This window comes from Cryptomeria japonica, chromosome 10, assembly GCF_030272615.1.
Source record: "Cryptomeria japonica chromosome 10, Sugi_1.0, whole genome shotgun sequence".
Lineage (NCBI taxonomy): Eukaryota > Viridiplantae > Streptophyta > Pinopsida > Cupressales > Cupressaceae > Cryptomeria > Cryptomeria japonica.
This window is the reverse complement of record NC_081414.1, coordinates 752,259,786-752,403,964: the sequence shown is the minus strand read 5'-3', so window position 1 is coordinate 752,403,964 and position 144,179 is coordinate 752,259,786. Positions and strand designations below refer to the sequence as shown.

The following is a 144,179-nucleotide window of genomic DNA, read 5'->3' as shown; positions in this document are numbered from 1 at the left end:
ATTTACCTTCATTCTCTGTAGTGTATATGGGCTGGAGTTCTCTTTTTGATTGGTGGTTTTGGAGAGTGAGCAAGGTGCAGTCACGAGGATAGTTTTGGAGTTTACAAGGCTGTTTGCAGACAGTGACATTTGTTATAGCAGACTTATCTTCTTTTCATTGTTGTTATCAAACTTTTGGTGTTTCATATTGGCGTCACTATTGAGTGTGGAAGCTGGGGTTGGCAAATGGCAATGGAGATCCATTTCCAACACTTGTGTTGACTCTCCATTACTTCTCCCTTCTGCAACAAATCTTAATAACTCTGTAAGAGTTCATTATTGAGGTATTCTGATATGTTTAGTTGCTAGTTTCATTTTGCTATCATTTCCTATTGTTATGCTTCAGTGAAATATCAAATCTCCATGAGCATTGTAAAGCACATTGAAAGAAACATTGAACAAATTCAAATCAGAATTCATATAATGTTTATCTATAATTCATGTCATTGTGAAAAATCTTTTTGCTAATTAAAATGAGGGATATATTAAGGCCCTCACCTACAACCAATATATCAAAACATATTCCGCTCAACCTGAAAAATTGGGGCCCTTAACCAAACAAAGAACAGGATTTCAAGCTAGATAAGTAAGGGGCACATAAATCCAAAGAAACCGAAACAAATTGAAAGAGAAGATAAAAACAAAAGAACCCAAATTTGTTGCATTTTCTTAAAAGATGATCATCCTTGAGCTGCAAGAAGCCTTCTATCCTTGGGGCCCTTAACCAAACAAAGAACAGGATTTCAAGCTAGATAAGTAAGGGGCACATAAATCCAAAGAAACCGAAACAAATTGAAAGAGAAGATAAAAACAAAAGAACCCAAATTTGTTGCATTTTCTTAAAAGATGATCATCCTTGAGCTGCAAGAAGCCTTCTATCCTTGCATCAAAGAGGCACCTCCATGTCCCATTGTGAACCATCGCCAGCAGAATTAAAAGCTTCCAATAGCAAATCCTCAGCTTTTGACTTTTCTCCATGGCATTTGAGAGGACCGCAATTAGTTTTAGTCTTGTTGATTCTGTTTGAAAAATGATTAAATATCAGTAGACACCAGCTGATCCATTTCTTATACCTGCACCTATGCATTCTCAAATCAATAAATCAAGTGCACTCAAGACTCAATGATCACACGTTTTTTATTGCACCCTGTTGTGACCATTTCACACATCGCCCCATCGCAAATGGGGACCCCCTCTTTTTGCTTGTTTTTTTTCGCTTGTTTTCGCTTTCGTTTTTAGGGTTTTGTTAGTCAGTTAGTTGTCTGGATTTAGGGCCAAGCCTTAGGGTTTTAAATTTTGCCTTTTCAAGCCAAAATCCAGTCTTTTTTTGAGAGCTTTTGAGCTTCTTTTCTAGAATGCAAATTTTGAATGCAATGAATTCGCCAAAATGGTCTAATTTTCAATTGGAATGTTCATGCAGAGCTTAAACTTGTCTAAGTGTTGACCGTCAATATGAATTTTTGTCTGACTGAATATTTTGACCAAATTTTGACTTTTTTGAAGTTTGATCCTGGGCATTGGAATTGATTTGTTTTCGCCTCGTGAAGTGTTAAAATGTGAAAAATCTTGTTATTTTGGCCTGTAGAAGCAAAATCGCTCCTGTCCCTCAGTGAAGGACGGGAGCTCAATTTCAAATATCTCATCATCCTTGCAGAGTCCAGATAAATTTTACGTTTGAAGTGATAGAAAACGACAAGATCTTTCCATTGAATATAAATTGAAGATTTTCATGAGCACAGAAAGGCCTCCAGGAAGAAAATCGCTCCTGTCCCTCAGTGAAGGACCGGAGCTACAAATTCAATTTCGTCTTGTCCTTGCAAGATTTTGAAAGTTCAATGATTTGAGGACGTCCGAAGGAAGATACTTTGCCAAATGAATATAATTTGATATGTAAAAACGAAGGAGAATGATCTATATTGACCAAATCGCTCCTGTCCCTCTCCAAGGGACCAGGGCGAAGTACCTTGTAGCTCTCGTCCCTCTCCCAGGGACCAGAGCGATTTCCTCCATTTTGCAAAATCCAGACAAGGGTCAAGGCGAGTTTACGTTCAAAAACAAGGGAAAACATGAGATGAGCACATTGAATATAAATTGAAGATTTTTGGGACGTCCATACCAGTGCTAAATGCCTAGTTCGCTCCTGTCCCTCAGGAAGGGACCAGAGCGATTTTTGATATAATTGCTTTTCTTGCAAAGTTACAAATAATGTAAAGGCATGGGTGGATAGAGTGAAGAAGGACGATTCCGTTGAATATAAACTTGGAACTTGGCAAAGTAAGATAAAGGCCACAAAGGGAGGATCGCTCCTGTCCCTCTCCAAGGGACCAGGGCGATACAATGGTGATGATACGTCCCTCCAAAGTTCAAGGCTGATCCAAGTCAAGACGAAGGGTGGCGAGGACATTTCAAGGCATTTCCATCAAGCGCAACGTTGCAAAGGTCATCACATGGGAGGATTTGCACTCTAAAGACCTAGATCGCTCCTGTCCCTTGGGAAAGGACCAGAGCGATATCTACATAATGGCGTAAATTTCAAAAGGCAAACAAATTTCAAGATACCAAAAGGGTCGAAAGGACATCATTCCACGCAATGAAGATAATTGCAAGTTGGTACAAACAAGAACAAGCATGTTATGATGAACTTCGCTCCTGTCCCTCAGGAAGGGACTAGAGCGATATTGATATATTAGATTAATCCATGCAAGATTTACGTAAAGACAAAGATACACAAGGTTACATATGCTCCAGGACATCGTTTGAAGATAATTTGCAAGAGTTTTAAACGTCCAAACATTGCTAATCAAGGTAAAAGTCTCCCATCGCTCCTGTCCTTTGGACAAGGACCAAGGCGATACTATTAGAACATTCCCGTTCCTTCAAAGATCAAGGCGAAGCAAGGTTAGGAAGTGCGAAGGACAACGTTTGAAGGACATTGCAAAGGAGATAGAAGTTTAAAATCGCCAAGACCAAGGAGAAATGTGGATCGCTCCTGTCCCTCTCCAAGGGACAAGGGCGATGATCCTTATAACATCGAAGGTACCTTGCAAAAGCGAGTGGAAATAAGCGCAAAGGACACGAGCAATGATATTTCGAAGGTCAAAAATGCAAGGTGAACGCAAAAACATGGAGATCGCTCCTGTCCCTCTCCAAGGGACCAGGGCGATAATGATCATAAGATACATTTGCTCGCACAAGAAAGGCATTCTAATTCGAAGGACCACCAGATGATCGATTTGGGAGGTGAAAATGAAGGAGTTGAACGTCAAAAACGCAAGAATCTAGACCAAAATCATGGATCGCTCCTGTCCCTCTCCAAGGGACCAGAGCGATGAGGTACGTCCTTTTATTTTCATATCTTTGGCGCCAAATTTAAACAATTCGAATTTCATTAAATGCTAAATCAATTTAAAAATCGAAAATCCATTTTTTATTGGCATTTAATATGGCGTTAACATGTATTAATTATTTTTGCCTTATTTAAAATCGAAATTTGCAAATTTAAAAAACGCAAGGCATTAATAGTTAATTAATTAATAAAAAAAAAAATTGGAGCGCTCATTTAAGGAGGTCGGCCTTGTCATTTCATTGCAAATCATTTAAAAATGGTTTTATTTACCAAGTCGGCCTAAGGGGTGAAGGATGAATGCGCTATATAAGGAGGGTAGAATTATCATTTTCTACATCATTATTTTACCTTCCTTCATGCGAGTTGACAAGAGGCGAATATAGTGCGAGTTTCATTTATCCAAGGTGGCGAAGACACTCCAAAGGTGGTGCGAATTGCATTGAAGACCAAGGGTGGCGCGCTTAGACATTCCAAAGGTGGTGCGACTTCAAACCAAAGGTGGCGTAGACATTCCCAAGATAGTGTGAGGCGTGCGAATTGCATTGAAGATCAAAGGTGGTGTGAATTCGAAGACCACACCAAGAGCGAATTTGAAGATCACATTCTCTCCAGGGGTGGCGAAATCAAATTTGAAGGGATCATATTGAAGATTATCTTTATACCTCAATTTTGCCTAGGCAAATTTTGTTTTTGCATTCTAGAGTTAGCTCTCTATCGAGGTATGGCGACCCCAAAGGCGGGAGCATCCACCAGTCGCTCGGCTCTCATGAAAGAAGATCAGAAGACTGAAGAAGTGGAGACCAAGATCGTGTCCAAGTGGAGCAACATTGGAGATACAAACTTGGGGAACTTTAGCACGAAGAAGTTCCGAGAGGTCCCTTACATCGGCAAGCCATCACCTGTCGCCCGGAGAATAATAGAAAGTGGCATCATTAAGGCGGCCGGTTTTCCTCCAGCCATTCAGTGTCACGAGTTGATGATCGAGTGTGCCCGTCATTACAATCCACAGTCCAGGACAATTGTGTCCAATGAGGGAAACATTTTGGCGTACCTTTCAGAGGAGGCCATAAGTGAAGCCTTCCATCTTCCAGAGCACAGGGACATGATATACAAGAGCATTGAAGGAGCCAGATCAGTGTACGATGATGATCCAGATGCTTGCCTAAGCATAATCAACAAGAACTGGCTACTTAAGAGTCGTCCCCGTCTGAGCAAAGTACCGAACACACCACACCGGATTGATTTCCAAGAGGAATACAGAGATTTGATTACCATGCTCAACAGAGTTACAGGAGCACCTCATGCCTTCTATTTTGAGAAATGGATGTTTTACTTCATCCAGGTGATTGTTCAAGGAAAGGGTACAATACATTGGGCTAGGATAATTAGCCATTGCTTAGACGTACAGTTGAGAAGACTCAGGGCTACTAAGTCCTTCCACATGAGTTCATACGTCATCTATGCCTTAATCAGGAGTGTTGAGTACGCAGGACTACCTCACAGAGGAGTGATTGGAAGAGGACCCGGCGAGGTTAGAGTTTGTGAATCCTATACCTACTTGCATCATCCACCAGGGAAGAACTACAAGTTAATCAATGATACTTTCACGATGAACATCACCAGGACGCTGCAAGGAGGGATTCACAACAGATTATCTCAGGATGCCCAGGAGTTAATCAAGAGGTACGGTGCTTGGTTCATTCAGTTTCCCAAGTTCACTTACATTAGAGTGTATGGATGTCCTTTACCCCCATACATGTTGCCGAGATACCCGACAGACAGAATTGTGTTACTTGAAGTAACAAGGCAGTTGGCAGCATATGTGAAGGCATTCAGACACAGACATCAGAATGGAGTTCAGGTACCTATTATTTTGGGTAATTCAGTTGAGGTATGTCCCAATGTCTCAGCCATGGATGATGCAGAGAGGGAGTTAGCCTTGTATCCTTTTTCATCTTTTGCTTGGAGGAATAGTTTTGACCCTCATGGACATTTAGAGGAGACAGTCGGTAGAAGATTTAGACATGAATACCAAATTGAAGATTTTATGATGAATCTCCTAGATGATCTCGAAGTGAAACGAAAGATACATTCTAGATTGCCTTTGGATTTCATCAGGAAATGTAAGATTTACAGAGTAGCCGACCAAGCTCAGGACAACGGCAGGCACATCCAATCTTCATATGATAGAGAGAGCAAAACAATAAGTTTGAATTGGAATGAGCCCGAGGCCGTGGATTTAGATGATTTGATGGCACCAGTCTTGTCTTGTACTCGCAGATGGGTAGATGTTCAACATCAGAAGTTGAGAGAACAAGGCATAGCCATGTCTTTTACTTTGGAAGAAAAGCCAGCCGAAGGTGGAGCCAGTGTTAGTGAAGGCAATCCTAATCCTAGGAATTCAGGTGAAGGTAACCTTCGATGTGCCAGTGAGGGCAATCTCCATTCGAGAGGTTCAAAGAGAAAGGAAAGATCAGAAAAGAAAGAGCCTTCCAAGAAAAAGCAAGGTGCTAACAAAGATCAAACACCAGGTACTTCTTCCAGACCAGAAGATAGAGCAGTTCGATTGGAAGAATCCATGGAATCGATGGTACAGAATGACAGGCAGGAGGAAGGACAGGCACAGCATGTTTCATCCGATGGATCTCTCCAAGACTATGATTTAGATAATGATAATGAAGTAACATCTCCTCCCAGACAAAAAGAAATAGTACATAAAGAAATTCAAGTTCAAGAGACAAGATCGAATATCCCAGATTGGTTGAAGGAAAGATTGACTAAGGTGATCGTAGTTGAGGACGAGGACAGTGCAATTGATTTAGAGAGCCTTGTTGGACGTTCACATGTGATAACAGAGAAGAAGAAGGCTACAAAGATGTCCAAGATGATTCGAGATGAGACTGGATCTAGAAAACTGCAGATAGCTACACCGACAGCAGACAAATATGAGGATGAGATCCTAGCAGAGGACTATCATATACAGACTATTGAGTTAGGACCATCCACAGCAGAGCAGACTATTAGATGATGCCACCGACACATTTGAGGCATTGAAGGATAAGTTTAGAGAGGAAGTAGAAAAGAATAGAAAGCTTGAGAAAGAGGTCGGTGCATGGAGGACATATTTCAGTCACATCAATGAACCTTTGGGACGTCAGGATCCAGTTAGATCACCATTGCAGGCATTGCCCCTTCAATCAATCAATGAAGCAGAAAGATTCAGGAATATGGTCCAGCGTACATGTAATTGGATGGATAGATCTCACACGGTGGCCATTGAGTTTATTACAAGGATGTCGAAGATCACCCACCAGGCTATCCAAGTTCTTGAGATAATCCAAAGATTGATGGCAACAGTAGCTGCATTTGCCCATACCAAGGACGTTGTCATCCCTGTCTTGAAAGTTATAAGACATACATCTAGAAGAATTTTAGCACAAGAGAGGATCTTAGAAGGTGATTCTCACAGTTTGTTTCAGTGGTCAACCTTACTCCATATAAAGAGTGTTCTCTTTGAGGACATCAGTGTTAGATGTGGTCAAGTTGAGGAGGTGATCAATCCGATCCAGGACAGAGTATTTGAGGTACTTCGTACCATTCTTGGCAGAGGGATCGAGGTCGAGACAGATGTGGATTTACAGGAATTTGAAGATAGAATCAAGATCATCTTTCGCAAGGACGCAGATGTTACAGATGAGCAGTATGATCAAATGTATGCCACCATGCTCCTGATTGATAGAACAAAGGAACTTGAACCTACTTGGGACACAGCTCTTCTAGATGCATTTGATCAGGTTATCCACTTAGAAGAGAGTATCAAGAATCTTCCCGAGATTCCAATCGCAGAAATCAAAGGAATCGTGACAAAATTCATTGCATATGCTAAGAAAGAGAATTGGAAAGGGAATAAGATTCTAGATGAAAGGTTGTTACAGATGACATGACATCTTATTTCTCATTGGTTGATACCTCCTAGATTTTTGTGCCAAATTTAATATTTGGCTATGTATTTAATATTGTTCAGTAAAAAGGAGGTCATTTGTAACAAACCCTAATTAGGGTTTAGATGTCATGATCTTGTCCGTTGATTTACTTTCAATCTGGACCTTTCATTGTAATTGGGGATGCTATTTATACCCCCATTTTTCATTTTATTTAGAGTCAGTTAATAGAGAATAGAGTTAAGAGTGAAATAGAGAGATTAGAATTGTAAGCAATTTTTATTTTGTAGCAAGATTGAGTCTTGAAGAGAGAAATTCAAGCAATTGTTGTATATGATGACTTGGAAATCAATAAAATATTGAAGTTATGGTGTTTTGTTGCAAATTTCATAAGTTATCTTCATGGTTGTTGGATGTACTTGAATCATGCTCAATCAAAGTAGTTTGTTAATTTGAAAGGCTAAGTGTGAGGTTTGATATTTGGTAGGATTCGCAATCCAAACCACTAGCTTCTTGCTGATTGTAGGAACGCCTTGCGTGGTCGACTGGAAAACATTTTGAGTCCTTAACCTTCAAGCATTTTCGCACCTAGGATATGTACCTTCGTAGTAGTGTCCTTGGTCTTTGATGCATTGAATACCATTATTACCTTAGAAGATCGCACTAATTTCAATTAAGTTGTTATCTTATGGCAAAATTGGAGTTGGTTGAGTCTTGCCAAATCTCATTCATGCTAAGTCGTTCATAGGGTTAGGCTAGATTAGACCTCTTAAGCCCTATCTTTTTCCTTTTTTTTGAAAGTTCCTTTTAGTTTAGTGAAATCTTCGAGCCTTTGGAATCCGTAAGACGCCTTGGAGGAAACAGCAAATCACATCATACCACTAAAAGCTTGTCCACACGTGGAGACCCCACTAAAAGAACCTTGGAGTCTATCTAACTGATCCTTTTTTGCAGATCTTCAGCAGTTAGAGACTATTTTCTCAAGAGAGGATAAGATGCCTAATGGTATTTTATTCTGTGTATGATCGTGTACAAAATACACGTCAACACACCCCAAGCTTAGGCCTAAGTCTATGGGCACTGCGAAGTTTGCAATTTCTAACAACGTAGAATAAAATATACAGCGTATATCCTATCCTGTCTTGAATAAGGAAATCTTGTATACGTACCAACTACCCAAACAAGACAACCTCAACGTTCCGAATGTCGGTTCTTGACTATACTTGGGCTAACTCAGTGATTGATGTGATTTGCTGGTAATCACGAGGGGACTTACACATGTGACAAGCTGATTATCATCTGATATGGCAATCTAAATGATGCTTTCTTCTCAAACTAATCAAATAAAGGTCAAAAGATAGGTTGAGAGAATCTAATATAATCCTATGGACAATGACAGATATGGTTGATGCTTCAGATAGATAGGTTCTTCACAAAATTGATTCCTGTTTAACCAGATACAACGCACAATGCCACAAAAATAGTGTGATCTTCAAAGGAAAGTGAAGGATTTTCAAATCATGAACATTCGTTAGGATACCAATTCTAGCACGATCAAAATGATCATACATAAATGAACAAACAGCAATAATAGGTTCAGAACTTCGGACTAACCATACACTGTAGCTTATGATCAGCAAACCACAAATGGTATGATCCAGAAATCCATCAAATGTCGTAATACCCTTATGCATTCCCTCTTTGCTTGAGTCAAGTTTGTTCTTTGAGTTCTTCTTTCAGCTGCATTCTTATTATTCTTCCTTGCTCTCATTATCATGGTGAGCCCTCAATTTATGTTTTCTCACTTGTTTGTGCCAATCTTCATGTCATATTGCTAAATTCCAGCGTTGCTTAAAAGATCCTTTGAGTTTGAAGAGGTTGGTACAAAGTCTTTCATTATTGCTCACCTGCAAGAGTTCAAGGCTTTGACTAAGCTTTGAATTTGTATCCTAACTTCTTTCTTATACCCTTTGCATTTCCCTTTTCCAAGTTCCTCTTAGAGGCAAGTTTTAAGTTGGACTTATGCTTCTTGATTTACACCTTTACTTCTTCATGTTCTCCATCCCTAAGTCTTCACTTGAACCACTTGAACCAAGTGTGGTCTTGAGTTCCCTTTCACACCTCATTCTCCTCTCAAACTTACACATCACAATGTTCCAAGCCTCTTGAGATTCCTGTCAAGCTCATGTAAGATTGAATTTAGGTGCAGGTCCTCTCTCCTCCTACCTCAACTAGGTAGAACCATTGCAACAAGACCAGTGAAGCTGCCCAAAATCAAAGCAGGTCTCTATCGAGATGTCCCCTTTTTTGGAGTGAGTTATTTGTCAAAGACCATTTAGCCTATCCTATTCCTGTAAGCTAAGTTGGGAATTTGAAGGGAATAATTAATTAATTAAATTTTGAATAGTCCTAAGCTTCTCGTAATTATTTATATTTAGTTAATTGAAAGCTTACTCATGGTTATTTTACTAAAGTGACTTTATTCGATGTCAATGGCAAATTATAAAGAGGGTCAGTTTATGAGTGTGGAAATGAAATAAAAGTAAAATATTATAAAGTCAAGCCACTTACGAGGAATTACCTAGATTGAACAGCCACCAAACCCCAAGAGTTCTCTATCCCTAACTCATTAGCCTACAAGAACCCGTTGAATAGGCTAATGGTAATCATACTATCAATGCTCAGGGAGAGGATATTACAGTCCTCCCTCCCCAAAATTGCTTGTGCCCAAGCAATTACAACTCCACATGCTGCAAAATTTGTTCACTTTCCCAAGTTGCATCCTCCATCAGTAGAATCTTCCACTTGACCAAATGCTTTCATAATCCTTTTTTTGTAGTGTACACTTCCTGAAGTCAATAATAGCCTAAGAGTTAAAATCAGCTTCCCCTCATCCAATGGTGGCAACTATGAAGAAGGAACCACATTATGCCGAAATGCCTTTTTGATTCATGGCACATGGAATAGACTATGTACTCTATTGCTTGCCAGTAGCTCTATCTCATAAGCCACTTCTCCAATCCTCTTGGAGACTCTAGACCAAAGAACCAAGGCTTAGTTTTTTCTAACGCACTCTTTTTGCATGTGGACAATCTGTATGGTTGAAGCCTCAGATATACCATGTCATCCATCTCAAAGTTGTGCTCTATGAAATGCTGATCAGCATAAAATTTCTATTGATTTTGTGCATGATGTAAGTTTTTCTCCAATGATTTCATAATTGAAATATACCACCTGTTGATGGGTGTTTTATGACCACACCAACACAGAATAAAATACCAAGGTATCTTATCCTTTCTTGAGCAAAATCCCATGTATGCTAAGATTGTGAAAGACCATACAGGTGACTCCAAAGTTTTTCTCTGTCAAGTCTTGACGTGTGGATAAGCTAAATGGTCATTGTGATATGTTGGTAACACAAAGTGACTTACTTTTGGATCATTCTTTCACTTCTTTGTTGTGACTGAAACTTCATCATCGGATATAGCAATTCTTTGATGTTTCTTCTTCGAAAGAACTGAACTAAAATAACTAAAATTAAAGGGGAAAGGGTTAAAAGGATCTAAATCTACTCCTAAGGACAATGATATCAATTGATAGTGCTCTAATGGACGAATTAGAAATAAACCAAGTTCTACTTCGCCAAGATCAAATGCAACTCCACAAGAATCGGTGCAATCTTTCAAGGGTTAGGCAAAGACTTTTCATATCATAATTAACACCATCATAACAAACAATACACATTCAATGATTGAAGTTAAGCATCCATATAAAAGCCTCAAGCTCACTTTACACTACAACTTATAATCAATAAGATGCAAAAAGTATGAGCCACGGAAATTAATAAAACGCCATTACATTCTCTATTGAAATCAAAGCACTTTATCTAACAATTGACAAATTGGAAGAACACGATGCAACAAGTTGAAATAAACTTGAATCCATCATATCTTCAATGAAATCAAATTTTATTTCTCGAAGTCTTACAACAATGTCTTCTCCTTCTCCTAATCTACTTCTATTCTAAGGAGCAAGAGCTCTCTACTTGAACTAATGAGCTATCTATCTAATGAATTACAAATGAGAAGACAAGGCCTTTTATAGAGATCCTCCCACAAATGAATGGCCAAGATTGATTTGAAATCAAAGGCCATGATTACACCATCCAAACCCTAATTAGGGTTTGACCAAATATGACCTTATGTGGCACGAAGTAGTGGGCCTAACAATTAAGAAGGCATCACGCCCATCATTTATTTGATGTCCCATCACTCCAAATGAGGCAGCCACTATGCATTAAATAACCTACCACTCCTTTATGCATTTAATAGCTCATTGCCCAAAATAAGGGTGCCCACTATCCCTTTCCTTGACGACAAATGCAATGAATCTGGTCACGACGGTTGGGAGACATTTGATTGGCCATGCGGACTCGGTGATCAAGGTTCTAACTTTGATTAACTTTTTTGAAATTATCTCATCTTGATCATCTTCTTCCTTCCATGTACTGCTTGGGAATTCACCTTCTTGGAATATCTTTCCTTGTCAACAATTTTATCATTCTTGAAGTCTTTCATACTTGAACTGGATCTCAGGAACTTTGAATGTCTTCCTTGAATGTCTGGAACTAGAATTCTTCCTCCTTGTTCTTTCTTGACTGGGATCCTCGATTTTCGAAGGAAATTCGAGATAGTTGTAAATTCTCCTCATTCGTACTTGCTTCAATCTTGAGGTCTTTGAACTGGCATTCTCTAGAACTACAATTCCTCCTCCATAAACTTCCTGAGACTAGATTTCTTCTTGAACTTGGATGTTATAAACTGGATATGCTCATCTTGGACCTTTGTGCCTCTTGACGTCCTAATGTTGTCTTTGGATTGGATAGATGAATTCTTGATGTTTTATCATTTTCTAACATTTTTCAGATGGGCGCATTTGGAGCTTGGAGAAGGAATTTCTCCTTAGTCAAATTTTTGAGTTTCCACACTTCTGAGGAATCCTTGAGCACAAATCAATCCTGGAGTAGGATTTGTCAACACTTAGCAAAATTTATCATTTCTTCCTTTCCTAGAGGTGGGTGCATTCTTGAGGTTTAGGAGGAATTTTGAGTGCTTGGGCACCAATTCTATTCTAGTGGAAGAATTCTCCTAGCTTGGGTGCATTCTGGATGACCAAAAGGATATTCCTCACTTGGTGAAATTGTCATTTCCATGCTATGAGAGTGCTTAGGCGCATTCTAGACTTCAATGAGGAATCCTTTGATACTTAACCCATTTTTTCACTTTCCAAGAATCCCGGCATGCTTGGGGTCCGGTGTGTCGACGTGCGTTTTGTGACCACACCAACACAGAATAAAATTTTCCAATGGCCACTGTTATCATTTTATGACACCCTTGGTCCATCAATGAGAGTCAATCAGAGATATGTTCCATGCACCAATGCTGTCCCAGTTGATCAAAGAGAAAGGCAATGGAATTAGGAATTGTGAAGTGTTGTCTTGTTTGGAGGAAGTCTTTTCCTTAGCTTCTTCTTCCCTTCCCCGGAACTCCGAAACCCCAAGGTTCTGAAGTTCCTTCCCTTTGCTACCTCTCCTTTCTCCTTCCCGGAACTCCGAATGCCTGAGGTTCTGAGGTTCCTCCCTTTCCTTCTCCCTCCTCTTTTGTTTTCCGGAACTCCAGAACCTGAAGGTTCGGAAGTTCCTTTCCCTTGCCTTCTCCGGAACTCCGGAACCCCAGGGTTCTGAAGTTCCCTCTTAGTCTTCTTCCCTTCCCCAGAACTCTGGAACCCCAAGGTTTCGAAGTTCCTTCCTTAGCCTTCCCTTTCTTTTCTCCGGAACTCCGGAACCCCGAGGTTCCGAAGTTCCTCCCCTTGGCCTTTTCCTTTCCCAAAACTCCAAAACCCCAAGGTTCCAAAGTTCCCTGTTGCGTCTCCTTTCCCCTTCCCAGAACTCCAAAACCTCGAGGTTCCAAAGTTCCTTCTTTGTCTTCCCCCCTTCGGGAACCCGAGTTTCCAAAGTCCTCAGACTTCCTTCCAACTTGCAACACTTCCAGATGGCGTGATCAACACTCAAAACTTTAAATGCTCCAATGACTTTTATGACTTGTGCACCTTCTTTTGTGGAGCTACAAGGGTGCATTTAATGATTTTGGCAGCATTTCCATCAAGAGAGTGTTGACGTGTCTAAAATCGCTGAACTTGCGACTTCATCCGACCAACGCAGAATAGAATGTACTCGCTGAGTATCCTATCCTCTCTTGAGATAAGGAAATCCCTAATGCTGTTTTTCATGTGATCAAAGGGGAGGACCTCAAGGTTTCGATTGTCAGGTCTTGACAGCGGGATCACTCAGTGGTTTGATGTGTTTTGCTGGAAACACAAAGGGGACTTACGGTAAGATAGGCAATTGCTAGATGAGTTCCCTAAAATTCTGACAGTCTCGTTATCGATTGGTTTCAGTTGGATGATACTTTTTCAGTAGGACTGTGGGTTCTTCTTGGTAAAAAAAGAAAAAAGAAGGGATAGGGAAAAGAGGTATAGAGAATCTAACTATTTAGCTAAGATAGCATATTAAGAAAAACAGACAAACACCTCCAAATAACTAGATTAAACACTATCAGCCATTTAAGCACAATATTTGTATGAATCTAATGCGATCTTCAAAGAAAATAGAGTTTTCATGCGATTAAACACATCTTCAGAACTTTAACATTCATTCAATGAGTATTCAATAACCGAACTAAGCATATGAGACGGTTCAGATTAACCATGCAGAAGGAATGACAATCAGTCAGTCCCTAATGGTATGAACAACGAGGATTCTATCAAATAAACTCTAGAAAATGCTATAGAGAAATAAAAGAAACATAACAAAATAATTCAAATTGGTGAAGAAGGAGACCATGCACTCACAATGAAATTGGAACAGTCATAATTTTGCATTAATATCCTGTGTAAAGTTTGCTAGAGCTTCAGCAACAATCCATGAACTTCTTACAAAATGAAGGAAAACCAGTCCCCTTTAAATAGGCTTCCAAAAATAGATGAATGGCCAAGATCTAATCTAAACAAGTGGCCCAGATTCATCCTTACAAAAGGTACCCATACCCATAAATGGAGGGTGAATATCAGCAACTACCCCAAAGGGAGTAATAACTACCCAAAAAGGTAATTAAAACTTATCCAAAATAATTCAAAATGTGCACATACACAAAGTTTTAAATATTACAGTTGACTTGGAAGTCAAATATGACCCTTTGGCCAAAAAGTGCACTTTTCAAAATTTAAAAGGAAAAAATGCATTTTAAGAAAGCACTTTTTCTTTTCCAATTTCATATCCTTTTACCAAAAATTGATCCTCTCCGTGCAAATATTCTTTCCAAAGGTCCCGACCTGTTGCATGTTCTTTGAGAACATACTTCTGGAACTTGATGCATAATTGGAACAGTAAACTGAACGGAGGCATAGGGGGATGACCAATTTTATACTGCATACTCTCCAGATAATGATCTATGTGTTTCAAACCATCCCGCCAGCTAGACCGATTAGCCTCAAAGCTCAAAATATCAGAATGTAATTTACTAGCAAAATTTAGGTCCGTTGTAGAGTAGGCGATCTTATCTATTTTTAATCTATCCTCCTAGTCTGGGTGGATTATGGGATCGAACAAACTATTTTGTCAACCCAAAACCATAGATCGGAGGATTATTCCACCAAGGTCCCTCGTGTTCTTCAGAATTTCCTCGCATGTCTCTTGCTCTTTGTTAATGGTGGCCTTGGTGTCATTATTCATGCTGATGGTCCAGTACCGTTCTTTAAAAATGTTGATGTCGTGGGGGTCCAAGATGTTAGACAATGTAGGAATCCACGGATGGGTCTAGAAAAGAGCCGTCATGAGGGGGAGAGTTGTAGTAACGGCTTCATGAATTATAAAGCATTTCCGCTTCATCTCGAACAATTTGACCAAAACGGTCTCTTGATGGTGGGCCATTTCTTTTACCTCTTCAATAATTTGTTCTCCTCTTTCCTTAAGGCTTCGCATCCATTCCTTGACGGCCTTGGCACTATCCCGTACTCCTTCAAATTCTATCGTGGTCCTCTGTGCCAATGCTGTCGGGGGAATGTGGGATTCGGAAGCATTATGCAATGGTCTCAGGAGTTGATCAATATACCCCTCAGCCTATTCAGCACGAGCTCGATACATGTTCTTTTCAGCTGTTATGTCTTTGAGTTGTCTGAGCACGTTTTGTACGGAATCCTTGAATTCCTCCCTTTCCTGCTCCTTAGTGGCTCGTCTGATGGGGGCAGTCGTGATGCTATAATCAGCCAGTGTAATCTGATCTGCTGGCTTGTCGATATGCGGGGTGGCGATATGAAGGGTATGGTTCCTTTGCTCATCTTCGGTTATCCTAAAATACGCCTTGCGCTTTTTCTTCCCCTTGGCCTTGGCTTGGTCTATGCGTGAGAAGATGTCCTCCAAATCGATGGGTGGCTTGGTGGCGGCCTTGCGCTGAGCTCGAGCAATTAACCATTCTTGAGGTACAGTCTGGGTTGATGCTATGGTTAAATTGGCACTCTGTTCTTTAATGTTTTCAGCCGGCTCATCGCATATTTGCGGCTGCCCGGTTACAGGAGGAGTGGAGGAAGTGTCAAGTTCCTTGCTCGCAGCCGAATTCTCTCCCACTTCACTGAACAACTGCCTAGTATTTTCATGTGATGGTTGTTCCTCAATCTTTTCAGGCTCGCGAGTCTCATTTGTCCTTTGTTCACCTTCAACAGTGGAGTCATCCTTGGTAGTATTATGGAGCTGCAATTCATGGCGGCTCTGCTGGGTGGGTTCATGCAATTCAATCCCCTGAGTGGATGGAATCTCTCCTTCCTCCACTTGATTATCAGGTTCGACTGATTCAATGGCTCTTCGCTCGGCATCGAGCATGTCGGGTGTAGGAGGATCATCAGCTCCAAATGCATCAATATCACTCTGGGAAGGCGGAGCAGGTATATAATCTAGTTCAACTACATCATCAGACGAACTAGGGTCTTTTGATGATGAAGTGACCTCTGGTCTCCTAATAGGGATCTTTTCCCTTCTTGTTCTTTTAGATGTCCGTGTTCCTCGACTGGCCTTAGCCTTCTTCCTTTTTTCAGGCTTTTCAACCTCTTCCTTTGGTGCACTGGATGTTCCCTCATCTTCGGAGGGCTAAGAATCAAGGTTACCCATCAAGTGGTAGGTGAACTGGACTCCCTCATGAATCAGTCGCTCAATTTGCTGGTGTAACCACTGGTCAGTATATCTTCCTGGGGCTGCCATAACCGCCTCAAAATCAGTGATTAGATCTTGTGACCAACCGATGCCTGGCAAAAGATGTCTTACCGCCTCAAATTCTCGGACTTGTAGGCAATTTCCTAAATCTGTTAGTTGATCTGGGACCCGACGGTATTCATAGAGTTGCATTTGCTGCACACTCAGCCTCGAATATTCGCGCCTTCGGACCTCATAGTCATCAGAGCAATTCTTCCAATAATCTTCAACTGATTCTTTTGCCCTGTATCGCCTGCCATGGGCTCTCTTTGCCAGATTGTCGCGATCAAAGCATTTCCTTGGAAAATGCTCTTGTAGGCTGTAGGAGGCTAGTTGTGCAAAGGATTCCTCTGTCTAGGCTAGGTTCTTTAGATGGACATTAAGGTTACCTATAATCATAGGGAAGGCGAATCCAGACTGCTTCCTATCTCTGAGTAAACTGTTCGCCAGACGTGACTGCCTTGCAACTTCCAGGAGAACTATCTTGTCGGTTGGGTATCGCGGAAGTCAGAAAGGAGCACCCTTAAAGCCAGCTATCCTAATGTAGGAGAACCTTGGGAACTGGATGAACCAGGCCCCATACCTCTGTACTAGAATAGTAGCTTGCTCTAAGAGCCTTATGTGTAGTCCTCCCTGCATCAGCCTGACCAAGCGCATTGTGAAGGTGTCATTGATGCGCTCATACTGACCAACTGCATAGGCAGAGTTGTTCTTTTCCCTTTGAGCTATGTCCTGATAGTGCAGTTGTGGATAACAATCGTATACCTTCACCTGATCAGGCCCATTCCCAATTTCACCCTTCATGATTAAACCTGGCAGTGGCTGGTTTCTAGCGAACATGTAGACTAAATAGGATGTCATAGTGAAGTACTTCTTTGCCTCTAGTTCGATCAATTGGGTGTGGATGTTGTCGCTTATGATTTGGGCCCAGTCAAACTTGGATTTCCCAGCGAAGACCTGTTCTGTGAAGTAGAACATCCATTCCTCAAAGTAATTGGATTGGGGAAGTCCCATAATCCTGTTGAGCAATGTGACCATGTCCCCATGCTCATTGTGAAAGTCGCTTCTAGGGGTCTTTTTGCCAATCCTGACGCTTGGAGGTCTTCTCTCCTTATACCACTCTTCATTTATCAGTGTTCTGCATTTGGCAGGGTTTATATCATACGCCACTTGCGCTTCATCTATAGTTGTTGCTATGGGGTTGTTCGGGAAGGGAATGTCAAATCCGTCGCCAATGGCTTCAGGAGTGAAGTTAGCGAGGAACATATTCTCGAGGAGCACCAATCTGGAGTTTGGTTGGTAATGTCGGGCAGCCTCTACTACTAGCTCATAGTTTTGCACTGCCGGGGGAAATCCTGCTGCCTGGGCAATGCCACTTTCCATCATCCTTCCATAGGCATTAGGGGAGAAAACTCGGTTTCTGAAATCTTGAATATCAATATGGCCCAGGTTAGTATCACCGACATTCTCCCACACACTCTGAACTTTTGATTCTCTCAGTCCCCCTCTCTGATACTGATACTTCATCTTTTCGACTCTGTGAGGGATATCTGACTTGGATGCTCGTGATGTCTCAGCTACAGCAGGTGTCTCTGATGATTCTACTGCCGATTTAGGCATTTATCCTACACAGCCGAACGCGGATTACGAAACAATATAAAGGAAACGAAGCGGGTTAGATAAAGGGATACGCCAGCATACAAAGATTAACTTGAAAACCGAATTTAATGAACAAGAAGATATTTTAGCTAAAAAGCTTGATTGATTTAAACATGAAAATTTTTGAAGTTTTTTAATGACAAATTTACTCATTCGGCTGCAGTTCAAAGACTTAGACGATTTCAACTACTGGATTTACACTTAGGCATTTTAGGATCAATTTTCAAAATGAACGATGCTTTAAAAAAAATTAAGTTTGAAAATGCGTTTTCTAGCTGACTCCTAGGAACAGACTGAGATTTTAATCATGTTGCCTAATGTCCTATAAACAGAAAAAGATACGGTTTTAAGACTTAATCAATTTAATTCATTTTGCACATACATCTATCCGATTTTGCATATATTTCGAATGATTTCAAGAGAGGCTAAGCACACTTACCTGGCAAAAATGAATGGAGTGAATTCGCACAACCTGCCTTGCAAGAATGAATTCCTTTGGATTCGAAAAATGATACTTCTTATACCTTATGTTCTGAAAAGATAAGTTCACAACTTGCAAATTTGGAACAGGAGAGTTCTGCAATTTCGAATTTCAACGGTTAACTCCCTATTTCAAATTTTTGCGCCTATGGTTTGGAAAGAAAATGCAGATTTAAACCCTTAGACATAGTGATTTTACCTTAGACGTTTTGAAAACCTTCCAATCCTTGAAATTTCTGCGATTTTTGAAATAGGTTTAAAGAGTTGTTGTTCTCTTTGATTCTAACCTTGCGATTTAGCTTATGGCGTGAAACCTGGAGGTTTTGAAGAGCTATCGCGGGCTTTTAACTTCAATATTCACGCAATCTTGGCGATTTTCGAAGTGTGGGAGAGGGTTTGCAAACCTGTAATTAGAAAATCACAATTTGGGGAGCCCTTTGCGAACTTCGGGTTTTTAAGAGCCTTTAAACCTTTCAACTTTTCGCACTTTCTTTCATGATGCGACTTTGGCATTTCGTGGGCTCTTGAAAACTTCAATATTTTACGCAAGTCCTCTCCAGATCGCGATTTTCGGGGAATGGGAGAAGTTTGAAAATTTTGACTTTTCGCATTTATCCCTTATAATGCGAATTTCGGCATCTTGACGGGTTTTGAAAACTTCTTTTAACTTTTACGCAATTTAGCCTCCATAATGCGGCTTTTCGGTGATTTGGGGGAGTTTACAAGTTTTAAACTTTTCGCGTTTATCCCTCCTTGTGCGATTTTCGGGATTTAGGAGCCCTTTTCACCCAAAAGTGCGAATTTCGGGCTTTATATGCCCTTTGCAAAAAAAACTTTTCACTTACCCCTTTGTATGCACTTTTCGGAGTCTTTGGAAACTTTTATTTGTCACATCTTATAATGCCATTTTCGGGGTTTTGACCCATTTTGCAAATTCTTAGAAACTTTGTTATTTCTCCCCTTTAGTGCGAATTTCATGATCTTGGGAGGTTTTGAAACTTCGACATTTGCATCCTTTTATCTCTCCTATGTCCTTTGATGAAAATCGGCACTTTGGGTCCTCATGCAACCTTCAGACACTTTATCCCTAACTTGGGGGGAATTTCGCCAGTTTCTATCATTCTATGCCTATCTCAGGCGATTTTACAAGCTTAAACGATCTCTTGGAATTTCGTGTCCGAAGGCTCAACTGATCTTATGAATTCACAGGCTTTCGTTCATAACATTATCATCTCATGGACTGATTACGGGGACGCTCAAAAGGACGCGAGCCACTTTGCGAGGAACTCAACAGGGTGAAGGCGAAAAGGCCAAAAAGAGGAAAGGGGACCCTATCGACGACAGGGAGCGTGTGCAATGCACAACAAAGAGGTACAGAGTCATGCTTGTTGTGGTAACTTATGTCATGTCTGCATGCTATGACTTTGGAATGTCAATCAATCCACCCTTCTCAAGGTTGCATTTTCAGGGTATGGCTAGGTTGGTTACATGTACAGAAAGTCAAGTGCATGCACTTCCCTGCACTCCCATACTGACATTTCCCTGCAAACACAAGGGTCATGATCACTCTTGTAACCTGTTTTCTACATAAAGGCTATTAAGCCTTATTGTAAAGGGTTCTCTCCCTGCTGGATTGAGCTATTCTATGCTCTTTCACTTCTCTTGTATTTATCTTGCATTTTTGCAACTGTAAGTTTGTCCATTGGTCTTATAATGAATTGAAATCACCATTCTTGCCTTCCTTCAACTTATGTATGTTGTGTATGTTTCCTTACCTTCATCATAGGTGTATGTTTTGTGGCTCCTCTCATATATGTTGTGTTAATTTATTTCTGAGTGTGACTTGTGGGAAACCTTTTCCCCTCTTGACATTCAGTGAATTCTAACCTCCATACATGCATTGGGGTCACTCTTACAACTGAAGTTTGTGCATCTCCTGGGTATTTCAGTTGATTCTTTGTGTCATTTCGGGTAGGGAGAGAAACAATCTCTTCTTGGTGCATCACCTCCTTTTATTTTAAGCATTTCTCTCTTCCCTTTTCCTCTGCAAGTTGTTAGGATAGGCTTAGGAGTAAGTTTTGAAGTGTTGAATCGGTTCAACACCTGCACTTGGATTGAGAAGGAAGTCGGCCTTCTTCGGAGATTCAGCCCCCTTGCGCAAGGTCCCACACTTTGGGGTTGTTTCCATGTTTCACAAGGTTGCTAAGTTGATAGCTCAACAAGGGTACAAGCTTTTGTGATAACAGTCGCTTTATCCTCCCTTGATCAAAATCAGATGTATGCTAAGATTGCAGGAAGATCATACATTGACTCCAAGGTTCCAACTGTGTACTAGCGACTTTACTATGGATATACACTCCTTTGGCTTTGATGTTTGATGGCAATTCAAGGGGGCTTACGTTTGGATCATTCTTTCACTTCTTTGTTGGCGCTGGAACTTCATCATCAAATATAGCAATTCTATATATTCATTCGCTTTATGCTGACAGTCGCATTGGGTGGTTCTCCTTGCTTGGATGTATTCCATTGCTTCTTTGATCTTTACTCCAATGGTCTCTCGTTCTAGTGTGTAGGAACAATCTTCATCCACTTGAATGCTTGATTCAATAGTACCATCTTCTTCCAATTTTCTTCCTTAACAACCTAATGATGTTGCAAGGGTTTGTTCCAAATGCATTTCCTTGGCAAATATGATAATCCTGGCTGACATCTAGCTTCATTGATGGCCTCTTCAGGACAACTGAATTCTGAATGTGGTGCATTGTGAATCCGACACCAACGAGGAAGCTACACACTTTCAAGTCGTTCATTACCCAATTCAATTTGATTTTGAATTCTCAGCTTGAATCTTGCGAAAGGATCATTTCCATTGATCTCATCGTCAAGCTTTATGCACAATTCTGGTTTTGGAACATCCTAAAAGAAGATTTTCCCTTGTCTAAACAATTCTATCCTTGACAAGAGTGTCAAGCAATTCATCTTGCCATGCTTGGTGGTCTCATGAATCCGGTACCTCCCTAGTAAGGCAAATGGAGACAAACTCTTGGCGTGCAGTTGTGCATTCAAATCTTCCTGAATCTGAGTGATGTCCACGAGGAGACTGTCTTGCCCACAAGAAATATGAAATCGTTTTTGATTTTTTATTTTTTGGATTTTCTAACATATAAGAGATCTAACATATCTCTGATTTGGCACTTGAAAGCTCATACTAGTTCCAACCAACTTGAATTTTTGCACTCGTGAAATTGAGTGATTTGATATTCATGCCCTCCTTCTAGTGCCAATTTTGTTGATGCGGGGGAGGGTAAAAATGGCTTAAGATAACCTCCACAAATAGGAAATGATAGAATTTGGAGTTCGCGTATTCAGCCCTCCTACCAATTTTGTTGATGTGTTTTTGTGACCACACCAACACAAAATAAAGTTTTACGACGGTCACTTTATCCTCTCTTGATCAAAATCAGATCTATACTAAGATTGCAAGAAGATCATACATTGAATCCAAGGTTCCAACTGCATGCTAGCAACTATACTGTGGATATAGACTCATTTGGCTTTGATGTGTGCTGGTAATTCAAGGGGACTTACGTTTGGATCATTCTTTCACTTCTTTGTTGTGGCAGGAACTTCATCATCGGATCTAGCAAGTCTGTGATGTTTCTGCTTCAAATGAACTAAACTAGAATGAACTGAAATTAAACGGGAAAGGTTTTAGGAAGACTAAGCTAAATCTAAGAACTCAATAGATAGCAATGCTTCGGATGAGATCAACCACACTTTACTTCGCCACTAGTGGACAACTACATAAAATGGGTACAATCTTTAGAGGATATGTTTGAAAGATTCTAAACCATTGATGAACACAATCAGAGAAAAATGTTCATCCAACAATTCAGGTTAAGCATACACATAAAAATAACTCAGTCCAACCTTGCACTTTTGATAGAAATCATCTACCAACAAAAGGTATGAGCATTCGATCTTCACCTTAAAACATTACAATTAACTTTGTTCATCTAATTGCTTGTAAAATAAAATTCTACTCTACGTGAGGAAGGCGAAACCATGCAAGTTTTGAAAAATAACTTACTTGGACACCATCAGAGAACAATGCATCACTATTATTATCGCAAAAATTTCATACAAATCTCCCTGCTTACAAATGAAGGGGTCACCCTCTTATATAGGCTTCCAGCCTTGTTTACATGCAAACCCTAATTAAGGTTCAACCCAAAAGATTCCACATACATGATGCAACAAGGTGGGAATAAACATTAATGACCCATTATGCCCATTATCAATTAATTACTTTCCTGCCAAAAATGGCGTTCACTATACATCAAATGTACCACTTCTTTCAAATTTGCCCAATGTGCATTGAAGTGTACCATCACTTCCAAGAATATGGTAGCCGTCATGCATTATGTATGCCACTACTCGGTTAAGGTGTCCACTAGCAATAAATGTGCCAGCATGCTGCCATGCACTCAATAGATTCAAGCCATGCAAATGGACCCCGCCATCATAGGAACTTTTATAATTTTCCAAGTTGTGCCTCATTAATACGGGATATTCTCTTTGCACGTCGCCAACTCATCCTTTACAAGAATCTTTCCATTTTGGGCTCATAAAAGACATTTTGGAAGATTTTTCTACCTTGGAACAATCTTTTCCACTTCTGAAGGAATTCCAATACGTCTGGAATTCTAGGAGAGAAAATCCTTGTAGAGAGAATTTTCATTCGGAAGGAATTTTTCCATGTCTTAGTTCATACTTCATCCTGTGAGGAGATTTTCCTGACCACTAACCATTTTCCATGTTCACGGAATTTTGTCTTGTCTTGAGTCCTGGAGAGAGAAAATTCTCACAATTAGCCAACTTTTTTGCATGCTTTGAAATTCATTATCTTGCGCACAATTCCACCTTGAGGAAGAATTTTTTTGAATTTTGAACTTTTCTTCTTGAACCTTGATTTTCAAATCCTGCTTCAACCTTGGCCACATTTTGAGCTGGAGAAGAAATTTTGGAAATTTTGGAAATTTGTTCCTTGAGGAAGGAATTTCTAACACAATCAATTTTTCAATTTTTCCAAGAATTTGTCCTGAAGGAAAGAATTTCCAACGTTTAGTCAATTTTTTACTTTCCTGGAATTTCATCTTGGATTTAATTTTCACCTTGGGAAGAAATCTTTGATCAATTCATTACCTTTCCTATTTTTTAGGATTTTTTTCCATTTTGAGCTCCAGAATTCAAGAGAGAGAAAATTCTTTCTCTTAGCCAATTTCTCCATCTTGAAATTTTTTCATCTTTGACAAATTTTTATCCTTGAGAGAAGAATCTTGAATTTCTTCGTTGCCTAGAATTCCAATGCCTTCCTTCCAATCTTGGGCACCATTTCTTCCTTGTGGAGGAATTCATCACCTACAAGGAAAATACTTCCTTGTATTGTTTTGGCATTGTGCTTCATGTCTTGGGCCTTGTTTAGACATCATGGACGAATTTGACTTTTATTGATTTTTTCCTTCCTGCCTTGGGTTTAGCACTCACCTTCCTTACTTGGGCACTAGAATGATGTTGTGCGGGAATTATTGCCTTGGAGGAAAATTCCTCCAAAAGGCCATTTTGGCACTCTGCACCTCTGACTAGGCGCTAAAACCATGCAATGGAGGATTTTTGGAGTTGAAGAGATTTTCCTCCATTCCCCCATCTTGGTGCCCATTTACTTTTCGCACCCATTTTTGCCAAGGTAAAGGATTTTCTTGATTCTTCACCAGACTTTGCCAATTTTTGCTTTTTTCCAAATTAGGATGCCTTTTTTGGATTTTGAAGTGATTTTTCTACCTTCGAAGATTTTTCATGCTTTTTCCACTTTAGGAAAGAATTTCACACAACCTTTTTTCAACTTTATGGATTTAGACCACTACCTGAGATGGACCTGCCAGAAATAGACTTTCTAAAAATAGCTAAGTACTTCAAAACTTCAAATTAGGGTAAACTGAGACAAGGTGACACTAAAAATAGTAAGTTTTATTTTTGGCCAAATAAAGACAATTCAAAATGTAGCGAAACTTACTAAAAATAGTAAGTGCTTAGAATTCACTCAAATTTCAGTGGTAGTTTCCTTGAGGGCTTTGATTTCATTGCAATGTTTCAGTTTTTCAAAACCCTAAGGAAAAGACCTCAAACCTAAGCCTAAAGGTAAAAACCCTAAAATAGGCAAAATAGTTCCAAACTTAGCCAAATTCACTCAAACGACTTCCAAACTTGATCAAATTTCACCAAAACACTTGCAGACCGGGGAGATCAAAGGAATTGTTGCGAAAAGATCCAAAGAAACACAACCAAAAGACCAAGAGGACCTAAAAAGTAGGGGGTCCCCATTAGCAATGGGGCGATGTGTGAAAACATCACAACATGGAGGAGGAAAGTTTCCAACACTTAGCCAATTTTACATGATTTCCAAGAATTTTGTCATGAAGGAAGGAATTTCCAGCACAGCCAATTTTACATTGTTTCCAAGAATTCTATTTGGAAGGAAGGAATTTCTAACACTTAGTCAATTTTTCACTTTCCTGGAATTCTGCATACTTGGGTGCATTTTGGCATGGAAGGAGGAATTTTGTCTAGGAGAAAAATTCATCCTTGACCAAAGAAATGTGCTCTCCTATTGTTGAGCGCAAATTTGAGGTGGAGGAGGAATTTTGAGGAGGAAGGAAAATCCTCCTTGACATGTGAAATGCACTCTTCACTTGTCCTTGAGAGCAATTTTGAGGTAGTGGAGGAATTTTGCCAACGAAAAATTCCTTAAGGGAGGATTTTTTTTTATTTTGGGAAATTCCTCAAGGGAGGAGTTTTGGATTTTGGAAATTTCCTCAGGGAAGGATTTTTGGATTTTGGAAAATTCCTCAAGGATTTTTGGAGTTTGGAAATTTCCTCAGAGAAGGATTTTTGGATTTTGGAAAATTCCTCAAGGAAGGATTTGTGATGTCCCTTTGTCTGGTTTCTTATGGGGTAGGGACAATTATCTGTTAAGCCTTGATCTCAAGATATGACTTTCCTTCACAATCGATATGAAATATGAAATCTAACTAATGAGCATGAATAATATTATAGTGTAATGACTGGATAAAGGGGTGCAAACTCCGATATACTCTTAGAAGTACACATAGTGGTATTATTTCCCCCTATGGATTCTATGTATAGAAATATTTGCTTCGTTTGATTTCCTTATGTAAATGATACCTTGATTCTGGTAAAAGCTCTTTAGAGAACAATCCGACTTGATTAGCAAAATAATAGATAAATGACTTGATAATTAAGCAATGGAATCCACAATGGCTAGATAATTATAATAATCTGCAATACTTAAATATTGTTGTGTCTGAACTAGTATGTGCCAATAGAGGTCCGCTACTATTTATGATGTGTAGATTCTGCCCTGTCCCCCAGAGAATGGACTTGATATCCTTTATATATCTTGCAAACTTGAAAGGTCCTTTGGATGCGAAAAGATGTCTCCCTTACTTAATCGTCTCCATTGATGAACAGGGATTAATGTCTTAATCGCATTTTTCCATCAAATCGGTTGTAATGTAAATCATATCTCTTAATGACTATTTGTTATCTCTTAATTGCTATCATCCATAATTATTGTTAAGTCGTAGCACTCTTAAATCAAAACCGATTGGTTTATGATGCTTTTCGAACTTTTCCAATGTAATCATTCTTTGATTAATCTGCTGATCCGTCTTCTATTATGGCGATGATATGTTAGTTCTATACCATCGGGTATGATAATAATCGATGCATATAGGAACTCCCCGTGCGTTGACAAGAGTGGGGACATTACAGGATTTTTGGATTTTGGAAATTTCCTGAAGGATGGATTTTTGGATTTTGGAAAATTCCTTATGGAAGGATTTTTGGATTTTGGAAACTTCCTCAAAGAAGGATTTTTGGATTTTGGAAAATTCCTCTAAGAAGGATTTTTTGGATTTTGGAAAATTCCTCTAGGCGGGATTTTTGGATTTTGGAAATTTTCTCTGAGAAGGATTTTTGGATTTTTGAAATTTCCTCAGAGAAGGATTTTTTGATTTTAGAAATTTCCTCAAAGGATTTTTAGATTTTGAAAATCTCCTCCTTGTCTTGGTATTTGCATCCAAGAATAGATTTCTTCAAGCTCTGTCTTTTAGAGGAGGATTTCCAAACATCCACAATTTGATCATCTTTCTACTCTTCAACTTTTTTGTATTCAAAATGGGATGTTCAGGAACATTCCGTCGTCAGTGCCTTGTCAAGTGCCAAGTGCCAAGTGCCAAAGATAGATATCTTCAAGCAAAGGTTGTTTCTCTTTCATTTCTTCATATCAATTCTCAAGGTTATCTTGACCATAGTTGAAAAACTTGGACTCCGCAATGACTCGGCAAGCCCAAATTTTTTTTAAAACTCGGGACTCACCAAAACTCAAGGAAAAACTTGGCAATAACTTAGCAACTTTATCGAACATTTGAAAATACATTTTTTTTAAATATTATTCAAAAACACACATTTACACCAAATTTGTAGAACATACACTGATTTCCATGATATATAAAGTAAAGTTGGAGTTAAATACAAATAGCATAAACCAAAAAACAAGTGCAACATATGAATTAGAGTTCAATACATATCAATGTATCATAGTGACATAGACCACAAAACATTTACAACCTTTGAAATTCTGATTACATATCAAGTTCAAGTTTTGGTATCAATGAAAATGAGAAATCATAAATTGCGCCTACGACTAAAGCTCAAAACATATTGTTGTCGTTGGGGGGGTGGTGCTGAAGTAGTCGCAACATCCTCAATAGGTACCTCCGCTGCATGATCAACCTCGCACTCCTCCTCACGTGCTTCCACTTCCACATCCCATTCCTCTCCTACCCTCTCCAACTCACTTAGTTGCTCATCAATAAGGAATGGATCCTAATCATTATCAACATCATCAGGAGCAGCAACCCATTCTGTTGAATATGGATCCATGTCATCCAAGTCAAGTGCCTCATGTGAATCTTGCCCTTGCACCTTCTTCTCATGCAATCGAAGGTTGTACCGCACATAGACAAGATCATTCAAGCGTTGTTGAGTCAACCTATTGCGCTTTTTTGTGTGGATGACCTCAAAAACACTCCAGTTGCACTCACAACAAAGAAGCACTTCAAGGTTGCGATAATATGCGGATGGCAAGCTTTTGAAGATTAGGCATTGCGGCACCATAATCTTCCCACCACAAATCGGCAAGGATAAAAAATATCATTTATAACTTGTAAAGATTTTAATAATCTTAAAGAGAGAAATAAATGGTAAAATAAAATTAAACATATGTTGTTTTTTTACTTGGTTGTAGGGTGTCTCTCCTACGTTTGCAATCAAGTAAAGAAAACAAAGGCCTTGTGGCCTTCTTATAGCTCTGCAACTCATCAAGTATCAGGACTCGAAGGTTCTCATCATCAACTAATCTCCGAATGCATGTGTCGAGGCCAACTTTAACCTCTACATCTGCTCTAAAACTCGAGGAGTAGAAAAAATTGGGATTCAATTAATAACATGAAATCAAATTTGAGGAGTACAGAGACCATGCAAATTGTTGAATCGACCCATAGAAATCACCATTTCTTCAATGAAGTTTACAAGTCTTTTGCAACAATATCTTGGCAACAATCTTTGCCTTCTCTTTCTACTCTACTCTAACTATTTCCTACTCTCTGACTATTCACCATTAGCTAACTATTAACTATTAACTGAACACCTTTACAAATGAGGAGCCCGGGCTTTATATAGAGAGCCCTTTACAAACAGACGACTCTGATTGACTTAGAACCAATGGCTAGGATTCACCTAATAACATGAAATCAAATTTGAGAAGTATAGAGACCATGCAAATTGTTGAATCGAAGCATAGAATTCACCATTTCTTCAATGAAATTTACAAGTCTTTTGCAACAATATCTTGGCAACAATCTTTGCCTTCTCTTTCTACTCTACTCTAACTATTTCCTACTCTCTGACTATTCACTATTAGCTAACTATTAACTATTAACTATTAGCCTTTACAAATAAGCAGCCAAGACTTTATATAGAGAGCCCTTTACAAACAGACGGCTCTGATTGACATAGAACCAATGGCTAGGATTACAAGATAAAAACCCTAATTAGGGTTTGTTACAACAAACTTCCTCTAACCAATGAGAAAATTACATTCCAAGAGCGAGGACCAATAGGAAGCAGGGGTAGGTGCCTCGAAGTTTGTGTCACCTCCGATAGATTAGATACATTGAATCTGGACATGCTAAGGTGGACCAATCCGACTGAAGGAGCAGTGACTAGGATGCCACCTTGTCTGACGTCTGTGCCTTGGTTGATCTTCCTTCGTCCTTGATGTACTTTGATGAAAAGCGTACCTCCTTGACTCCCGTATGCTTGATGAGGCTTCCTCATTGTCAAGTCTTCCTTCTCTAGCAACATATCTCGCCCTGAAGTGCTAGCAACTCCTTTCTTTGTCATCATGTGGTTCCTTAGTGTGGTGAAGTGAAGGTTTTAGCAACTTCTTGAACACTTGTAGTCTTCTAATGCTTTAGAACACCTTGAGTCCACCTTTATGCTTTTGGAATGTCCTTGATAAGGATGGATTGGAATAGGTCGTCCTTGTCCTGGCTTGGTCTCCTCCCATCTGCAAAATAATTAATAAACCAAAGGATGATTAAACACATGATATATTCATTCAATATAGCATTTTCCACCTTAAATCATTAATGAGAAGACATCAAAATAGAATTTCGCTCAATATCCTCTCCAGGGACGGGCCCTAAAAAAATTTCGCTTTGGACCCTTTGGAAGGGTTAGGAGCGAATTTTGATAAAGTTGCTCAATCAAACCTCATTTTCAACATTACTCCACCAAGATCAAGTCATTCACCTCCAAAATTGCCCAGGACAAGGTTTTGCTCAAGGACCTAGGCAAAATACTAGACCACTTGGGAATTTCACTTTGGACCCTTTGGAAGGATTAGGAGCGAAATTCTTGACTTGCTTGTTTTCCTGCACCCAAGTCTACTCCTTTCACTTTTCATACCTGGACTTTCATCTTTGAATCCCTCTCTCAACATGAAAAAACTTGCTTGACCCTCAAAATGGCTAGAAAGGAGAATTTCGCTAAGAATCATGGCCAGGGACAAGACCTATTTAGGATTTTGCCCTGGACCCTTTGGAAGGGTCAGGAGCGAAATCCTTGTCCTAGCCCAAAATCTTCATTTTTGGTGGCCAAAATCCATCCAAGGGCAAACCTAGGGGAATCTCCCAACTTCTCTCACCTTGGTCTAGGCTTGGCTTGGCACAAATGTTGGAAGATAGAATAGGTTTTAGGATTTTCGCTCTGGACCCTTTAGAAGGGTCAAGAGCGAAATCCTTGCTCTTGAGTTCATTCCTTCATTCTTCCAATTCAACTCACCTCAAAGGTCAAGGAAACGTTGCTACATTCTTCCTTAAGCCATAAAACCAAAAGTTTGACTTGATTTGCAAGGGAAATAGGTAATCTTAGGAATTTCGCTCTAGACCCTTTGGAAGGGTCAGGAGCGAAATCCTAGTTTTTACCCAATTCCTTCAAATTTATTGATCACTAGCAACTCAAAGTCATTCCTAAGGACATATCCAATCCTATCTCACCCTGGCCCACACTTGACTTGGCACAAAACTGGCAGAAAAGAGTGGTTTTGTGGAATTTCGCTCTAGACCCTTTGGAAGGGTCAGGAGCGAAATTCCTACTCTAGGCTTGACTCTTCATCTCTTCAACTCCAATCTTCTCTGGAAGGCAAAAATACATCACTCTCCACCCAAGGAACAAGGTTTGTAGCCTAAGCAAGGGAGCAAATGAGGTTTATAAAGAATTTCGCTCTGGACCCTTTGGAAGGGTCAGGAGCGAAATTCATCCTCTAGGCAAATTCTTCATCTTTTAATACCTTCAATCACCTCCTAAGGCAAGAACATACCAATTCTCCTTCCCACATGCCTTAGAAACCAACACTTGGCCAAAACTAGGAAGAAAATGAGAGTTTGGGGATTTTCACTCTGGACCCTTTGGAAGGGTCAGGAGCGAAATCCTCATTCTTGGTTGATTTTCCACTTCATTCACCTAATTCTCCCTCAATCGTGATCAATTCAACTTACTTCCACCCTAATCAAGGCAATCCACCATCAAACTAGCTCCAGACAAGGCTAACCTAGGGCCTAAGGCAAAAAAAAAAGGTCAAATGGAGGATTTCGCTCTGGACCCTTTGCAAGGGTCAGGAGCGAAATTCTCCTTCCAGGTTGATTTCCATCATTTCATCACCTCAAATCTCCTCTCCAAGGCAAATATGCATCCAAGTCTTCCAAACCATGCCTTAGAAGTTCCAAACTTGGTCAAATTAAAGAGCAAAAATAGAGGAAATATGAATTTCGCTCTAGACCCTTTGGAAGGGTCAGGAGCGAAATTCTCCTTCCAGGTTGATTTCCATCATTTCATCCCTTCAAATCTCCTCTCCAAGGCAAATATGCATCCAAGTCTTCCAAACCATGCCTTTGAAGTTCCAAACTCGGTCAAATTAAAGAGCAAATATAGAGGAAATATGAATTTCGCTCTGGACCCTTTGGAAGGGTCAGGAGCGAAATCCATGTCTTAGGTCAAAATCTTCATTCCTCAATGCTTTCAATCACTTCCTGAGGCAAGAACATATCAATCTACCCCCACCATGTCCAAGGAACAAGGATGTTAGCCCAAACAAGGGAGATAATAGTGTCTAGGGAGAATTTCGCTCTCAACCCTTTGGAAGGGTCAAGAGCGAAATTCACATTTAGGCTCAAATCTTGACTTCATTTCTCACATTTCTTCATCCAAACAAGCATTTTGCCCTCAACAATGCCTGGGAATGAGTTAGTTCTAAGTTTGGGTCAAAGTAGAATGTCTTATGGAGAATTTTGCTCTGGACCCTTTGGAAGGGTCAGGAGCAAAATTTGACATTTTGGTCTCTCCGTCAGGATTCATATATGGAATATAACATTTAATTCTTATACTTTAAGTTATATTCCATATATACTGTCAGGATGTTTAAGAGTGGTTTCGAACCTCCAGGAGTTATAATGCAAAATCTAGTTTTTGGAGGATTCTTCAATTTTCCAGACTTAGTCAAATTTCAGGATCAGGATGACATTCCAGACAGCACCAAATTTCAGGACATTTGAAGATCAGGATGACATTCCAGACTTCATCACTCACCAACTTGACCTAACTCAGACCTTCAAAGATGATATTCACTCACCAAGCTTCATTGACCTCCTGAAACTCAAACAAGACACAATTAGAAACTAGAGCAAAAGCTTGTCCTAAGGAAGACTTTCAAAGATGACCCTAACCCGAAGCGTCCACTGACTCACCTTTAGCTAAAACAGAGTCGGCTCTCTTAGTGATCCCTCTGGCAACACTCAGCATGCAAAGGCTAATAGACAAAACCCTAAAAGACCTAGAAACAAACCCTAGAAAGCAAAAAAGTAGCGGTCTCCATTTGCAATGGGGCGATGTGTGAATACGTCACAACAGGGCTCCAATTAGAGTTGGTGGGAGGGGCAGGGGCTCGTGTGTGGGGAAGCAGGGTGGGGGGCTAAAGCCAACCTCTAGCAAGCTAATGCCATTCTCAACCTGCTAGAGGCGAGAGGTCCCTACTATTCTAAGGGGTTATTGTGGGGGGTTCTATTCAGCCCTAGAGTTTCAGAGCACGCTGGCCGCCTCCCCCATTACATCCCTACTCACTATTATAGAGGTTGAATTCCAGAATTATCTGATGCTGGATTTATTCTCTAATGGGGAAGCAAGTCGAACCGAGCCCTATCCCCTATAATAGCGAGTAGGGTAACATTTATCGAGAAAGGGGTTTCAGTGCAGCAGATGAAAGAAGGTTCCCCACTCCCCATTGATTGGTCGGACCACCCTAGAACAAAGAGAGATGGGTTCTATTTCGACTGGAGTTTTCAGTATCCATGCATCGAGTAAAGCAAGCGCCTTCCCGCATCTTTTAGTTCTTCAAATTGGTACTACCAGGCAAGTGCTTCGATTGGATAAATTTGGAATGCATGAAGGCCTTCAATCATCCGAAGGATAGACTAGTGAAGGCACCAATCTTGGTCCCTCTGGATCGGAAGAAGCAATTCCATGTGCATTTAGACGCCAGTGGCATAGCAATGGGCTTCTAACCAAGCGGGGGATGTGGATCACCGCATACATTTTGTTATCGGAGCTTCAGCATTAAGAAGTTTGTCACGAAATAGGAGGCGCTAAAGTACCTTGTTGCAATTATTGATACACATCTATGAGAGGCAAGGTTTGCCCAAGTCCTTGTGTTTGGAACCCACGAAGGGGAATATGTTGTTTGGAAACCAAGGGGGTTAGAAGGGTACCGACAAGCTATCTTAAAACCCCAGGAGGAACAGAGAAAGCAGAAGAGAGTTTTTTTGCCATGTTCCCATTCATTTCATCCCTATCCCCAACCATACTATAATTCATCGAATGCTCAAAACCCTTAATTTGGAGGGATAGAATGGGGGTATCCTCTTGATGACACATCCTACCTTGGGAGGCATAAACCGCATTGATCACTAAAGAAACCACTCAATTCACTGAACTCCTCAGCAGGGTTGATGGAAACGATTATTCTCTACCCGACCTCTCCTGAGAGTCTTTGCCCCTCTACCCCACTACGGGGGGGGGGGGGGCGGAACTTGATATGACATTCTGCCTTGTCATAAATGCTAGAGTCCCTTCGGTCATTGATTGAATTGTCGAGGTTGGTCGAGATTGTTGATTGTTTGTTTCATTCTCCTTAGGATGAGCAACCATTGGTCCCGGCCCTACAATTCTATGGGGAAGTCAAAATGGATGATTTGTTGAATGATGGCCATCCGACTGTTAATATGTATAGAACATCCCACCTATTCTCCCGATATCTTCGAAACCGCTTAAAATAGTAGGGGCGTATAATCGGTTGAGTTTAAAGCCCCTACTCATACCTATAGTTGTGGCGTCTCGAATTATGAAGGTATGGGCGTCAGCGGCGAATAATGTGTGTTTATCCAAGAGCTTTAATCGACAGATAAACAAACATTTAGTTGGGGCAGAGGAGAGGGAGCTTCATAAGACTACCTTTTTCTATACCGAACTCAACCGCTCGCTTCCTAAGAATTGGACTTCTCGCCCTTAACAGCTCATTGCCCTACTGGCAAAGCCAATACTACAAACAAATTTCCCTCGTCAGTACCCATATCCCAAAGGAGCAACAGGAAAAGCAAAGCAAAGCAAAGAAACCGCCACCCTACTATCTACAGGGATAGGGTAGGGCCAAATTATCCTTTCTTCTTTTCTTCTCCTTCCCACCCCAACCTAAACCCGTAATACACACACCAAAGGACAGGAACCAGAATCACCCAGTCCTACTCAATACCGCGTGGAGGGGGGGATATTATAGTTGAGGTAGATTAGCCCTACAACAACTATAATTTTTGGGGGGTTAGGTGGGTAAGGGGGGTGGTAGGTTAATTAATTGGGGGGGTTGGGTTCGATTGTGGTTGGGAACTATAGTATTAAAAACTTAACACTATTATTTTATACTGTTATTTTTAAATAATAGTGTTAAACTGTTAATACGTTTTTAACACTATTATTAAAAAATAACAGTCTTAAATTCTTAATAAACTTAATAAATTAAATTTTAATTGTTAAGTTATTAACACTGTTATTTAAAATAACAGTATTATTATTAATAATATAGAATACTAAGTGTTTGGACTATATAACTGATAACACTGTAAACTTAAATTTAAAACTTTGAAGTTTAGGACACTGTTAAAACTTTAAAATTTAAAAATACAGTGTTAAATTAATTAATCATAGAAAATAAACCTTGTTTGAATCCGCCTTAAAACCTGAAATCCTACCTTAGTCACACGAATATTTGCTCCAACAATGGCTAGTCGGGCGGATTTTTGCCTCCCTGTCGTGCAAAAATCGCATTTTTATCCTCACCTGTCGCTTGCCTTCCGTCACGCAAAAATGAAATGTTGAACTAGGTTTTCTGTTTTTGCGACTTAAAATCTTTTTTTCTCGATTTTGGTGTCAGGTTTTTGGATGAGTTTTGGTGATTTTTGGCGATTTAGACAGGAAAAAATCATGATTTTTCTTTAAACTCGTTGTCGAGTTTTCCTACGAGTGGCTTGCTTCCGACTAGGGCTCGCAAGTTTTCCAGAAACCCGCAAAGTTTTACATCCTTGATCCTAACACTTAGCCAAAATTTCATCATTCCATTCCTCTACACGTGCATTCTTTGTTCTATCACTGCAATCTTCCTTGGATGATGATATCATCCACTCAATGATGTCCTCCTCTCAGCGTCCAAAGTCCTACTCCTTGCAATGTACCTGAAAAAGAGAAAGCAAAATGCAAAGTTTGAAGGATAAAGCAATAAGAATGATGCATTTCTCAATACATTAAAACTCTAATTCTCGACTTGATGACAATATTAAGATTGTATCCTATCTAGGTTGTATATTCCTTAAGAATCCATTCCCTACTTAGGCATTTCATCACCTTCAAAGATCAAAATCCAAACCAGCAAGACCTTATAACTCATTCCTTAAGGTTGGGAGACGAGACAGACTGCAAAAGACTTGGTTTCTTCAAAAAAAAAAGAGGGGGTCCCCATTTGCAATGAGCCAATGTGTGAAAATGTCAAAACACCACCCTTTTCTATACTTTTCAATTTGTGTTTTGGAATATTTTCTTTCTTTGCTTTTTTTTCTTTTTTCTTTTTCTGAGTTTTTCTATTTTTTGTGTTCTGTTGCAATTTTCTGATTTTTTTGATTTTGATATATAAATACTGAAATATAAATGCTTGGAAATAATGTTATGAAATTAAATAACAATTCCAGATAATTTAACGACAATTCCTTCAAACCCTTAACTCCATATTGCATTTAATAAATTGACAGTACATACCCTTATCAGCTTCAGATAATATTATCAATGATAAAAATACGAATCAGATACATAAATTCCAACGCCTCCTTGAATGATGATATTTGCTGATTATTGGAGTCCACAACAGATCTGAAAACTCACCTCAAAAAACCCCACGCAGCCCTGGAATATATATGGCCAGCCCTTGAGAGAGTATGGCCTAATTGGAAGAAGGAACGATTGGATTAATGAGCCCTCAAACTGCTTTAAATATGCGAAATAATTGATCTTCAATCTTCTCTTGAATTGATCCTCTGAATGCCCTCTTTCAACTCTGTAAATCAGAATCCAATGCACAAGTAAAAATCTCCAAATGACATTATCCATTGAATACGCTCGAATGGTATCTCACACCTGCAGGTATTGTCCCCTCAGACTTTCCGTTTGCAGAAAGCTTGAAGCTTCAGCAAAACCCTTGCTTTTGAATCTCCATCAATTTTCTCCAAAATGAATAAGTGAATGAATGCCAAAAAAGACTTCAATTAACCTCTTATAGACCTCCAATTAAATGCATTTAATAAATTACATTAAATTTCACTTAATCGCATTTAATAAAGTTGGCTTCCCAATTAGACTTAATAATTGACTTTATATCATTAATATAATTCATGCCATAAAGACACCTTATATACCCTTGTAATATTAAGTCATTAATTTGATTAATATTATTAAAGTAGAAACTTTAATAATTTAATATTAATCATTTACTGCAATAAAGGCCAATATCTGGACATTTATTTAATTCTACCAACTACCCATTAATAGTCGAGGTACCCTCCAACTGTCTAAATGAATTACTATAAATAGTAACTAGGGGACTGATATGCTCAAGAGACTTACTAAAAATAGTATGTTCAAATGGAGCCTGAAAGACCTCTCGAAGACAAACCACCAAAAAACTGAATCTCTAAGATGGAGAGTATTAAAATAAGCAACCCCAAAGGTCAGATGAAAAGCTCTGAATCACGCATAAAGGGCCCCCTAACTATTACATTAGCCTACAAGAACCACTAATAATAGGCTAACCTCTAAAAAATAACTGATGCTTAGGAAGGCGCAAAAAAGGGGACATTACAATAATCTTTTCACTTTCTTGTAACAAATCTCTTTCTTTAGACACTTTACTATCTCGAAAGAGAAAATCAATAAAATTAGAAGCTTTGTACCTGTACAATGCCATAGACAATGACATCCTAATAGACACTTGATATGTAAAATTATAACAATACTCATCAAGCTGCAACGAGCTAACCCAAGTCTTTGCTGTCGTAAGATGTAATTTCTGAGATAACCTTCCACCCATTTATTCACTATCTCTATTTGTATATCTGTCTACGGGTGGTAACTAGCGTGAGGAGTGAGCTCAGCCCCACTCAACCTAAAAAGTTCTTACCAAAAGAGTCTCAAGAACTTGATGTCCTTGTCACTAACTATAATCCTAGGCATCCGATGAAGTTTGAAAATCTCTCTGAAAAATAACTTAGCTACCTGCATTGTTGTACATGTTATGGACATGGCCAGGAAATGTGCAAATTTTGTTAATCTTTCCACAAAATCATACATACAATCCTTATCCTATACCTTAGATTGCCTGGTGATGAAGTCCATGGAGATAAAACTCCCACTTCTAGTCTGGCATAGATAGAGGTTGTAACAAAAGAGCTGGATAAGTATTTTTATTCTTCTTCTGGTGGTATTTATTCTTGTTCTGCTGGTATGTGGGACACTCTCGAACATACTTATAGACCTCATTTTTAAGTCCTTTCCATGTGAACCTTTCCCAGATATACCTGTTAAGTCTTGAAGAATCCCGAGTGACCAGCCATAGTTGCATCATGAAATGTCCTTAGTATCTTCACCTTAAGTTCTAAGTTGTGTACCAAATAAATTCTCTCCTTATAGATTATCAGCTCATTGATCAATGTGTACATGTCATCCTCTATAGTACCTTTGATGCAGGAGCATCCATGGGTATAAAGCAATCTTGCATCACCCAAAAATATTGTTTATTTAAATTTTTTTAAGTTCAGCTGAATAATTTTCAAATGTAGGCTATTATGTTGTCTCCAAGTTCCTTGGAAAGTGTTTATGAGGACAGGGGATAAAATAATTTATAATTTATGGCCTATGTCAAATGGTAAATGTGATTCTCAAGGATGGAGACATGGTGGGGATGATTATAAGGCATAATGGGGGAAATCCCCACATAGGCATCCACTTTGGGAAGTGGAAGCATCTTGATTACACATCCGCAGTTACGAGTAATGGAAGAGTCTCTTTGACGCCGACCTTGGAAAGTTGAGGAGTCTTCTATTGGCCAAGTGTTATCTTTCTAGGTGGCCATACGCTGCCCACTATAGGGGGCATAGATTTTCAAAGTGGTCTTAGCCCTTGGTTTTGGATTACCACAATGGTTGCCCCCATTTGGCTAATGTTTCATAAGTTCTAAATATTATACTCCCATTTCATTGAAGTAATAAAAAGCAAGTATTTCTTTCTTAGAATTTCTATTTTGTTGTGTTGTTGGTTGGTGTAGCCCTTCATTAAGTGGTATTAGAATTTAGAGCATGTGTTAGGGTGTGTAAGGGGAGTCACCCTTAATCAGTGGTATCAAAGCAAGTGTTAGGGTGTGTAAGGGGGGTTGCCCTTCATCAAACTTCAATTGTACTTGCTGCCCATGAGTCCTTAACATATTTTGCTAAAATCATCTCCTCCAATCAGCAGTAATCTAAACTAAAGAGCATAAGTGGGGTCTCCTAGATAGTGCACTAGCAACCATATTTTTCTTCCCCTTAACATATGCAATATCAAAACAATAAGCCTAAAGTCTACTCACCTAGTTCTATTGTCTGTCATTTAGGTCCTTCTAATTCACAAAATAGTTTAAACTATTGTGGTCAGTCTTAACAATGAACTTGCCTCCCACCAACTAAGGTAAGAATTTGGCCAAGGCATGAATAATGGTCAACATCACTTTGTCATATATGGAATAACTCTTTTCCACCCCTCTCAACTTTCTGCTTTTAAAGGCAATCAAATGCTTTTATTGCATCAATACAACTCCTATTCCCTCTCCAGAGGCATCACAATACAACTCAAAAGGTTTTGATAAGTTTAGAATAGCTAAAACTGAGCAAGTACTCATCACCTATTTGAAGTGATCGAAGCATCGTTGGGCTGCATCTAACCACACAAAAGCCCCCTTCTTGGTCAGATCTCTAAGTAGAGCTGCTATCTATGAGAGTCCATTAACAAATCTCATGTATAATCCACACAGTCCATAGAATCCCTTACGCCGAGAGAGATTTGTAAGTGTAAGTAAATAAAAAATTGTCTTCATATTTTTGGGATCTACCCTCACACCCTTAGAATTGATGATATGGGCAAGGTAGAGAAGTTTCGTCAAGCCAAAATCACATTTAGACTCCTTGGCGTATAATGACTCACTCTTCAATATACTCAATAACTCCTCAAAATGCCTCATGTGTTCTTCCTAAGTTTTGTTGAAAATCAAAATATCATCAACATATCAAGACAAACTTCCTTAGCTGGTTTTGGAAAACTTGGTTCATGCATGATTGGAAAGTGATTGGTGCTTTATTCAAATCAAAAGGCATCACCAAGAATTCAAAGTGACCAAAATGACATCTGAAAGTTGTCTTCTCAACATCTTGCTTTCTCAGTCTGCTCTAGTGGTAACCTGACCTCAAATCAATCTTAAAAAAATAGTAAGTAGCATGCAATTCATCAATCAGCCCATCAATTTGAGGAATACGATACATGTTCTTAATAGCCTTCTGTTTAATGCTCTATAATCAATGCACATTCGCATTGTGCGATCTTTCTTCTTCACCAACACCACTACAAAAGCAAAAGGGCTCTTGTACAGTCTAATGTGTACATACCTTGTAACTCTTTGATGGCCTTTTCGACTTCATCCTTATGCCTCTTTGGATGCCTATAAGGTGTAGTGATTACTGGTTTAGAACCTTCCTCCAACTCTATAACATGCTTGATGCCTCTATCTAGTGGTACCCTAGGAGGTATACTATTGAACACCTTTCTATGCTTGGATAGCAATTTTTTAATGTCTGGATAATAATTGATTTGGAATTGTAAGCATTATGAGAGACTCTTCTGCCCATTCCACCTGATGATGTTTGATTAAACTCTCCATCCTCTTAAAGGAGACTACTCTTGGACTAACATCTACATCCAGTGCATTCCTAGAACAATATCGGTGTCTCCAATATTCACCACATAGAAATCACCTTTCAACTCAAATTCCGCAAGTTGTGTACTCAGATTAGAAATCTTGGGAGTGCAAGTGAATTTAAACCCATCGGCCTCCATTACCTCGAATCCTTCAAACTCTTCTATTTGAAGTTCCCTCTTGGCCACAATGCCCTCATCAATAAAATTGTGGGTGGCACCTGTATCAAGGAGAGTTATTATCCACTACCCACGTAGAACACCTTTGGCCTTGAATGGTCCCACTTTTTGAAAGCTAGAAAGTTGGGCAATAGTTCCATCACAATTCTGTTATTTTTCCATGTCTTTTGTTGATCTCTCTTCGTCATTACTCAGAATCTGAATGTTGATATGATATTTCTAAAACTTATTCAACTGCTGAAAAGTATTCAATCTGTTTAGCTTTTGCCTTAATAGTGCACTTATGAGTTGAATCCCATGGCTCCCTATGAAGAAAGCATATTTTTTTCTTTCTAAGGTCATTTAGCTGATCACTATCCAATTTGTTTGTCTCATGCCTTGACTGATTTGATTCCCTGTGAAAATGTTTTCTTTTATCTTTGTCCTTATGTAGAATCATTTTTGACTGAATACTCCATGTCCCTAGTTTTCTTGATGGCTTCATGTAACGTAGGTGGACTAAGTGCCTTAATCCAACCCCTCAAAGAATCTGATAAACCATCCATGAATAGAACAAGTCTCCTCAATGAAATATATGTCACCAATACTAACAATCTTTGAAAATCATAAATATAAGTTTCCACAGAGCCCCATTATTTTAATAGAGCCAACTCCTTAAAGTGCAATTCCAAATATTTTTTATCAAACCTACCAATGAATTCTACATATGAGGTGATCTAACCATGTCCCATTGTTATAATCCCATGATGCCACCATTCATGAGCAATGTCATCTGCAAATAGCAACATATTTGATTGCTTCATCTTCCTATATGGGATTAAGATGAAATAAGGTATCCAAATTCTACACCCAGGCTCTCGTTGTTGCCTTCCCAGACCCATCATGGCGAAAAAAGGGTGGGTTCACATACATTTTTTTGCAAGTCATTATTATGTGCTCTTCCACCTACACAAGCCCTATGTTTCAATCTGAGGTCCATATAATTTCTAAAAGATATTGCATCTTGAAAATTTGAACCTACATCTATCCAATATTGCATTAACTGATCTTGCAAATCATTCATTTTGGGTTCATTATCAGCCTAATGTTGCATTCTAGGAGGAAAGACTGGCATAAGAGGTCTAGAATTAGTTGTTCCCGTACGTTAATTTACAATTTTGTAATTCCCTAAGTTGTCTCCTTGACCCTTATTGCCTCCATTATTGTTGTTGTTGTTGCCCCTAAACTGTTGAGCCATCATATCTATCGACTAAGCAATGTGCTGACTTGTTTCCTCCACACGATTTGCTTCTTGCACACACTGGTTTGCCTGTCCCCTAACCAATGTATTCAGAATGTTCATTGCACAATCCTCTTCTGCATCTCTATCACCCATGTTTACTTCATGTTGTTCACCTTCAGCTAATAAGTTTGGGTTGGAATTCTTTCTTCTAGTGTTATAATGATGTGTATAAGGATGCATTACTCAAATCCCAGTCATGTCATTGTTCAATCACACTAAACCCTTCTAGATGGCAGGATACACTACTCTAATACCACTATAATAAACACCCTTACCTTTTGTCTGAGTTTTATGATCTGTGAATGTTTTCTGAGTGCTAGTTTTGGTGTTTTGAAAGGGAATCCATAATATTAGAATAGATAATGCAATAGACAATATTTGCAATACTGATATATAAAGAATAACAAAAAATGCACACTATTCATAATACCCCACAACTGGAAATGTATATCAGATTTATTACAATTTGCAGACAGCAATATAATATCAATTTCAACACTACTCAGATGGCCAACTGGCTTCAAAATGACAATGCAAGCATACCCATAAGGTCTGAATATGCACAGATCTGATTTTGTATTTACAATAGGAAATTGGAGCCACAAAACTTGAACACCACACTCCACAATCAGCTCTCCAAGCAACAAACTGGATGCTTCTTAAATGGTAAGCCCTAGATGCCCTTCAAACAGCAAAATGAACCCCCAATTTGAATGCCAAAACTCCTAGATATTTGCACACCAAGCTCAATATTGTACGGCCAGCCTAGGGAAGGAAGAGGCCAGCAAATGGAGAGGAAAAGTAGACAATAAAAACTTCCACTCTTCTTTTCCTTGTCTCCCCGAATCTGAATTTCCTCTATCCAAACAACAGATGCAAAACTGAAAACTGGAAGTGAAGCTCAAATTTGATCTCTGGATGAAACCACCAATCAAATCTACCAAGAAGGATCTTTCACCATCCAAGTAGAGGTCCTCTATGAATGTTTTCGTCATCGCATGCCCCCTTTTAAGGTTTACAACATTTTATTTTTAATTTGATATACCCTTTTGTCTCCGATGTAGGTGTCCACACCTTGGAAACTACTTTTTAATTATCATTTTAAAAACACCTTATATCTCCTAGGCACCCACATAAAGTTACTTTATAAAATTAAATAATGTTAAGTTAAATATTTAATTGAACTTGAATACTTCAACGCTATTTAAAATAATACCTCTAGACAACATTAATTGCCAAGATAACATCACTAAATGCAATTAATCTATCAATAGTAATAAATCTATCAAACCGCATATAAGATTCAAAATTTGTCAGAAAAACATTAATAGCTGGTTTGTAAAGTATCGATTTAGTTTCTTGCTACTTGCTGGACCACAAGAATACATCTACATCTATTGTTTATAATGGTTGACAACAAAACCAAAAAATTATGTTACAATTTCCATTGCATGTATTAAAGGCATATAATTACATCAAAAAAGAATACAACTAAAGAACTGAGTATTCTCACAATTGCACCTTGCTTCAATTAGATGCACAAGACACCACTTCAATTAGTCTTCACCCAACGTCATTTTGTATGTATACTGTTCACCCTGAGCTTCAGGTATGTTCTCTGAACTTCTAACACGAACAGCATAGCAAGCTGCAGAAACACATTATATAGTTGGTGAATGACTTGATTTAAACATCCATGCCCATCTGTAACATAAATTTTCATGAATGCCAGCCAACAAGAATTGATTAAAAAAAAAGTGAGCTCTCATCATCTATCCCAGTTCAAGAATAATAGGAGGCGGTTTCACATTCAACATAAAATCTCCCCTACATACTACAACCAACCACTCTAAAGAAAGATATCTCACACCAGCAGCAAAAAATTCAAGTCCATTCAATGACAAGGCAATACTGCAAGATATAAGCACAAAACATATATATTCATAAAGTACACCGGTACATCAATTGCCAAGGTACAACTTACAGGGAATATTTGAAATGTCAATCTACAAAAGAAAATGAAGAAAAAGGGTCATCAGATATGTATACATGAATTTTAACTTTAAGTTAAATTATAATTTTTGTAGTTTATTAATTCGATCATAATTTCGTTATTCTAATATAATGTTTATTTATAATTCATGTCATAGTGAAAAGTCTTTTGCTAATTAAATTGAGGGGATATATTAAGGCCCTCACCAAAAACCAAAATACCAAACTGCATTCCACTCAACAGAAAACTTGGGGACCTTAACCAAACAAAGAACAAGATTTCAAGGTAGATAATAAGGGGCACATACATCCAAAGAAACCTACAAATTTGAAAGGTAAGAGGTAAACAAAAGAGTCCCAAAACTGTTGCAACCTCTTAAAAGATGGTCATCCTTGAGCTGCAAGAAGCATTCTATCCTTGTAGCAAAGAGGTACATCCATGCTCCATTGTGAACCCTCGCCAGCAGAATTAAAAAGTTTCCATCTGCAAATGCTCAGATTTTGACATTCTTCCATGACATTTTAGAGGACTGCAATTAGTTTTTGTTTTTGTTTATTCTATTTGAAAAATGGTTAAATATCAGTAGACACCAGCTGATCCATTTCTTCTGACTGCACCTCTGCATTCTCTCAAATCGAAAGATCAATTACACCCAAGCATTATTGATTTCAACCTGAGCTTAGGCCTCAATCTGTGGGCACTACTCGAATTTTGAGGATTTTTTGTCTGATTGCAATCTGCACACTTTCCACCCATTACTGCACAAGAATAATAAAATAAATAAAAATAACAAAAGACATGGTTAAAAATTGAAAAAAAAAACATTTCAAAAACTAAACTTCACTTCAAGTTCATATATATAAAGATACGAAATGAAGTTTAATTTTAAAATTTTTTTTTTTTTTTGAAACAAACAAACATATTCAACTTCTAATGTTTTTAGATTTTAAAAACAATCAATACTTAGATTTCAAAAAATTGAAAAAACAAACAAAATATTATACATTATTACATAGTATGCAAAATTTTAAAAACAAATACTTTAGGTTTTAAAAATAACCCATAATCTGCTTATTTCGTGGAAGGTTTTTTTCAGCAGCATAACCAAATTTTCCCATCCCGCTGTGCCCTAAAATTTGTAAACTGTGCCTCCAAACAATCTTAAATCGTGCCTCCAAAATGACCTAAATCATTTTCATCTTCATTTAGGTGAGTTTTTCGGCAGACTTAGCAGAAAATCTGCACATTTTACACGAGTTTTTGCAGATAATCCCGGCAAGTTTTGGACAAAACCGTTGACGAGTTTTTGTGCGAGTGGCCTCCACCACTTTGGGCTCGCGAGTAATCCCGATTTCTGCGAGTTATTCACAAAAATTTCATCTATGCTTCTCGGGATTATTTATATTTAATTAACTAAAGTTGAATCATGGTTATTTTAATAAAGTGACTTTATTTGATATCAATGGCAAATTATAAGGAGGATCACTTTATGAGTGGGAAAATGAAATAAAAGGAAAATATTATAAAGTAACTTACGAGAAGTTGAAATGAGTAATATTTAAAAAGTGATTTTATAATCTAAAATTTTGAAAAGCTCCACGGAGATCATAAAATGAGTTGAGAGCCAAAAAGCAATTCATTCTTGACTTGCTATTTTTCTTGAAGATCTTTGAGAGCTTCTGCTTTCGGCTCAGCAAACTCTAAGACGAAAACCCTTGGCCTTTTTGGTTGATTGGACAAAAACCCATTTCAGCCAACCTTTGTGGATTCACACAGGATTCACAAGTGCATCTATTGGATTGGGGTTCAAAGTTTTGGTTGTACTAAATGATATATCATTTTCATAGGTTTTGGAAAGTTGTATAGGCAAGATTTCATTGATAAATTTGTGGGATTTGTATACAAACACAAATTTAAGAGATTTATAGATAAGATAGTGGGACGCCATTTTCTGAAAATTATTGCTTCCGCAATAATTGGTTGAAAGTTTACTTCCTTGGTCTATTTCAGGCACCAAGAACCAATAATCAGGTGACATATACTAGGATGCCATACTTAGAGATCGGTTGCTGAAGAAAATATTTATCATACATTCATTACCATCACATCCATTGGTTATTTGCTTTTGAACAACCCTTACCCTATTGAACACCATTCTAAATCATGTCCGATGAACTAGGACCTTTGAAGGTCACTTTGGGACTAAGGTCTGATCTGATTTCATGTGAAAACATCAGGTTTGCAGAAGGAATGATAAAATTTGGCCTCAACTTCTGTACTAGGACAGCTCTTAGGAATAAGACTTTGTCCATCTTCACATGTTACCACCGAACTTGGGAGCTTTGGAATCCGAAAGTTAATTAAGATTTAGGCCAAATCTGATTCTTAATGCTAATACCAAACTTCAAGGATGAAAGGTGAAATCCGATGAAAACCTAGGACTTTTGAAGCCCACTTGGAATAATGTTATTCCCATTTTGCATGCAAAAGCCAAACTTTGTAAGGTGCTAATCAAAAGTTCGATTGAAGGAGGGATTCTTGGATTAAGGTTTTACTCCAAATTTGAAGGTAAACACCGAGCTTAGGAGTCTTGCCACCCAATCTAACTTTCAAGCCCCTTTTGTGAATTTTAGGAGCAAAGCTCAATCTTAGTAAGTCTTCTAGGAATAAGCCCTAATGTAGTTTTATGTCTCAGCACCAAATTTGGAGAGTTAGTGTAATATTCCCCATAATATTTTTTTATTTTTCAATAGCAAGATTACAATCACACCAATCACCCGTTTGGGTTAGAATAATGAAATCCAAACAAGTGAAGGGAACCCTACGCCTTTTGATCACTGAGAGCCCAGGCTGGGAGGGTGAGAGCATACGGAAGTAGGGGATCGTTAGTAATAATTTGCTAAAGTGCTGAATACAATAACGGGCAGCAAGCCAGCCCCTTCCGCTTATCCAGCGGGTGAATCAAGAAGCTTGGCAGTAAACCAGCCAAGAGAACAACACTCCCAAAACACGAATCACTCAACCGCAATGTTTCAGCGGGAGGACTGAACACACCAAACAAGCTCAACTCAACCACTTATGTAGCTGGAGGATCATTACAATAAACCATCACCCAACTGCTTATGCAGTAGGAGGATCATTACAAACATATATCACTCAACCACCTATACAGCAAGAGGACCAAGTAACAACTATCAAAGTATAGGCGGCAAGCCAGCCTCTTCCACTTTCGAGTGGGAATGCTTACAATCCAGAAATGGTTAGAAGTACTAATACTTAACCTTACAATATAAAATAGAAAGATAGAATAGAGAAGTAATGTTGTCCAATGCTGATAAATTTCTTCAAACAGTTACTAACTCCCAAAAGATCCTTCAACATGAATTTATGAAATCCTAGGATCAATAACACACAGACCAGCAACTTCAAGAAACTAAGAAATGCTCAATTCTCTCTCCAAAATCACCCAAAAGCACCCCAAATCACTCCTAAAACAACTAACCTACTCACACTACGAAAGGCACTCCCAAACACCAACTTCTGGAAATTTGTAATTTTATGACAGCAAGCTGAAAACCCACCAAATCACTCATATCTTTCTCTATACTCAACAGAAAATCCCCAAACTAGATGCAAATGAAAGATACAATGATGGTGATAGGGATAGAATAGATAAACAACAACTAATAATGCCCCAAACCCAAGACACACAACCCAAAGCACCTCCAGCATAGGGCGTACCAAAACAAAAGTTCAATTTGCAAGATAAATTCCAATACACCACAAAAACCAATGCAAACTTACAGGAAGAATCGCCTAGGACATCGAAAACCAAGGAGCCAATACCTAGAAGCAGCAGAGGTCACACGGAGACTTATGAATGAAAATATGCTTCATCCATGACTTCCCCAGCAGCCTGGAAACACACCAAAATTCGAACTACAGCAGATGCAGCAATTTCACACTTCAACAAACTTGCAAATATCACTGAAAGGACAAGTAAAACAGCTTGGTACTGTCTTGCAAGTACGAAACTACACTTAACTAGGAAGGCTCACTTCGAAGCTCAGATTTCAATTGCCAATCTGGCAGCATAACGATGCAATTTTTCAAGATATCCAAATGGGAGGCCAAGCACCTGTATTTATAGTTTTTTCCCTCAAATTCACCTCTCCAATTTGCATTTCATTTCACTATCACATGGCGTCCAAAAGATATTTCATTTCATTTCCCAAGGTGGGCGCCCAAGTTGCATTTTAACCAATAACTAAGCAAGTTCGAACTTGCCATAGTCTTCAACAATAACTTAATGCATTCTTCAAATTTCAACGCCTAGCTTAGGAAAATATAACATTGATATTAGATATAAATGTCTTTTCCTAAGTTGCCCAATATATCATTATCATTAATCAGTAATAAAATAATTAAATATTAAACCTTAGGATAAGGTAATAATATTTAATTAAATCACTTATGACTCCAATACTGATTATCAACAAAATCAAGGATGAAGCTAAGCAATGAAGACCACTAAACTGCTACAAAAACAGGACCCTGTCCAAACAGCTAAAAATAGAATTGCTCAATACTGCCACTTACTAAAAATAGTAAGTCATGGAATACTCCACCGAAAAACATGATCTTCGCACCTGGAGAAAGAGCTTGGAAAGCTCAGTAAGACAGCATCATCCAAACAGCCAAACCCCAACTTACTAAAAATAGTAAGTTCTCACTTCACCAAAGAATCAAATGCATATTATGCCACCCTGGAGCTCATGAAAAACCTAGAAGGAAACCATAGACAGAACTGAAGAATTCCCTCCTGGTAAACCCTAAAAAGCTCGAGCAGAACTCCACAAAAGTTGGAAACCCTAAATCTCCTTTCCAAATAGCCTACGGGTCTCCAAAATAGGCCAATGGACCACTGAACCAATCACTGCAGAGAAGGAGGCATTATAGTTAGGCAAAGGTTCGACCTAAAACTCGGTCTGAGGAAACATTTTAGGAATAGGCCTTAATCCTATTCACTGTGACATCACTAACTTTGTGATGAAATATGAAAGTTCAGCTAAAACTTAGGGATTTGGAAAACCTTTTAGGATTAAGGCCAAATCCTATTCTTAATGCTAATACCGAACTTCAAGGATGAAAGGTGAAACTTGGTATAAACCTCAGACTTTGGAAGCCTTATGGGATTAAGGCTTAATCCCATTTAGAGTGCAAAGCCGAACTTGGGTTGGTGTGGCATGTTCAAGCCAGAACTTTGGGACATGAAAACTTTGTTTATTATTAATCTTTGGATCAAATTGGAGCTTGAATGTTCCTGTCCCCTTCATTTGAACCCTATGTCAATTTGAATATCTGATTTTTTTCAAGCTCTTGAGCACTTCTAGGTTCTCAAGCCCTTATGTTGTAAGGCAAATTCAGGCTTATGGACTTGTGTTCATAATCCCCCTTCTGCTTGGACTTGAGCCTCAGATGGATTTGCACATTTCAAAGCTCTCTCTCTCTCTATCTCAAGCTAGCAAGGTGGGAAAAAGGAGAGGGTGTCCCTATCGAAGACAGGGAGTGTGTGCACAGCATAACAATAATGAATAGTTCATATAATGTATTCATGTATAAGACATTGTTGTATATCATCAATTGTTCATGAACATGCACATCATAATTGTTGTACATAATGAATTGTTCATGTTCCAAACATTCGTTGCCCTTCACGAGAATCCAATTGTTGATTTCTTGGAATAAAGATTAATCACTTACCTTCAAATCATGATTACTGCCTAGGAGGAGATGATGATAGTTATTGTTCCTTGATACAAATCACTTATCTCTTATTTGTTGCATTTGTTGGTATATTAACACATCTTAATATAGGTGATGAGCATTGGCATATATATGAGTCGGTCATGTTCACTAGTTGTATCCTTGAGTTGTAAACTAGATCATACATATTATAATTGTCTCTTTGCATATCTTCCTTCATTCTAAGAGTTGTCGTTCCTTTCATCAATTTGCCTTTGACATCAATGACAATATGCTCTACAAATCTTGTCCATAATCGCCTTGACATTAATGATAATCTTAACATTTGATCTATATATCTTTGACATCAATGACAACATTTAAAATAGATATAACTCCGTAATGTCAGTGATCAAATTCTTGTGTTGAAGCTCACACAATTTGTTACAATCATGTATCAAAACTTCTTGTTTGATCAAATTAAAAATCAAACTATAAAAACCTCTCACCAATACCTTTGGCCAATTCTTAACCAAGATCATGGCTGCATTTTTAATGATAACTTGTTCATTGTAAAACTTGACTAATCAAATTCTTTATTAATATAGAACATAAAGAACATCATAAAGGTCAAGAATATCATCAACGACACTTACAGCCCTAGCAACAGGATTTGTGGTATCATCTATAAGGTCTCCTTTTATACCAATCTTCTATGCCTTGAGTTTGCTGAAAGCCTTATTATTATTATTGACGGTTATGTGTCTTGGCGCTAGAAATGGTGTTAGTGGCTAAACATGAAAGCATGGATAAGGATGTGTCAAGCCTAGATGACAATTCATCCCTTGTTGAAGCTTTGCAATTCCTCTACAAAGAACTTTTGTTGTTGCTACTTAATTTTTCCCCCTGTTCTTCTGAAGACACTCAAAAGCATAGTGGCCATGATTTTGGCATTTGAAACACTTGATATGGGTCAAATTCATCTTCCTTGTTAAGAAGGATCCGATTCCTCCTTTCCTTTCTAACCATTCACAAGTCCTTTCTTGCCACTTCTCCTCATTTTCTTAATGAGGGTTTGATTCTAACTATCTTCCATTCTAACTAGAGTACCTACAAGTATTATTTCTTCCTAAATGAAATCATCTGAAAGATTTTGTTGTGCGTGTCGCACAGACACACCTATCCCGGACAGGGGAACCCCCTTTCTTATGTTTGCCCGAAGAAGAAAGTGCGATGTGAAGCCAAAATCAACAGAGCCTTGAATTTAACCATGACATTGACCAGCGCAAGGGGGTTATCATTTGATACGACTTCTACGAACATACTGAGAAAATCCCGAAAGGAGCATGACATGATTGCTCTCAGACGCCTTCAAATTGCTGAGCAAAAACCCTAATGAGAGCAAGCAAGGAATCACGTATTTTCTCTTGAATGCTTGAGTCTCCCGAGCCATCTCCAATGCTGATGTGATCCCGAAGTATACTTCGCAAAATCCTCTCATTTGCCTGAAAAATCACAAAAAATGAGAATCGCGAAAATAGGCTTCCTGAGCCGAAAATGATAAAAGACTCTCAAATCTACCTCTAAGGCCGAAATACAAGTTCGACGAAGTTCTCCAAAATCGGCCTCTAAGCCGAAAATAACAAAATCTCCAAATCACTAAAACTCACAGAATAGTTGTATAAGCCGAAAGAACATAAATTGGACGCCGAAGTTCAAAGACGAAAATATCTTGCAAAATAGTTTAAGAATCCGAAAAGAAAAAATGTCGCGCATTCTGGTCTTTAAGCCCAAAGTTTGCAAAATAACTCTATAAGCCGAAAAACCTCTTTTAGGCTGAAAACGACTCAAGATATGAAGTCGCGCGAAATGCTCATATAACCCGAAAATCTTAGAAAAGAGATTAAACTTTCAATATAACCAAGTATGCCGAAAATTTGGCAAGAAATGAAGTCACACAAATCATACAAATACCCGAAAAATCATCAGCAAAGGACGAAGTGAAACTTAAAGAGGCTGAAGTTCGGCATGTTCTCCCCTGAAGTTCGACCTTTTCTACCATTTTGCAAACTTAGACTAAACCTAAACTCGGCATTTCTAAAGTTTTTGTGAGGAATAAACAGTTTGCGCAAATTATCCTAATAGCCCGAAGTTCCTTGAGAGAAAAAAAGAGAGGGCGTTGAAATTTTGAACCTAAATCGCCTAAAGGTCGAAATTTCACCCTTATTCACCCAAATTCAAGAAAATGAAATGAATTCATTTACCAAGCAGGGCGAATAAGAAAAGTTTGACACTTTTGTTAGATTTGAAAGAAAGTAAAAAACGCGCATGTCAAGCCTTAAGCCCGAGTTTCAGCTAGCAAAGGGAGTAATTAGACCAAAAATCACACTTTCTCAACATTATGCCCGAATTCCTCCCTTAAGGCGCACAATATAAAGTATGAAATGATAACATAAGGTGAAAGTTCGAAGTTTTTTAAGCTTTGCGAGAAAGAAAGCCAACGAACTAAATCGCACATTTTAATGAAAATGGCCGAATTTCATAGGGCTTGGGGTGATTAGAAACAAAAGTCATGTCTTTTAAGTAAGTAGCCGATTTTTGTAAAAGGAGGTTCGATCATTTTGTATCAAAGTCTTGAGTTTAATGACAAAAGAGAAAGCATTTAAAGCAAAACAAAATCGCACAAATCAATGTCAGTAAAAGTCTCACATTTTAATCTTAAAACCTAAATTAAGGAATATTTTTACTGATTTAAAAGCAAATGTCTTTCGTCTTTCATTTTCGAAGCCCAAACATCAACTTAAATTTAATATATTTGTTAAATTAATTTATTTAATTTTTCAAAACTGATTAATGCGGATCAGAATTGATTGTCTGCAGGCATCGTCAGGAAGAACCAAGAGAAAGCCTGAAACGTCAAGAAGACCTGATCACAGTTAAAGCTGAAGAGCGCGTTCAAAGGATCAAAACCAAGCATGGGGAAGCGCACCACCATGAACGACAAAGTTAGAGTCCACCAGCCAGACTGAAGACCAAGAACACATAATACTCGAAATGTGCATTCTCAGAAATACACTGCTGGAAGAAATTCCATAAATTCAGTTTTGAAAACTGAAATTTTTTTTGGAAAGCCGCCTGTGTGCCCCGTTGAAGATATTTTAAAACAAAGGGACACAGGTCAATTATGTTCAACTACCCGATTGACCAAATTAAAGCCAAACAATAGTAGGTAGTTGAAAATGTGGTTGGGGGGATAACTGAGAATAAAGTAGGCATGGGTTAAAGTTGCCAAGTTTTGGAAGGTAGAGGCCTTTCTTTTCTAAAGGATTAGAGTTTTAGACAGTTAGAATAGGTTAGAGTTTTGTAGAAGGTTAGATTTTAGGAATAGCATAGAAATGCTACAGAAATTGTTGTAATAGCAGCTGAAATCAATATATGGACATTAATTTGGTGTTTATCAACTTGGTTTCATTCTATTTGCATGGTTTCCTTCAGCAATTTAGATAGATCTTTCTTTTTGGGTGTGCAGGTATCTAATGGATTTAGGCTCATACCATTGAGGATATGCTGATTGTGTATCCTTGTGTATGGTTAGTCTGAGCCTTTAAATTTGTGTTTAGTTCAATTGCAGGTGTTTAATGTTTAGTTCCCCTTGAAGATTGCACCGTTACTGCGAAGTTATGAGTTATTATGGCCAAGCTGGGATTGGTTATGTCGAATCCGTCTACCCGCATACCAACCTGGTTAATCTTAGATCTCTTAACCCTTCTCCTTTGCATTTATTTCCCAGTTCGAGAATCAAATGCAGACCAGCTTGTTGCAAAATGTAAGTCCCCTTGTGCTCCAAGCAAAACACATCGATCGTTGAGTTATCCTGCAGTCATGACCTGACATTTGGAACATTGAGGTTGTCCCCTTTGATCAATTAAAAACAACATGGATTCACTCATTTTTCAAATTTTCCGAGAGCACTTGGATTTAGCGCCTAATTGCACACTTGGACGCTAAAACCACATGATGGAGGATTCTTCATAATTTTATGCATTTCGAACTTAGTTGGATTTGGCGCCTTGCTCTGAGTTCATGTGTGCATTTCTCCCTGGCATGGAAATTCATGATTCAATCTTCCGGGCTTGGAACATTTTGATCTCCTTGTGATTTTGAAGTGCCTTCCTGGACTTGGGTGAATTTCTGAGCTTTCCATTTCAGGCATGGGTTTCCAGTACTTAACCAATTTCTGGCTTTCTCTGTCTACTTTCTGACTTTCCGGAATTGGAAATATCTGCAAATGTCTGATCTTTGTCCCCTTGCCCGAATGATCCTGTCAGCACTGACTTTCCAAAATAGAAACCTTCAAAGTGTCAGCATTAGACCCCTAGACAGGGTACAGAAATGACTTGCTAAAAATAGAAACTTGCTAAAAAAATAGTAAGTTTGATTTTTGGCAAAATGACGACATTCTGGGACTAAAAAAAATCCCTAAAAAATAGGAACTTTCTAAAACTAGAAAGTTGCTCCGTTTTGGCTCAAATTTTACTAGGAGGTTCCTCGAAGGATCCTGATTCCAGTCGTATGTTCATTTTTCCAAAACCCTAACAAGAAACCCCTAAAATTTAGGATGAAAGGCAAAAACCCTAAAAAAGGACAAAACAGGCCCTAGACTTGACCAAACTCGCTCAAACGAAAAACAGACTTGCTTGAAATGACCCCAAAACACCCGCAAAGCGAAGAGACGGACGAGACTGTTGCGACAAGACCCAAGAACAAAGCCAAAAGACTGGAAAGGCCAAAAAAGTTAGGGGGTCCCTATCTAGGATGGGGTGATGTGTGATTAGGTCACAACAAGACCCCCAGTTGGTGTCTATCTACCCGCTAGGAGAGAAGAAGCCCGAAGTCTTAGGGCGAATTCATGTTGCCCTCGTATTTGTCATCAAGGCCTTCAAAGGCCGCAGGAATCAAGTTCGCACAAACACTTCTTGTGGGCCGATATGTGAGACAAAACACTTCTTGTAGGCTGATATGAGTATACCAGAGATTATGGGATTCGATCCAGATAGTCATCCTTGAAATGTTCAAGAACATTTCCCAACCAAGTCGCCATTTGTTGTGCATTTTGCACCCCATCCTCGTCTTTGACAGGGGACCCCCAATTGGTGTCTATTTGCCTGCTAGAAGAGAAGAAGCCCGAAGTCAAAATAAAAGAGAAAATCAAAAGAAACGGAAATCAAAAGCAAAGTAATATCAAATGCTTGGCTTTGGGAGTGCAGACACCTCTGTTGGTATTCAAAAAGGATATCTACCGAAAACAGAGCAATCTTTGTGAGCTTACAGGCGATAAACTCATCGGGGCTATGGACGCCCGCTGGCAGCGAGGCAATATCCAAGTTGCTTTTGAAGTTAGACTTGCTCCACATAACTTGTCTTGATTGAATGATGATATCTCAACTTTCTCTAAGCTGGAATGAACTTCACTGCACACACTTGATTTTCAAGGTTGGTGACTTGATTCAGTTTGCAACCTCATTTTATTTTGAATCTGTCTTTTATCATTTGGGTTGTCCTGTGGGGTATATCAGAGATTCTTGGGTTCGATCCGGATAGTCATCCTTAAAATGTTTGGGAAATGAACATTTCCCAGCCGAGTCGCCATTTGTTGTGCATTTTGCACCCCATCCTTGTCTTTGACAGAGGACCCCCAGTTGGTGTCTATCTGCCTGCTAGGAGAGAAGAAGCCCGAAGTCTCAGGGCGAATTCATGTTGCCCTCGCATTTGTCATCAAGACCTTCAAAGGCCGCAAGAATCAAGTTCGCACAAACACTTCTTGTGGGCCGATATGTGATACAAAGACTCTCAAATTGCCTTCAACTTAAAATCATCGACTTAAACTGGCAAAATGGCCATCGAGCCCGAAGATTAAAAAAGGCTCTATAAACTTCAAAATCAGCCTGAAAGCCCAAAATGCGAACTCAAAAATTCAAAATTGGCATGAAAAACCGAAATACAAATTGCCAAATAAGGTGAACTCTCAAAATATTCTAAGAGGCCGAAAATGTAATATCCCAGTTATTTTTTTTTTGCTTTTAAGCCAATAATAATCATCCACAAACAGAGAACCCGTTAAGGTTAGAAAGCATAAACTGAAAACTTGTTGGAAAATGCAACCCTTCCACTTTTTGATCACCAAGTGCCCAATGTGGGAAGGTGAGAGCATATGGTGAATAGGGGATCGTTAGATCTCAATTCTGCTGAAAAATGAAGTGGATTACAATACGAGGCGGCAAGCCAGCCCCTTTCGCTTATCCAGCGGGAATGCAAGAAACTTGGCGGTGAACCAACCAAGAGAAACATACAAAGGCACAAATCACTCGACCATGATATTTCAGCAGGAAGACTGAAATTACAAAACAACCTCAACTCAACCGCTTATGCAGCGGGAGGACCATTACAATTAGACATCACTCGACCACTTATGCAGTGGGAGGACTGAATTACAGTTTAATTGAAAATAGGCAGCAAGCCAACCTCTTCCACGTTTTCAGCAAGGTGAGAGTTACAAGCTAGAATTGGTTAGTAGTACTACTACTTAACCTTACAATAATCAAGATAATGAGAGAAGAGAGTAATTTTGAACGTCCAAATAAGAAACATGAAATTTCTACTAACATCAAAATCTACAGGCTAGAATTACAAAACCAACAGCCTATGGATTCACTAAAATGCTCATAACTCTCTCATTACTCACCCAATTCACCCAAAATCTGTTCTAAACAATTGCTATACCAGCTATAATGAAAACAAACCCCAAGAAAGCCATCGAAACCCCCATATTTATTTTGCACGCTTCCCAATGCATTCACTAAACCCAACGCCTAACCTGGGAAGTTCGATTTACAATATAAAAATCCACACTCAAAATAAGATGCTAAAAACTTACAAGATGCATCGCCAGTGGTAGGAAGGATGGATGAGCCGATACCTAGAATGATGGAATCGCCTGGCCAAGAGGTATGAGCAAAACACACTTTCGGCAATCCCACGACCAGCAACCAAAATACACTCCAATCTCAAACAAAACACTCCACAATCTGCAACTCACTCACCAACAGCACTGGGAATACATGGACACAGCTAGGTACTATCTTGCAAGTACGAAACTGAGACTTAGCTAGGAAGCCACACTTCGAAGCTCAGATTTTCAATCGCCAATTCGGCACATAACGATGCAAATTCATTTGATACCAAATGAGAGGCCAAGCACCTGTATTTATAGATTTTTCCCTCTGAAATTCAAAGGCAAATGGCGCCCAAAACCATTGAAATTCAATTTCATTCATGTCATAGCCTCTCCTAGACATGGCATTAATTTTCCCAAATTCCCTAGGCAAAGTTCAAACTTTTTTCTTAGGTGACAACTTTGCGATATAAAATAATAAAAATATGAAATATTTCATCTTTCTCAACGCCACCTTTTTTAATGCCATTGACTTAGGAAAATAACAATATTGCTAGCAGATAGATATTTTTCCTAAGTTGCCCCATAACACAATTAATCGGTAATAAATATAATTAAATATCAAACCTTAGGATAAGGAATTAATATTTAATTAAATAACTTATAACTCCAATACTAATTAATACCAAAATCAAGGATGAAGTTGTGCGATGAAGACCACTGAACTGTGTTGAGTCAGGACCCTGTCCGAGATTGCTAAAAATAGAAATGCTCAACACAACCACTTACTAAAAATAGTAAGTCAAGAAATACTGCTCCGAAAAACATAATCTTCGCACTCAGAGAAAGAGCTTGGAAAGCTCAGTAGAACTGCATCAACCAAACAGCCAAACCCTAACTTACTAAAAATAGTAAGTTCTGACTTCACCAAAGAATCAAATGCATGTTATGCCACCCTAGAGTTCATGGAAAACCCAGAAGGAAACCATAAGCAGAACTGAAGAATTCCCTCCTGACAAACCCTAAAAAGCTCGTGCAGAACTCCACAAAGGTTGGAAACCCTAATTCTCTCTTCCAAATAGCCTACGGGTCTCCGGAATAGGCCAATGACCACTGAACTAATCACTGCGGAGAAGGGGACATTACAGAAAACGAGAAAAAGCTTAAATTCCCAAAATTGGCTAAGTGACCGAATTCGCCCAAGGGCTTCAAAGTCCAAAAACAACTTAAGCTCACGAAGCTAGCTTAGAGGCCGAAAAAGCCGAAAAATCCCCAAAACTTGGCATTTTTTAGTGTTTTGTGAGAAAACTTTAATCGCGCAAATAGGCAGTCTGGCCCAAAATTCATAAACTTAACATCTAGCAAAAGGGGAAAATAGTCAAAAAGTTAAAAAAGGTCTGAATCGTGCAAAGTTGCTATCCAGGCCAAAAACCTATAGCCAAGTCTATGTCGCGTAAACTCTTCATTAAGCCGAAAAACTTAGGAGAATGAAAATCGCGCCATTCCCCATTTCAGCCCAAAAAGGGTTTCAAGCTCACAAATCGGCAACGGGGGCCGAAATGTGAGGACAAAAAAAAAACGTCAAACTCTCAAAATCATTTCATAGGCTGAAAATCACCAAAACAAAGTGAAGTCGCGCAATAGAAGGAAAATAGCCAAGGTAATGAAGAATGATGTTGCTTGGAAACCAATCGTGAGTTCAGGAGTGAATGAAGTCATGCAAAATACGTAACCAAAATCACACAAAAGCTCTTCATAACTCGAAAATCTTCACAAAACCAAAATCGCGCGATTAGGCTCAGTAGCCCGAGATTGCCATAAGAGGGCATGGTGAAATCGCAAAATGACCTTAGTGCCCAAAAAAGTTAATGAAAGCAAGAAATCGCACATGCCGAGTTTGTGAGGGGAAAGGGAGATCGCGCAATTTGTAAAAAAATAGCAGAGTTTGCAGAGAGTTAAAATCGTGATTTCTCGGTAAAATGCTGAACTTTGAAAGAAGCTAAGGAAAATCACAATTCTTTGGTCAAAAACACTGAAAAGTCATGGAGCGATAAGTTGAGTGAAATGAAAAGGGGGTAGGACCAAATAATAAGTTCGCTTTTTTTGACTAGGAAAACCGAAATTCTCCCTAAAATGACAAAGTGATAAATAATCCATAAAGAGGGGGGGGGATTTAATAAAGTTAAAGTCACCTAGAAGCCGAAAATGAAAGCCAAAGAACTAATTCGCACATTTTAATGAAAATGGCCGAATTTCATAGGGCTTGGGACAATTATAAACAAAGGTCACGTCTTTTAAGTTAAGAAGAGAAAATCGCCCAAACATCACAAAGGGCCAGAATCACAAGTTACATTCAAAAGAGAGACATTTAAAGGATACATCTCACAAAGAGCTTCTTAAGCCCGAACTCCACCGAGACGAAGCTAGACGTTAAAAATTTAATATTTGTCAAATTAATTTAATTAATTTTTCAAATTGATTATTAAAAGTGAAATTGATTGTTTGCAGATCAAAGTCAGGCACTGGAAGTTGGAGAGGAAGATGCAGGTGCTAAGGCGTCAACCTGAAGCTCAAATTGACGAATTAACACAGGATCAAAGCGATGAAACATTGGGAAGCGTGTCGTTGGACAACAACTTAAAGTCCACCACTGAGACCAAAGACCGAAGAACACTCCGAATGCTACCAAATTATGCATTCTCAGAAGGATACACAGCTAGATTTAATTCCAGAAGTTCAGTTCCTAGAAAACTTAAATTGTTTAATGTAAAACTGCCTGTGGGCCCCACTCAAGATATTTTGAAACAAAGGGGAAACAAGTCAGTTATGGACAACTATTCCCAACCACCAAGAGGACCGAATTAATGCCAAACAATTGTAGGCAGTTGAGATAGTGGTTGGGTAGATAACTAATAATTGAGTGGGCATGGGATAAAGCTGCTAGCTTCTGAAAGGTAGATTGCAACCCTTGGATGCAGTCCATCCTGGCCACCGGTTCATATTGTAAAATCTATAAAAGGCATAAGCCTTTCTTTTGTAAAGGGTTAGATAGTTAGACTCTAGTTAGACTGTTAGAATATAGTTAGATTTTTAGGCAGTTAGAATAGCCTAGATTGTAGAACGTTAAATTTTAGCAGTAACATAGAGATGCTGCAAAAATTGTTGTAATGGCAGCTCAAGCAAATATATGAACATTGAAGAATGGTGTTTATTGTCTTTGTTTTCTTCTGTTTGCATGGTTTCTTTTAGCATTTTAGATGGATCTTTCTGTTTTGGGTATGCAGGTATGTGATGGATTCAAGCTCATACCATTGAGTATATAGTGATTGTGTATCCTTTTGTATGGTTAGCCTGAGCCATTGAATTGTGCTTGGTTCAATTGCAGGTGTTCGTCTGAGTTGTGCCAAAATTGGGTGCTTAGCCATGCTCCTGCAGTCTTAAAATCTTTCAAGTCCCCTTGAAGATTGCACCGTTCCTACGAGGTTGTGAGCCATTCTGACCAAGCAGGGATTGGTTATATTGAGTCTGTCTACCCGCATACCAGCCTGGCTAATTTTAGGTTTCCTAAACCCTTCCCTTTTTCTTTTATTCCATAGTCCGAGAATCGCAACAGAAAAGCTTGTTGCAAAAACGTAAGACCCCTTGTGCTCCCAGCAAAACACATCGACCATTGAGTTATCCCGCAGTCAAGAACTAACATTTGGAACCTTGAGGTTGTCCCCTAGGATACTTAGCATTCTATTCTGCGTTGATTGGAGAGAGTAGTAGCAACATGACTTTAGCCACGTCAACAAATCGATTCACCAAGAAGTTGCTTTTTGACCTGTTGAAGCAATGAAGGAGTTTGTACATCAATTTCGAGTATGCATGTGTTTGTAAAGACTTCAACATCTCATAAAAAATGATAATATATGATCCCAGCAGTTATTACTCTGTGTAATTGTTTAGTTCTATCAGTTTTGAGCATTTATGTGTTTCCTTGCATTGCCTTTTATATCCAAAAACACACAAAAATTGAAAATTCAGAAAAACCAAAAAGTAAAACTTCCATATTTCATCCAAGAATTTGAGAATCAGTGCCAGAGAGGACCTGGGGTCTTCACATTATATTTCATATTTGTATGGATTGCATCATTATAATAATTAATAATGGTAGTGACAGTTTCTAAATTATATAATTATATTTTATAATTTTGATGTTTGAACATATATATAATATATGTATATGTATATGTACGAACATACCCGTACCCAAGGGAAAAAAAATTTGCTGAATCCGCAAATCCGTACCAAATTCTGTATCCGTATCCATACCCAAATCGGTAACGTAGGTAATTTGTATGATAGAGTTAAGATCACAAGTTGTTTCATATATTTATTAAAAAAGAACTTTAATTAAAGACATTAGATAGTATTTGTCTCCTCATTAATCATTTTAATTCAAGTTATAAAGGTATAAAATAGGGAAAACATTGCTAACAGGCCTATAACTAGTAGGGGACATTACAGAAGGTTTGAGATGTATGCATGTGACAACACCTAATGTATTACAAATGCTTTGTAATAATCATTCATTCTTTCCATATGAGTCATTATAGTTCTAGACTTCTAGTTATGGATTATTAAGTATGTTTATTGCATAGAAGATTATATCTAATTGTTTTGATACTTTACTTGATGGTATATCTTCCCCCTTTGTTGTTCAGGCCAAATGGAATAGGCACTGCCCCACATCAGTGAAGGGTGATTCATCCACCATTTAATCATTGTCCATCCTATTAGTGTAGAAGTAGAATAGGATATGCATGTTGTTCATTATTCAATATTCAAGGTTACAAACTGGGGACAAATCTAAAGTGACCTAAACTATGAAATTATCAAATAATTATGGCTGGTGGTTTCCACCTTGCCATTGTGTAAGAGACATGAATGAAATTATCTTAAGGTATTTATAACACTAAAAATATACATGGATGCACATGCAAGGAGTGTTATAGCTATATTAGATGTTATATGTAGCTAGTTTGTCTTTGACCTAGTGACAATATTTTGGGTCAAGCGTACATGGGCTATAGTTGATTGTTGTCATGTTACATTTTAGTTGATGAACAAACCTATTTAGGATAGCTTACGGAATACCCTCCCGAGTTTAAGTTGAGCCCAAGTCATGGGAGAGATTACCACTCTCATCATTAGCCTTTAACCATCCTCAGACAATTGATGAACCCCTTTTTTGACTTCTTGATGACAAAACCCTAGCCTCAAAGGTATAGAAATTTTTAGGATTGTGGACCTAACGTTTTGTAGGTCCAAGCTACTCAATTACTATAGTTAAGGATACTAAAATCTTCTAGTAATCCCTTTTCACATGTAGTAGCATATTCCAATCATGGACCTAAATTTCAATTTTGCAACCCTAGTTGAAAGTATGAATAAACAAATAATACTAAAATTAGAAAATAGGTAACTTTGAAAGAGTTTATTATTCTAAATTTTGTTGTCTTACAAAAGTGGGCACCTAAGATCAATAAAAAGAATAAATAAAATGTTTTAAATAAGGATACATATAACCCCTCTAAAAATATGAAAAAACAAACTCCAATGCCAACCAAATAAAACATAAATAAAGCACTAAAAGACAACACTAGCTATCAACAAATACACTCCATTAGTTTTCACGATCCACATGTTAAATATATACACCTCTAGCAGATTTAATCACTAAAGGATTGGAATCAACAACCGGATAAAAGAAATTCAACCCCAAAAATAAGTCTGTTTTTCTGTTAATTTCTATACCCAGCTATACAAGAACAACTGAGCAACCAACAAATAAGCTAACATGTACCATATTTTTGCAAACGAAAATCTTTGAACAGCATTGAGACTTAAGAAAAATGAATTCAATTCTTTAATACAAAAATTTAGATTACAAAGGCTAACCCCAAAAATAAGTCTGTTTTTCTATCGTTTTCTATACCCAGCTATAGAAGAACTGAGCAACCAACAAATAAGCTAACATGTACCCTATTTTTGCAAACGAAAATCTTTAAACAGCATTGAGACTTGAGAAAAATGAATTCAATTCTTTAATACAAAAATTTAGATAACAAAGGCTATGGTCAATGATTTTTTCGATTCTTGTTCACAAGCAAATTTGATTTAAACTTTGAACAAGTTGATAGACAAGCTTGGTTTGGAAGTGTATACCCATAAACATACTCATCTTTATTCTTTAAATAGTTGAACCAAGGAGCAAAGATAGAGATGACAAAAGAATGTTGTGACCTATTGATGTTGTGGTACATTTTTGCACCCCTTCTATGCATTTGAGAGATGTTATCTTCTCAAGAAGCCAACCAACAAAATTCTATGAAGATAATGAAGGTTAAATCTAAACTCTCATTGATCAGTGCATCTCAAGTTGAAAAATTGCTAAATGATAGAGCAAGGTTTGCTTTACTTCTTTGGAGAAAGAGAAGCAATTGTAATTCCTTGTAGTACTTCTCCATGTGGTTATTCTATTGTTATTGTACCTAAAAAGTAATTAATCTTGGACAATGTGTTGATTTCCGTGCATTCAATAAAATAGATATCAAGAATGTCCCTTCTATAGATTGATGATCTTCTGAACTGCCTTCAGCATGCTTAATATTGTTACCAAGTTGAATTTGAAAATCTAACCCATGTGAAAACATTTTTGCAAGTTTTGAAGGACAGCAAGCTGCTTTCCATAAGTTTGCACAACAGTCACTTGACTACTTGAGGCATGTGGTTGGAGATTGAAAGCTTCCTACTGAGCTAGTAAATGTTTAGGTCATCAGTAAGTGGTCAAACCTTCTAGTGTGACTAGGAGTTTTTTGTGTACAGTCCAATACTTAAGGAAGTTCACTCAATCTTTCTCAACCAGAGCAACACTGTCATAAGCTGTTATATTGGGTGATAAGTCATTTACTCTACGTAAAAATCAATAGAACTCATATGAAAAGGTCAAAAGGAAGAATAATAATGCACTGGTTTGGTTTTACTTTAATTTGCAGCAAATTTTTGAGGTGGAAATTGATATATGGCATTGGCTTTGTCCTACTCCAAGGAAGTAAGCTTGCTATTATTCAAAACTATCTAGTAGTTTAGTTTGGACAACAGCATGTATAATAAAGAATTGTATGCTCTTGTTCAAGCAGTCAGTAAATATGAGCACTAATTGATGGGAAAACAAACACATCCTACACATGGATCACCAATCTCTTCAATATTTGCAAGCTCTATCTAAATTGAAACAAATTGGACATTATAAATGGTTGGGTTTCTTGAAATTTAGTGATTAAGTATAAAAAAAAAGTGACTAAAAAATTGGCTGATATTTTGTCTAGACCTTTTGTTGTGACCATTTCACACATTGCCCCATCAAAATGGGGAGCCCCCTTTTTTTTGAGTTTTATTTGCTTAGTCTAGCCCCTCTCTCCTCTCACGAATGAAATGAGTGAGTTTATTAGGTTTACATTCCATGTCAGTTAAAGAGTTCATTGAAGTTGCCCATTTCATGTTGAGTGATTGATGAATGAATTTTCCTTGAGTCTTTTGCTTGAGAATTGGTGAAAGAATGAGTTTGAGCATTTGAATGTGATTAATAAGCTCATTTGTAATCCGCCCCATCTCTAAGTCTGTCTTATGTTTCAACTTCATGACTCCACATGTTGGAGCAAACTTCAGCTTCAAGGAGATTGGAGTGAACTTCCGGTGTGAGGAGATTGGAGCGAACTTCATGTTGGAGATATTCAGAGCGAACTTCATCCTTGAAGGATTTGGAGCGAACTTCTTCATGGTGAAAATGGAAGAATGGAGAAAGATGTGAACACTCACTTCATGTTGGGGAAATCAAGAATCAACTTCATGAGTTGCACATTTGAGGCGAATTTTACAATTTCATCAAGATGCAAGATGATCATAACAAACTTCATGCTTGAGTCTACTTCACGAGTCAATATCTTGAAGCGAACTTCATATTTGGGCAATTTGAAGCAAATCACTTGACAACTTCACGACTTTGTATGTTGGAGCGGATCTCCTACTTCGTGAGTTAGGGAAGTGAAGCGAACTTCAGGAGTGACATATTTGAAGCGAATTCCATGATTATGCAAAGAGATCAAAATGAATTTCATGCTTGAAGCCTATGAGGGAATGTCAACTTCATGTTTGAGCAAATTGGAGTGAAATCCTCTACTTCATGAATTGCTACGATGGAGCGAAATACAAACTTCATGACTTGACCAAGAGGAGCGAAGTAGATAACTTCATGAGTTTAAGTTTTGGAGCGAAAATTTCCAACTTCATGAGTTTAAGTTGTGGAGCGAAGTTGATAACTTCATGAATTGGTGTTTTGGAGTGAAGTTCGTGATCTTACAAATTGGAGTGATTTTAAGAGTGAAGTTGGGTATAAATGGATGAGGTGAATTGAAAAACAAAACTTCATGAGTAATCATTTTGGAGCGAACTTGAACTTCGCGAGTTGTCATCCAGAAGCGAACTTCATGACTTTACTTCTTGAAGCGAATTTCATCTATGAACAAGCACAAGCACAAGCAAAGTTGAGTGAGAGATGAAAAATGATTAGATACAATGCCAAATGAACTTCATAAGCTGTCGGTTTGAAGCAATGTTCCAACTTCATGACTCGAAGGATTGGAGCGAACTTCGGGTTCAAAGGTTTTGGAGCGAAATCATTGCTTCATGAGTTGCACTTCTCAAGCGAACTTCACAAATTGACTTAGGAGAGTGAACTTGAACTTAACCAGCTGATGGATAGCAGCAAGATTCATGAATAGAGAAGATTGAAACAGATTACATCTTCAAGCCTTCGTTGATAAAATGAGAATCAAAGAGATGAAGCAAATTTAAAGAATATCAACTTCATGATCTCTCAACTTCGAGCAAAATTCAACAACTTCATGATTGGAGCCTTTGGAGCGAAGTCTATACAACATGAACTTCATGAGTTTAAGACTTCAAGCTAACTTCATGAATTAACAAAATGGAGCGAAATTCATGTTTTCAAAATCAATTAATGCATGATTTGAGCGCCCAAAACAAATTCAAAATTAATCAAGAGATAAGTCGGCCAGGGAAAGTTTTGATTTGATTTTGTTTCATGGTAAAGTTGGCCTTAGGGTAAAAGACACATCCATTCACCTTAGGCGCCTATAAAAGGGGGTTTGAAACAATCATTTCAACATCAAATCAAACAAATTGTTTCTTCTCTCTTGAGCGAATTTCATTAGCAGCTAGCGGATTTTATCAGCAGTCAGAGAGTTTCATAAGTGCAGATTGGCGAATTTATCAGCAAGAAATTGAATTTGCTCCAAAAGGGATCAGCAGCAACGTCTTCATTAAGACAAATTCACACAAAAATCAGCAAGTATATCCTTTGGAGGGCGAATTTATTCATCTTTGCCTAGCTCTTGCAGATCCGTTTATCATTATTTAGTCTTCAAACAAGCAGAAATCAGTAAAATCTGAGGTGAAGTATAGGATTTTGCTTGATAGATGAGTCATCTTAGGTCTGATTATATTTAAATTTTGATTGAATTTCATTGAATCAGATCTACATTAACCACAAAATCAATCCTTTTCAATCATTAAAATCATATTCATTAAGAAGATTGATTTGAATTTTCATTTCACCATTATAATCTAACTTACACATCTCTTATAGGTGAAAGATGGCGGCTCCCAAACAAAACAAGACTCTCCCACCAAGCGCTCATCAAGGAAGATATGAAGGGGAGTGAATTCGAGAGCAGGATCATGTCAAATTGGAGCAAATTTGAAGACACTCATCTTGGCAAGTTCGATACCAAGAAGTTTCGCCACCCATCATATATCAATGAACCTACACCAACAGCCAAGAAGATGATCGAAAGTGGACTCATAAACACAGCTGGCTTTCCTCTCGCGGTGCAATGCTATGACCTCATCATAGAGTGTGCTCAACACCATGACTCGGAATCGAGGAGAATTGTGGCAAAGGATGGGAAGGTGCTCGCATATCAACGAGACATTTCATCTACCCGAGCCCAAGGAAATGATCTACATAACCTTGAAAGGAGCTAAATCAGCCTACGATGATGATCCTGATGCTTGCGCTAAGATCATCGACAAGTTTTAGTTGAAGAAGAGTAGAGGAGGAAGAACCAAATGGTCCGATAGACTGCACAGGATAGACTTCAATGATGAATATAGAGATTTCACCACCTTGCTCCATTGATTGGTTGGTGCACCTGAGGCTTCGTACTTTGAGGAATGGATGTTCTACTACATTGAGACTGTCACCCGTGACAAGAAGGCAATCAATTGGGCAAGACTTATTAGCAATAGCATTGATAAGCAATTAAGGAGGCTAATGCGAACCAAGACGTTCTATATGAGCTCTTACGTCATATACTCCATTGCAAGAAATTTTGAATATTCGGGACTCATGTATACAGGCGTAATTGGAAGGAGACCCGGAGAGATCAAGGTGTATGATTGTTATCCACAACTCAAACATCCACCGAAACAACACTACAAGAGGGTGAATGATGCATTCACTATGCATATCATGAGGCAGTTCTGAGGTAGATCGCAACAAAGACTCTCCAGAAGTGCAGGTGTTGGTAGAGCAACATAGTGCATGGTTCATTCAGTTCCAAAAATTCACCTACGTCAGATTTCAAGGATCTCACGTTCCTCCCCACATGTTGCCGCGATACCCAACAAATAGAGTTATGCTACTCGAGGTGGTGAGACAGTTATTGGCGTATATAAAAGAATATAGACATAAACATGGAGCCAGTGTTTCTTTTCCCATCACACTTGGAGATTCCATTGAGTCATGCCCATCTATTCATGCAGCCGAAGATGTCGAGCGAGAGTTAGCACTTCATTCACTCAAGCCATTCACAATGAGAGAGTGCTTTGACCCATACGGCAAGGTAAAGGAAGTTTTAGGAAGAAACAACAGGCATCGATGGCATCTTGAAGATTATTGTATGAATATTCAAAATGATAGAGGTAAAAAGGAAGATGTATTCTAGGCTACCCCTCGATTTCATTAAAGAAGGCAAGTTGTTTCATGTAGCCCATCAAGTTCAAGATAGTGGTAGATATCTTCAAGGAGCCTACGCCAAAGAAGACAAGGAGGTCAAATTGAAATGGGCAGATTTGGAAATTGATGATTTGAAAGAGTTAATGAAGTCAGACTTGGAGTACAGTTGCGTATGGGTAGATGAGCAGCACCAAAAATTGAAAGAGCAAAATATAATGCCAACGTTCCATCTAGAAGAAAGAAGATATGAAGATGAAGCTAGTGCAAGTGGCAACGCACCCCAACCATCTCATTCAAGAGGATCAAAAAGGAAGGAAGATCATGGTGAAAAGGAACCCGCAAAGAAGAAGCATAAATCAAGTGCGAATCATCCTCCTTCCAGACCAAAAGAACTAAGGATAGAAAAAGAGTTGAATCAAGGAGCCAATGAATCAGCCGAGTCTACAATCCACAATGCTAAAGACAAAGAGAAGGCATCTCAAGAGCAAGAAGATTTCACACCCCTCATTCAGGAGATTGAAGGTGGTGGAGAAGATAATGATGAAACTACTTCACCACCTAGAGATGAGCAAATGATCGAAGGAGCACAAATTCAGGAAGGGAGATCTTCCATTCCGGAGTGGTTAAAGGAAAGGTTTGCTCAAGAAGTGATAGTGGCCAAAGAAGAAGAACAAACATATGACATAGCGAGTCTTCTAAGTCGAACTCAAGAAATTACTGAGAAAAGGAAAGTACAAAAATGTCAAAGGTGATCAAAGATGACTCGGGATCAAGAAAGTTGCAAATAGCCACTCCAAGAGTTGAGAAATACGAAGGAGAAATTACAACTAATGAGTATGCTATGCAGACCATTGACTTGGGTCCACTCACCTCCGAGTCGGCCATAGGTGATGCGACTGATTCAGTGAAGGTCGTCAATGACATGTTGAGAGCTGAAATAGAGAAGAAAAGAAGATTGGAAAAGGAGATAAGTGCATGGAGGAGCTACATTCAGCAGTTTCAACAACCATTGACGCATCAAAGTCCAGCAGCTACACCAGCTCCCTTGCTTACAGCAGAGACGGTTGATCATATGGAGAAAATGAGAAATTCAGCACAATTGATGGATACATGGATAGAGGATTCCTACACTAAAGTGAGCAAGTTCATGAAGGACATCATGCAAACACTTGATACAGTCATAAGGGTGCTTGGGAGAACTCATGTACTCATAGAGGCCTCTGATGCAGTTACTCATGCTAGAGATGTTGTCATCCTAGTGCTTCAAGTGATAAGGAAGACATCAAGAGAGATCCTATCAAGGGAGAAGGTAAGAAAAGAAGGAACTACCCCTAATCTTCTACAATGGAGTAGCTTGCTTCACACAAAGAAGATTATCTTCGAAGAGATTGGAAACGGATGTGGTCAAGTTTAGGATGATATGCACCGGATCCATGATAAGATAGTGGGAGTAGCACATATTGTCTTGAGAAGGAAGATTGATCCAGGGACAGTTATAGAGTCCAAGGAGTTGCAAGAAAGAATAAAGATTATCTTCTACAGTGCAAATGGTATGATAACCAAGGAGCAAATGAATGATATACTAGAGTTTGTAGTCCTCGTAAGTAAGACTCAAGAACTTGAACCTGAATGGGAAGATGCCATTGTCAAAGCTTTCGATGAAGTCATGCACATGGAAGAGCAGCTGAAATCTCTACCTGAGATCCCGATGACTGAGATAGAAGGGATGGTGGCTAGATTCATCGAATATGCTAGAAAGGAACGTGAGAAAGGCAACCAGATTCTAGAAGATAGTTTGTTATGATCCAATGTGGCATTTGGCGTTCCTATTGGAGGATGCGTCCTCGATTTCCGTGTCAGCACATGTTGACTTCTTATTAGTTTATTCATGATGATGATTATCTTATCAGGGTTTTCATTTGTATTAAACCCTAATTAGGGTTTAACTGGCAAAATCTTGGCCCTTGATCTTCATTTGATCTCGACCCTTCATTGTATTTGGGACTCCTTTATAAGCTCCACTCATTTCATTTGTAATGGTTAAGAATAAGGGTAGCAAGAGTTAATAGCAAGGATAGCAATAATAATAGAAGAGAGAGTTATAGTGCTAGAATATTGGCAAGAGAAAGACTCAAAGAATTGTTGTTGTTTGGCTTTTGGATCAATGAAACATTGAAGTTCTGGTGTTTTTCTCAATCCTTGAAGCTTATTGCATGGTTCTTTTGTCGTCTCAAGTCAATCTTTTATGATTAGTTTTAGTGTTTAGATTACAACAGAGTATGAGCATCCAAAAGACTACCATATCTAAGATGTAATGCTCCAAAAGTTGGGTAATGTGTGTGACCCTAAAGATGGAAGGATTCAGTTAATGAGAAAAGGCCACGCTTATAAGGTTGCAATTGTAATGTCCCTACTTTGAAATATAATTTGGTAATAAATAATAATAGAAATAAAATTAAAATATAAAAGAATATAATTAAAATTTGATTAAAGTTAATTGTAATATCCCTTGGCTAATCTGATCCCTGTTTCGCTTATTTGAACCCCAAGGAATATAGTCAAACACTTGACATACAATGTTTGAAGCCGCTGTTATGAATTTTTTTATTGTCTTCTTTGGGTTTGTAGGCTGCAAATGAAGTTATGGAAAGCTTCTAACAATGCAAGGTTGTTATAGAAATGATATACTAGCTGTTTTAGACCTTACACACACATGTAATGACTGAAATTAACTAGTACAGCTAGTTGACATTAAGACAAGCACTTGTCATGCATCCCAATGTAGACCTACAGTCATTAGGCATTTAAGCAAACAGTTGGCATGAAAGCTAAGTGGCTGATCAATGTTGAATATTACCATGAATGTGGAATATGCAACTTATATCTCCATTAAAAATATGCAACCTCCAAGTATTTCATGATATAATCACAATAGCAAATGATGCAATGAAGTAATGATTATCTAAAAAAATGACCATAGATAGAAAACCTGGAATTTCAATGGCTGCCTTGATATATTGGTTTGATTCTCCTCATATGCAAAGCCCTTGTCAAATATATATAGCTGTTCACCTTTCTAAATCCCCTTCTATAGAATTCGAACTACTGTAGCGCACTGTTCACATGCACTGTTCATAATACTGTAGCGCACTGTTCATGCGCACTGTTCACGACACTGTAGCAGCAAAGAAACCCTTTGTATGATGTTCTCAATCTGCCATATACATATGCAGAAAATAAATCTTCAATCAGCACAATGTCAACTTCTGGATGAAGCCAACCCTAGGAGCAACTTCAGATGAATATCTCACACCCTCAGATTGTTGATGCAATGAAGTCTTCACGTTCTCCAATGTCGATACTCTAGACAAGCTGCAGAAACCCCAGCTTCTTCTCCAAAGCCAAGAGACAAGTCTTCTCATCAAAAATAACAATGATCAAATCCCCCTTCTTTTCTTTTCAAAAGCCTTATATATATTTCCCATGAAGGTTCGATTTTCTCCAATAAGGCATTAAATCAGTTAATGATATTAAATGACATTTAATGATATAATATTTTCACTTTGTCATTTAATATTTCACCTTGGTAAAAAAGCCACAATTAATTAATTAAATGGTCCCCTTTTATGATACTTGGACCCTTACTTAAGTTATAATATAAAATTATATTATAACTTAATAATATAAGCTCAAAACATTAATGTTTATTTAAACTAAATAAACATTAATATCTCCATTAATACTCAACCACATCTTTAACGCCGTCTAACCTGGGAGCTAACATGATGACGCTGCATATGACCATACCCCTTTACTAAAAATAGAAGGGGTCCATCTCTAACATCTCAAACTTACTATAAATAGTAAGTATAGCAAATGAAGTCCAAATGATACCAAACGAAAGCCAGATCGAAACACACTGAACTCTGGAGACGATACAAGCCTCAGGAGACCCTCTATCCATACTCATTAGCCTACGAGGGTCAGAATGATAGACTAATCACCCAAAAACCATGTCTACTAAAATGGGGACATAACATTAATGAATAGGCATAAAACGATAGATTGTGACTCCCTCAAACGTGAGATATAAAAGGGAGAAGAGAACCTCATTTGAGGGGGGAGAATTTGGAAAATGAGAAGTGTGGATCAACTAAACTCACAGGCTAGCAGGAAAACCAGCTCTGATACCATTGTAATATCCCCACAATTTTTTTTGATTAATTTCTAGTTACAACACAAGAACCAGTTAATATTAGGAAATCAAAAATACAATAATGTTGAAATTGTAACCCTTCCACTTTCTGATCACCAAGTGCCCAATATGGAAAGGTGAGAGCATACAGTGTTGAAGGGATTGTTAGCTTCAAATAACTGGAAATATTACAATGTTTGGGCAGCAAGCCAACCCCTACCACTTATACAGCGGGTGACAAAAATACTGAAGAAATCACCTAGCGGTAAACCAGCCAAGGACAAGCCAAGAAACTAAAGTAACAATCACTCAACCGTTTATCCAGTAGGAGGACTGGGAATGAAATTAACAATCAACTCTACCGCTTATGCAGCGAGAGGACAGTAATACAAAAAGAGATATAGGCGGCAAGCCGATCTCTTCCACTTGTTTAGTGGGAAATGGAGAGCAATTCCAAATATAACTTGTTGATAGTACTAGTATTCAGCATTACAATAATTATCATGCCTGCAACAAAGGTAAATCACTGAACATAGCTGCACATATTGCTCAATTTGCTCCACAAGGTACAAGGGACTCTCCACACAAGAAAATCACTCCAAACTCAGAAAACTCTAAAACTGATAAACTTCCAATACATTGAAAACACACAGACCAGCAACACCAAATCCCACTAAAACACTCACAACTCCCTCAAATCTTAACAGAATGACATGAGACTGAAAGCATATGACTCCTAGGAGGTAGGCGATCAAGCCTAGAAAAACAAACCACTGCAAACTAACCCAAATAAATAATGCACACATCTCAAAGCACTCAGCCATATGGTACAACCCCCTCAAAGCACTCAGCCATATGGTATAGCCAGCTGAAGGGGGCAATTTGCAAAATAAAATCCAATACACCGAATTAAGCTCTATAAACTCACAAAATGCATCGCCTAAACCAAAAAGAGAAATAGAGGAAATACCCAGAACGAGAAGAAGAACACAATCAGACTTACTGTCATGTCCCCTTTCTAGAGTGGACATCGGAGACGGAGGAGTTGGCCTATCATTGGAGTCTCGTAGGCTAGCAGAGGTTGATTGGGACTCATTCAGTGCATATAGTGATTGGATTTTGGCTTTACAGGCAGTTTGGAGCCAGTTTGGAGCAGTTCCTAGATTTTAGGGGGTATCCCTAAATTTTAGGAGGTCGTGACAGTTGCCAGTCGTGAGGTTATTCATGACCTTTTAGATGGTTTCAGTTTCAAAGAGATTGGGCTTGTTTCCTAAATTTTAGGAACATCCCTAGATTTTAGGGATGAGACTACCAGTGAATCCTTGATTTCCGACTTCAGTCACAGACAGGTGACAAGATGATTTTAGGGTTTGTAATGTCAGTTGGGCATTTTGTGGCTATTTGGGTTATATTTTTAATATTTCCTAAGTTAGCGTTTAATAATTAAATAAGGCTAAGTTGTTAGCCATTTTGGAGTAATAAGGGGATTTTTGGTCTCATCTGGATGCGCATCCTATTGTGTGATAGCTCGTTGGAAAGATCTTGAAATTCTTTAAATCTTTCTCTTTGGTCTCAGGGCAATTCAGTGAGCGGATTTCTGTCTATGGGGAAAAAGGTCATTTTCTAGTAACATGACCACTTTAAAATAAGAAATTATAACATTTCCACTAGACCACGCCACTTGGAGACAATTAGGGTTCGATTTGCAATTGAGAGGGGTTATAAGGGGATAGGAGCTTCATTCTATGATTATCTTTTACACATTTTACATCTTGGATTTGAGATTTGGCTCTGGAAGAGCTTTTCAGCATCTGGGACGCCAACCCCAATGCCTTGCCTGTTTGGGACATAGCCCCCAATACAGTGGTTTGGATTTGTTTGCAGCTATTAGCATCTTGGAGATTGTACGGCATTCTTTCTGGAGGTTCAGCAATTCTGACAGAGTTCAGCGTGGGGTTTGGGGTTTCTAACCAGTTGGGTGTACTTGGCAGCCGTACGGCTGTACCTGGCAGCCACTTTCCTTCCCACGTGCAGCACTTGGAGGGCTGGAATCTTGCCACAACTTCATTCCTAGTTATGTTACTCTTTCAGCATCCAGGTTGGAATTATTCCTGATTGTAATCTTCCTGAAATTATTGGAAATCTTCATCTGGTCAAATATTTGATTTTATATTCAGAAATCTGCCTTGAATCGAATTTGTTTTGGCTGTATATGAACTTCATTTTCAGTACTTTGTTCATGTACTTGTACTTCATTATTTACTTGTTGAAAAAATCATCAAAATACAAAAAGAATTCAACCCTTCTGCAACTTCTGTCTATTTCTGAAAGAAAATATTAATAAGCAGGAAAAATCAATTTAAATAAATAAAAATTACAGCAGATTGGTAAAAGAGATCCATCAGGGATCTTTCACTTACGAACAAAAACCTTCTTCAACACACCACATGAACAGTAACCTGGACTCTCTAAAACACTTCCAAAGATCAGAAAACAACTAAGTTACCGGTTTGGGTTCGAAGAACCCGGTACGTCGGTACGGCAAAATATTGAAAAGGGGTTTGGGTTCGTTTGGGTTCGTTAGTACAAAAACATGTAAATTTTATATATATATATATATTTATTTGATATTTGTGAAGCCTATAAGCATGAATTAAAATTTGCATGTCACGTAGCATCATATAAACAACAAAACAAACATAAGCTTGTAATCATAGCATCATGATGATACCATAATAGCATCATATACATCAAGTTGAATATCAAAATGACAAAATATTCAAGTATCATTGTTTCAACTTTCAACAATATAAAGTTTAATCATTTCTTCAACCTACTCTCAAACTGCTCTCAATATAAAGTTTAATCCTTGCTCTCATAACACTTTCAACAAAATGATACCAAATTTTGTTCGCCCTTTCTTCAACCTGCTCTCATAAAACTTTTGTTTTCAACACAAATGAGGTGAAATGAGTGAATATAATGTTTTAGAAGTCACTTTTAGGGTATAAGTTTCACTTTTTAGTAGGCGAAATTCAAGAAAAATTAAATTTTGCATATAATTTACTTTTTTGGGCTGCTTAGCCGCCCGGGTTTGACCTGCGTCCACCCGGGTTCAACTGGGTTCGACTAGGGGCGAGCCACCTCTGGGTTTTTCGAACCCAATCCGAACAAGGACCGGTGCCAGGGGGTCCAAGGGCAAACCCGGTAACTTAGGAAAACAATACATAAATCTGCGACATTATCTTCAATCCACTCCTCTTAATGAAGAGCGGGCTTTGGCTTGACTAGTTGTTGTATTGCAAGCAAGAAATCAAGCTATGGCTAGGAGGGAAGCGTTCCCCGAAGCTTCATTCTAAATTTTGGCAGCACTTTGTTATATTTTTTCCAAAGATATCTAATGAAAAGCCCAACACTCTTATTTGTAGATTTTGAAGGCTCAAATTCAAATCCAAATGGCTCCCAAATTCCCCCTCATTTCACTTTCATTTCATTTCATGACACCTTCTAGACTTGGCGTCTTATCTCCATGTCTCCTAGTCGCACTTTTTTAATGGTCACCATGTTCTAAAATAATAACATTACAAAACACGAAATACACTAATTCTTGGTGCCATTTGATTTAGGAAATAAAAATGAGACTAAGAATAAAATAGTACTTCTCCCTTCCTAAGTCGTCCAATCAAATATTATAACCTCATGCCAAAGTATTTATATATATTAAAAATACCACCTTCACAAATATTAATTATTGCCAAATTGAGCCGGAGGCTGAAATGTTGGAAATCACCAAAACTAAACTAAGTTGGAGCTCTGAACTGAACTACTAAAAATGGTACTGCCAAATATAGTACTTACTAAAAATAGTAAGTCATGAAAACATCACTAAAAAGATTGCTCTTTGAACCCCGTGAGTGAACTCAAAAAACCGTAAAATCTTGATAGTTGGCTCCAACTTACTAAAAATAGTAAGTTCAGAAAATTTCTCTAAATTGAATGCATGTCACACCCTACGAAGCTCTCGAAAACCCAAAGGGAATCCACAATCTAAATTGTAGAGTTCCAACTTGTCAATCATCAAACAGCTCCTACAAACCTGCACAAAAGTTGGAAAACCTAATTTCTGCTTCCAGTTAGCCTACAGGTTTCCGGAATAGGCTAATGGCCAACTTAACTTCTCATCATTGAGAAGAGGACATTACAATGTATGCATTCACCTTATATTTAATATTAAAAAAATCTCTATCTCCAAGCCCTCATGCTAGATGAAGAAGAGCCTTTTTTTGCCTTCCATAAAATACTTTGTTCAAAATTCTCAAGAAGAATTGGACAAGTGAAAGAGAAGATGACAAGGAGAGGAGTATATGAGACTTGTCAAGTGGATCTGAAGGAGCAACAAGAAGGCAAGGCAAGGTTGCATCCTAAAATAAGTTGAGAGAAATGTCCCCTATTTATTTCACGATTTATTTGGAGATTAAAAGGAGACTTCATTCTTTATATTTTAAAAAGTTTTATAATGTCAAAATCGTGACTGTTCTCCTTGGCGTGATTTTGACTTAGGAAAGTGGGCGCCACTTTGGGTCCACCATGAAATGAAATGCAATTGGAATGAGGCGAATTTGGGAGGAAGTTTCATTTGAATTTCAAATTGGAAAAGCTCTATAAGCAGGTGTTGGGTTCCTCATTTCATCATCCAGAGAAATTATATCGTTATGCTGTCGGAATGACTCCAGACATTCTTCGAGGGTGAATACCTCCTAGATCCTTCCTTCCGGTTTCGAGTGTGACACATCACTCCTAGCTGTGGTGTGTAGTTGTGAGCTTCTTGAAGATTTTCGTGTGTGAGTGAAGAAGTTATGTGTTGCTGGTTTTTTGGGTGTTGCTGGTGTGTTGGCTGGAAGTGCATTTTTATTCGTAGCTGCCGGTGTGTTGAGTGCATCATTCTGGGTGAGGGCTCGTTGGAAGTGTACCGGAGAGACGATAGTTCCCCTATATTGGCGTGGCATTTGAAGAACTCTCCATTTTTTGGTTGCAGATCGAACTATTCAGCAAAAACGCCATGACCAGATTTGCCTCAGGTTGCGTGCATGGTTGTCGATGCTCTCCAATTGCAATTTCAAGGTACTAATTTGTTTGCTTATGTCATAGACTTCATTAGCTTCTGGTTTGGCTTGATTCCATTGGATTTTGAGTGAGTTACAAGCAATTTAGTGGGTTTCGGGATGGTTGGTTCTGCGTTTTCCTTGTATTTGATTCCAGAACAGCAAGTAGTATTATTGGTTAGAATGTGTTAGTGAATTCATAAGATATGTACTTCACTCTATCTCCTTTCACATTTCTATCATTGTAAGAATTGCTTCAGTAGTACTGACCAATTCATTCTATGTTGTATTTCCCGCTGAACAAGTGGAAGAGGATGGCTTAGCCGCCTGTATGTTTGTAATTCAATTTTGTCCTCCCACTGAGCAAGTGGTTGAGTGATATTGTCCTCCCCGAAAGATATGCGGTTGAGTGATAGTTTCATTTAAAAGTCCTCCCGCTGCATAAGCGGTAGAGTGATTTGGTTCTATTATGCTTTGTTGCCTTGGCTGGTTTACCGCCAAGTTTTTGTTCTTCATCCCGCTGAAAAGTGGAAGGGGTTGGCTTGCCGCCCAGTTTTGTAATTGCATTGTAATTTCCAGCGGATTAGAAAGCTAACGAACCCCTTGTCACCATATGCTCTCACCTTCCCGCATTGGCTCTTGGTGATCAAAAAGTGGAAGGGTTACTTTTCAATGGCATTGGAATTATATTTCCTAACTTTAACGGGTGCATTGTAATGTTGTTGTGCTTGAAAACCAAAAAAAGTAAGAGGGAACATTACAACAATATCCCCTAGTAAACATGAAGAAAGGGTCCCTTTCACTTTATTGTTACTATAATAGTGCATTTTGGCAAAAAGCAAGTGGTTTCAAGTATGTTGGACTGTGATTGGGGAGGCTGAGGAGTAGTGGCATTGTTGTTAAGCTATATAGGTATCAAATTAAATGCATAGGATGTTCGTGAAAGGCCTCAAAAAGGAAGCAAACCTCTATAATCAAGAAGGAGATAGTGACTAACAAAAGAAATAACTCTCTTCCAAAGTTTTTCACATGATGTTTTTGTTGGAAATTGTTGTCATTGACGTGAAAGGGTAAAGTCTAAATCATTGAAGGTTAGATTGTGCCAAATTTATGGTACTATTATCGAGATATCACTCAGCAAGGAGGAGATAATTAATTAGCAAAAATGATGGTTTATTTTTCACATGGGCCAACCCATGCCTAGCACGAAAGAGTCTAAAAATTGAAAAATATTTTTTTATTGATATGGCCGACCCCCTTCCTTGTGGCGCTCATTTTTGGGTAATTTAAATTTGAAAAATAAATATAAATTAATGAGGCTGACCCCTCCTTGTTTTGGTGCCCACATTTGAAAGGAGTTTCAAATAAAATAGATTTTATTAAATGCTGTTTTGGTCAACCCCCTTGGAGAGCCACCCCTCTCGGGTGAAAAGACACTTTGGCAGGGTATTTATAAAGGTTTGATTGAGGGTTAGAAAGCAAGAATTTATTGAATATTTTCCTAATTTTAGAGCAGGTCAAAAGAAGAAAATTTCTGAATTTTGGAGCAGATTTAATCCTACAAGAAGATCTATATAAGCAATATTTTGCCGTGGTTTTCTCCCGCAAGGGTTTCCATGTCAATCATGTGTTCGTCTGGTGTTCCTTGTTGCTAGATCTTGCATGTGTGTTATTGTTGTGGATGACTAAGTTTTGAAATAATACTGCTGTGTTTAATTAAGCTTTGAAAAAGTAAAAGATTAGTGGTTATACTGATTCACCTTCCCCCCCCTCCACCCACTCCCTCAATATAACTATGTGCTCTTCAGCTTCTCCAAGTCAAATTATTTTGTTCTCTCCATTTTCTTGCCTATTTGTGCTCTCTAAATACTTTTATAATCCTCCTGATTGCTTTTTACACTTAACTAATAGAATTTGAAGAGTACAATAAAATTCATATTAATAAAGCAATGAGTGGAATATCCACATTGTTTATGGATCAATGGTTAGTACCTTTATGAAAATCACACATCTCAGTGCTGCTAATGCACATGGGATGTGTTACATTGCGCAAGTTCTTTTTGCCCAGGTTTCAATTAGCCTTTGCATTGTTGTCAATGCTGTGCCACAAATGTGTTGTCTACATCTCATGAAAAATTGGCCATGCACAAAGTCCTTGATTGAGTTTGTTTTCTGCTTAGACTTGACCCTAAATTTCTCTATAGTATTTGAGATCTCCAAGTATGCTTGACCCAACATTATGAAGATAAGGAAATCTAGTTCAATGAAAAAAAATCGATGAATGTTATAGATGTGTTTGAGAAACCTGTGCTCCTTGGCATGTGTTGTGCTTCTTGTACACACACCCCTACTTCACAGGGACCCCCCCCTTCTTCTGCCCTTGCATAAGAGATGGAAGGCTATGTGGTCATAAGCCAAAATGAAGTCGAACCTTTCAATACCCGATGCAAATCCTGAAGAAATCCCAGATCAGCAGACCAAAGGGGACGGTATCCATCCTTGACCTCTTAGAGCATAAGATCAAAAATCAAACACGTTTGTTTCCAAACCTTGTATTTTGGCCGAAAATGACCTGATGAAACCCCTCCCCTCCTATAGTCTCCCCAAGCGCGAAAGAGAATGCCTAAAGAATTTGATGAAATCGTGCCTTCAAAACCGAAAATGATGAAATCGTGCCTTCAAAGCCAAAAATACCTCGGATAAGCTCGCAACACACAAGCCAAAACGCATAGCATTCTGAGTCGAAGTTATTCTATTTAAAATTGCCCTGCAAAAGCCGCAAAAAATATCCAAAAAGGCCCTCGCACACAGAGCAAATAAGAATCATGCCTATCAAACCCGATAAAAGCACCAAAAATAGAAGTAAAAATGACAAAGTGTGGGTGTCTAAAATGCATAAAAAGAATGAAGTTCGGGCTTTTAGGATCAAAATGTAAGCTTTCAATAACTCCACCATGCCTTCATTTGCCGAAAAATCCCCTATAAAAAGCCGAAATCCCCAAAATGGCACCAAATAATTAAAAGGGGGGGTTTGAATAAAATAAAGTCTGAATGATTTAAAGTAAAGCACTTTCACCACATCTTCATTAGCGAAAAATGCCTAGGCGTTAAGTTAAGATGGAGGAGGGGGCGGAGGGGGGGGGTGGGGGGGGTGGCAATGGAGTTCACATTTTTGGCACTTCACCTTTAAGTTGCAAAGTTTTCCTTGCGTGAGTTTGCTTTTATAAAGCATAAAGGGACTTTTTTTGACATTTTTGCTCTCAATTGCCTAAGTTTTCCCTTAGAGAGATTGAATGAATTATAAAAGGCTTCTTCACTTTGCCTTAAAATCGCTTAAAATCCCCTTAAATGCAAAATGACAAGTTGAATGAAATGAAGAGAGGCGTTTTAAAGAGTTTCATTTTGCAAATTGAACCTAAAATGCCAAAGTTTTCCCTAAAAAGGAAAACATTAAGTGAGATTTTAAAGGAAACATTTTGGCACGTTTGCTCTAAAATTCCTAAGCAATTTTAAGTCCAAAATGAAATGAAGTAAAGGAGGTCTGAATTGTTTTTAAAATGAGCATCTTTCATTTTCCCCTCTTATTCGTCGGAACAAAACCCAATGATGCCTTCACAACAATTAATATTTGCTGAAATTACTTAAATTTTTCAAGGTGATTGATTCAAATTGAATTCGTGTTTGCAGATTGATGCTAGAGGAAGAAGCTAAGGTGGCAGCCTAAAGCGCAAATTGAAGATATGATCGCGATCGAGTCGGGTGGTGAGGATGATGCAATGCGTAGGATCAAAACGGTGATCACAGAAAGCTGCCAATGAAGACCACACTACAAAGCTAAGGACAAAGCACGAAGATACGCACCATCATCAGACAACAAGTTGAAGTCCACCAGCAAGATTGAAGACAAAAGAACACTCAGAATGCTACAAGCATGCACACTCAGAAATTACACAACAGAAAATTCCAAAAAGCCATTTTGCTTGTAAAAGCTGAATTGTTTTATTGTAACAACTACCTGTGGGTCCCCATCAATGCATTTAAAACAGGGGGTACACAAGTCAGTTATTCCTAGCTACCTGATTGACCGAATTGATGTAGAATAGTGGCCAGCAGCTAAGGAAGTGGTTGAAGGTAGCAGCTGGGAAGTTATAAGAAGTTAGTAGGCATGGGCTAAAGCCGCTAGGCTTCTAGAAGGCAGATTGCAGCCCTTGGATGCGGTCAATCCAAGCCTTCAATTCAAAATTGTAAAATCTATAAAAGGCAGAGCTTCTCTTGTAAAGGGGTTAGACAGCTAGAAGTTAGAAAGTTTAGACTTTATAGATTTTAGAGGTTAGAATATTTAGATGTTTCAGCAGTTAGCAAATTAGGAGTAGAATAGGATTGTTGGAAGAAATTTTTGTAATGCCAATTGAAATCAATATATGAACATTAGAAAATTCAAAATAGTGTTTGCTATTTTGTTTTCTTTTGTTTGCATGGTTTCCCTTCAGTTGGTTAGTTAGAGTTTATTTTAACGATAAAGTGTGAGGGTATTTGATGAGTTTTCCGGTTCATTCCAATGGGGGCCTATTGATTGTAGGTCACCGTGTATGGTTATTTTGAACCTCACTATTGCGCTTAGTTCAACTGTAGGTGTTTGTCTCAGCTTACGCCAGAATTGGGTGCCTGAATGAATTCATGCAGATTAAAAATCCTTCATTCCTTTGGAGCTTGCACTATCCCTGTGAAGTTGTGAGTATATCTCTGGTGAAGCAAGGGTTAGTTTATGGAAATTTGTCTACCCGCAGCACCAGCCATTTCTATCATTGTACTTAGGTCTCCTAAACCCTATCCTCTCGCTTTTATTTTCCCCAGTTTGAGAATCGCAAGATTATCGAATATAGGCCAACTTGTTGTAACCATAAGCCCACTTGTGTTACCAGCAAAACATATCAAACCACTAAGTTATCACGCAGTCAAGACCTACCATTTGGAACCTTGAGGCTATCCCCTTTGATCATCTAAAACAATATTAGGGATTTCCTTATTCAAGAGAGGATAGGATACTCAGCATTCTATTATGTGTTGACTGGAAAGGGTTGAAGTATGACTTTGGCCACATCAACAGAGTGCTCAATCATGCAAATATCAATCATTCAAACATAAAATATTTAAACATCCATCATTTAAATATCAATCATTCAAACATTTGTCATTTAAACATCAACCATTAAAGCATCAAAGCAACAAACCTTTCAATCATCAATGGATAATGAGGGAATCAAGCAAACAATCTGTAATGTCCCCTTTAGATATTTGCCCTAAATTCACAAATCCGTTAAAATAAGAAATATAAAATAGTTAAAGTTGTAACTTTACCAATTTAAGCAATAAAAATCCTGGTTTAGGTCCTATAATCATGTTAGATAATATTAGAAATGTAATTCATAAGATCAATTTATTTTATTAGGGTTAGGGTTTAATAACAAATAATTGCATATATATTCAATTGCATTAATGATCATTTGTGATAACATTAATTATATTGAATTTAATAAATAGGCAACATACTTAAATATAGTAATCAACCATATTGGAGGGCTGAATGAGGAAACATGATAGGGCGCCTAGGACATCCCTCATCTAAGCCCAAGAGCATGACTTTGCACCCCTTGTCCCCAAGTGTTAGGCACTTTAGACACCCAATGTGGGGTGGCATACATAGTGGGGGAGCTCGTTTCTGCCTTCCCTATTCATGCCACTTCATTAACCCACATATAAGTGTGTCCACAATCAATCATCACATAGGTTGGAGAGGAAGTCGTAAGAGGGTGCCCAGAAAAACTCATCTAAACCCAAGAGCATTTCTTTGCACCCCTTGGCCCCAAGTGGCAAGCAATTTGAACTTCCAGCATGGAGTGGCCTACTTAAAAGGAGATTCCATCTCTGTTCTCCCTCCTTGCACTCACGTACTAACCTTATCATGATTGAATCTAGGTACTACACCTTATTGCTAAGTTGCAGGGTTCATTGGTCTGAGGACCTCGTACTAGTCTAGTTTGGTTCTGGTACTGGTATTGGCTCAATTCACCTATGGGTTCGGCCAAGGTTCGTGCCCAAGATAGCTGGTCCATTTGGGCGAAGTTGGGCGAAGCCAGACACTTGAGCGCCCAAAAACATTTATTTTTTTTGCAATCAACCACTTGAAATCTGTCGATACCTCAAAATCTTACAAATATGTCTTTGACTTGACTAATAGCATTAAATTTGTAGTGAGGATTGGATTTTGAAGAATGCATGCATAACCATGTTTAAGTGCAAAGGACCCATTTTCAAGTTACAAAACACATCCAGTTTGATCAAGGTGTTGAATACCACTGACATGCACCCTTATATAAAAACAACCTTATTGCTCCTTATCACAGGGTTTAGTGTATTATCCCTTGCCTAATTTGATCTCAAGTTGCTGATTAAACCCTCAAGGAATATTGTTGAACACTTTGCATACATGTCTAAACTTGTTGTTATGAAATTTTTGTTTGTATTGTTTCGTTCTTGTATGCTGCAATTGATGTTTTTGAATGCCTCTAACCATGAAAGATTGACCAACAATGTCAAAGAAATGATATGCCGAATGATTTTGACTTTTAACATGTATATAAGTGACTAAAAATAATTACACTGCTTGACAAATCATCAAACACTTGGCATGCAAACTAGAAATTATATGGCAGCTGCATAATGAAGTCTTTTATTAATTATTCTCACACCAAATAGTTACAAATATATAGCATGTAATTCACAAAACTTATGACAGCAAAATTAGAAAACCTGGTATGTAAAATGCATGTTGCAAATGATGGTCTCCACTCTACAATGTATATAATCTGCCAATTAAAGATGTCCCTGCTGTAGCTGTATATAATCTGCCAATTAAATGCTTGATTTCCTGGTGTATAATGGCAGCCAATATGAATCTCCAAGACTGCTGTAGATATACCTTCCAATCCTTCAAATCCTAGATGAAATCTCCCATCTGTTAGCACAAATTGGACTCCTAGATTAAGCCCACAATCAGGCAATAATCTCAGCTAGTATCTCATAGCCTCAAAATTGCACAAACACTAAAGAGTCTTTGTTCTCCAATGCTGGAAATGACTGAAACCCTTGTGTATTTCTACACACAACTCTCATATCAAAACGCACAAGTTTGTAATCTTCAAGAATGAAAAAGCATTTGCTTTTTGAGTCCTTTTATAACCTCAATCTCCTTAATAGCATTTAAATCCACTTTAGGGTTTGCATAATAACTGTATTTAATATCCTCATAAGTGGGCGTCCAAGACTTGAATTATTAGATGCACATTAATATCATTTAAAATGATATTTTATATTTATCTTTTGATTTTATCAAATGCATCAATAAATAGGCGTCAAATATTAAAAATGATTAATTGTACTTAAGTCACTTAATTAAAGGTCTTGGCCCCATTGCACATAAAGTGACTTTAATAACTTTATAATATGCCTTTAATGATTAATTATTAATAAAATATTACTTTATTAATAATTAAAATAGCATAACTCCATAAACACTTATTATTTCTCGATCCCGTCTGAACCAGGGAGTCAACTACTGCATCCACTGTGCATCCATTTGCCTTACTAAAAATAGTAAGGGTTCCTCTCAATCATCCACTGACTTACTATAAATAGTGTGTAGAATTGAGTCCAACGAAGGCCAAACCTAAACTCTAGATGGGAATAAGCCTCCTACTCTGATAATTATGTCCCTCTAACCAATTGCCTTAGCCTAGGAGGGCCAAGAATAGGCTAAACCATCCAAAAACAACAACAGGCTAAAAAGAGAGCATAACACTCCACCCCCCCTGAAATTGCTTGTTCCCAAGCAATCTTAGCTGCAAAGAAAACTCTCCCCTGCTTGGATCCCAAGGGAAGATATGTGTAATGTCCCACATATCACCAAACAGCTCCTGTAACACCAGCACAAGAACAATTGACGAAAACTGTTGAACCAAAGTAATCTCGCCATCAGGTGTCACAAGAGGATGAGCCTCAAAAGGAAGCAACTCAAAAGACTGACAACATTTGCTTCCAATTTCTATGCAAAGCAAGCTATCATACAAATTGTCTAACACATGTGCATCTGAAATAGATCGTGTACATGAGGATCGAAAGTGAAACCACAAGTAATCCACACCATGTACACACTGCAATACTCCCCAATGAACCCAAACTGGAACCTCGATGCACACGAAAGATCCCACCGCACACTGAAAAGTGTCCAACCAAATATACCTGGATCCCTATTGATGTGTTTTTCATGCACATGCGAACACAGAATAAAATACCTAAAGGTACCTTATCCTCTCTTGAACAAAGTTTCCCGACTGCTGAAGACCTCGCCGAAGGATCAATCGGAGTAACTCCAAGGTTCTGATATGTAGGTTCTCTACGTGTGGATAAGCTTCTTGCGGTATAATGTGATTTTGCTGGAATCACAAGGGGACTTATGTTCGACTGCCTGAGCGTCTGATTTGCTGGATATCACTAGAATGTGGGACTTAACTGGTCCTTGATTTTGAAAAGGGAAAAAAGGATAAAGGTTGGACGGGATCTATTTCTAACACTAAGAATGTAAGAGCAATGAATGACCTTTGATGAAATTCTAACTAAGTCTTGCTTTGACATGCTAGGATCATCTCCGCAAGGTTAGTGTGATCTTCTAAGGAAAGCTTTATGATGTTCAAATCACCGCCACAAACAAGGACGCCGTCAGGTTGATGCATGTCAATGAAGAAGCGATAATTGAAGTTAAGCTTAGACTGAATGATTCCAGTTGACTACGCAAGGCAAGTCTGTAATCAACAAACCGCTAGCAGTATGGATATACAAATTTCACCGTTGATCATACAAATTCCTTCCACTCATCTAATAACATGAAATCAAATTTGAGAAGTATAAAGACCATATAAATTGTTGAATCGACACATAGAATTCACCATTTCTTCAATGAAGTTTACAAGTCTTTTGCAACAATATCTTGGCAACAATCTTTGCCTTCTCTTTCTACTCTACTCTAACTATTTCCTACTCTCTAACTATTCACTATTAGCTAACTATTAACTATTAACCTTTACAAATGAGGAGCCAGGGCTTTATATAGAGAACCCTTTACAAACAGACGGCTCTGATTGTCTTAGAATCAATGGCTAGGATTACAAGATAGAAACCCTAATTAGGGTTTGTTACAACAAACTTCCTTAGCCAATGAGAAAATTACATTCTAGAAGTGAAGACCAATAGGAAGCAGGGGTAGGTACACCTTTGTGCCACTTCTGATAATTAGGTACATTGAATCTGGTCATGCTAAGGTGGACCAATTCGACCGAAGGAATGATGACTGGGATGCCACCTTGTCTAATGCTTATGACTTGGTTGATCTTCCTTTGTCCTTGATGTACTTTGATGAAAAGCGTACCCCCTTGACTCCCATATGCTTGATGAGGTCTCCTTACTATCAAGTCTTCCTACTCCAGTAGCATATCTCGCCTTGAAGTGTTGGCAAAGCCTTTCTTTGTCGTCTTGTGGTTCCTTAGTGTGGCAAAGTGAAGGTTTTGGAGATAGCTGGCAACTCCCTGAACACATGTAAGTCTTTCAATGCTTAAAAACACCTTGAGTCCACCTTTATGCCTTTGGAATGTCCTTGATGGTGATGGACTGGAATAGGTCGTCCTTGCCCTGATCTTCTTCCATCTACAAAACAAACCAAAAGGTGATTAAGGACACATAATAAATTCACTCCAATCATAGCATTTCTTACCTTAAGTCATCAACAAAAAGACATCAAAATGGAATTTCGCTCAATATCCTCTCCAAGGATAGGCCCTATTAGATTTTCGCTCTGGACCCTTTGGAAGGATCAGGAGCGAATTTTGACAAAGTTGCTCAATCAGACCTCATTTTCAACATTATTTCATCAAGATCAAGTCATTCACCTCCAAAATTGCCAAGGACAAGGTTTTGCTCAAGGACCTAGGCAAAATAGTAGACCACTTGGGAATTTCGCTCTGGACCCTTTGGAAGGGTCAAGAGCGAAATTTGCATTCTCGGCTCAAATTCTTCTCACTTTGTGACCATACTTGCTCAGGTACATGTCCAAGGATCCCTATAATCTCAACAATACCAAGTTTGAGGTAAAATTGGAGCAAAATGGAGTTTTTTAGGATTTCGCTCTGGACCCTTTGGAAGGGTCAGGAGTGAAATTTGCATTTTAGGACAAATTCCATCATGTCTTTACTCCAAAATGCCTTCCAAGGCAAGCATACGCTATCCTTCTCCTCACCAAAGGCTAGGAATCCACAACTTGACCCTCATCATGAGCAAACTAGGTGAAATTGAGAATTTTGCTCTGGACCCTTTGGAAGGGTCAGGAGCGAAATTCATTCTTTAGCTCAAAATCCTTACCTCTTGGACTCATAACCTATTCAAACACATGCCTATGGCCATCTTTAAGTCCAATTTACTTTGATCACTGACTTGGCTCAACACAATCTTGGAGGAAACATGACATTTTATGAATTTCGCTTTGGACCCTTTGGAAGGGTCAAGAGCGAAATTCTTGATTTTGACTTGATCCTTCATTTTCTTCATTCCAATTTACTTCAAAAGACAAGAATACCTCACTCCTCCTTCAAGCATGCCATAGGAATCAACTTTTTGGCTTCATACAAGGAGAAAATAGGTGCTTTGAGGAATTTCACTCTGGACCCTTTGGAAGGGTCAGGAGCGAAATTATTCTTTTAGGTTGATTTCTCTTACTTGGCTCCACTCTTCTCACTTTGTTCTACCTTGACTCTCCATTTGGATCCTTCTCTCATGCTTGCAACACTTTGTTTGACCTCAAAATGGCTAGAAAGGAGAATTTTGCTAAAATCATGCCCAGGGACAGGACCTATCTAGGATTTCGCTCTGGACCCTTTGGAAGGGTCAGGAGCGAAATTCAAGTCCTAGCTTAAAATCTTCATCATTGGTGGCCACAATCCATTCCAAGGCATGCCTAGGGGCCCTTCCAAGCCCAATCTACCTTGATCCACACTTAGCTTGACACAAAAATGAAAGGAAAAGGTGGATTTTAGGAATTTCGCTCTAGACCCTTTCGAAGGGTCAGGAGCGAAATTCACCTTCTTGAGCTTATTTCATAATTTTTCCACTTCAATTCACCTCAAAGGTCAAGGAAACGTTACTCCATTCCTCTCTAGGCCAAAAAAAAAACCAAAAGTTTGACTTGTTTTGAAGGGGAAATAGGTAATCTTAGGAATTTCGCTCTGGACCCTTTGGAAGGGTCAGGAGCGAAATTCTAGTTTTTGCTCAATTCCTTCAGATTTATTGATCACTAGCAACTCAAAGCCATTCCTAAGGACAAATCCAATTCTATCTCACCCTGACCCACACTTGACTTGGCACAAAACTGGGAGAAAAAAGTGGTTTTGTGGAATTTCGCTCTAGACCCTTTAGAAGGGTCAGGAGCGAAATTCATATTCTTGGCTAGTCTCCAACTTCCTTCATCCAATTCTCCTTCATACTTGATCGAACTCAGCCCCCTTTCATCCCACTCAAGCGAAACTACCATCAAGTTAGCTTAAGACAAGGTCATTTCATCATTTTAGGCAAGATAAGGGGTCAAACTGAGGATTTCGCTCTGGACCCTTTGGAAGGGTCAAGAGCGAAACTCTCATACTAGGTTGATTCCCACTATTTCATCACCTCAAATCTCCTCTCAAAGGCAAATGTGCACCAAAGCCTTCCCATCACGCCTTAGAAGTCAACAAACTTGGTCATATCAAAGAGCAAAGTGGAAGAAAAGTGGATTTCGCTCTGGACCCTTTGGAAGGGTCAGGAGCGAAATCCATGTCTTAGGTCAAAACCTTTATCTTTTAGTGTGTCCAACCACCTTTCTAGGCAAAAACAAACCAATTCACTCTCTAACATGCCTTGGACACTAAGAACTTGGCCAAACAAGGAAGAAAATGAGGTCCAAGGAGATTTTCGCTCTAGACCCTTTGGAAGGGTCAGGAGCGAAAATCATGTTCTAGGCTTGATTCTTCATTTCTCCAACTCCAAACCACCTCAAAAGGCAAAGACATGTTATCTTACTTCCATCCACGCCATAGAAACCAAAGACTTGACCTCCCCTAAGGGAAAAATAGGTGTTTGCAAGAATTTCACTCTGGACCCTTTGGAAGGGTCAGGAGTGAAATTCAAGATTTTAGGCAAAATCTTCACATTTTGATGCTTCCATTCACTTCCTAAGGCAAGAACATATCAATCTACCCCCACCATGTCCAAGGAACAAGGATGTTAGCCCAAACAAGGGAGAAAATAGTGTCTAGGGAGAATTTTGCTCTCGACCCTTTGGAAGGGTCAGGAGCGAAATTCACATTTAGGCTCAAATCTTGACTTCATTTCTCACATTTCTTCATCCAAACAAGTGCTTTGCCCTCAATAATGCCTGGGAATGCGTTAGTTCTAGGTTTTGGTCAAAGTAGAATGTCTTATGGAGAATTTCTCTCTAGACCCTTTGGAAGGGTCAGGAGCGAAATTGAAATTCGCTCTGGACCCTTTGGAAGGGTCAGGAGCGAAATTTGACATTTTGGTCTTTCCATCAAGATTCATGTATGGAATATGACCTTTAAGTATAAGAAACTTATACTTTAAGTTATATTCCATATATATTGTCAGGATGTTTGAGAGTGGTTTCGGACCTCCAGGAGTTATAATGCAAAATCTAGTTTTTGGAGGATTCTTCAATATTCCAGACTTATTTCAGGATCAGGATGACATTCCAGACAACCAAATTTCAGGACATTTGAAGATCAGGATGATATTCCAGACTTCATCACTCACCAACTCGACCTGACTTAGACCTTCAAAGAGGATATTCACTCACCAAGCAGGACACAATTAGCAACAAGAGCAAAACCAGACCCTAAGGAAGACTTTCAAAGAAACCCTAACCCGAAGCATCCATTGACTCACCTTTAGCTAAAACAAAGCCTGCTATCTTAGTGATCCCTCTGGCAACACTCAACAAGCAAGGCTAATAGACAAAACCCTAAAAGACCTAGAAAAACAAACCCTAGAAAGCAAAAAGTAGGGGTCCCCATTTGCAATGGGGCGATGTGTGAATACGTCACAACAATCCCAAATCCTGAAAAGAAGCCTGCCAAAATGAACATCCTTAGACTTCTACTCCTCAACACTGATCCCAACTTCACCATACCATAAGTGGTGAAGCCAACCAATAGGACCCACCCAAATTGCACTGCTAACCCTATCGCCACCTAGGTCCTGTTGATGTGTTTTTTATGCACAAAACAATTCAGAATAAAGTTCCAAGGTAATTTACCCTCTCTTGAACAAAATCATCTCAGATGCTAAGAATGAGATCAACTAAAATGATTCCAAGGTTTCTACATGTCAGGTCTTGACGAGTGGGTAACTCAATGGTTGATATGAATTGTTGTGTTTCACTTGGGGGCATACGCAAATGTTTGGATTATCATGAATGATGGGGAATAGGTGTGCTGACAACTTTAGATTTATCAATATGGCTCTGGATTTACTTCTTACTAAAGAAATGGGCAAAAGGAATAGGGTTCAAGAAGTCTATTCTAAGCCTAGGAATGTAGGAAATGATGAATGGATTTAATGGAATCAAACCAGGCAAGGTCTCACAATCAGGTATTGACACAAGCTTAGTGCAATCGTCTAAGGTATACCTAAAGATTTTCAGGCTATCACCATCAAACGTTGACACCATCCAAGTTGATGCTTGTCAACGGACGCATAATAGTTGAAGTTATGCTTACTCAAATTTCAGTTGACCACACAAGGCGCACTTACCAGCGGCAAGAGGCTAGTGGTATGGATTAAGGATTCCACACAAATGAATTCAACAAATCTTCCACTCAATCAAACATACATGAAAATAAATTCTAATCTAAAATCTAATCTAACTTGGAGGAATTGAGAACCATGAATGCAAATACAACACTTGAAGAGCAAAATCACCAATAATTGAACAATGATTAGGATTCAAATAGTTGTGGCATATACCAACAATTCTACAAAAACTCTCCCTTACAAATGAGAGACAAGGAGGCATATATAGAGTATCTTACAAAAATGGATGGCCAAGATTGATCTATGATCAACAGCCGAGATCACGCCAACAAAACCCTAGAATTGTCCTAATTAGGGTTACATCAAAAATGGTGCCACCAACATATGGCCCAATGAAAATATGCCTAGTCATCAAATAGGGAATCTTCTAGAAGATTCCTCCCTGCATCTCTCTCTCTCCTAGCATACTCCAAGAATCTAGCCAATACTCAATCTAACTCCATGGAAATGTTAGGCAAGGTATCATGTTGCAAATCAATCACGTCCAATGAATCCGAGCAAGCATTCAAAGTGTTCTCCCATTCTTGTATGAGCTTCTACGAACTATGAACATGAATCAACAAAGAGACCAAGTCATCTATCTGACTCTTCTTCAAAGAGTCCAACTGGAAAAAATACATAAATTTCATCTTGTCTCTTAATTCGGCTAAGTGTAAACCACTAGTATCACTAACATCAACACCCAATAATTCCTCAATCGAGGCAAGGATCTACATCTAAATGTCTTGAATTAATCCTTCCATCTCCATACAACTCAACTGGGCGTTCTAATAAGTTGATTTCTTCACGGCTAGTGAACAATACCAGCCATGGAAATCATATATGTCTCCACTGTGCACAATGTTCTCACTGACCAAGGTGGAATTAGGAGTCTTCTTCAAATCCTGGAGGCGTGGAATAGTCTTGTCTTGAATAGGCCGAAATTCTTCCCAAACTCCCTCCAAATACTGGATTCTGAATACGAGCCCTGTTGTCCTATCATATGCATGGATAAACTGAATAAGGAAATCATCTGCCTGCTTACTTGTGCTCTCAATCCACTTTTCAACCTCCGAGTGTGTACCTATCGCTACCTCACAGTGTGAATGTATTCCATGGTCAACTGCAATAGGGGAAATAAGGGTGGGATTTCCACGCCTTGTCCTTGCAATATACTCTCTCTGATATTCTCTTCTCCACAACTTTTCTTTCTTCGCAACCTCTTTGCCTAACCTCGCATCGATGCCTGGAGGTTTTCACCAATTTCCTGGAATTCCTACTTTTTGGATGTATGACCAAGGGCAATTGAAGTGATCTGGAAATCCACAGGAGTAGCCATGTCTGCCATTACGCCTACAATAGGAACAGCAATCTACGCAATCGGCCTTCCTGTCTCATCTCTAGCTATGTGCGACAAAATCTCCGCTCTCTTGGGCTCCTTCCCCTTAGCACTCCTAGCTAGGTAGTCATCAATATCATCAATAGGCTGCACCTCTATCATTTGTTTACTTTTCTCCATACTCCTCATCAGCCATTCTGGAATAGCGGCCATCGCCATACCATCATCAAGACATATTTCTCGATCAAGTTCTTTCAACGTCGAGATAACATCATCATCATTATCAGGATTATTCTTGGTCCAATCATATACCTCATTTCCCAAACTAACTTCCAAAAGGACAGTAGGGGATTCCGACTGATCATTATTCTCATCAGGAGGTGCAGATGTCGCTGTGGCATGGAACTCCTAAATATTCTCTAGTAGTATCACTGTGTTGGAACACTGTTGAGTCTCCTTATTCTGTTATGTTACTTCAATCACTTCGATTGATGAGACACTGGGAGGGGGTGAAGAAATGATAAGTGGAGGAATGATAGTTTTCTATTTCTTCTTCATCTCATCAATCTTCTTCCCTCTGGCCTTGACTTCTCTTGACGTGTTCTTCCTTCTCTTGGGAGCTTGACTCTCTTCGTCTGCATGAATCCTGACATCACTGATAGTCCTCTGATCATCCTCGGAAGTAGACTCTTCCGGCTTCATCCTTTCATAAGTGAAGGGAACACCCATGTCAACTAACTTATTCATCTATATATCTACCCATAGGCGGGAGAAATTCAAGACCTCTCTCATCAATATATTCAGGTCAATCTCCTCTGACTCTAACCAATTTGGCAATAGGATTGCCTTCTTCATTTCACTCTCATACTGTGGGTGTGTATGATCTCTATCATCTAATACCTGATCAGGAATGAGGAAAAGTCCACACTTCCTCATAAAATCCACTGACATTTTGGACCACATTCTTCTCTTTACTGCTTGCTCGTCCATCAGGTTAGCCCAATAATCTTCTATGTCAATTTTGTGAGTGAACTTCTCTCCCCTGATCCTTCTGACCACCTTGTCTGGATCAAATCTTTCTCTTTTCTTGTATGTAGCAAATCGATAGAATGCAAGCTCCTCACTCGCAGTGTTGGCGGCTATCGCGAACTGGCAAACCTTTGATGTCTTCCCAACTGAAATAGGGAATGTCATTCCTGTTTTGTGCTTCTCTCTCTGAATAACATCGAACTCTAGAAGTTGTCTTACCACTTCCAACAATATCATTTTGTCAGTAGGATACCTAGGAAGTCTGTAGGGTTCAGATTGAAACCCATGAATCCTCAGGTATGTGAAAGTGGGAAACTGTATATACTATGATCCATAATTTTCTATTAACTCTGTTGCCTCTTTGGACAATCTTCTGTGGATACCGCCTTGCAGCATCCGTGCGATGTACATAGTGAATGCATCATTCACTCTCTTATAGTCTTCAATTCTATACATACTCAGCTAGGAATAACATTCATGACTCTTGAACTGTCCTTGCCCATTCCCAACTTCACCTTTGCATATTAATCCTCTGTATGAAACAAACCATGCAAGCAGGTACACCAGGTAGAAAGTCATGGCGAATGACTTGGACCACTCTACATTCCTCAGCTGAAAATCTAGGTTGTCACTTATAATCTTCGACCAATTTACTAGTGTTCCTCTAAGACAATCCTAGATGAAGTAGAGCATCCATCCATCAAATATTGCTCCCTGCGGCATCCCCATCACTCTATTGAGTAGGAATATCAAATCACTATATTCCTCCTTGAAATCTATGCACATGAGTGTCTTGGGGGCCTTGGAATGATGAGACCTAGGCTCAATCATCCACTCTTTGTTAATTAAATTCTTGCATACACCCATCTTCTTCGTGTATCTTTCTGTATATTCCTCCTTGGTCACATCTTTCATGTATGTTCCGCGTGGAATTCCGAACACCTCGGCAATAGCATCCTTAGCAAGGTAGGCAATAGCATCATTCACTCTCTTATAGTCTTCAATTCTATGCATGCTCAGCTAGGGATAGCATTCATGACTCTTGAACTGTCCTTGCCCATTCCCGACTTCACCTTTGCATATTAATCCTCTGTATGAAACAAACCGTGCAAGCAGGTACACCAGGTAGGAAGTCATGGCGAATGACTTGGACCGCTCTACATTCCTCAGTTGAAAATCTAGGTTGTCATTTATAATCTTCGACCAATTTACTAGTGTTCCTCTAAGACAATCCTAGATGAAGTAGAACATCCATCCATCAAATATTGCTCCCTACGGCATCCCCATCACTCTGTTGAGTAGGAATATCAAATCACTATATTCCTCCTTGAAATCTATGCACATGAGTGTCTTGGGGGCCTTGGAATGATGAGACCTAGGCTCAATCATCCACTCTTTGTTAATTAAATTCTTGCATACACCCATCTTCTTCGTGTATCTTTCTGCATATTCCTCCTTGGTCACATCCTTCATGTCTGTTCCGCGTGGAATTCCGAACACCTCGGCAATAGCATCCTCAGCAAGGTAGGCGATGACAACACCCTTAGGAGTCTTGATCATTCTTGTGAGCGGATCGTAACATCGTGCAGACTCCAGGATAAGCTCACTGCACTGTATGGACTGTGAAAATCCAGCGGCATGGAAAATGCCACTCTTCATAATATTAGCATATGCTGGGGAAGGAACTTGATCTCCGACGATGCATCTGGTCGAAGTCTAAGAAATGCATGTTTGTATCTGTGATCTCCTTCCATCTGGATGAAATCTTAAGTTCTGGATAAAATACAGTCTCCAGCATCTTCAATAGTTATTTTCTTTCCTTTATCCAGACTTTGACATCGCACCTGTACGAAGCTCGAAGTTAGACCTAGGAAAATAAATAATGTTCTTAGTAAAATTCCTGACTTTCTAAAGATTTAGCTAATTTAGAGCATGGAGTCAGGAAAATAATCCATACACTTGGTAAATTTTAGCAATTAAGTTCAAAGTGTGACAGCACTAAGGCATGGAAGCCTTCCATAAAATTCATGAATACCTCCTTATGCTTAGAAAATATGCAAGCTAAAATGCAAAGGAGTATACCGGACTAACGATGACTAAGGAAAGGTGTAAATGATTGTGTTTTCACACAATGTATGTCTGAAGACACCTTCCGCAGTCAACAATGGAGGTCAACAATTCTCAAGACAACCTGAAAAATCAGACTTTTAAAACATGTTGTAATCTTCAAAAATGTACATAAACTCGATAAAAATCAGCTCTAATGATGAAAATAATCATATTCAGGACTGTAAGTGTGGCTGGTAAAAAATTAATTTCAGAGGACAAGTCTGAAAATTGATTACTTCAAACTTACCAGCACCTTGCAAAGTAGTTAAAAATCCCTGAAAATGATGAAATATGGCTAAGGAATCAGCTCCAAGCAAAATCGCCAAAACGGTTAGGTGGCTAGAAATAAAAATTTATGAAGACAACCGCCTAACAATGGAGTTTTCAGACCTACAACGACGATAAGATGGTTCTGAAAATGCACAGAAAACTCCACAAAATACCTCCAAATGCAAATCACCTAAGTTGGAATTGGCTGGGCAATAAAAACTTAAGTCTGAAAATTAATGGCAGCCATTAATGGAGGTCAAAATCTGAAGCAAACCTCAGATCTGAAGCGAATCAGCAGGCTGGAAATGATGGCAGCCACCAAGCATGAATAAAAATCACCAAAATGTGGCACCAAACCACTCTCCAAGCAAAATCGAATTTTTCCCAGCTATGGCGCCAATGTCAAATTCTGAAAAATGTTGTCAATGGCAACCTTGATCTACAACAATGGAGGTCTGGACAGCAAGCAAATAATGGAGGAAAATATCGCCCAAGTCTCCAAACATAAAATTGCCAACTTTCACCAAAAAATGCCAAATTTGGAAAAATCGCCAAACTTAGCAAAAATCGAAATTCTGGAACTGGTCTTTAATGGCAGCAAAGGGGAATAGATCAGCAAGCTGTAAAAATAGAGGAGAAAAGAATCCTCAACCCAACACTTCACTTCAATCACTTGCTAAAATTCACCCAACTTCGAGAAAAAATCGCTTTCATGGAGACACCTAGCAGATTTAATAATAAAATAATGCTCCTCTCTTATACTTGCTTTCACCTCTCACTTTCACCACACAAGCAATGCGGGATAAAACACTTGTATATATACTTGCTTGGTGAAAACCTAACTTGCTTCTAGAAGATTAAAATATTAAATGATTATTGCAAGTTATTTAAATCTTTGCTTTTAAAATATTAAATAATCGTTAATCATTATTTAAAAGCAATTAAATGGGACTTATTTATTAAAATATTGCAAATTAAGTCCAAATTAAGCCTCCAGGGGAAAATCGACTTGGGTTGGGATTGAAAAATCCCTTTAAAAAAATCATTAAAATGTCAAAATTTGCCCCATAAGGGAAAATCAACCCTAGCTTGGATAAAAATCCATGCATAAATTCATCAAAATTGCACATAAAACTCCCTAGGGGAAAATCGATGGCAGTCTAGATTTAAAAATCCACACTCCAAACTCACTTAACTTGGAAAAATACTCCCTGGTGGAATTTCGACCTCAGTTTGGATGAAAATTCAGACTCAAAACACTTCAAAATACTCCCAGTGGAAAATCGATCTCTGTCTGGATGAAAATCCGGACAAAATCCGCACTTAGTTGTCACAAAAATCCTGGTGGAAAATCGATCCAGGCATGGAATTATCCTTAACGTTGTCTGCACTTCAGTCCGAACTCCACTCCGCACTCTTGGTGAAAAATCGATGGCCGTCTGGATAAATCCTGACACTTAGCCAAATTTCAGCACTTCCAGGTGAAAATCGATTTGGGTATGGATAAACAGTGGGGGAAAATAGTAGCCAGTATGGATTTCAAGGGAAACCCATGTGTAGTGTGGATTTTGAGTGGGAGAATGGGTTGGGTAGTCTGGAATGTGAGGGGAAAAGCACCTCTAGCATGGAATTTGACCCTTTAACCCTTGGAATATGAATTTCCCTTAGGATTTTATCATTTAAACCACTCAAAATCACTTAAAAACATTAAATTTTAACTGGACTTAGGCAAATTTTCCAAAAATATGAACAAAACGCTAGGAAAATATTGGAATAAAGTGCGAAATCAACTTAAATAATACCTTAGGAGCAAGAAAACAACTCCAAAAGGTCTGGCAATACCTTGGCACTTTAAAATCATTGATGCGCATGTTTAAAAACATGTTAACGCTCAATAGGTCTACACTTAGACAAAACTTAGGATCATTAAAATATCAATGTTTGCAACTTGATCCTATAACTTCAAAAACCCTAGACGGCACTAGGCATGATCAAAACTCCGAGACTCGGGCACGGGAAACGCAAAATTGTCCACTAAGCCACCAAAACCCTAACCTAACAACGCAGAAAGCCGGCAAAGAGGGGGTCCCCGTTAGTAATGGGGCGATGTGTGAAAAGGTCACAACAGGTCCCAATGCAATTGAGACTCACATCCATCCATACTATGGAGATAAGAACTCCTGAAGGTGTTTGTATCATAAACACTATCTCCATCCTCTGCTAAACTGCCATGAATGTGTTGACTCTACAAGTAGTCCCCCACCAACTTGCAACCACCGATTCTATCTACTAAAGATAGATGGTGAATACCCATCCCACGAAGGATGGTATAATCCTGGAGTCAATCCACACTGATGCATCAAGTCCTCCACATGTGGATAAAAAGAAAAATGTTGAGCACTCCTCACTATTAGTTACGGTAAAAAGCTCCAACCTCTGTCAATGGCTCATCACTAACAACTCTGGAATCGGGAGATCGCTCTAATCTCTAAACCCGAATAGTTGATTGGGCAGGGGCTCTGGTAACCCTCTCTACAAACCCAACCACAAAATCTCTATGAGGAAGCATTGTAGTCAAAGTATCTACAATCGATCCCACCACATGTTGAATGTCGCATGAACCTCAGATGAGGGTATCCTTAGTGACTCCAAATGGTCCCTCCTGAAACTCTGGAGTCTCAAGCAAGTACTCAATAAACGAATTCGTGCAGTAAAAACAATGAGGAAGAATCAACCTTTTCTTCTGCAACCTTAAGTTGAACACACCGACTCTGCGACATAACAAGTTGGCATTCAAAATCAGTTGCATGGGGTGAAGTAACAAATTTGCTTCCAAGAGAGGGAAACAAATCTACATGAGAACCATACTCCCAACCAGATGACACTCTATGAGTCCCCTGTGAAAATGTAATGTCCCCTTTTTTAGGTGACATGAGATGAGCAGGGGTTGACCTACCATTCGAGTTCCCGTAGGTCAACGACATGGTTAGGGGACTCATTCTGAGGGTCACGGAGCTTTGCAGGGGTTCTGTGAGCAGTTTCGGACCTTCAGACGAGATCTCCTATTTTTTCAGGGGATCCTTTTGAGCAGTTACAAGTGTTTGGAGAGAGCTTCCCACTTTTTAGGGAGATTCCCTACTTTTTAGGAGGTTGTAGCAGTTTCCATATTGGAGCTGACAGTGGTGGATAGAGACTCGGTGAGGATATTCAGTGTTTGGGATTTGGTGTTCTGGCAGTAGTAGACCAGTTTGGAGCAGTTCCTTAATTTTAGGAGGCAGTTCCTACATTTGTGGAGGCTATTCCTACTATTTAGGAGGTTATGACAGTATCCAGGGTTGGGTTTCCATGAGACTATTCCTTGGTTTCAGTTTCAAAAGATTTGGGTATGTTTCCTAGTTTCTAGGAGCATCCCTAGATTTTAGGGATAAGACTGCCAGTGGATCCATGATTTCCGACTTCAGTCACAGACAGGTGGCAGGTTCCGTTTCAGGCTTTTGGAGTCATTTGAGCCTTCTGCAGCTATTTGGGTTATATTTTTAATATATTTAAATATTTCCTAAGTTAGCGTTTAATTAATTAAATAAGGCTATGTTTATAGCCATTTTGGAGTAATAAGGGGTTTTGGCTTCATCTGGATGCATATGCCCATGTGTTATAGCTCATTGGAAAGGTCTTGAACTTTTCTAAATGTTTCCCATTTGTTAGGGACCCTTTTGATGAACGGGTGGCGTTTTCTCTATACTTGGCGGCTAAAAAATGAGAAATAAGACTTTATAAGCCTAAGCGCACTTTTCATACACTTTTAGGGTTCGAGCTAGAGGGAAGGAGTTATAAGGAGATGGTAACCTAATTATCAAGCATCTTTTACACATTTTCATCTTTGATTTGGAGAATTTGCTCTGGAGAGCGATTCAGCATCTGGGACGAAAACCCCAGGGTCTTGCCTGTCTGGGACGTAGCCCCCAACACAATGGTTATTTGGTTCTGGCATTCAGTTTTCAATGCCTTAGAGTTGGTACGACATCTTTTCTGGAGGATTCAGTGGACAAAGTTAGGTTTCAACGTGGAGATTGGGGTTTCCAGCTTGGCATCACCTAACAGTGGTACAGCTGTACTTTGCAGCCATTTCTCTTCCCACCTGGAGCTATGTAAGAGCTTTGGACGTTTGCGGCAGCCTCCTTATTTATTATAGTATTCACTCTTCATCCAGGTTGGACTCATTGCTTATTGTAATCTTCCTGGAATTGTTTGGAATCACTATCTGAATAATTATTTGATTTAAATAATCAGAAATCTGCTTGGTACGATTCTGATTTGGCTGTGTATGAACAATTATTTCCAGTACTCTTTTCATGTACTTGTTCTTCAATTATTACTTGTTGAAAAACTATCAAAACATAAAAAGAATTCAACCAACTTCTGTCTATTTCTAGAAGATTATAGTAATAAACAGGAAATTCAATTAAAAATAATTAAAAGACTTACAGCAGATCAGCGAAGGGATCCATCAGGGATCTTTCAGAAAATGATGGAGTAACATCGTGAACTAACACACAACTCTCAAGAGAATCCACCACTACCACACGAGCTATCAACAATCTAGTAACATCGTGAACTAAGTTGAACACACCCTCTCTGCAACATAACAAATTGGCATTCAAAATCAGTTGCGTGGGATGAAGTAACAAATTTGCTTCCAAGAGAGGGAAACAAATCTACATGAGAACCATACTCCCAACCAGATGACACTCTGTGAGTCCCCTGTGAAGATGATGGAGTAACATCGTGAGCTAACACACAACTCTCAAGAGAATCCACCACTGCCACACAAGCTATCAACAATCTAACCAACATCATCTGTCATAGTACTAACCTCGGGAGAACCTGATGCAACAAGTGGTTATCTGCTGCTCTCAACCAAAATACTCATCCCATCCTAGACTATTGCACCTATATCTGTGATGGATGTAGCCACATCCCCACTACAACCCATGTATATCAAATCATCACCAACTGCCACTGTAGGAAACTGTACTGTATATGTAGCTAGTGAAGACTGTGCCAAACTCAATTCCACGATAAGTTCCTCCAATCGTGACTACTACTCCTAAAGGGCCAATTGGGCACTCTTTAATAAATTCATGGTCACCTCAAGCTCATGAGTGAGCTCGTCAACCTCCTCTTCATTCCCCTTCAGTGCATCGTAGCAAATACAATCCCACTCAAGAAGAAAGTCCCTATCAGAAAGTAGTTGCAAGTAATTATGTTTCATTACCCCAATGGCTTCTCGAAGTGCATGAAATTCTACAAGGGAAAGACCACTATCACAATGCTCATCTGTCACGGGAGTGCTCCAACCATAAGTAGCCAACATCTGATAAGTAAGATCAAAATGCTCAATGGTTGTGGCAATCATACTATCATTCACCTTTAGTTGCCCAGCCAAATGATGAGGACTTTGTAGCTTATGATTCCCAGACAAGCTTTCCGATTCAACATTTGCACTCTAATATGAGGCTGAATCAACAACACTCTCCTTATGATAAGCAGCATCATGAGTGCTATCAACTTCACTCACAATGTCATCAATGGTACTGCTGCTATGTACCTCAAAGGATCGTTCAACTGGCAGGGTGGAAGGTGTTGTTTTGACAGTATCTTCACACACTTTTGCTACCAAAGTAATTGCATGTCCATCCAATTCACAATCTGTTGTGACCATTTCACACATCGCCCCATCGCAAATGGGGACCCCCTCTTTTTGCTTGTTTTTTTGCTCGTTTTCGCTTTCGTTTTTAGGGTTTTGTTAGTCAGTTAGTTGTCTGGATTTAGGGCCAAGCCTTAGGGTTTTAAATTTTGCCTTTTCAAGCCTTAGGGTTTTAAATTTTGCCTTTTCAAGCCAAGATCCAGTTGTTTTTTGAGAGCTTTTGAGCTTCTTTTCTAGAATGCAAATTTTGAATGCAATGATTTCGCCAAAATGGTCTAATTTTCAATTGGAATGTTCATGCAGAGCTTAAATTTGTCTAAGTGTTGACCGTCAATGTGAATTTCTGTCCGATTGAATATTTTGACCAAATTTTGACTTTTTTGAATTTTGATCCTGGGCATTGGAATTGATTTGTTTTCGCCTCGTGAAGTGTTAAAATGTGAAAAATCTTGTTATTTTGGCCTGTAGGAGCAAAATCGCTCCTGTCCCTCAGTGAAGGACGGGAGCTCATTTTCAAATACCTCATCGTCCTTGCAGAGTCCAAACAAATCTTACGTTTGAAGTGATGGAGAACGACGAGATCTTTCTATTGAATATAAATTGAAGATTTTTATGAGCACAGAAATGCCTCCAGGAGGAAAATCGCTCCTGTCCCTCAGTGAAGGACCGGAGCTACAATTCAAATTTCGTCTTGTCCTTGCAAGATTTTGAAAACTTAACAATTTGAAAGGGTCCGAAGGAAGATACTTTGCCAAATGAATATAATTTGAGATGCAAAAACGAAGGAGAATGACCTATATTGACCAAATCGCTCCTGTCCCTCTCCAAGGGACCAGGGCGAAGTACCTTGTAGCTCTCGTCCCTCTCCCAGGGACCAGAGCGATTTCCTTCATTATGCAAAATCCAGACAAAGGTCAAGGCGAGTTTACGTTCAAAAACAAGGGAAAACATGAGATGAACGCATTGAATATAAATTGAAGATTTTTGGGACGTCCATAACAGTGTTAAATGCCTAGTTCGCTCCTGTCCCTCAGGAAGGGACCAGAGCGATTTTTGATACAATTGCTTTTCTTGCAAAGTTACAAATGATGTCAAGGCATGGATGAATAGAGTGAAGAAGGACGAGTCCGTTGAATATAAACTTGGAACCTGGCAAAGTGAGATAGTGGCCACAAGGGAAGGATCGCTCCTGTCCCTCTCCAAGGGACCAGGGCGATACAATGATGATAATACTCCCTACGCAAGTTCAAGGTCGTTCCTCCAAAGTTCAAGGTCGACATAGGTCAAGACAAGGTGGCGAGGGACATTTCAAGGCATCTTCATCATGCGCAAACACTCAAGGGACGTTAAAATGAAGAAATTGACACCATATAACATAGATCGCTCCTGTCCCTCAGGAAGGGACCAGGGCGATGTTAGATGTATTGGCCATTTCAGGCAAAATTTACGTAAGGACAATATGTTGCAATGTTCTGGAGGGTCCATGGTATGACAACAAGATGATAAACAAGAGTTTTGAACGTGAAATGATCATCATTTTGAGCATGGAGACTAGATCGCTCCTGTCCCTCTCCAAGGGACCAGGGCGATTTGCTTTGGATTCCTTGTTTTGCTTCAAGATCAAGCTAAGTCAAGACGTCTTAAGATAGCATATGGTCCAAGGCATCGTTTGAAGATAATTTGCAAGAGTGTTGAACGTCCAAACATCGCCAAATAATGTAAAAGCCTCATACTATCAAAAACACTCACGTTCCTTCAAGATCAAAGCGAAGCGAGGTTAGGAAGTGCGAAGGACGACGTTTGAAGGACATCGCAAAGGAGATCAAAGTGTAAAGTTGCCAAGGTCAAGGAGAAAACGTGGATCGCTCCTGTCCCTCTCCAAGGGACAAGGGCGATGGTCCCTTTAATACGTCCAAACACATAATGAAGACAAATGGAATAAGCGCGAAAGGAATGAGCATAGACGTTATTCGCCTTACAATGGAAGTTCGAAGGTCAAAAGATACAAGATGAACGTGAAGACATGGAGATCGCTCCTGTCCCTCTCCAAGGGACAAGGGCGATGTTAGGCAAAACACATGATATTCTTTGAAAATCACGTTAAGACAAGGACGCACAAGGTTTTAAATGGCATTTGGAAGATGATACAAGGAAAGGATCGTACCAAAATGGAGAATTTCAAGCAAAAACCTTAGGATCGCTCCTGTCCCTCTCCAAGGGACCAGGGCGATAATGGTCATAAGATGCACTTGCTCGCACAAGAAAGAAATTCAAATTCGAAGGACCACCAGATGATCGATTTGGAACGTGGAAATGAAGGAATTGAACGTTGAAAACGCAAGAATCAAGACCAAAATCATGGATCGCTCCTGTCCCTCTCCAAGGGACCAGAGCGATGAGGTACGTCCCTTTATTTTCATATTTTTGGTGCCAAATTAAACAATTCAAATTTCCTTGAATGCTAAATCGATTTAAAATTTGAAAATCTTATTTATTTAGCATTTAATATGGCGTTAAACATTTATTAATTATTTTGCCTTTATTAGAATCGAAATTTGCAAATTAAAAAAAACGCAAGGCATTAATAATTAATTATTTAATTAATAAAAAATCGATTTGAGCGCTCAATTAGGCAAGTCGGCCTTGTCATTTCATTGCAAATCATTTAAAAAATGGTTTTATTTTTATCAAGTCGGCCTAAGGGGGGAAGGATGAACGCGCTATATAAGGGGAGTGGAATTATCATTTTCTACATCATTATTTTACCTTCCTTCATGCGAATTGAGAAGAGGCGAATATAGTGCGAGTTTCATTCATCCAAGGGTGGCACGCTTAGTTATCAAAAGGTGGTGCGATTTCAAACCAAAGGTGGCGCTAATATCATCAAGTATAGAGTGCGAATTTGAAGACCACACCAAGCGCGAACTTGAGGATACATTGAGGCGAATTTGCTAAGGACTTGGAGACCACACCAAGGCGAATTTGAAGATCCATTTGAGACCACGTCCAAGGCGATAATTGAAGATCACATTCTCTCCAGAGGTGGCGAAGTCAATTTTGAGGAGATCATATTGAAGTTTACTTTATACCTCAAATTTTGCCTAGGCAAATTTTGTTTTTGCATTCTAGAGTTAGCTCTCTATCGAGGTATGGCGATTTAATTGTTATTGCTTTATTCATTCATCGTCATATTTCAAATTTTGAAATTTTGATTCTTGAATTTCTCTTGGTTCAATCGTTGTATTTTAGGAAATGATGACTCTAGAGACTTATCATGAGGTTTCCTAAAATTTATCTCTCTTATTTACGTTATTTATTGCAAAATCTATTTCTTATAATGAAATGTTGTGTAGGTATGGCAACCCCAAAGGCGGGAGCATCCACCAGCCGCTCGGCTCTCATGAAAGAAGATCAGAAGACCGAAGAAGTGGAGACCAAGATCGTGTCTAAATGGAGCAACATTGGAGATACAAACTTGGGGAACTTTAGCACAAAGAAGTTCCGGGAGGTCCCTTACATCGGCAAGCCATCACCTGTCGCCCGGAGAATAATAGAGAGTGGCATCATTAAGGCGGCCGGTTTTCCTCCAGCCATTCAGTGCCACGAGTTGATGATCGAGTGTGCCCGTCACTACAATCCACAGTCTAGGACAATTGTGTCCAATGAGGGAAACACTTTGGCGTACCTTTCAGAGGAAGCCATAAGTGAGGCCTTCCATCTTCCAGAGCACAGGGACATGATATACAAGAGCATTGAAGGAGCCAGATCAGTGTACGATGATGATCCAGATGCTTGCCTAAGCATAATTAACAAGAACTGGCTACTTAAGAGTCGTCCCCGTCTGAGCAAAGTACCGAACACACCACACAGGATTGATTTCCAGGAGGAGTACAGAGATTTGATTACCATGCTCAACAGAGTTACAGGAGCACCTCATGCCTTCTATTTTGAGAAATGGATGTTTTACTTCATCCAGGTGATTGTTCAAGGAAAGGGTACAATACATTGGGCTAGGATAATTAGCCATTGCTTGGACGTACAGTTGAGAAGACTCAGGGCTACTAAGTCCTTCCACATGAGTTCATACGTCATCTATGCCTTAATCAGGAGCGTTGAGTACGCAGGACTACCTCACAGAGGAGTGATTGGAAGAGGACCCGGCGAGGTCAGAGTTTGTGAATCCTATACCTACTTGCATCATCCACCAGGGAAGAACTACAAGTTAGTCAATGATACTTTCACGATGAACATCACAAGGACATTGCAAGGAGGGATTCACAACAGATTATCTCAGGATGCCCAGGAGTTCATCAAGAGGTACGGTGCTTGGTTCATTCAGTTTCCCAAGTTCACTTACATTAGAGTGCATGGATGTCCTTTACCTCCATACATGTTGCCGAGGTACCCGACAGACAGAATTGTGTTACTTGAAGTAACAAGGCAGTTGGCAACATATGTGAAGGCATTCAGACACAGACATCAGAATGGAGTTCAGGTACCTATTACTTTGGGTAATTCAGTTGAGGTATGTCCTAATGTCTTAGCCATGGATGACGCAGAGAAGGAGTTAGCCTTGTATCCTTTTTCATCTTTTGCTTGGAGGAATAGTTTTGATCCACATGGACATTTAGAAGAGACGGTCGGTAGAAGATTTAGACATGAGCACCAAATTGAAGATTTTATGATGAATCTCCTAGATGATCTCGAAGTGAAACGAAAGATGCATTCTAGATTGCCTTTGGATTTCATCAGGAAATGTAAGATTTACAGAGTGGCCGACCAAGCTCAGGACAACGGCAGGCACATCCAGTCTTCATATGATAGAGAAAGCAAAACAATAAGTTTAAATTGGAATGAGCCCGAGGCCGTGGATTTAGATGATTTGATGGCACCAGTCTTGTCTTGTACTCACAGATGGGTAGACGTTCAGCATCAGAAGTTGAGGGAACAAGGCATAGCTATGTCTTTTACTTTGGAAGAGAAACCAGCCGAAGGTGGAGCCAGTGTTAGTGAAGGCAATCCTAATCCTAGGAATTCAGGTGAAGGTAACCTTCGATGTGCCAGTGAGGGCAATCTCCATTCGAGAGGTTCGAAGAGAAAGGAAAGATCAGAAAAGAAAGAGTCTTCCAAGAAAAAGCAAGGTGCCAACAAAGATCAAACACCAGGTACTTCTTCCAGACCAGAAGATAGAACAGTTCGAGTGGAAGAATCCATGGAATCGATGGTACAGAATGATAGACAGGAGGAAGGACAGGTGCAGCATGTTTCATCCGATGGATCTCTCCAAGACTATGATTTAGATAATGATAATGAAGTAACATCTCCTCCCAGACAAGAAGAAATAGTACATAAAGAGATTCAAGTTCAAGAGACAAGATCAAATATCCCAGATTGGTTGAAGGAAAGATTGACTAAGGTGATCGTAATTGAGGACGAGGACAGTGCAATTGATTTAGAGAGCCTCGTGGGACGTTCACATATGACAACAGAGAAGAAGAAGGCTACAAAGATGTCCAAGATGATTCGAGATGAGACTGGATCTAGAAAACTGCAGATAGCTACACCGGCAGCAGACAAATGTGAGGGTGAGATCCTAGCAGAAGACTATCATATACAGACTATTGAGTTAGGACCATCCACAGCAGAGCAGACTTTAGATGATGCCACCGACACATTTGAGGCATTGAAGGACAAGTTTAGAGAAGAAGTAGAAAAGAATAGAAAGCTTGAGAAAGAGGTCGGTGCATGGAGGACATATTTCAGTCACATCAATGAACCTTTGGGACGTCAGGATCCAGTTAGATCACCATTGCAGGCATTGCCCCTTCAATCGATCAATGAAGCAGAAAGATTCAGGAACATGGTCCAGCGTACATGTAGTTGGATGGATAGATCTCACACGGTGGCCATTGAGTTTGTTACAAGGATGTCGAAGATCACCCATCAGGCTATCCAAGTTCTTGAGATTATTCACAGATTGATGGCAACAGTAGCTGCATTTGCCCATACCAAGGACGTTGTCATCCCTGTCTTGAAAGTTATAAGACACACATCCAGAAGAATTTTAGCACAAGAGAGGATCTTAGAAGGTGATTCTCACAGTTTGTTTCAGTGGTCAACCTTACTCCATATAAAGAGTGTTCTCTTCGAGGACATCAGTGTTAGATGTGGTCAAGTTGAGGAGGTGATCAATCCGATCCAGGACAGAGTATTTGAGGTACTTCGTACCATTCTTGGCAGAAGGATCGAGGTCGAGACAGATGTGGATTTACAAGAATTTGAGGATAGGATCAAGATCATCTTTCGCAAGGACGCAGATGTTACAGATGAGCAGTATGATCAGATGTATGCCACCATGCTCCTGATTGATAGAACAAAGGAACTTGAACCTACTTGGGACACAGCTCTTCTAGATGCATTTGATCAGGTTATCCACTTAGAAGAGAGTATCAAGAATCTTCCCGAGATTCCAAGCACAGAAATCGAAGGAATCGTGACAAAATTCATTGCATATGCTAAGAAAGAGAATTGGAAAGGGAATAAGATTCTAGATGAAAGGTTGTTACAGATGACATGACATCTTATTTCTCATTGGTTAATACCTCCTAGATTTTTGTGCCAAATTTAATATTTGGCTATGTATTTAATATTGTTCAGTAAAAAGGAGGTCATTTGTAACAAACCCTAATTAGGGTTTAGGTGTCATGATCTTGTCCATTGATTTACTTTCAATCTGGACCTTTCATTGTAATTGGGGATGCTATTTATACCCCCATTTTTCATTTCATTTGGGAATAGTTAATAGGGAATAGAGTAATAGTCAATAGTTGATGTAAGAGAGATTAGAGTTAGAAGCAATTTTTATTTTGTAGCAAGATTGAGTCTTGAAGAGAGAAATTCAAGCAATTGTTGTATATGATGACTTGGAAATCAATAGAATATTGAAGTTATGGTGTTTTGTTGCAAATTTCTTAAGTTATCTTCATGGTTGTTGGATGTACTTGAATCACGCTCAATCAAAGTAGTTTGTTAATTTGAAAGACTAAGTGTGAGATTCGATATTTGGTAGGATTCGCTATCCAAACCACTAGCTTCTTGCTGATTGTAGGAACGCCTTGCGTGGTCGACTGGAAAACATTTTGAGTCCTTAACCTTCAAGCATTTTCGTATCTAGGATATGTACCTTCGTAGTAGTGTCCTTGGTCTTTGATGCATTGAATACCATTATTACCTTAGAAGATCGCACTAATTTCAATTGAGTTGTTATCTTATGGCAAAATTGAAGTTGGTTGAGTCTTGCCAAATCTCATTCATGCTAAGTCGTTCATAGGGTTAGGCTAGATTAGACTTCCTTAAACCCTGTCCTTTTTCCATTTTTTTGAAAGTTCCTTTTAGTTTAGTAAAATCTTCGAGCCTTTGAATCCGTAAGACGCCTTGAAGGAAACAGCAAATCACATCATACCACTAAAAAGCTTGTCCACACGTGGAGACCCCACTAAAAGAACCTTGGAGTCCATCTAACTGATCCTTTTCGCAGATCTTCAGCAGTTAGAGACTATTTTCTCAAGAGAGGATAAGATGCCTGTCGGTATTTTATTCTGTGTATGATTGTGTACAAAATACACGTCAACACAATCCTAGGATTCATTGCCGTTATATAAATTTTCTGATTTGTTTTCTAAGGTCTGATATGAAAAATCAGACTCATTGTGGCATGAATCTTCATCACACATTGCACTATTGGTACCCAAATCTCCAGAACCTTCATGTGACAACTTAATAGAAGCATCTTGCACATGTGTAGTCACTGTTGTCTCATGCTAATGCAAAATTTCATCATTGTTGTCATGTATATCAGAACTGTTATGGGTCAATATTTCCATGCAATCTTCATTCTTGACACTGTTATCATGAGTGCCAAAACTCAAGGCCACTCCCACAACACTTTCCGAACTTGCCATGACTTTCAAATCATCATTACGCTTAAGTGGAAGACTATTGTCATAAAGATCAAACTTGTTATCATGACTGATAACAACTTCTTGAGCACTAATAATGTCAACATTCTCTTCAAAACTCACCTTCTTTTCCATTATTTCCTTTCTACTAATAAGATTATTTGTATTAGTGTTTGCTTTCTTTTTCTTTGCAAACAGGGGGTCCAAAATTTCCAGATGTTGTAAAAGCCTTGTTAAATTCCTATCATAGTCTTGAAAGGCCTGCAAGAGCTTTGGCATGAGTTCCTTTATAGACTTCATTTTACCTATACTGAAACAAAAACAAGAGTGTTGGTGACTCTAATATCAACTGTGGGAGCTCAATGATTTTCAACCCTAGCAAGGATGGCAAGAAACCGCTCTGATACCACTGTAATATCCCTTGACTCATTTGACCTCAAGTTGCTAATTAAACCGTCAAGGAATATTGTCGAACACTTTGCATACAATGTTTGAACTTGCTGTTATGAGTTTCTGTTTGTATTGTTTCGGTCTTGTATGCTGCAATTGATGTGTTTGAATGCCTCTGACCATGGACTAACAATGTCATAGAAATGATATGCCAACTGATTTTGACTTTTAATATGAATATAAGTGACTAAAAATAATAACTACAGCTGCTTGACAAATCATCAAACACTTCGCATGCAAACTAGAAATTATATGGCAGCAACATATTAATGAAGTCTTTTATTAATTATTCTCACACCAAATAGTTACAAAGATATAGCATGTAATTCCCAAAACTTATGACAGCAAAATTAGATAACCTAGTATGTAAAATGCCTGCTACAAATGATGGTCTCCACTCTACAATGTATATAATCTGCCAATTAAATGCTTGATTTCCTAATGTATAATGGCAGCCAATACGAATCTCCAAGACTTATGTAGATATACCTTTCAATCCTTCAAACCCTAGATGAAATCTCCTACCTGTCAGCACAAATTGGACTCCTAGATTAAGCCCACGATCAGGCAATAATCTCAGCAGGTATCTCACAGCCTCAAAATTGCACAAACACTGAAGAGTCTTTGTTCTCCAATGCTGGAAATGACTGAAACCCTTGTGTATTTCTACACACAACTCTCATATCAAAAAGCACAAGTTTATAATCTTGAAGAATGAACAAGCATTTGCTTTTTGAGTCCTTTTATAACCTCAATCTCCTTAATAGCATTTAAATCCACTTTAGGGTTTGCATAATAACTTTATTTGATATCCTCATAAGGGGCGCCCAAGGCTTGAATTATTAGATGCACATTAATTTCATTTAAAATGAAATTTTATATTTATCTTTTGACATTATCAAATGTATCAATAAATAGGCCTCAAATATTAAAAAATCATTAATTGCACTTTAAGTCACTTAATTGAGGGTCATGGCCCCATTGCACATAAAGTGACTTTAATAACTTTATAATATGCCTTTAATGATTAATTATTAATAAAGTATTACATTATTAATAATTAAAATAACATAACTTTATAAATGCTAATTATTTCTGAATCCCATCTGAACCGGGGAGTCAACCACTACATCCATCTGCCTTACTAAAAATAGTAAGGCTAAATAGTAAGGCTCCCTCTCGATCATCCACTGACTTACTATAAATAGTAAGTGTGTAGAATTGAGTCCAACGAAGGCCAAACCTGAACTCTGGATGGGAATAAGCCTCCTACTCTAATAACTAAGTCCCTCTAACCAACTGCCTTAGCCTAGGAGGGCCAAGAATAGGCTAAACCATCCAAAAACAGCAAGAAGCAAAAAGGGGGCATTACATTTACAACTAATCTTGTATACCCTCAATCCTCCAAAAGTTTGTTTTTTCCTTACTAAATACCAAAAAGTGATAGAGGAGACTCCAAAATGTTAAAAGAGTACCACCAAGGGCTTTAGAATATCCTCAAGATCCCAAACTGGAGCATTATTAATCAATGTGAATAGGCATTAGATCTATTGGTTTAATGATCAGAGAACAACGTTGGGGTGAAGAAAATTCAAATCAGAATGGTAGTGCTAGATGACCATAGAAAAGGCTGAACACAAGGCTTAGGAGGTGTCAAACCAAGTAGAGTACAATTGGCAAGTAGCAATGGTTTCCTCTAAGAGCTCCAGTTTGCTAGGTTTTCCTCTAACATAAATATTATTAATTGCAGCTTAGAGCAGATATTCAATTGTTGAAACAATGATATTTGAACTCGATATTATTATTTTGATATTGAACTTGATGTATATGATGCTATGCTGGTATGATCATGATGCTATAATTACAAGTTTATGGTTGTTTTGTTGTTTATATGATGCTATGTGACATTCTAATCTTAATTCATGCATCTAGGCCGCATATATATATATATATATATATATATATATATATATATATATATATATATATATATATATATATATATATATATATATATTTTGTACTAACGAACCCACCCTTTTCAAAATTTTGTCGTACCAGCGTACCAGTTCTTCGAACCCAAACTGGCAACTTAGCCTTATTGCCTATATCTAATATATGAGAGTTATGTATCAAATATATTATACATATTATTGCCTATATCAATCTGTGAGGAATTATGCATAAAAACATTAGCATGCTGCATACCACAAAGATGATTATGATACCAGATGGCTGTATATGATTGCTGATGATTTCATCTAACCGTTTCCTTTTAGATGAGTGCAGATTACATATAATGTTTTCTGTTCTGATTGCTATCCTTGATCTTATTTGATGTATAAGTACTTCTGCTCTTCTTTGACTGCCTGATTGATCTTGCTTGCTCTCATTCAATGCCCCTGATGCCAACATTGCAATGAAGAGTCATGTCCTCTTTCATGTACACAACCTTCCCCAAGGCTGCGTCCTTTCATAACTGTCCCGTGCCTCTTCCAAGGATCACTGTTTAGCCCCTTTGTTAATTTGCTATAGTCAATCCCCTTTAACAAATCACCGATTACATGAGAAGCATTTGATCAGTCAAGTGAAAAGATATCAACTCGCAGTCTCCTTGCTGTTCTTTACTCATTCCTATCCTCTCCTTAAAAGATGTCTAGTCACCAGTTTGCTGATTAAGGAAGTGAATGCTTAACAGACTGTTAATTAGAAAATTGCTGATTAAGACAATTTCTGAATTTATTTATTTAGAATAGTGAATATTCTTATGTCATAGTCAAGGTCATGACACAATCAATCAACAAAGTTCAAGCAAACGATCATCAACTCAGAAATTCATATTTCAAGTATCGAATCAAATATAAAGCAGAAATTCATTGAAGGCTGAAGCATAATCCATTAAAGTATCAAACCAGCAATAGTCTAGCAAATAAATCAAGTTATCAGATTTGAATTCTAGGTAGTATCTTGTAAACTGGATGGATGAAATCCCTTCCAGGTCCACAAGAATTGGAAGGACAAAAAAACCTTTCATGCTCTTTGGCAAGCTAAGGCCGAAAACCCATGGTATTGTCACTGTTGAGTTAGGGATGAAAACCTCTAATTCAGCAGATTTGCAAGTATTTCCAGAGAATTCACGATATGATTTACTTTGAGAATTCTGTTCCAATTTATCGATTTGAATAGTCATAAATTATTTATCATTGATAAAGTTATCATCATTTTGAGTAAATATTATAATTTTAATGCAAAAATCAGGAATATCCCAAGAAGGGACATTACATGTTATGAAAGGTCTAACCTTCTTGTACAAAGATTTTAGAGATTGTAAAGAACAACTAACACAAAATGTTAACGCAGGCTTACCAAAGCATACAGTACCAATCATATTAGGACAAGGTATACAAATTCACACATTAGCTCTTTATATAGAAGAGAACTGAGTAGTTCATACCATTCTCTATTTTCACTAAACTCTGAAGCATTATTTCCATCTTCTTGTTCATGTCATTATTATCATCCATAATTGGAGCAACAAGACTTAATTCCTTGTAAAGATCTCGAACAAAGTTGCATATTCTCTTTGCTGTCTCCACCTCTCCAGCAGCCACCTGACTAATGGCTAACCTCATGAGCTCTCCTGTCAAATCTCCAATCTAACAAAGCACAATAAATACTAGAGTAAGTCTTCTAACATATCCATGAATCTGTATACAAGTACAAAGATGTCTTGTACTTACCCCTAAAAGATAATCCAGAATGTTGATCTTGAATTGGCTAGTAGATGAATCACCAAGCTTTGAAATCTCATTATTGAGATCTGCAACGGTCAAAAGTTTCCCACTCTTACAGAATTCAAGCACAGTCGCTGCTTCTACATACTCTTGAATCTGTGCAATCCAACATTACCCCACCAAAAGAACATAAATGGACCCATAAATAAAAAATTCAGAAAATACCAAAATGGTGGCTCAAAAACAAACAAACAGATTCAACAAACCCCAGGTGAAAAAGCTCTTCTAAGCTTCCATGCATCATTGACATTGCCTTGCAACTCATTAGCAACACGTGAGAGGTGCTGCTTTCTAACCCCATTCAGATCTTTCTCTGCCTGTTTCAAAACTGTTTCCTTGTCATCGTTACCAATCCTACAAAATTAGCACAGAAACAAAATATTTAAGAATGTAAAAATATATATGGTCACGAATGACTACCATTTACAGCAGTGGGCTATAATATCAAAGAATGCTACTTCCAGGAATATAACAGATGCCATTAGCATAATAACACCACAGAATATGAGAGAAAAACAGCTTTACAGTATGAGGTAGTGTACAGTTAAATCTTGGTAGAGAGAGGACCTGTCACATCAATGCCCCTGCCCAAACATTCATCTTATTATTTATGAATTGGTTGACCAAGCCCTGTCAGTAATGACATAACCATTGAGCAAACCATACATAACAATAAAAATCAGTACGCTAGCTAAGCCAAAACTAAAACAACCATCAACCTAAGTCCACTACAAATATGTAATTGCTTAATGTAAATAAGAACATAACTTTCAGCTTTTATCCCTCCTATACAAGTTGGTGTCCCTTCCAACATGACCCAAATATAATATCAAGAAGGAGATGGGGGATGAGAAGAAGCCCTAGAGATACAGTTGCTCCTGCTGATTGTCAACATGAAGAAGCTGTTCCACTTGATTTCAACTGTTTCACTTCAGCTCCAAGTGCATACACCTTCTCAATGAATTCATTTTACCCTGTGAACAGCCTCTTGCAACCTTCCTTCAATTGATCTTTTCTAGTTTCCACCATGTTATGTTTGAACTGAGCTTTCAACAGTGTCAACTACTAGTGCTACTCATACTCAACAACCTTATTGGCTTGGTTTATGTAAGCTGGGTCTTCTGGCAAAGCTGCTCTTTAAATTTTGAATGTTCCTCCTCCAAATGACCATAAGTACTCATTTTTAAGTGACTTTTGACTTCGTTGGCATTGTTCACAGAACACAAACAGCAATATTATATTATTAAGTTCAGCATCATTCACAATAATTACTATAGCATTAAATACTTATGCTGGAAGGTGTGTTTGATAGAATAGGAAGCTTCGAAGATCAAACATAGTAGAGATAAGAGGAGAAATGATTGGTAGAATCATGGAAACCAACCACTGGTGGAGTATCTCTGAGGTATTAGACTCTGGTCATCCTTACTTCAAAGTTCAAATTCCAAGAGACAGACTTCTACAAATTCTTGATATGATTTCTCTCATTCAAACTCACTGGGGCTTAAGTAACCAAACAGCTACATTCTTTGACTCTGCTTGCAATGTCATGCATAATCTATGCCAGGGATACCATAAGCTGCAGAAAATGATACAATGCACCACATAGGTTCCTACTGTCGACTTGATGTATCGGAAATTTGGAACATCCTATTAAAAATATGCAAAAGAAGAGTTAACCTCTTGTTTCCTCTCCCATCTGTATGTTTTCTTCCAACTTTCCCACAGATCACAGCCACCTCATGCAATTATATAGTCTCGCACTCAATCATAGGATCTCCATCTTGTGCCATATCAGTTGAATCAGTCAGTCAATATTCTATCTCCCATGATTCATCCCTAGTTGACAAAGTGACAAACACAAACTCTCTAGGATGAGCAACAGGTGTAGCTATCTGCTCAGAGGATATCACTGCAACATGTGAAGAAGACATGCAAAAATGTCCTACATGGGTTTCCTAAATGAGAAGAAAATTCTGGTAACATGGGTGTCCTGCTTCCCTCATCATTGTACTCTTTGGAATTTGGTGTCATGAGGTTCTTCTTCTTCACTCCTCTACGTCTTCATATTCAAAAATGTCCATCTCCTCAATGAAATTGTATGGGTTATCCTGCATTCTTTTGGTTGATTGTCTTACCCTTGTGCTTCAGTAAATAAAATGTCCAAATGTTTCCATCTAAAGGTAGATGGCCAAGATAGGTTATAACTGTCATTGGAACTCCAATCACTTCCCAAAGTCGCTTGACTGTGCATTGTCCAGGAATAGCCCAATTCAATGCCAGGGTATATAAACTCCTTCAGACACAAAAAAAAAAGAATTTGTGAATTCTGCTTGTCAACAATTTTCCCAATTATAAATTTGTCTCCTCAACCCTATCATATTAGTCCACTGCCCATCATCCACACAGCATTGTCAAAATCTGCAGTGGCTCCGACCAACTAGCAAGTCACACCCAACAGATGCTGCATTTCTTCAGCAATTAAAATTTAGTTTTTATGCCTCTACAGCCCTTGGTCCACATGCATACAAAATCTTCAGCAGTCAAAATATCTCTACACAGAATTTGGACAGCATAATCATTTTCGACCTATGTAATTTGAAGATTGCTTCCCAGCTTTACAGCCTACTGTCCATGCCCGGGTTCCCCAATAGCCTCGTAAAATCCTCTGTTTTGTATTATTTTTACTTCTTAATCCAGATACTGTATGAACAACTATCGTTTGTCTCTGTCATAACCAGAAACTATATGAACCAAGTATGGTTTGATACCTCTGGCATCAAGAGAAACAACTGTAAAATGTTGCCTGAACCAACCCTTTGTAATGTTGTCTTAAATTTATGGCCAACTACTTTACTTGCCCACTATGTATGAAATTCAGTGGCAGGTCAACTCTCCCATGTTAGAGTTTGTATCATTGGCATTATATTTGTTTCAGGTATCCTATTCCATTGCTTGCATAATTTTTGCTTTTTATTCCCTTACATTGTTGAACTTGCAAAAACTGATTGTGGAGATGTTTGAACCATTATAGGCTGCTGTCATTTCCTACAGACTCAATCTACTCTCTTGATCAGTGTCATATCATTGAAAAGACTTATCTAGTGTAATTTTCCATATATTTGGCCTTATTAGTAGAGCGTGAGGTCCCTGTAGCTTGAGGTATTTTCTTCTTATCAGCAATTATTGCAGCTGAAAATGAGAGTTGTCTTCCACATAAAATTTGCTAAGTTCTGTTAAGATGCTTTTGGCCTTGAATTTGTGAAGATTGCAGAGAAACTATGGAAAAGGGGCTTTTATCAGAGTACCTTCTTCTGCCATATTTACCCCTCGACAATCCTCTACTTCCTCTACAATTATCTGCAACTCAAGAAAAAGATGTAATATTTTTCCAACAAATAATTATACACAAACCCAAAGCATACCTTATGTATCATACACTTCAAGAAAATTCTTCAAGGGTGAAGTGGAAGGTACAGAATGGCCATACAGCTTGCCATGCAAGGAATCTTGGAAGCATCTCAATTGCAATCAACCATATATCTGCTGCAAGAGAATGCATGGCCACAGAGCACCTCGAATGGGAAATATAGTGGAATGGCCATATGATGAAGGAGATATGGCAGATCAGAGAGGTGATAATAAGATGCAACAGAGAGGCGGTCATACAGAGTAGTAGAATAAGGCAATTGAATGCTGACAGATAAGCATAAAGTAGAATGAACTAAATAAATGTGTTGCAACAGAATCTCGGGGCCTCACAACTGTACAGTGGTAGAAATGAATGGATGTAGCGTTTGATACCAAAAGTGTACATTTTAGACAAGCGGGAATTTGGTGTAGAAGTGTGGCTATACAGAGTATGGATGTACAATAAGTGGACAAAAGAAGAACGAACATATGGATATTTATGTTGGGTACTTGTATTATTTTTTAATAGAGAGCCTACTGTCAAAGAACCTAACTGCACACAATAGTCACATGGCCCTTCTAAACATCTATTGGAGCAACACATCATTGTACTTCTAATGCGTTTGACTTTTCCTAGATAATGTTCTAAGACACCATCTGAACTTTCAATTTCATTTTCTCTATTTTCAATAGGGAGCATTTGATCATTGTTTTTATTAATAATATTTATACCTTTTCCCTCTTACCTGGTGGATCCCTTCATGAATGACTTTTCTATGTCTTCTCCAGTACTGAAGATTCCACATTAATAATATTTCTACCTTTCATTCACAGTAAATATAATTTAAATTTCAAATCATTCACCATGTCCCTAACAGGTGTTACATCCAAATTCTCCAGCCTTTCCATCAACTCTTCAATATCTCTTATATCTTCAATCATCCAAGCCAAGTAATTTAAATTTACCAGACTTAAATTCTCTTTGAAGGTTCTTGTCATGTTGACAACATGCAAAGCTTGTATAAGTCTTCTCAACGACAATACTTTCGCTTTGTACAAGATACTCCATTGGTACAGCTACCTATTGTTCACACAATGCCTTGTAGTCACCTAGTAGGCCATACAGTAGACCTGTAAAACAAGAAGGCACTTTTCCCATTCTGCCCCTCAATCCCAAAATACTTATGAATTATAAAGATCAATACTTTATTAGTGACCTCGGCTTGGTTGTTTGCTTGTGGGTAGTACAGATTGGAGAGAGAAGAAAATCCTAAATTGTGATGTCATCAACTGAATCACATGTTAGAGAATAGAAAATTCTAAATTTTGATGTCGTCAACTGAATCACATGATTCACAAAATGCCAACCTCTTTATTGCTTGTCATCTGTATTGGAATGCTAAATTCAATGACTACTTGCTGGTGCGTAATTGGACAATACTTGGAAGTTATGGTTTGACGGCCACCAGGAATTTTTTTTTTGTTTTTTAAAGCAGGCATGCATCTGGGCTAATAAAATCAAGTACCCATCTTTCAGAAATTTCTTGAGGCTGAGCTGGCCAAGGAGGCATAAAGTATCTTTTTAGTGGCTTCCCAGTCCCCATCACATTGTTTTGCATCTTTATGTAGTGTTGGCCACCATAACACCAAGAGAAGTACTTCCCTTAATGCAAAATCTGGCACAATGTGGCCTCCAGCCAGACCATGCATCTTTTGAGTACAGCTTGGATCTCTTCTCTCATTGCAAATCATTGCAACACTTGATCAGGCACAATCTTGTAAATTGGACTATTTACCAACTGAAATATTTATATTCTTCAAAGCCAATCTTCTTCCTTCAGATGGTTGCACGTCCTACCAAAAGCATGGTGTAGACAAGTGTTAAGCAATAAGAAAAGCATGTTGTTGTACCAAGATGGTATGAAAGCTATTTGAAGAAAGCGACCAATAGGAAAATCTTCATTTACAGCATGGGACAGTTTGACCAACTTGATTCTTGAAAATTGTGCTGGCTTTTGTGTTCATTGTGATCCAAGAGCTTGTCATGTCTAGGGTGTTGTCTTAGAACATTAGGTTATACTTAATCTATTGATGATAAGAAATTTTTTATTATTATGTATTGGCAATTTAGCATTAATGTTATGCGTAGTGTCAGTAGGTTACTGAATGTGTTGTTAATAGGGAGTTGGATAGTTGTAGCCAGGATGATTTCATACAGGAAAAATGAGAGGCATGGTTCAATCTATCCAGGCATGTTTCATTAATATTACCTTACAGCCTGTCTTTTCACTGCAATCTGAGTGCTATGGAATTCTGCAAGTAGTAACAGAGTCCATGGAAGATGGAAGATGAAATAGTTTTAAGTAATTTGCTTGTTGTCCAGAAGCTGGTACAACTTGTATGGTATGCTATTATGTGTAAGTACTAATTTGTATGGTTCAATTTATCAAAACTATATAGAAATATAGTGTCTGGGAAATAGACGACAGAAGTGTAGCTGAGCCAAGAAGAATAGACAAAATTCTGCTGTAATTTGAGCACTTTTTCGTGCAAATTTAAGTTATAATAATTGTTAGGAGAGAAAATTGTTTTGCCAATGATGGTGACTGCAACAGTTCACAAGATTTCTTTCAGTTTAAAATATCACATACACCAGATAAAAAAATTCTCTCTCATCAGGTTCGGCACTCATCTTTGCCAGATTTTAATTGACAGCCTACAAAAATTTTAAATATTATTTCACTTTTACTTCAAAGGTTCTGGGCAGCGGCTGAATTGATTCTCCTGAAGATCCTTAAAATTTATGGCAGATGGAAAACTTAATGAAGCTTCTAAGTTTTGAGTGCAGAAGTTTGAAATACATTGGTTGTAAAAGTTTGCAACACCTGGCAGATTTTAAAACTAAACACATTCACGCTCGAACCACCATTTAATGATAGTGTTTGCTATATTTATCTTAAGTATCTCCATCTGCACCAGTACCAATCTTCTAGCTAAATTCATTGTCAAGAGTAGAGGGTAGAAAACTTGGTTCTTGACAATTGAGACAACTATAGGTTTAATCTTTTGGCTCTTTCTCTACCCACCATTTGACACTAGGTGTGTCATTGCATTCTCCAAATTAGGGTCATTGTCATATGCAAGTCAAATAGCGTTTACAGCATTCTTAAATTCTAGAATCCTTGGCAATAAATCTACCACCTTTACAAGCATCTTAATTTGGAAAAATCACCATGCAAGAAAATCACCTTGCAAGGGCCTTAATTTGAAAAGTTTGCCTTGCAAGGACCTCATCAAACTCTAAACTTCTTGTTGTACTTGTATGCTCATGACATTGTTGTCATGCTCCAAACATGGTCTATACCACCTCCACCCTTGCTTCCATGAGTCTTCCCTTCTCTATTCTCAAGTTAGGATACTCATCTTTCTTTGTTTGGCTCTAGTCATTGCCATTAATTTTGCACCCTTAACCACATCAATAATGTTGGCATTCCCTCTAAATGCTTTCCTCAAACAAATAGTATAATTGCGATCCCTTAGCACTGACAATCTACAAAATAATCCTATATTGCTTTGAATTGCAAGTAAATCTCTCACTAAATATCCCACCAATCACCCTTCTAGCATTAAATGATCGACACCCATTGATAATCATACACAATCCAGCCACCACCTCTACCACTGTTAATCTCATGTCTTATTGTTTCTTTGAATTTTTAAAAGAGCCAGGAGAGCCCTTAGTTTTTTTATTTTTTAGTAGCCTTGTAGGCATTGTGATTGGTGTTAACTTCTCCCCATGTGCAATAAGCACTTGAGCACCCTTGATTCTTAGATCACATGGTAATAAAATGCTTGCAATTAGCCTCGATGTGACCTTCATGTCTTATAAGCAGAAGACCAAAGGCCCTTGGCGTCTTTCTTTGTATTTTAATTTGACTCTTCATTAACTAAAGCATTTCTCTTGTCATAACTCACATAGACTACAATTCATAAGTCATCATTGGACTCTTAAGTTCTCATTTTTGCTCATTTTACTCAAGTGTGTGGATGTTTTATTTTCACTCTAAATATCCATCACTTTGTTATATGCATCTTTGGACAAAGGTGAAAGCACCCTCATCTTCCTTTGTAATAAATGCACAATCCCCTATATGAGTAACTACTCTATTAGATTGTCAATTGGCGTATTCCCAAAGAAGTCTTCTATCATAAGCTCAAATATTTTCATGTATTCGTTATTGGCCTGTTCAGCGTTGTCTTTAAGTATTCTATTATAAGCTTACACAATTTCTCAAGATTATATTATTATCCTTGAGAAGCTTAAATATTTTCATGTAAGCAAAATTTTGGAACACTCAGTAGCTGTTACATCTCAATTGATTGCACCACATGAAAATGCCTACTTAGCATTTCTCCAAAGAGAAAAAAAATGTCACCTAGTGATCTGTTTTGTGGTGACCTGAAAAAAACATTACAATATATAGCGGCCACCAAGCTTAAAAAAAATAACAAGATGTCAATTTATGGTTGGCTCTCAATGAGCATCACTCCTTTCCTCAACCAACGCAAAATTATCCCTTGAGCAAAATCTTAGGAAGCATGGAATATCGTTGGTGCATTGCTTTATTTTTGTATTTAGTTAATTACTTTATTGCTTATTATGCACCAAGGATAGGATGAGCTTGCCTAGATAGGTATCTACACAATTAGGTTGTACTTGCATCATGTGCTATGTACTTTCCTCAATTCATGGAGTGTGCAAACATGTGACTACATCTCTTATTATCGCACATTGGTTGTAAATTCACATCTCTTGGTGGTGCATCTTATATGTAACAAGTTGTAGCTCTCATATAAGTATCCAATCTAATCTAATCTATCAACATTGTACTTTAATAGGATAGAATTATCCTCTTACTTTGGGTCTCCTTTATGCTTTCATTTAAGCTCCTTATTCTTGGGTCCCTATCTCCATAGAAAAATCTTACATCGAACCAAAGCTTTTTGTACCAACTCTTACATGGTATTAGAGCTTGTGGAGTGCCTTTATGGAATCTAAGTTGTAGATCTTAAATTTCCTTGAAAAGTTGGAAATGCTCCTCTTTGTGTCTTTGTATAGCAAGTTTTCTTGGTAGATTCTTGAAGAAAATATGAGCTCACCATTGAGTTCAAAACATCCAAGAAAGTAAGTTTGCATTTTATTGCATTCAAATCAAACACAAAAGGATATATCTACACGGGTTTGAAGGAAGGGCTTTTTGTTAGGAGTCTACAAACCATTTATCACTCAAAGAATTTATGAGCTGAATTTTCCATTGTCTATGAAAAGGCCTAGAAACGTATAGATCGATTGTCAAATAATTTAGATCAACAACTTGGATCAAAGCTATCAAAGGAAATTTGTCACCTCCATTTTATGTACTACACATACTATGCAATCACATGCTAGCATCATCTACAAGTATACTTGGCAAATATTTTGTTGGCATCACAAATTGCGCAAGCATTTGCACTTGCTAGTATGGATGAATCTACTAAGAAAGGTACACAAGAAGACCTTCAAGTTTTCTAAGGTTTTTTTACTAGACACAAGGTCTAGGTAACCCACAAATCTAACTCCAGGATGCCACATGGTGTAGAACCCTACCTTTGCCAACACCTTAGAATTGGCAACTACATAAATTGCCAGGCTTTTTAAATATTTCCCATGTCCCTCCAAACCACTATCAATCTAACATATTCTAGCAATGGCAAAGAATGTTTCATTAGAAAAAAACTCAACATATAGAAAGAAATTTTCTATCAAGAGAACAATGGTTTGCATGAGCAAAGGCAATTTTTGGAGAACAAAAATGAAATATTCTATTAAAATGAGCATATTTCACTACTGACATCATCTTGGAGTTAGCATGTTATCCTCCTGTTGTGACGTTTTCACACATCGCCCCATTGCAAATGGGGACCCATGTTTTTTGCTCGTTTTGTTCGTTTTCGCTTTGCTTTTTCTAGGGTTTTGTTAGTTTGTTAGTTGTCTAGATTTAGGGTCAAGCCTTAGGGTTCTAATTACCGTCTTTTCGGACCAAAATCCAATCGTTTTTGAGGGCTTTTGAGTTTCCTTTCGTAGGATACAAATTTTGAATGAAATGAATTCGCCAGAATGGTCTAATTTTCAATTGGAATGTTGATGCAGAGCTTAAATTTGTCTAAGTGTTGAAGATGAAATGTGAATTTTTGTCCAATTGAATATTTTTGACCAAATTTTGACATTTTTGATTTTTGATCCTAGGCATCTCAAATGATTTGTTTTCGCCTTGTGAAGTGTTAAAATGTGTAAAATCATGTTATTTTGGCCTGTAGGAGCAAAATCGCTCCTGTCCCTCAGTGAAGGACGGGAGCTCGTTTTCAAATATCTTACTATTCCTGCAGGGTCAAGATGAATTACGAATTGGAAGTGATGGAGAAAGGCGAGATCTTTCCATTGAATATAAATTGAAGATTTTCATGAGCACAGAAATGCCTCCAGGGGAAAGATCGCTCCTGTCCCTCAGTGAAGGACCGGAGCTACAAATTCAATTTCGCCTTGTCCTTGCAAGATTTTGATGACTTAATGATTTGAGGACGTCCAAAGGAAGATGCTTTGCCAAATGAATATAATTTGAGATGCAAAAACGAAGGAGAATGACCTATATTGACCAAATCGCTCCTGTCCCTCTCCAAGGGACCAGGGCGAGGTACCTTGTAGCTCTCGTCCCTCTCCCAGGGACCAGAGCGATTTCCTTCATTATGCAAAATCCAGACAAAGGTCAAGGCAAGTTTACGTTCAAAAACAAGGAAAAACATGAGATAAATGCGTTGAATATAAATTGAAGATTTTTGGGACGTCCATAACAGTGCTAATTGCCTAAATCGCTCCTGTCCCTCAGTGAAGGACCGGAGCTACAAATCCAATTTTGCTTTGTCCTTGCAAGATTTTAACGTCTTGACGATGTGAGAAGGTCCAAAGAGGTACATTTTATCAAATGAATATAACTTGAAGTGCTGTCAGGGAGATCAACAGGGTAACAAGTCCGGCTTGAGTAAGGTCCTGGTCCTGAATTTTGGCTAAGTCTGGAATGTCCTGACCCTGAATTTGACTAAGTCTGGAAACTGAAAAAACCTCCAAAAACTAGATTTTGCAATATAACTCTTGGAGGTCTGAAACCACTCTCAAACATCCTGAAAGTATATATGGAATATAACTTAAAGTATAAGAAAGAAGAAACATAGAAGGAAATGTCACTTATACTTAAATGTTATATTCCATTAAAATTGTCCTGATTGAGAGTGCGAAAAGTCAAATTTCGCTCGTGTCCTTCTCCAAGGGTCCAGAGCGAAAAGCGCTCCTGTCCCTCTCCAAGGGACCAAGGCGAATCGCTCGTGTCCCTCACCAAGGGACCAGAGCGAAAATGATTAGTTGAGCCATTCCTGACCTTGTTCGGACGAATCGAGACATCAAAGGCATGGTGAAGGACGAAATGAGCATGATAGAGCATCCAGACTTGATCAAAACAATAAAATGCTTAAGTTCGCTCCTGTCCCTCAGGAAGGGACCAGAGCGATTTTTGATATAATTGATTTTCTTGCAAAGTTACAAACAATGTCAAGGCATGAACGAATGGAGTGAAGAAAGACGAATCCGTTGAATATAGACTTGGAACCTGACAAAGTGAGATAAAGGCTACAAAAGGAGGATCGCTCCTGTCCCTCTCCAAGGGACCAGGGCGATGAGGTACGTCCCTCTCATTTTCATAGTTTTGGCGCCAAATAAGCAATTCAAATTTTCCTTAAATGCTAAGTTCGATAAAAAATTGAAAATCCTATTTAATTTGGCATTTAATGTGGCGTTGATCTTTTATTAATTATTTTGCCTTTATTAAAAATCGAAATTTGCAAATTAAAAACGTAAGGCATTAATAATTAATTAATTAATTAATAAAAATCGAATTTGAAGCGCTACAAAGGGAGGTCGGCCTTGCTAAATCATTTAAAAAATCATTTAAAAAATTGTTTTATATCCTCAAGTCGGCCTAAGGGATAAATGCAATCCAAGCGCTTATAAAGGGAGGTGAGAATCATTATTTTCACATTATCATTTTTCATGCGATCTCAAAGGGAGAAGTGCGAAATTATCTTCAAGGTGCGGGTCTTGTCAAGGAAGGCGCAAACATCATCAAGGGAGTGCGAGTGTGTTTGAAGGAGCGAATTTCATTTCAAAACAAAAGAAGGCACTAGTTTTATCCAAGGCGAAACATCTATCCAAAGGAGAGGCGAACTTGAAGTTTCAAGTTAGGCGAACTTGCCAAGGACATTGAAGAACACATCAAAGATTCCAAGGGTGGCGAATTAATAAGGAGGACGTTCATTATCCTTCAAGATCAAGTCAAAGGCTTTAAATTTTGATTTTTGCCTAGGCAAATTCCTCATTTTGCATTCTAGAGTTAGCTCTCTCCTGAGGTATGGCGATATTGGTTTTATTGTCTTGATTTTGAATTGTTCATCGTCATTTCCTTAATTTTGAAATTTGGAATTTTGTTTTTCCTTAGCTCAGTCTTTTTTAGGAAATGATTAATAAAGGACTTATCATTAAGTTTCCTAAAATTTGCTCTCTAATTTATGTTATGTATTGCAAAATCATGTTACTAATTTTGAAATGTTGTGTAGGCGTCAAATGGAGGTCTCTTCAAGGAAAATCAAGCCGGATCAAGGACGGTCTTGGCCGGGACGGTCTTAGCCAGGACATGGGCGACCTCTTTCAATCCAACGTTCCAAGGCGAGGTACATCATCATCCTGCACATCAAGGACGCAAGGAGTTAGAACAAGGGCTCGTTGAAGAAGCAAAATAGTTCTAGATGAATTAATTAAAGAAAGCTTCTCAACAACATCAAGTTGAATATTTACCAAAGTTACAAGTGTCAGATGAGGTGGCATCCTAGTCATCATTTCTCCAATCAGTGAGGTCCATCTCAGCATGTCCAGATTCAATGTACTTAACTCATGGAAGGTGGCACAAACTCCGATGTACCTACCCTGGCTATCCATTGGTCGATTTTTCTAAAAGGGACATGTGTCCAAGCAATACAATTTTATCATTGGTCAAACATTAAATGTTATGTAATGGTTGTAACAAACCCTAATTAGGGTTTTCATTGTAAAATCTTGGCCATTGATCTTGAATTGATCTAAGCCATCAAATTGTATTGTGGGCACTATATAAGCCCAAACATTTCATTTGTAAAAGAGAATTAGAGTTGGATATGATTAGAGAGAGTTGTAAATAGTTGGAAGAGTTAGAATATAGTTGATAGAATAGCAATTAGAATAGAATAGGAGGACAAGGCAAGAAATTGTTGCCATTGATTGTAAACAAACTCCATTTTCATTGAAGTAATGGTGAAATATGTCGTTTTTTTTTTTGCAATTTGCATGGTTTCTTGTTGAGTCTTCAATCTTAGATGGTAGATGATTAGATGAATGGAGGAAATGTGCTTGATTGATGGTGGAATTCGTACATCCATACTACTAGCAGTTTGTTGATTGCAGACTTGCCTTGCGTAGTCAACTGGAATCATTCAGCCTAAGCTCAATTTCAATTTGTTGCCTCTTCATTGATATGCATCAACTTGGATGGTATCTATGCTTGCGGTGATGATTTGAACATCATAAAGCTTCCCATAGAAGATCGCACTAGTCTTGTGTAGATGTTCCATTGATGTCAAAACAAGACCTAGTCAGAGTTTCATCAAAAAAATCAATCATTGCTCCTACATTCTTAGTATTAGGATTAGATCCTCTCTTCGTCCCCATCCTTTTTCCATTTTTCAAATCCAAGTTAGTAAGAGCCTATGTCCAGCAAAGCAGATCGGAAGTTCAATGTAAGTCCCCTTGTGATTCCAGCAAATCACATCATACCACTGGAGCTTGTCCACACGTAGAGACCCTACATCAAAGAACCTTGGAGTCTATCTAACTGATCCTTTACGCGAATCTTCAGCAGTTAGAGACTATTTTCTCAAGAGAGGATAAGATGCCTTTAGGTATTTTATTCTGTGTATGATGGTGTACAAAATACACGTCAACACCTCCCAACCTACCACCTCCCCATTTGCATTTTGATTTTTGCACTTGAACTTTGAAGGCTCCATTCTAGGTCATATTGGTTCCTTTTTTGGACCAATTTTCTTTTTGTGGTCTAATTTGCAAGAGCTTTGCAATAGTGAAGATAGTTTTCTAATTTCCAAAAATTGTAAAATCTCCTAGGTGATGCTAAGAAATTCTCATTTTGAGGCCTTTTGGGGCTTCCTCTAAACTCATATGATAACATTTTTTAATGCAATTTTTTTTTAAATGCATATCTTTCATGTGACTTTTCAATGGTGCAGTCATATTTATCACATTTTGTCAAAAAAATGTACTTTCAACATTGTGGCCTAATCTAGCATCTATAATGTACTAAAGATGAAGACCACTTCATTAATTTCATAAGTGGCAAATGTAATCACACTAATTATAAAGTGCTATCATTAAAAATTCGCTAGAGAGTTCTCATGATTTAAGTAATCTTGGGAAGTGTGATCTTGTGGTTTCATTTATCTCTGTTGTTTAAGTTTCTTGATTGGTCCATTTTGTGACTAATTTGAAGAGACAATGATGGTTATTAAAAGACATTTAGTTGTTTATCAACTTGGAAAAGGGGAACTATAAGTCCTACTGCAACGAACATCTTCTACGTACACAACTTCAAGGGATGAACAATGTAGCAAAATATCAAGCACTAAGATCTCATCTCCATGTTATCCTAATTCGAAGTTCAATGTCGCTAATGTTTAGGCTTACAATGATTCCATGGAGCAAGATCATATTTATTGTCTATCAAAGGCATCTTCTTGGGATGAAAATTTGACAAATCTTGCAAGTTTGTCATGTGAGTCCCCTCTTGCAAATTTGGAGGACACGCATATCATCTTTGATGGAAATCACATCATAATTTTTTGTCTTGTCATCTTTGGATTTTGTTCTACATCTATCTCCACAAAGTTTTGGATTGTCGTGTTCTTTAACAGGCTCAGGACTCCTAATTTGATTGTGGCACCTTTCGACACGAGCACGGTGACATATGAAATATTTCTAGAGAGATCATACATGATGTGTTTTCTTCCATAATGTTCCTTTTAGGAATGGGAAGATATCTTGCATAAACCCTTGTGTTTGTTTCTTCCTAATGGGAGGAATGTTGTTTGGCATTCATGGATCATCTCCAACATTCACAATTAAGCATTTATCATTAGTATAGGAGACTACACATTTAGGGGGTTGTATGGTCTCTTTTCTTCTCTATTCTAGAGGGATTTTTTCCTCACATGAGATTTTGTCATTCTCAATTATTTTGAATAGGGTCACTTACCCTACTCTCTTCATCCTCTCTTGGGGGGAGTTTTGTGCTATAAGATTTCTCCTTCTCTTCTTTTCAAAGGGATTATTTTATACATGGGCACCTAACATGATTACACATCTATCAAGATCTATTTATCCTTCCCTACCCACCTAAACTATGTGTATGCGGGGTTGTTAGTGCATTCTTTTATTTTTGCTTTCATCCTTGTGCTTTCATTGAAGCTCATTGATCTTCAATGCCTATCTCCATTGCCAAATCTTACAAATATGACTTACAATTTCAAAATTTCTCATACCTTGGACATGAGAAAACTTACCCAATTAGAGTAAAGTTACAAGGCAAAGAGATTTTATGTATATCCAATTTCCAAGCCCTTAAGATCTTAGGTCCTCAAACAAATATCTTTTCTTCAACATCTCCTTATATGAGGTTTGAATTAATAAAATATTGCATCTCAAACATTGATGCCTCAAGGACTTTCAATTGACCTCATGTATACTAAGATAATGAGATCAAAAAAACTTAAGCAAACTCCATGATCCCTAAATTGGATTGAAGCATGCTAGACCATTGGGGTCATAATGGAGTTGAACTATTAGGCCCTGATATGGGAGAAACATTCATCACCTAATTGAGAGTTACATGGATACCAGTTCACAAAATGGTTTATAAGGTGTAAGGGGTGATGTGAAACATCCCCAAAGGCTTCAATTCAGTTTGATAATGTCAGAAGTACTTCGAAAACCAAGAATGGCACAGTTTTACCACAAACATAGGTGGCAAACTCCGAATTTACACCAGTGAATACACATTTGCTGCAACGAACTAGACATTCACCTTGACGAATTTGTCAAAAGCAGCAAACTATATTCTATAAAGAAGAGGCTGTAACTTGAAGAGTTTTTGAAGTTGAAGCAGTTCAATTGGATGTCTTTTGGCTTTCCAATGGCATTGGGAAGCAGAGAGGGATCTACAAGAAGATGTTTCATGCAAAAACAAGGGTTGACTCTTTGAAGAAACATCTGGTTATGCTCTTGGAATGGATTTGTTGGGGGATCGATAGGATTTTCGCATAGTTGGAGGCACAGTAAGTGTGAGGACTACAAGGACGTGTTTGTATATTCCAATGTACCTTGTAAGGTGATGTAACATTTGTGTAAACCTCAGATATCTTGGCAATTTAAATCTTTGCCAAGGCAAGAAAGATATTGAGGAGGGCATAGGTATTTGACTTTGGAAAAATGTGGGCAAGATCAGGTGGGAATGACATGCTGTTGTTGCATAGGCACATATGAGTCTCACATGAAATGCCTCCAGCTTCTCTAAATGACTATTCAGACAGGAGCAGATCAGGTCGTCAACAGATAAGCAAGGCTCAGTTTACTCCCTACGTTTATCATGAAATTTACAAAATTTGGACAATATATGTTAAGTAAAGTGCAAACGTCCTCCTGTTATTTCAAGGCAGCCTCGTATGACCAATGGGTGCACTGATTAAGCTACCTATAAATCTTGTAAATCTTGCTGAAATAGTGAGGTCATGGGATAACGATTGTGGGTTAATCCAGCATACCCATGTTTTCAAATATTAAGAATTCGGACCAAGCTTAACCTCACACGGTCTTAAACCACGGAATATAACCTCACCTAGCATTCACTAGAGGGACAGTTATTCAAACTCAATAGTATAATGCAACTTCGAAAAAAAAAAGGAAAAAAACTGTAGCTAAATAGAAAAGTAAATATGGTATCTGCGAAACCCAAAATGCCAAAAACCTTAACAAACATTTAAATCCACAAAAAATCCTGTACAAATCCAGTTAAATGTTTTTACGACTTCAATTTCTTGTATGTAACAAAGTCACAAATCCCTTAGACTTTATGGCCCTTCCCACACAAACACAATTTAAATTCCCAAATTCAGAATTAACATTCGTCCCATAACTTATGTGAAAGAAGTACCTGTGAACCTGAAAAATAACCTTCTTGCTGTTCTGTGTAACATCACGGCTAGCCTTCACAAGTCTCTCTCTCTTCTCATTCTACATTCCGTACCAAAATTTCCAGAAAAGAACAAAATAAAAAGGGTTAATCATGGAGATCTCTCTCAAACTAAAACAAAAAGCTATACACAATTCAGATTGAAGAGCGACTGTATAAGTCAGGAAAATTGAGAGTGTACCAACTGGTTGAGATGCTCGCAATACTTTTCAAATTCATGCCTGAATGGGTTTGGATTTTCAGTCGCCATTGTCGTTTTAAGGCGTTTAGCGGAGGACTCGGTAATCAGACCAGAAGAGAAACAACCTGCAACCAACAAAATCAAATCCAATGTTTAACTACACATTAGAAAGATGAGATTTGAAGTGGGTATTTCAAAATAGTATCCGTTAGGGGCGTTCACCACGCATGTGTCCCCTAATCTCCACAGTGGCGTTAAAAGCCCATCGCCCGTGGCTTCTCAACAACATTTTCAACTTTTGTTAAGGGCCCTTAAGCTCTTCCGATTTTGCTTTTGCAAGGGAATAAAAACCCTTTTACATAAATCTAAGCTGATTAAAAAAATGAAAAACATTAATCACAAAATTAATTTAGATTTAATTTTAGGAGGGAAACTGATAATTGAATTATAAATTTATTGAATTTTTATAAATGGTAATGGTGCATCAAATTAGTTTTCTAATATCTAAAAATTAATCATTTTGAGGTGCATAATATCTTGGAATCTTTTATAAGTTGATATTAAGTGACTCAACGTCAATTCTTAATAATACAAAAACAATCTCAGAGGCACAGATCCAATCTAGCAAATGGCAAAGTAATCTGACATAGTTTGTTGTAATCTTTGCTATCTAGACATGTAAAGGACTAGTGGTATTTTAAAACACATTAAGGAAGTTGTTGGATCACAAGTGTCATGTTCTTTTAAGTCAAACCCTTTGATAGACCAACTTTACGACCTTGAACAAATGTTGGCAAATAGCAAGCAAGCATGAAATAGCCAATATGTTGATTATGAAGCAAATATCTCCATCTTAGTACTCTAAATTGAATTTTTCCTAGAATGAATGTTCTTATAATGTAGGTAGTCCTTCTTGTTCTCTTCTTATTCTTTGATGATGTAAAAATGCATAAATGAATATCTTTAAATACCAAGACATAACAAACTGTAGCACAAACATGTACCGAATTAGCCCTAATAACTAGTAGGAAAGGGGGGTTAGTAATTTTCAATTTGAAAAAAAAAATTTAGGGTTAATCTTGAGTGACTTGAGATCAAATTTGAGCATTGTGAGATCAACCAAAGTCAAAGAATACAAAGTCTTGGGATCTCAAACAAATGCACAAAATTTTGATATAAAAATGAAGTAAATATGTAAGATTGCATATGAGTGGAACTAGGATAAGGTTGAATATATCGAAACACAAGAAGAGGAGAGTAAATTGGGGTGGATGAGGATTAAAGAAGGAGCCAAACTAGCATGAGATATGCCATTTATTGCTCTAAAATTGCGTTAATTTATTTCATCAAATGGGCCCAAAACAAAATGTGAATTCATATGAGTATGCAATTTTACCATTCCATTTTGCTCTACTTTGAGGTGCATGTGAATTGAGCATGAGCATGTACCTCAAAGTGTGTGAACATTCTTGTCCATGTAAGAAAAGTAAATATTTACACATTGAAGGCAATGGGTCAATGTAGAGTAATGGACGCAACTTGATTTCTTCATGTGTTCCATTTTTTAGCACAAGCACTCTATAGGAACTTGCAAGAGAAAGAAAACATATGCAATGAATAACTTCTATTACACAAGTGAAATAGATAGAATTTTAATTTTTTCTTTAAATGTTTAAGAAAATATTGAAGTAATAAAAAAGAAAAGGGTTAAATAGATTTCCTATATGAAAGTGGTACTAAAATACTCTACCTCGTATAGCAATAGTAATATGGTATGGAGCTTCATCTACATCCATTCAATTTTGATCAAAGATCTATCTAGGGCATAGTGATAAGTCTTTATCTAACATAATGCACTTTTTGAAATCACAATGTTAGAATATTAGTGACATTATAGTCCCCATCTAATTGGTTATCTAGAATATGTGCAAGGGATCACAAAGGAAAAAATAGTACATGATTAGTAAATGTATCTAGAAAGTATAAAGCATATGATTTAATAAATGTCATAAATAACATCATATGACAAGAGAGTGAGATATATCTAATTGAAAGCATGAAAATTATATAGCTTGGAAATAATTGCTAAGGTGTGTAAAATAAGTTTACCCCCATTATAGGAAAATAAAGGAAGTAACATCTCTTTCCCTAACATTCTTGGTAGAAAAATAGTTTGGTTCCTCTCTTTTCCTCGAGTGTTATTTTAATTATTTGTGATTGTTCCTTTTGTTTTTCTCGAAGTCATTTATATTTTTATTTATTATGATTAATTTATTGTCTTTTATTAATAGAATTTATAATTTTTGAGTTTAGGATTTGTGTTTCTCTATTTAAATTAGGGTTTTGTGTTATATTTTGGTATGGATGTTATATTATAAGATCCTCATGTGACTTAGAGAGAGGTAGGGTATTTTAGGTGTTATTTGTTAGTAGGGAAAACCATAAAATTTATAAGTTTTTACTAGTTTTTGGTCATTCAAGTTTGAACCCATGACCCCTAGGTTAACATTTTGGATGTTCTTCTCCACTCTTACCAAGTACATATTGATTCCCTTTTAGACATTGAATGCTAATAGGAATTTTGAACTAGAGATTTTGATTATCATTCCCTTATTCGTTCACCTCTCACTTCTCATGTGGTCATACATTTTGGGGGTGTTGCCCTCAAACTCTTGTCGAGTGCACGGATCCCAAACCCCCCACATGGTGGGTACCCCCTTGTAATTATCTATGGTCATTTATTAATAGTGACCGTTTTTAGTAAAATTTTAAGGCACCATTTTTCTAACAAATATTTTGCTTGGTAATCACCTTGCAAAAACAACAAGAGGGGTACTTACATCATATTTTGATTGCTAAGGGTCGAGACACTCACTGACTCCAAATACCATTTGCACTTTACTCATAGTATTAGTTAAAGAAACTACAACATTCATCAAAGCCTCTACCTTAACAAGCTTCGCCCTGTCATTCTCCACCATATGTCTAACAAAATGATATTGAACATCAATGTGTTTAGTCTTGGTTTGAATTGTTGGGTTATTAGCTAGGAAAATTGCATTGACTATTACAATAATTGTCACTACACCTTTTTATTATTCTAATATCTTAAAATAATCTCTTAAGCCAAATGGCTTCTTTCAGGCATAAGTAGTTGCCATATACTTAGCTTTAGTAATGGACAAAGAAACCACAACCTATCGCTTACTCATCCATCTGATTGCACCACCAAATAAATTAAATGCATAAACACTTTTGGATCTTTTGCTATCAATGTCACATGCCTAGTTTGAGTCCACGTAACCATGCATACCAAGAAAAATCTCATCTCTTATCAAATTGCCATGATAACATAAATAATACCATGAGGTACCTTTCAAATATTTGAAAACTCTTTTAACTACATCCCAATGAACTCTACTAGGATTAGACATATATCTAGAAAGGATTCACGTTGCTTAGGCAATGTATGGTCTAGTGTAGACCATAACATGCATCAAACTTTGAACTACACTCTAGTAAGGCACTCTACTCATGTCTTCCATTTCCAATGGGATGTAGGACAATTTGAAGTAGGTAACTTCATTCCAACTATAAAAGGAACACATAATAGTCTATAATCTTACATGTTAAACCTATGTAAAACTAAATTTGCATGCTTACTCTAGCCTAGCCATAGCTTTTTATTCACTCTATCTCTTATAATTCCCATCCAAAAAATGTGTTTAGCTACACCAAGGTCTTTCATTTCAAATTTAGCTACAAGCTAAGACTTTAGTTCTCAAATCATTATTTTCCCTTTACTAATGAATAACATATCATCAACATATAATTCAATGTACAAGAAATGATCACTATCAAATTTATAATAAATAAAGTGATATAATTTAGAAGGATTAAATCTAAGAAAACTTTCATCTTAATTAGAGCATTTGATGGATGAAATCTTCTATAGGTCTAAGTTAATCCATGTTAGAATTCAAAGCAAATATACATCTCCAATCATCAAGTCAATACCTTTTAGGTGGTTGTCTATCCCTTGTAGAACTTTAAACAACATGAGTTGGAGGTTCTTCCTCCTCTTTTGAAAATACAGAGCAATATGAGCTCTCCTCAACTTCTTGTCTATCTAGGGGTCTCATTTCAACTTTCTTAGATGTACAAGGAAATTGAATCACATCTTCTTGTTTAGTTTCTTTTAGCTATAGTGTGGTAGAAGGAGGCTTATTTTCTCTAAAAAAAGCACTTTTACCATATATTACCTTATGTGATATAGGATCCCAAAGCTTTTATCTTTTCACACCATAGCTATACCTGATGAAGACATATTTGATTTTCTCTTTAAAGGATAATATGTGGATTTCTCTCCACTACAAAACAAGATAGGATTGATTCAAATGGTGGATGTATGACAGATGATGGATTGATTATGGAAAGATTTTGGCATTGATGGTATGATGAAAGAACAAGGATCCGGTCAACTACTAAGAGGGGGTGTGAATCAGTAGATAGAAAAACTGACACTAACTTCACCAATCTCAAAATCAATCTCTCAAAGTAAACTTAGAACTATCAATGCAATATCACTGTCAAGATTAAACCATCAAGATAAACTAGTTGATTGTTACAACAGATTAACAATAAACAACTTGAAACTCATAAACATCCAAATACTTTTACTGACATAAGTAAAACTTCATTTCATATTGTTGTCGGTTATCATGACTTATCAAAGTGGATTAAGTAGTTAAGCAAATCAACCATAGAAAACATAACCACAAAAATATTCACCACTTGATGTTGGCATTTTGATGATGTTGTGATTGTCATTGATGGACACACACTTGTTTTGAGATCACTTTCTTTATGTATGAGTTATGCTCAACTGGTATTTGTTCCAACCGGTATTATGTATTATAGTCTTTAGACTATTGGTGTTTTACAGAAGATGTTTACTGGTCACAAACTGACTGAAGACCCAAAGCGGTATGAAGATCTCAAGCGGTATGAAGGAACAAAGCGGTAGTTAACATTTTTTCTAGTCTTCATTTTTGACAACAGGCAATCGGTAAAATGTATGAACCAGTATTACTCTCTAATGAGTTACCAACCGGTACTTCTGTGATGAGTTATCATCCACCGACACTTTGGCTGTGATTTTGTGTCGTGTTACCAAATGTGTCTAGATGCACTAAACCTAGGAACTTGTAATGTAATCCTATTGGACCGACATGAAATCGGACTCCTTTATAAGGACATCATGTCTAGGGTTTTTTTATTGTTGATGAGGTTTTGTATGTACGATCACATAAGAGAAGATTAGGTCTGTGTGAAGAGTAGAAGTGTGGAGATATTGAAGACTAAAGTAATGCTGAAATGCATTAACAATGAGCTATCATGGATCTAACCAAGCATACTGTGCTAGTATCTAGATTACTCACTTGTTGAACTCACATCTTCAACAAGTCTGAAACCCTTAACCGAGTAGGCCTAGCAAAGCCTTTGTAAATCCTCTCACAAGTTAGTCTTTAACAAGACTTATCTCCTAACAGAGATCTAGATTCCTAACAGAATCTGTTCTGGTGAAGAACATTGTATGACCTTAACCGGTCTGGTTTTTATTTTGCGGATAGTTACTTGTGAGTTTCTTCTCACCGTGGTTTTTCCCATTTGGGTTTCCACATCAAAACTTCTTGTGTTATGGTGATTGTGCTCTTGTGGGTGAATGCTATGTTTGCTATTTGGTTTGCATTTATCTTAACCGGTTTATTTGTAAATTTGTCATACCGGTTATTTGCTAAACTGTTTAAGTGTTTGAGTTCAGTGTTTTTTGGTATACTAATTCACCCCCCCCCCCCCCCCCACTCTTAGTATTCATCAATTGGCATCAGAGCCAACCTTTCTATAAGTCTTATCGCTTGGAAGGAGATATGGGGAAATACACTGTGAGGGAACTTACTCATCATCTCACTCAAACTGAGAAAGCCTATGATGAACTCAAAGTCAAGTATAAAGCCTCTCTGGCAAAAAGAAGAGACTGTGCTGAGAAACTAATGGAGCTTACCGAAAATATTTCTTCTAATGAAGCAGACATGGAAGCCCTAGTTGAAGAAGTTGAAAAACTGAATGAATCCAATGCTAACCTGAGAAGGGAACTGGAAGGACTGACTATTAGAATGTGTTAAGAGCTTGAGAACTAAAGGAAAGTTGAAGATCTGGTAAAAGACAAAGATCATGAGATCTCTAAGTTGAAGCAAGAAATTAGTGCCCTTACCGCTCATCTCCAAGAGAGCAAAATGGAAAAAAAAGAAATGCAAGGTGAACTAAACATGGCTATTTCTGAGAATGCAACCTTGAAGGAATCCAATGCTGCTATTTCCAAGGAATTCACTGAGTCAAAGGAAATACTTGCCAAATTCAATCAGAGTACTATTAAGCTAGAGCAAAAGCTTGAATCAGCAAAACCGGTAAAGAATACCACTGGACTTGGTTTTTTCCAGTTATGAGGAAGGTGAGACCTCTGGAACAAAAGATGTAGCATCAAAGAAGCAACCAACATCAAAGGATAAAGGTAAGCAAAAGTTTAAACCTGTTTGCTTTAATTGTCTCAAAGAAGGACATACTGCTAATGTGTGTAGAAATAAGGCCTACAATAATTTTCCTTATTTTCTAAACAATAAGCCTAGATCCAATAGATTCAATGGAAACTGTTATGCATGCAACAAGTTTGGGCATAGAGAATTTGAATGCAAATCTGTTATGAACAGCACTGGGAGATACCCTCCAAGGGCTCAAAGAGTTGTTCTGGAACCCTCTATGAACCGGAATCCAAACCGGTACAATGCCTATGACCATTAGTCAAGTGGTGGTGGCTATCAAGCAGCAACTAGTTGGAGAGCAACCTGTTTGATCTGTCATGGTGGTGGTCATACTGCTACAACATGCAGAAGGAAGAATGGTAGAATGAACAATGGACCGTGGAGAAAACCTGGAATGATATGCTATCATTGTATCAAACCGGGACACCCTGCCAGAACCTGCAAAATGAGAAAGAACCTATCAGATGATATACCGATCACTCCAGAAGGGAAGATTGATGTTGAAACCGTTCAAGCAGGAATGAATAAAACATGGAAAAAGAAACCTAAAGAAGTGTCACAAGATGAACCGGTTTCTGAACCTAGTGTGGAAGTCTCTGAACCGGCAAACTGAGCTTTAGAAAAGCTTAGGGGGAACATATCAGTGAAATATTTGAACCCCCATTTATATCGGTAAAGACCTTAACCGGTATACATTACCTGTCCATTGGCAGAAGATTTTGAAGCGGTAAAAGGCAAAATTAGGGTTTGTACCCTAGCGGTGGAGCATTTATTATGGTAGGTGAAGAATTTGTTCAAAAGGAATTTTCAAAGTCATTTTCACTTATCAATTTACGAGCGAAGAAATTTTCAAGAGCAGAGCGATAAAGAGCAATTGACTTGTGATTCAGAGAGAATTCAAATCTTGCAGGAGAATCCAAAGATATTTTCAGTCAATTGATGAAGAACACTAAGAGGTAACCGAGCAGCCAAAGTGGTGTGACGTGAGTTGCATTGGCAAACCCTAAATTTTGAATTTGTAAAGGTATTTCTCAAAATTCTTGTTAATCATGGCTTCTGCATCGCACTTCAGCTCTAGTGTACCCATGGACTCAGTTGAATTTATTCAAAGGAAAATGAAATACAATGCCCTGTCTCAAATACCTGTCAGAGTCATTGTTGAAGAAGATATTTCAAGGTACATTGACTGTAAATTGGAAGACCTAGGATCCTTAGCGATTCATTCCCAACTAGGTCTGTTTTGTGGGGATGACAAGAAAATCAAACCGGAATACAACATCCTAGAAAGGAAGAAACTACATAATGTTGTCTATTTTCTTGAAGAGTTCACTGAAGAACACATCTGCATCATCCTAAGTAGAGTACATGGCGACAAAATTTATCTCGAGAGGACGCGTGACATAACACCAAAAGCAATTCATGCAGTCACTGATTTCTACAACATTGGTGAGGTGCCAGCCCTAAATAAAGTCATCAAGACTGAAATAACTAAGCTCACCGGTTCTCTGAGCGACCAACGGGGAATGACTGTCAATCCCATCAAAGATGATTTGGTCAAGTATGCTTGCATGGTGATTTGGTATAGAGTATTTTATGCTAGTAGAATAAAATCTGTCCATGTTGTTGCGGTGAATGACGCCCACATAATGATCAAGGAGGACACCTCATTTGATCTATGCACCTGTTTGCACAAGCAAATTCTATTAAAATTCAAGTCCATCAAACAGGACAGTGCCTTAAGATTCAGATTTGGACGACTTTTGGTAGGTCTATTTTTCTACTTTCAAGGCTATTTCTCGGGAGTCGGTGATATTCAATGGTTTGCTGACCAACCGGTCACCAAACAAATTAGGGAAAGTCTCCAAGCGGTGGGAACCAGATATCCTGAAGTCTTGAATAAATATTTTGATGAATTCAAGCGGAAGATGAGCTAGAGGATGAGGATATCTGGAGACATTGTTAAGAAATATGAAGAGGACATCTGCTTTACCATTAAAGTAGATGAGTGCATAATGGAAGCAGTAGATCAAAGACAGGAAGAAGTAGAACCTATGGGATATGAGGTGATGTATGACATGTTAGACGGGTATTCCTCTACCCTGCTAGCCTCGTCGCGAACCGACACCTACTTAGAGAGGACAACACCGATTGAAAATCCTAAAGAGAAAAAGGGAAAGGCAGTACCGGCGGTATCGACACCGATTACCTCAGCAAGTCCTGAAGTGACCAAGCGGTCACCTACCAAAAAGAAACCTAAAGTTGCTACTGCTAAAGTTTTTGAAAGGGAGCAGAAGACCAAAAGCAACTCACTGGAATTTGAGGATACAGAACCAGAAGTGCAACCTAAGAAGACCAAGCAAACAAGGAAGAAAGCAAAAACTACCGATAATGCACCTGCATCATTTGCACCAATAAATATTGATATCTCTTCTTATAAGTCGATGACACATTGTTAGAGGACTAATAAGAATATTAAAAGAAAATTGCTTGGTGATTTGAAGGAGTATTTTGATGATTTTGTTGATAGTGAGAAAGAAGAAGTAGAGCGGGAAATCATTAATTATTTATGTGTTTATGACTGGTCGCCATCAGAAATTAGATCTGAGGCACCTGATTCTTTATACAATTCTTTAGATAATAAATGGTGCATTGCTATTGAGAGAGAACAAGAGATTAGAGAAAAGATTTTTGCAGAATACTTCCCTGATGCTTCAAACTCTGAATTGTTTGAAATCATGGATCGTACAAAGGTCTCTTCTTTATGAGAGGAAGAAGACTCTTGCTACTGGAAGGAAAAGCCTCTGAAGTGGTGAAAGACACACACTTCCATACTAAAGCCGCTGTGAAAATACATCAAGTTGCTCAAGCAAATAGAGAAGCTTAACAGGAACGGAAACCAGAAAATCGGATGAGGCATTTGATGGTGAAGGAGAACTAGCTATAGAACAGGTTGGCACTATTGATGTGGACGCGTTAGATGGTGAAGATGTCACTCCGGACACATAGAAGAAGAAGCAAGACAAGGAAAAGGCTGACGAAGAGGAGAAGAGGAAAGAAGAGGAGAAAAAGAAAGAAGAGGAGAAGAGGAAACAAGAAAGGAGAAGAAAAAACATGAAGAGGAGCAAAGGGAGAAAGAAGAGGAAAAGAAAAGAGCTGAAGAAAAGAAGGCAGCAGAAAAAGCCAAACAGGCGGAGACTCCAAAGGCATTCAGTGGTCAAGCCAAACCAGTTGACATCACTAGCCCTATCGACCTCGAATCTGCAGATGAATCAGAGTCATTGCAAAGCATAAAGCTTGCACAAGAAAGATTGGAAACTTTGAGGAGGAAAAAGGAATAGGATGTTATTCAAACTGCAGTTGACACTCTCATGAGTTTGATTCCAAGTACTAACCTCCCCAGTACTGATTTCTCTCTAGCCAAACTGAAACTTCTATGTACTGTTGTAGAGGACCAGGTTCAATGCCTGGAAGATGTTGCTGAAGCAAATTCCAAGGAGAAGCTTGAAAAGGCATTAAACACTGCCTTGGTCAAGAAACTGAATGAGCTCCGGTCTCAACTTCAGAAACAACAGAAGGATATAAGAGATGCTATGGATGAGGGCAAACTACTGATGAGCAAAATTAGCCAACCCCATCTATTTTGCGATGATGTGCTTGCACAAAAAGATGAACTCCAATAGGAGCTACAGAAGCACATAAGCAACTTCAAGACGCCATATGATTCTTTCACTACATATGGGAAAATCATTCACCGGTATCAGCTTCAGTTTGCCCAGATTGAATTGGAGATTAGCAACTGGTCTTATTTCCCAGACTGCAAATTCTTCAGAAGTGCTTTCTCAATCTGGAAGCCCTAACGGTAACTCAAGAGATGAGTACCATTGATGCCATGGAAGAACAGGTATCTCAAATGCAGATAGAAAGTAAGGTTTCTCCCTCATTACTTGAGTCATGGTCATTAGACATGAAGACTTTTTTGCAGGATTTTAAATCGGTTTTTGTCAAGTTTCATTCCTTATTGTCATAAACATTTACTCCATTTTATGTTAATGAGAAACAAGGGTTATTTTGCAGTACTTTGTCATTGTTGGCAAAGGGGGAGTAATATCTAAAATTTTGGTGCATATTATGTATACTTTCATGTTATTTCTTTAAGGGAGTAGTATACATTGTAATTTCTGCAAAAGGGATAGTGTATATGCTTAGGGGGAGTAATTTTGATTATGGCATAGTTTTGTTGTAAAAACACTTAGATGTCAAAATTTTCCTAAGTGTTACCATCAATGCCAAAGGGGGAGATTGTTGGCATTTTGATGATGTTGTGATTCTCATTGATGGACACACACTTGTTTTGAGATCACTTTCTTTATGTATGAGTTATGCTCAACCGGTATTTGTTCCATCCAGTATTATGTATTATAGTCTTTAGACTATTGGTGTTTTGCAGAAGATGTTTACTAGTCACATACTGACTGAAGACCCAAAGCGGTATGAAGATCTCAAGCGGTACGAAGGAACAAAGCGGTAGTTAATACTTTTTCCAGTCTTCATTTTTGACAACCGGCAATCGGTAAAATGTATGAACCGGTATTACTCTCTGATGAGTTATCAACCAGTATTTTTGTGATGAGTTATCATCCATCGACACTTTGGCGGTGATTTTGTGTCATGTTACCAAATGTGTCTAGATGCACTGAACCTAGGAACTTGTAATGTAATCCTATTGGACCGACATGAAATTAGACTCCTTTATAAGGACATCATGTCTAGGGTTTTTTTTATTGTTGATGAGGTTTTGTATGTGCGATCACATAAGAGAAGATTAAGTCTGTGTGAAGAGTAGAAGTGTGGAGATATTGAAGACTGAAGTAATGCTGAAATGCATTAACAATGAGCTATCATGGATCTAACCAAGCATACTATGCTAGTATCTAGATCACTCAATTGTTGATTACTCACATCTTCGACAAGTCTAAAACCCTTAACCGGGTAGGCCTAGCAAAGCCTTTGTAAATCCTCTAACAAGGTGGTTCACAACTGTGAATCTGAAATCCTCTCACAAGGTAGTCTTTAATAGGACTTATCTCCTAACAGAGATCTAGATTCCTAACAGGATACGTTCTAGTGAAGAACATTGTATGACCTTAACCGGTCTGACCTTAACTGGTCTGGTATCTATTTTGCAGATAGTTACTTGTGAGTTTCTACTCATCGTGGTTTTTCCCATTTGGGTTTCTACGTCAAAACTTCTCGTGTTATGGTGATTGTGCTCTTGTGGGTGAATGCTTTGTTTGCTGTTTGGTTTGCATTTATCTTAACCAGTTTATTTGTAAATCTGTCATACTGGTTATCTACTAAATTATTTAAGTGTTTGAGTTCAGTGTTTTTTGGTATACTAATTCACCCGCCACTCTTAGTATTCATCACTTGACACAGTATTTTTGAGATGGAAGCCCAAATGGGAAAAACCACGGTGAGATGAGACTCACAAGATAACTATCTAAACTCTTCTGAAGTTCACCTTGTTAAGAGCCAAGCCTATTAAAGCTTTACAAAAGGCTTGTTAAGAACAAATCCTGTTAGGGAGCACCCGGTTAAGGGATTGACTATAATGCCTTGTTAGAAGCAATACCCTATGAGGAGTAACCTCGGTAGAGGATTTGAAATCCAAGCTAATGGATCACCTAGTTAGAGGATTTAAATAGCACCGAGCTTGTTAGAGCTTACCCGGTTAAGGGATTTTACTGTTGTAATTGTTAGAAAACAACAGGAGTTTGTTGATCTATTTGAATAGCACTACACTTGCTTGTTCAGATCCTTTTCATGCTCCTATATGCCTTTACTCAAACTACAGATACATCACCCAGTTCGGCAACCACACACTCAACTAAAACTTTGCCAACACTTCAACTAATTACTCATCGACCTTATAAACAAATCAATTAGTTCGGTAACACAACAAAAACCCAATTCTCTCATAGAGATTACAAACAAGTTGGTTCAAGTATGACCATTGGATTACATAACAATCTTTGCACATCATCCAAGAAAGCCTCGACCGCTCATTGACCACCGCTTCCTTGAAGTCAATAACTCATCACGCGCTTTGCATTACATGCAATATACTTGCTAATTCCCTAGACAAAAACTGTTACCTCAACGCGCCAAAAACACTTTGAAACTCTCTTCATACAATAAACATATGTGTCATAATCATTACCGCTCATCATTAGATCATAAACCATTATAACCAATTCACCAAACTTAATCGGTTAGGGTTTATCAAATCAACAGGTAGGGTTTACCGGTTCAACTCTCCAATACTTAGCAATATCGGTTCACTCCACAAACTTACCTACCGGTTACAGTTTCCTTTCACTAGCTCTTCCTTCCAATTACAAACCAACATTACAATAATATCATTATCGGTTAATTGACATCAATGACAACATAACATATCATTAATGCAATCTTCATGCAAACGTCAACAATCTCCCCCTTTGGCATTAATGGCAATACAAATATCAATACCATTGATTGTTGTGATTGTGAATAGGAATCCTAGTTTACATTTTACCATGTACTATCCTTGTCTTTAGCTTGTCTTCCTTCTCTCTATCAATCATACAAATCATCTTCACAAAAATCACATAGTTCTTCTCCCTCTTTGACAACAATGACAAAGTGAAAGTAAAACATGCAATGTCAAATTTCACTATTCAGCATCAACAACCCGTAACTTGATGCTCCCCCTGTGGAATAACTCTACTTCTACACTAATCCTACTGTGAAATTCTGCAAGTAGCTCCGAGACTAATGTACTCTACATTATGCTCAATTGACCTCATGAAGGGGTACAACCCCTAGTTGACTTCTAAGATACTCAAAATTAGTCTTAGGCAGAGGTTTGGTAAAGATATCTGCAAGTTGCTCCTTTGTAGAAACATGCTCCAAGATCACATCTTTACTCTACACTTTTTGCCTCAAGAAATGATATGTCAATTCCATATGCTTGGTTCGTGCGTGCAAAACAGGGTTCTTGGAAATATTTATAGCACTGGTATTATCACATAAGATCTTTACAAGTTTTGAAATCTTCATCTTAAATCCTTCCAGAATGTGCCTCATCCAGATAGCCTGGGTACAATTCATATAATTTGCAACATACTCAGCTTCAGCAGTAGACTGTGATATACAACTCTGCTTCTTACTACTCCATGAAACAAGTCTTCCTCCAAGAAAAAATGCTCCATCGGTTGTGCTTTTCCTATCATTAACATTACCTACCCAGTCTGCATATGTATGCACCTTCAAGTAAAAGTTTCCTCCATATGGATACCATAATCCATAGTCAAGAGTACCTTGGTTGCTA

The 144,179-nt window shown here is 38.2% G+C and overlaps 1 protein-coding gene across 2 annotated transcripts; it reads right to left on the bottom strand.

Annotated features, from left to right (window-relative positions):
* Positions 1 to 42,767: 42,767 nt before the first annotated feature.
* LOC131076229 (uncharacterized) lies at positions 42,768 to 130,535 on the bottom strand. 2 transcript variants are annotated; one of them, XM_058013307.2, is made up of 7 exons: positions 130,431 to 130,535; positions 130,209 to 130,333; positions 129,989 to 130,068; positions 113,390 to 113,537; positions 113,130 to 113,279; positions 112,844 to 113,045; positions 42,768 to 43,217 (listed from the first exon to the last, which is right to left on the bottom strand). In XM_058013307.2, the coding sequence occupies exons 1-7, from the start codon at positions 130,495 to 130,497 to the stop codon at positions 43,087 to 43,089; spliced, it is 903 nt and encodes a 300-aa protein (XP_057869290.2). In that variant the 5' UTR covers positions 130,498 to 130,535; the 3' UTR covers positions 42,768 to 43,086. The 2 variants fall into 2 exon arrangements, with proteins under 2 accessions (XP_057869290.2, XP_057869298.2); XM_058013315.2 differs by having other exon boundaries at positions 42,768 to 43,161.
* Between the last annotated feature and the right edge of the window lie 13,644 nt (positions 130,536 to 144,179).

Bases quoted from the DNA above. Each gene is read 5' to 3' on its own strand.
- LOC131076229 (XM_058013307.2), bottom strand. From the start codon at position 130,497: ATGTTGTTGAGAAGCCACGGGCGATGGGCTTTTAACGCCACTGTGGAG. The intron at 130,334-130,430 runs GTGAACGCCCCT...TGTTGGTTGCAG, and splicing joins GATTAGGGGACACATGCGTG to GTTGTTTCTCTTCTGGTCTG. The intron at 113,046-113,129 runs GTAAGTACAAGA...GTGCTTTGTTAG, and splicing joins TTCTGGATTATCTTTTAGGG to ATTGGAGATTTGACAGGAGA.